This window comes from Pan paniscus, chromosome 16 (assembly GCF_029289425.2).
Source record: "Pan paniscus chromosome 16, NHGRI_mPanPan1-v2.0_pri, whole genome shotgun sequence".
NCBI classification, from domain to species: domain Eukaryota; kingdom Metazoa; phylum Chordata; class Mammalia; order Primates; family Hominidae; genus Pan; species Pan paniscus.
In genome coordinates, this window is record NC_073265.2 from 63,201,941 (window position 1) to 63,313,348 (window position 111,408).

The 111,408-nt window shown below is 48.9% G+C and overlaps 4 protein-coding genes across 36 annotated transcripts; 2 read left to right on the top strand and 2 right to left on the bottom strand.

The window, feature by feature from the left end:
• Positions 1–4,117: 4,117 nt before the first annotated feature.
• STOML1 (stomatin like 1) lies at positions 4,118–15,531 on the bottom strand. 11 transcript variants are annotated; one of them, XM_063596784.1, is made up of 7 exons: positions 15,466–15,531; positions 11,264–11,370; positions 10,023–10,172; positions 9,514–9,717; positions 6,227–6,422; positions 5,568–5,777; positions 4,118–5,039 (listed from the first exon to the last, which is right to left on the bottom strand). In XM_063596784.1, the coding sequence occupies exons 3-7, from the start codon at positions 10,149–10,151 to the stop codon at positions 4,846–4,848; spliced, it is 933 nt and encodes a 310-aa protein (XP_063452854.1). In that variant the 5' UTR covers positions 10,152–10,172; positions 11,264–11,370; positions 15,466–15,531; the 3' UTR covers positions 4,118–4,845. The 11 variants fall into 11 exon arrangements, with proteins under 11 accessions (XP_063452854.1, XP_008970154.1, XP_034795009.1 ...); XM_008971906.5 differs by having other exon boundaries at positions 5,568–5,780; positions 15,466–15,529; XM_034939118.3 differs by lacking the exon at positions 15,466–15,531 and adding an exon at positions 13,128–13,264 and having other exon boundaries at positions 5,568–5,780.
• Positions 15,532–15,563: 32 nt separating this feature from the next.
• PML (PML nuclear body scaffold) lies at positions 15,564–67,699 on the top strand. Of its 21 annotated transcripts, none has more exons than XM_008971853.4 (9): positions 15,612–15,856; positions 18,915–19,387; positions 43,738–44,324; positions 45,773–45,843; positions 53,496–53,639; positions 54,080–54,338; positions 55,403–55,455; positions 63,922–64,072; positions 65,157–67,699. In XM_008971853.4, exons 1-9 carry the CDS (start codon positions 15,728–15,730, stop codon positions 65,162–65,164), a joined length of 1,875 nt encoding a protein of 624 aa, XP_008970101.3. In that variant the 5' UTR covers positions 15,612–15,727; the 3' UTR covers positions 65,165–67,699.
• A 15,900-nt stretch (positions 67,700–83,599) lies between these two features.
• On the top strand, positions 83,600–84,644 carry LOC100970567 (putative GED domain-containing protein DNM1P34). The gene is made up of 2 exons (XM_008971907.1): positions 83,600–83,806; positions 84,543–84,644. Exons 1-2 carry the CDS (start codon positions 83,600–83,602, stop codon positions 84,642–84,644), a joined length of 309 nt encoding a protein of 102 aa, XP_008970155.1.
• Positions 84,645–86,849: 2,205 nt separating this feature from the next.
• LOC117976060 (golgin subfamily A member 6A-like) lies at positions 86,850–103,448 on the bottom strand. 3 transcript variants are annotated; one of them, XM_034939119.3, is made up of 18 exons: positions 103,330–103,448; positions 101,522–101,641; positions 99,523–99,603; positions 98,627–98,665; positions 98,315–98,365; positions 98,133–98,214; positions 97,930–98,036; positions 96,804–96,890; positions 96,588–96,695; positions 96,308–96,395; positions 95,360–95,889; positions 95,015–95,083; positions 93,618–93,687; positions 93,095–93,186; positions 92,428–92,530; positions 92,241–92,344; positions 91,998–92,151; positions 86,850–91,911 (listed from the first exon to the last, which is right to left on the bottom strand). In XM_034939119.3, the coding sequence occupies exons 1-18, from the start codon at positions 103,411–103,413 to the stop codon at positions 91,784–91,786; spliced, it is 2,097 nt and encodes a 698-aa protein (XP_034795010.2). In that variant the 5' UTR covers positions 103,414–103,448; the 3' UTR covers positions 86,850–91,783. The 3 variants fall into 3 exon arrangements, with proteins under 3 accessions (XP_034795010.2, XP_054954650.2, XP_054954652.2); XM_055098675.2 differs by lacking the exon at positions 101,522–101,641; XM_055098677.2 differs by lacking the exons at positions 86,850–91,911; positions 91,998–92,151; positions 92,241–92,344; positions 92,428–92,530 and adding an exon at positions 92,615–92,839.
• Between the last annotated feature and the right edge of the window lie 7,960 nt (positions 103,449–111,408).

The following is a 111,408-nucleotide window of genomic DNA, read 5'->3' on the forward strand; positions in this document are numbered from 1 at the left end:
AGAGTACTGTGCACTCATTTCATTCATATGAAATGCTAGAAAAGTGAAATGTGATCAGCGGTTATGGAAAGGTCAGTGGCTGCTCAAAGCTGGAGGTGGCAAGCACTGACGGGAAGTGACGTGGAGAACTTTGTGAGTGGATGGGAAGTGACGTGGAGAACTTTGTGAGTGGATGGGAATGTTTTGTATTTGATTGTAGGGGGTGGTGGTTACTCAGGTGTTCACATTTGTCAAAGCACCTCAGATGACACATTTTATTTTTATTTTATCTTTATTTATTTAATTTTGAGATGGAGTCTCACTCTGTTGCCCAGGCTAAAGTGCAGTGGCATGATCTCAACTCACTGCAACTTCCACCTCCTGGGTTCAAGCAATTCTCCTGTCTCAGCCTCCCGAGTAGCTGGGACTACAGCCGTGTACCACCATGCCTGGCTAAATTTTGTATTTTTAGTAGAGATGGGGTTTCACCATATCGGTCAGGCTGGTCTCAAACTCCTGACCTCAGGTGATCCACCTGCCTCGGCCTCCCAAAGTGCTGGGATTAGAGGTGCAAGCCAGCCAAATAATACATTTTAAAAGGGTGTTTGTTGTATGTAAATTACACCTTTAAAAAATATGTAAATGCTAGGGGAAGAGAAACCAAACCAAACCAAACCCTGTTCTTTGCTGGAGCTAGAAATCCAAGACTTACAAAGCAATAAACAATTGGACAATAAACAGGCTGGGCTAGATGGCTCATACCTGTAATCCTAGCAGTTAGCGGGCCGGGGCCAGGTGGGAGGATCACTTGAGGCCAGGAGTTAGAGACCAGCTTGAGAAGGCCCTGTCTCTACAAAAAAAAAAAAAAAAAAAAAAGCCAGGCATGGTGATCCTTTAAGCCTGGGAGGTTGAGGCTGCAGTGAGCCACAATCACTGCACTGCACTCCAGCCTGGGAGACAGAGTGAGACCCTGTCTCAAAACAAACAAACAAAAAACAAAAAAAAACTTGAACAATAAACAAAAAAATTACACTGAGATACAAATTTTCACTTTCCAGAATGTCAAAAGACCCAAAAGTTTAATAACACAGTGTATTGACATGACTATGAGAAAAAAACACCAGTGACAATGGGAGTGTAAATTGGTATAATCCCCAGAGAAGGTATTCTGGCAATATTTACTAAATTATAAATGCTTTGATTTAGCAATTCCACTTCTAGGATTTTATCTTATAGATAAACTCTACCACAAATAGCACATGTTAAAGGTTATTCATTGCAAAAGTATTTAAAATAGCAAAACACAAGAAATAATCAAAATGTCTATCGGTCCACAACAGGTTGAATAATTTATGATACATCCATACTGTGGAATCCTATGTAAGTACAAGAAAGCACAGGGAAAGGCTGTCTGTGGTAACATGGAAAGATCCTCAGTGGGTAATGTTAAGTGAAAAAGGCAACATTGTGTTTCTATGTTGCCATTTGTATAAAAACAGGAACAACAAAAACCCAGAAGATACATATTTGGATTTTCTTGCATATATTTTCTTTAAAAAAACAAAACCTTCAGGAAGAATTACCAAGAAACTAATCGCAGGGGATGGGGGAAGGCATGGGAAATATGTGTGGAGGGAGAATTTTCATAATATGCTTTCCTATGTTTTTAAATGTTTAGCCAACCAAAATTTAAATATTGGCTGGGTACAGTGGCTCACACCTGTAATCCCAGCACTTTGGGAGGCTGTGGTGGGAGGATCCTGCGAGCCCAGGAGTTCAAGACCAGCCTGAGCAACATGGGGAGACATCCTTATCTCTACAAAAGAGATTTTAAAAATTAGCCGGTTGTGGTGGCACAACCTGTGGTCCCAGCTACTCAGGAAGCTGAGGCAAGAGGATCGCTTGAGCCCCAGAGTTCAAGACTACAGTGAGCTATGATCATGCCACTGCACTCCAGCCTGGGTGATAGAGCAAGACGGTCTAAAAAAAAATTTTTTTTAATGCTTAAAAATAAGGCCAGGTGCGGTGGCTCACACCTATAATCCCAGCACTTTGGGAGGCCTAGGCAGGCAGATCACTTGAGGTCAGGAGTTCGAGACCAGCCTGGTCAACATGGTAAAATCCCATCTCTACTAAAAATACAAAAATTAACCAGGTGTGGTGGTATGCGCCTATAATCCTGGCTACTCAGGTGTCTGAGGCAGGAGAATCACTTGAATCCGGGAGGTAGAGGTTGCAGTGAGCTGAGATTGTACTGTACTCTAACATGGGCGACAGAGTAAGACTCTTGTTTCAAAAAAAAATAAAATACTTTTCAATAACATTATATATTAATATATTAACTAGGATACTTAAACTATTATCATTATTCACCAGGTTATCTTGAAAAATATAATAAGAAGTGTCTAGTCCGGTATAAGGACATATTTGGCACACAGTAATGGTTACTATTTCTATACCCTGCCCCTCAAATGCCTGCACGCAACCTGTCTGGTACTTCAGGTTCTAGTTCCCCGAAGCCCAGTTGCCTGACTGCCTCTTCCAGTTGTACCCTTGCAGGGACTTCTCCTCTGCTGAATGATTTTCCCCATCTCTTCTTATTGTCCACCTACTTGGTAGCTGGGATGTGGAGGACATCACCTCCTCAGGAAAGCCTTCTCTGATTGACACACACCCTCCTCCTCCCTCTTCACACCAACCCTTTAGGTGGCCCTTGTCCTTCCTCCCCTGTGGACTGCAGGGTCTGCTCAGTCCTCTGTAGTCCTGGAGTGCTGGCCGAGGATCGAGCTCCCCTCCACAGGGTGGGGATTCATGGCAGGGGCAGGCCTTACTCTCCACCCACACAGACATCCAGAAAAGTTTTGGTTTCCCCTAAACGTTATGTTGATCTTCCCATGCTCACAAAGAAGAGTTTGAGTTTCCCCTAAGTTGTGATCTCATTTTTCCTGTCTTCCCTACCCTCCAGCCCTACCCCAGCCAAGGGGCCGTGCCAGCTTTCATGGTGAAGATGCCTGGGGTTTCCTGGGCAGCCCTTCATATACTGTGTAATAGCAATGGAAGGAATCCACAGGTGAATGATGATGCGGGAAGCTCCCAGTCCAGCAGGGAGGGCAGCCATATATGCAAGGAGCAGAAACACACAATGTGGAATGGGTGCAGAGAGCCAGGCAAGGGCACAGAGGACAAGTCTCACTGGGCCTCAAAGGGTGGCCACAGTGTGGCTGCGGGGATTGGAGGGCAGGCTTTGGAACAGACAGCCTCAGCTAGAAAGCCCTGGGAGGGCCCATGAGAGGCCTCCAAGTAGGCAAAGGGGCAACAGCAGGTGCAGCAGCCTGGGACTCTAGGAAGGGGCCCTGGAAACCTGAACCTCAATGGCCATGGCAGTGACAGAGGGGTCTGTGCTGGGCTTTAGGGAGGTGCCTCAGGCAATGTGGAGGACCTCCAGGAGGCGGGACAAGGCAGTGTCTGGCAAAGGCAGGGACAGACAGCAAACAAGACAGAGCCAGGCACCCAGGAAGGGCAGAGACCCCTGGGGGGAGAGGGAAGTTGCGGTGCCACAGGACAGGCTGGGGGCTGTTCTTAAGGGGAGGCTTTGATTTTTGTGGTTTTGTTTTTCCCAGAAGTCTCTCCAAGGAGTAAGATTCCTTTCTTAGGACTCAAGAAGTCACAGGCCCCCTTCTCTGGGGCCCCTGGGGTTTGGGCGAGAGTACTGGAGCAGAAAGCAGGGCTGGGCTGGGCCTGGGGCCAGACCTCGATGACTGTTTCCTTCCCGTCAGCCAGCGGAGAAGCAGTGACAGAGTGTACCAGGAGGGGAAGCTGACGGTGGCCCCAACTCCTCTCTTGAATGGGATATGACCACCCCGCCTGCCCCTCAGTGTTTGCAGGACACTCTGGCACACTCATGCCTTCCTTTCCTGGTGAACCTGTATCCCACTACAAAGAGGAACAGAACTCCCCACCCAGCCCCACCCCTGCTTCCAGGGGCTTTGAGACACTCAGGAGAAGGAGCTTCAAATATTGTGAGGGTCTGTCTGTGTCAGCCACCAGGATGTCAATCCCTGCCTGGGCTGGCAGCAGGGACCTTGTGGACCCTCCTAGCCCACCCCATGCCCCCAGGAGCCCCGCTTGGCTTCTTCTCTTTTATACATTGTAAACACCACATTTATTTGTCTGAGGCTTGCAAACCTCTGGTAAGAAGCACAGAACGCAGGGCTCTCCTTCATGCTGCCCTGGGCCCCAGCTCGCCAGGCATGCAGGACGGAGCTGGCAGATGAGTCAGAAATCTTTGGGAGCAGCGCCAGGGAAGCAGCAGGCCCTGCTCCTTCCCATGCCCAATCCCGCCAGCACGGGCCTGGACTGCAGCCAGGAAGGTGGGCCAGCCAAGATCCCCAGGTAACTTCGTCACAGGGACCTCTTCTTGGAGCTGCCTTCCCTTCCCTCCCCATCCCTCTCCAATCCCCGCAGAGCTTAGAGCCTGGGCCACATGCTTGGTCCCTCACACAAGGACCAAACCAGCTGCTGTTAGGCTGTTTCTGTGGGTCCTGTCTCTCCAGTCAGGAAGCCAGCAGGGCAGGGCAGGGCAGGCCTGGCTCTCCTCCTGGAATCACACCGTGCACCCAGCTCAGCGCTGGGCACTCCGCTGGGGACCGGGATGGACAAAGCCTTGTCCAGAGAACCACTGTAGGGGAGATGTGCATGGCAGCCGGACTCAGCCTCCTGCAGCCTCCATTCATGGGCTCTTGGCTGGGCCTGAAATTTGTTAGGGCCTCAACTCTCTGTGGTGCAGATGAACACCTCCTCCTCCAAGAGGCCCCTCGGGCTTGGTGCCAGGCTTGGGACTGGGCTCTGGAAAGTCAGCCAAGGCTGCTACTTCAAGGCCCTGAGGACAGCCTCCAACTTCATGGCCACAGCCAGGTCGCCCTTCACCTTCAGCCGTCCGCTCATGTAGGCCCCCAGGGGCCGCAGCTCTCTGCATAGCAGGGCCCGCAGGTCTGCCTCGGCCATCTCCACCACCACATCAGGGATGCCATCAGGCACCCCGTGTCCCACTCTTCCTCGTCCTGTGGGGCAAAAGAAAACCGGGTGTCAGTAGGGGAATGGAGGAACGTGAAGGAGAGCTATGGGGGTGGGAGGGGCTGGCATTTCCCATTGGGAGGAGAGTACTGGTTAAGAGTTTGGGTTCTAATACCCTGGGTTTGAGTCTTATTGGCTGTGTGAACTCTTGGATCCTCAGTTTCCAAATCTGTGATGATAATTCCTTTAGAGATGACAATTCCTAAAGCATAGGCTCATGGTGAGAAGTGGGTGAGATAATGTACAAAAAGTACTTGGCACAGAGCCTGACAGGCAGCAGGCCTGTAACACGGGCAGGCCTCTTGGTATTGGAAGCCTGGCTGCATTGTCCTGCGGATGGCGGGGAGACCAGGGCATAGTTAATGCCTGGAAATGGTGTCTGAGCCCCTGCCTGCCATGGGTTCACCCCAAATTATTGGCAGAAGCAGGGGGCAGTCTACGAGAGCACCACTGGGGTAGGTAACAAGAAACCTAGCAAGCTGGATGGGAAGGAGAGGCAAGGAGGGCAGCGGCACCTGTAGTGAGGTCCAGGAAGTAGGCGCTTTGGGTGCCGCTGGGCAGGACCACATTGAACTGGTAGCAGGCCCCGACTTGGCTGACCAGGGCCTCAGACAGGAAGGGCTGTAGAGCAGTCAGTAGCCCCTCCGCCAGAGGCTGCTTCGGACTGGACCTGGCACCAACTTGAGGGGCAGGTGGCTCAACTTCACTCACCATCTCCACGGTGTCTGCTGGGGGTGGCCAACAGGGTTGGGGAAGGAGGCAGAGAGGAGGTCATCGTGTTGCCAAGGTCAGGACCACTCACTGTGGCCTCTGCACCTTTTGTGGCAGTTTCCTCTTAGATCCCCTTCAGGCCTCTGTTCAACTTCCTCCTCTACCAGAAAGGTGCCCCTGAGTTTTCAGCCTAAACCGCAAACTCAGTTTCTAAACTACTCCAGCCTCAGATATAAAATTCTTTCCAGCTGCCCTTCTGGTGATGTCGCCTCCTCCCATGGAGGCTGCCAATGGCCTCTACACACTCAGACACCTGGCCTCCTCTCACTGCCTTGGCTGTGGTCAGTGTGGGCTGAACATCTGTGCAGGGTGTGTACTGCACAGAGCTGCTGGGATAGTGAGCAAAGTCTGTGCTGGCACCAAGCTGGTAAACACCCCCGCTCTCCTCCCCAGGGCTCCTCACCTGGCCCCGGGGACGGGGCACCTCCTGCCATTGAGTTCATGCTTCCTCCCAGGAAGTGCAGGGCCAGCTGCTGGAGGGTGCTGTCCAGGTTGGGCCCAGCTGGGCTGTCCTGGGGCGGCTGGAGCACGGCCTCCACCGCCAGCTCCACGCGGTCTACCTCCAGCCCCCAGGCCCTGGTCACATCGTTAATCTCCAGCTGGAGGACAGTGTGGGGAGAAATGTAATTAAGTCAACAAACCTTTCCTGAGCACCTTCTTTGGGCAGACTGTGTGGCCGTGCATGGACATGGAGGCACCACACCGCCCTTGAGATGCTCCTAGCCTGGGAACACAGGCAGAGGGCAATGACCTTTCAGCTGTGGTAAGTGCCAAGACAGAAGCAAGGCCTGTGGTGAGCCCCCAGCAGAGGAGGGTGGTGCCAGCAGGAGGGAGTCCTCAGGTGGAGGAGGACCCTTCCAGGCAACAGGAACAGCATGTGCAAAACCCCAGACAAGAAAACCTGGCATGTTCGTGGAGCTGCAAGGAACCAGAGTTCCATTTAGCTGGACCCTCACATGTCGGCTGAGGACTGGAGACAGCTGAGGGGTCAGAGGTGGGGTGTTTCTGCTTACTTTGATTTATTCTGAGGCAACAAAGAGCCCCAGGGAGGAGTTTGAGCAGGGAGGTGACACAGCAGACTTGCTTTAAGGCAAGATCCTCCTGGCTGCTGTGGATGCTGGATTATAGGGGGCTGAGGGGAGGGATGGAGACCAAGGAAGACATTGTTTCAAAATACAGCCAAGGAATGATGCAGCTCTGGCGAGGGTGGAGGGGAGCTGTGAAGCCAAGATCCACTGAGGGAGGCATGCCTCTATCAACTGTACTGAGCCACAACAGGGCACTAGAGAAGTGCAAGCACCAGGCTCGGGGCTGCCTCGATGTGTGCAATGATATGAGAGGGGGCGGGAGTGGGGAGGAGTCAGGCTCCTGAATGGATGAGTGTGGCATTCACTAGAGAGGACACACGGGGGTGGGAAGGGAGGGATGGCAACTTTTTTTTTTTTTTTTTTTTTACTACTGTAAGCTTGAGGTGTCTGTGGGGCAGTCAACTGTCCAGTAGGCAGCTGGAGAAATGGCCCAGGGTACAGAAGCATCAGGGCTAGGGCAGGACATTGTGAATAATCAGCATCCACAGGCAGCAGACAGCCCAGATGGATGAGCTCTCCCAGGGAGGTCACAGATGAGAAGAGGCCAGTGATGAAACCCTGGAAACTCAAGGGCAGGAGAATAAGTGGCAGTAACCAGGGATGACAGGGAAGGAGGAAGTGCAGGGGGTTCTGGGGGCTGGGGGCTGGGTCGACCATGTCAAATGCTGCCACCAGGTGATATAAGGGAAGGGCTGAGAGGTGCCCACTGGGCTGGCATGTGGGAGGTCACTGTGATGTTGGCCAGCGCTGTCTTGGGAGCCCAAGGAGGCCAGGATGAAGGATGTAGGGGCAGGGGCTGGGAGCATGGATGAAAGTCTTGCAGAAGAAAAGGGGAGAAAGGGAGTGGGAGCTAGAGGGCACTGTGGCAAAGGGAGGGCACATTTCTACACAGAAAGGAGAGGTGACAGAGAGAGAGTGCATGGAGTGGAGGGAAGGCATCCTGGGATAGCAGGGGGCCCACAGCACTGCGCAGTACAGGGATGAGCCTCAGAGAGGGGAGGCAGAAAGGCAAGGAGGCAGGAAAGCAGCACAAAGGCAGGTGGGTTTGAAGGGGTGAAACTGGAGGAAGCAGAGTGCTCATCCTAGAGTTTTTCTCCTGAGTGTTAGGAGGCAAGGCCTGCTGCAGAGAGCAATGAGCAGTGGTGGGGCTGGAGGAGGGCAGTGAAGGGCTGAGGCAGCTGGCCTGGAGCACTGGCAGGTAAGGAGTGGTAACTGGCTAAGGAAGGTCCAGCAGGTGAGAGGTGGGGACTCTGATTTCTCTAGAAGAAAATCAGGCAAAAAGGGGCATGTGAATAAGTGTACGCCTGAACCAGGGCCTGAGGGCGGTGTGCTGGACCTCCTGAGGTTCTGTCTCAACCACAGGCACAGCTCTCACTCTACCAGGTGCTCACTCAGTCTGGGAAATGGGACTTAAAGGACTCTCACATCCTGGTGTGGGACTGACCTCCCCAAACTGCCTGTCTCACATCAAAACAATGTGCAACAAGACTGAGATCAGTTTTCTCTTCCTAAAGGTGAATTAACACGGGACATGGTTTTATGAATAAAAGTTGTTATCCACTTGCTATCTGAGTTGTGTTAGATCAAGCACTGGATTGAGGGGGGATGGTGGGATGGAGGCAGGTGGTCTAGCTATGGCTCAGCTCTGCCCTTGACCATAGCTCTCAGAGGCAAGTCAAATTATTTCTTAGCCTTGGCTTCCTCCCTCCAAAATAAAACAGTAGTACCGACTTGCAGCAAAAAATGTGAAGCTCAGAAATGCTGGGCCAGACAAAAGGACTTTGTAAACCATAAACTGCTAAGCACGTAAGAGCTACTGTTAGGATCTCAAATAGTATTTCCTCAGGAATTTCCCCTCGCTGCTTCCAGTGGGACCTCCAGGACTGGCATTTATCCCATTCCCCCGCCTGTCCTCTAACCTTGATTCCCCAGGGCAAAGCAGAGCCAAGAGGAATGGGGAGAAATGTCACCTACATTCCCCTGTCAGGACACAAGAGGAAGCACAAGTTGAGTGTGGCTGCAGGGGACACAACTCTGCATGTGTATTTATTTCTACCCCATCTTGTAGCAGAAGAGATTTAGGGCAAACTCCAATATACACATGGAGAAGAGGCAGGAAAAAGATCCAAATGTCCTCATGTGCCTTTGTTCTGTTCCAAACAAGGAAACAAAAATCACAAGCATGCACACGCTGCATGGTGAGCCTGGAATTCCCCAGCAGGTGACTGGGCTGGGAGGGTCCCTGCTCCGTCACCCACCTGCCTGCCCCATGAGTCAGGCCCGGAATGAGAGCTGTAGAAGCCAGTGTCATCACGGCAGAGCAGTGAGGGGTAAAAACTAAGGGGCAGACCCCAAGAATGTCTGCCGGGGCCACTTCCTCTTCTCAGGGACAAGTTTGCCCAAGATCATTATGGTCTACGCCCACCTGCCATTCCTCAACTCATGGCCCCACCCAGGTACTGGCTCTTCAAAGGTGGTTACACTATTGGGACATATGATAAACTGAGGCCCAGAGTGGTCTGACTCTTTGCTCAAAGTGACCTGGCAGGTGGAGCCAGGCCGGTGCCACCCCTCAAGCTCCGTCTTGTGAGGGGCTTCCTACCAGAAGCTGGTCGCTGATCTTGAGCTTCTCCATCTGGATCTCCCGCAGCGGCCTCTTGAGCAGGGCCTTGGTCATGGCGTTCTGGGCTGTCATGCGTGTGGCTGTGTTCAGGTCTTTCACAGTCATCACCGACAGCACCGGGTCCCAGATGCGAAACTGGACATCGGCTCCCACGGACAGCACAGCCCCGTCCTTAGAGGCCAGCTGTTGGGGGAGGCCATGAGAGAGAGACACTCAAGGGGCTGGGGGTGCAGGGAGGTCAGGCCCACTGGGGCCACACAGCTTGAACCACCTGCTTGGCAGCTAGCTCCTCAAGGGCAAATGGTGTCACCAAGTATGTAGGGTTAGGTGTATGAAGCAAGGATGTCCTCCTAGCTTCCATCAATTTTCTGGTCTCTTCTTCCCCCTTCCCCCCTCAGATGGTGACTCACAGGCTGAGGTCCTGGCACCACAGTACATTCTGGACAGGCCCCCAATTCCTCTGTCAAGGCAGCTGAGAAGCCCCTCACCTTGCAGGGAGGGACGTTGAAGGCTCGTGTCCTCAGATCCACCCTCTGAAAGGAGTCAATGAAGGGCAAGAGCAGAACCATGCCAGGTCCCTGGGGGGTGCGGATCCGGCCCAGGCGGAACACAATCATCCGCTCGTAGGTGGGCACAATCTGTCCACAATGGCAAGGGAAAGAGTTGAAAGTGGTCAGCCTAGGCTGGCCAATGCCGTCTGCCTAGGTCCCTTCCTCACTTCTCTCCTCCTCACCTGGGTCACAGTTAGGTATCCCTAGCACTGTTTCCAGATGAGAAAACCAAGGCTCAGGGAAGCTAAGTGACTTGCTCAAAAATTGCACAGCCCTAAGTGAAATAGTGAAGATTTGAATGCAGTTCTGAATAACTCCAAAGGCCATGTGTCTTAACCACTGCACTGTATTGACTTGATCCTTAGAGAAACTTTTCATCTCTGTGGTCTGAAGTTAGACATGACTCATACCAGGAAACTGTCTGTCCTTGGATTAGTTAGGAGAAAAGGCTGGGCTGCCCTAACAGCACCCCCGGGGAAAGGGCTTTGTCAACTTTAGGTCCCTGGACCTCCTAGAGAAGTAGTAATGTCCAAATTGAGAAATGAAGGCCCAGAGAGGCAAAGAAACCTGTTCAAGGTCACATGGCATTTGTTTCTGTGGCAGTTTTAGAACTAGGATATAAGGCCATTTAAGGACCCCCTTGCAGACCACACCAAACCCAGAGGTTTTCTAGAGAGGGACTGTTGCCTAGGGCTACACAAAGGGCAAGGCCTCCTTGGGCTTCCACCTTCCCCCAGCTTTCACATGCGATGCTGAACTATAGCTCCATGGTTCATCCTTTTCCCACTGTACCACCCCTTATGGAAAATGAGGCCTGAATTCCTATTATGCATTACCAGCTGGGCTAAGTTGGGTGTTTTCATTTCTAATTTATTCTAACCCAAAGAGAAGATAATTTGGCAAAGACATCTGCGTGCACCTTAAAGCCAGTGTCCAGATCCCAGGACTTAGGAGTTTGGGACTTGCTTCTACCCCCTACTGGCTCCCAGTATGACTTCAGACAAGCCCAAGCCTTAGTTTCCTCCCCTGACCAATGTGAATGAATGGTTCTTGCCTAGCCCATTACACAAAGGGGTAATATTTAGGGCAAGGGGACAGAGGATAGGCAAATTTATTCATCAATGCCAAAGCTCTCAGTGTGGCCCAACCACCCTGGGGGCTGACCCAGCCAGCCTTACCTTCAGGGCAAACCAGCCGGAAATGGGGAAGGTGACCAACAGCAGCAAGAACCCCAGGAAACTGATGAGGCCATGACAGAGGCAGGAGGGCCAGCTCTGGGGTGCATCTGCAGGTGAGAGCAGAGGTGGTCAACTGGACCTGCCATGACAGCTGCCAAGCGGAGTGAACTTGGGCAAGTGTACCTTACGCCCACCTTCCCCTCGAGAGGCTCCTTCCTTCTCAGGGCTCTCAATCTGGCTCCTTGCCTAATATTCCCGTATCTTTGGGCAGCTGCAAGTTAGGGTCTGTTCCCTCCTCCCATACATCAACACTCATTTGTCCCAAGTCCAACAACCCTCACAAGGCCTTATTCTCTGCTAGGCAACAGCCATTCAATCTCAGAATCCAGTCCGCGTGATGATGCTCTCCTCACTGGACTGAGTAGGGGTCAATCCTCTCGTTTAATTTACATTGCCTACCCATACCTGGCATGGAGCCAGGAGCACCTGGGCATCTGTAAACATGCACTGAATACTGCTGGCAAAACACATTCCTCCTATACTATCAGCCCCAGAAGTGTGCTTTCCAGGAGTCCTTATGAAGATGATGCCTTAGCCTACAGGGATAAAGCATAAATAGCTTATCAACGGGAGCCATAGATGAGGAATTAGATTATTATTTTCTATTCTGCACCCAACTTTAATGCCTTAATGACCATTAAAAAATGCCTATTTCACGAGATGGCGCCACTGCACTCCAGCCTGGGGGACAGAGCGAGACTCCATCTCAAAAAAACAACAAACAACAAAAAACAAAAACAAAAAAAAACCCTGCCTATTTCAATTCAAGAAAATTGTTAGGGGTCGGGGTCAGGGGCAGGGCTAGAAAGATGAGGCTTATCCAAGCCAAATGTCCTGGCCCCTGGAGAATCAGGAGCCCAAGTTGGGAGCAAAGCCGAGACAGCTCCAGAATCTGGGATGAGGTTATTTGCCGCTTTCCTCCCAACCCTGGACAGGAAGCAGTCGGGAGCCCTGCTCCATTCTTCCAGGAAGCCCTGCCCTCTGGGCTAAGCCCCAGAGCACTGAAGCTCCACTTTGTGCCTGGCTCTGATCCACCAGGCCTCTCAAGAGACTTCTGGAATAGGGAGAGCTTTCAGGACAGGAAGGCCAGGGAGGGATCAAATCCAAGGTTAGGCGGTTAGGCTGAACAGCGTGGGATCTGGCCTGTAGGCCAAAGGAGCCACAGAAGATTTTGAGGGCAAGACAGAAGCAGGGCAGATCCAACAGGCAGCTGAGGACCTGTCATTTTGGCCTGCACATCCAGGAGATGCCTAGTTCCCGGGCTTCTAGAGGTGCCCCCTAGGGCGAAAATTCTTCCATTTCCCTGCAGCAGGTGCCTTTAGGGTGCTGGTGGCCTCCTCTGCCTAGACCTCGGTTTCTTCTATGCGAAATAGAAACCTGAAACGTCTTCCCAGGCCTAAAGGGTGATAACAGCCGAGGACAAATGTGGTGAGGTGAGGTTTTGGAAGATAGGAGCAACGCTGGCTGGCTCTGGGGCCAAAGCCCCATGACCCTAGGGAGGGCGGATCGGCGCTAGCACCAGGCGCCGGGTCCAGCCCCCTCTCCACATCGTATCCCTTTCTCAGTCCCCCCCTCGTAGGGTGCGACGGCACCGGGCCGGCCGACTCCTCGGAGGCAGAGATTCGGGCCTGGGGGTTGCCGGCCGGTCCCCCCCGGGTCCGCCGTGCCAGGCGGCCACTCACCGGCCCCTGTCCCCACGCCGCCCCGCTCCGGGGACAAGCAGCCCTTCTGCGAGCCCAGAAAGCCGAAGCTCGACTGCTGGAAGCGGTCAAAATCCCCCAGGGGCAGCGCCCGGTACCCAGACCTGCCGAGCATGGCTTTTGACAGGAGACACGCCCCGCGCCTCCGCGCGGCGCCCTCCCTGGCCAGTGGGCCCTACGCGGCCCCGCCCTCCTGGCTGCTGCTTCCGGCTTCACCCGCGCGGCCACCCGCGGCGGCGCGGGCGCAGGAAGAGGAGGCCGGCCGGGGCCCGCTTCCGCCGTCGCATGGCTCCCCCTGCGCTGGGAGGACCGAACTGCAGCCGAGGGCTAGTGGGTGTGATCGGCGTTCCTGGGAGCCCGCTGGGGTCATCGCCTCCTCCCCTCTTCTCCTACTCAGCCCTAGAAAAGCTGGAGGGGAAGCTGGGCACGGTGGCTCACGCCTATAATCCATCAATTTGGGAGACTCAGGCAGGAGGATCGCTTGAGGCCAGGAATTCAGGACCAGCCTGAGCAACATAGTGAGAGCCCATCTCTACAAAACATTTTTAAAAATTAGCCTGGCGTGGGATGCCTGCCTGTGGTCCCAGCCACTTGGGAGGCTGAGGCGGGAGGATCTCTTGAGTCCAGGAGTTTGAGGCTGCAGTGAGCTATGATCGTGCCACTGCACTGCAGTCGGAGCGAGAGAGCAAGATCTCATCAGGGTTTACAGGAAGCGAATCTTCTCCAGGATCAAGGACATGCTATATCAGCCTTCTCAGCACTCCTTCTCTCACACTGGAGGCAGGACATGCCATATCTGGACTCTGGGTTTCTCTGGGACATAGTCTGCAAATTATTCCTCTTTGTGAACCCACAGCCCAGCAAGCAGGGACTGGCATAGGGCAGGTCTCAATACTTATTTGTTAAGTAATGGCCTAGCCAGGTCACCGTGATCAAGGTGGAGTAGGAAGGCCTGAACTTTGGCACAAAAAGAAAGAAGTTTCACATGCAGACTTCGGGGAGCATGGGAGTGTAAGGAAGAAGGGGATAGCACAGAGCTACATGAGGGCAGGGGCCCCAGAGCACCACAGAGGTGAGGCCCTCAGTCCTGCAGGTCCAGAAAGAGCATGCCCCTTGATCCAGGTACCTGGAATTAACTTGCCTCTCCAGGGCTTGAGAAAACCTGAATGCAACTCGTGAATTTCCTTTGAGAAGTGTTAACTTCCAACAGGACTTTGGGGTAGTCTGGGAGCAGGCTATCTTCCAAAGCAAGCAAAGAAATGAATAAAGCTTCCCCAGCTCTGCCTCATCAGCCAATCACCTCTGGCCTCCGAAGCCCCATCCTGCCATAGCCCACTTCCAGGTCCCTTGTGCAGATGGCTGCCCACCATATTTGGCTTTCATGGACTGATTCTCTAAAGGCCTGGGAGTACTGACCAGGCTGGAGGGAAGGGCAGGCTCCTGAGGCCTTACAGTCCCTAGGAAGTTGCGTATCTGCCCAACCCCTGCTCTCCACCCTGCAGACTGTAAGGTTTACAAGAGCCAGGCCCTATCATCATCCTTTCTAGTCTGTTTCTAAGTTGGAACCGAGTACGGAATGGGTACACAGGAGCCAGCACAGTGGTTGCGATGGTTTAAGTTTGAAGCCGGGGCGCTGACCCAGTGAGGTCACCTGGAGCTGTGCCCCTTTCCCCTTACCAGCTGGGAGTCTGACATGCTTTTCCATTGGCGAAGACCTAGCTGGCTCTCCCCTCACCCTCTTCATACCCGCTCTCCAGCTCTCCCCCTCCCTCCTGCCCCCACCACCTCAGATCCACCAGCCTTTCCAGCTGTCACTCAAGGCATCATCCTGCTCCCTCACCTCCAGTCACCGGCTTCCCAGGATCTCTGAATCAAGTCCCTCCTCTGCATCCCACAGCCACTGTCCTAGACCAGGGCACCTGCTCCTAGGTTGTCAGAGTGACTGTCCCATCATGCACAGCTGATCGTGTTGTTCCCTGGTTCCAAATCCTTCACCAACTTCCCATCACTCACAGAACTGGTTCAATCTCCTTAGCTAGGATCTTGTCCTAGCACACTCCTTGGGTATCATTTCTCATGAATTCCCTCTTAAATCTGAAAATGGCCAAAATTAGTTCCCAAACAGGCTTTTGCAAGAGCTATCTTTTCTGTTTCAAGTGTCCCCTGTACCCCACCACCTACAACCCTAAATCCCTGGTGAATTTCCACTGCTTTTTCAGGTCCCAGCTGTGGGCTCTCCTTTCCAGAATGTCTCCGTTTGCAGGCTTGCTCTTCCATTACATCTACGGCTCTTAGAAAGCAGGGGCTGCGTGTGGCTCATCTTTGTACGCCCAGCTCCCGGCAGGAGGTGGCACGAAGCAGTGCCAGTGTGAACGGATGAATGGATCAAAGCCGGGAGCAGGGCTGCCCCCCTGCAGCTCTGCCCTACCTCTCCCGCTTTACCGTAAGTCAGCGGTAGGTCTGCAGCTCCCCGCCTCTACCTCCTCCCCGCTCTGGGCGTGTCTTTAAAACCCACAGTCGGCCTCTCTGCCCCCTAGAACCGCCCCCAGCTTCTGTCTCACTTCCTCTCCAGAGGCGGGCCCTGAGCCGGCACCTCCCCTTTCGGACAGCTCAAGGGGCTCAGCCAACTGGCTCACGCCTCCCCTTCAGCTTCTCTTCACGCACTCCAAGATCTAAACCGAGAATCGAAACTAAGCTGGGGTCCATGGAGCCTGCACCCGCCCGATCTCCGAGGCCCCAGCAGGACCCCGCCCGGCCCCAGGAGCCCACCATGCCTCCCCCCGAGACCCCCTCTGAAGGCCGCCAGCCCAGCCCCAGCCCCAGCCCTACAGAGGTACTATTGGGTTAGGGGATGATGGGGTTAAGCCTTGTTGGTTTGCTGTGGTGGGGAGAGGGGGGAAGAGAGGGTCTAACGGAGGATTTGGTCAAGTACCCTAGAGAGTGACACAAAGCGGGAAGACCAGACACCAGGGTCCTGACCGTCTCGGCTGGGGCAGGGAAGGGAGGGTAGGATAGAGTAGAAAAGAGGACACGGAGGAGTTGGGGCGGCCTCGCTGGGCTGCGGTTTCTCCACTGAGCAGTTGGGCAAGGTGAGAAGGGTCAGTGGCCTCCGGGCCTGGGCCCTTCCGCCCCCCCTCGAGCCCTGCCTCAACTTTGCCTCAGATGCAGGACTTCAGATTAGGGAGGATGGAGGTAGTACCCCTGTTGCGCTGGCCTGGAGCCAGGGGCATGTCCCAGGCACGGCAAAACTAAAACCAACTTCCCAGATCCGAGGTGAGAAACTGGCTCAGACTGAAGAGGTATCTTTGCCAAGGCCTCCCAGCTCATGTGGTTTCTGCTTAAGGAAGCCTCCCCAACGAACCCTTCTCTTGCCACACCTTTCCTGCCCACCTCCCACCTCCCCCGACAAAGGAACTACTTGGGTTTCTTGCTCTGCTGCCTTTCAGGCCCTTTTACTCCCCTTCATGAAAGTACAGAGGACACCGTATTACAGTAACTTTTATAAACATTATTACAACTAAGAATAACATTACTTAACAATACTAGGTAACATTTATGAGCACTTCAAATGTGCCAGGTACTGTATTAAGCACTTTGTTTTTTTGTTGTTGTTGTTTGTTTGTTTTGCTTTGTTTTTTGTTTGTTTATCTGTTTGTTTTTGAGACGGAGTCTCACACTGTCGCCCAGGCTGGAGTGCAATGGTGCGATCTCGGCTCACTGCAACCTCCTCCTTCCGGGTTCACGCCATTCTCCTGCCTCAGCCTCCCGAGTAGCTGGGATTACAGGCCACGCCACCATACCTGGCTATTTTTTATATTTTTAGTAGAGATGGGGTTTCACTATGTTGGCCAGATTGGTCTCTAACTCCTGACCTCGTGATCCACCCACCTCGGCCTCCCAAAGTGCTGGGATTACAGGCATGAGCCACCATGCCCGGCCTGTTTTTGTATTTTACAAAATGTGGTAAAATATACCTAATGGATAAGTTCCTATGTTAACCATTTATAAGTGTACCATTCAGTGGCATTAAGTAGATTCACAATATTGTGTAACCATCACCACCATCTATTTCCAGAACTTTTTCATTACTCCAGAAACTCTGTACTCTTTAAACCATAGGGGAGGGAAAGATGGCTTCCCTCCACCCTTCTAGTTTCCTTGGCTGGGCTATGAATTAAATAGCCTATGAATTAAATAGTCATAAAATAGATTACCAGCGGAAAACCCATATTTAATTACATATGTATACTCAGGAGTCCCACAATATATGAGACTCAAAGAAAGGTCAGATGATTGAAGCCTGTATAACATCCTGAGCTACGGAAAAGAGCTTGGAGCTTCTGGGTGATGGTGATAACACAAGTTATGGGAGGGTGAGGAGAGGAGCTGTTTGGTGAATAGAGATTGTCTTGCTATGTAGATAAAAAGTTCTTAGATAATAAAAGTTGTCTGGAGCAGCCCTCTTTTAATATAGATCATTTTACTAATGTAGATTTTCTTTTAAGATATAAATGCCTTTCTTTTTTACAAAAGGAGAGCTTTTCAGAGCTATTCCTGTATCAGCAGTTTCTCAGAATAACCAGCTTAAAATATGCCAAAGAAGTATATTTCAAGAGCCTCCTGCAGTCATACTTTGAAGTGGTGTGTCCTGAGCCCCAGTAATGCAATAGCTCCTCATTTTCTCCTTCCCCTAGCCCTTGGTAACTTCTAATCTACCTTCTGTCCCTATGAACTTACTTATTCTAGATATTTCATGTAAGTGGAATTGTTACCAGTAGAGGATCTTGACTGCAAATTGTTCAGGTTCTTGGCATTTTGAACAAAGAATTGGACAAAATGTACAGCAAAGCAAGGAAAGAGTGAAGCAATGAAAGCAGAGATTTATTGAAAATGAAAGTACACCCCACAGGGTGGGAGCGGCTAGAGCAGGGCTCAATGACCCCAGTTACAGAATCTTCTGGGTTCCAAATACCCCCTAGAGGTTTCCCATTGGCCACTTGGTGTTCACCCCATTGGTTGCAGAAAGCAACCAACCAGACGTACTTTCAATTTTCCATCTGCCCTGCAGGAAATGGGGTGGTTTGCAAAGAGAGTAGCCTCTCTTCCTTTTGTTACTGAGGCATGGAGAGTTGCGGTTTTCCTTTCGATTTAGTTCTAGGAAGTCAGAGGGAATCGGCCTTAGGTTCCCTGCCTCCAGACCCTATTCTTCTGCCTCAGAATCATACAGTATTTGACCTTTTGTGACTGGCTTATTTCACTTAGCATAATGTCATTGAGGTCTATCTATGTTGTAGCATGTATCAGAATTTCATTGCTTTCTAACGCTGAGTAATATTCCATTATATGTGTAGACCACATTTTGTTTATCTATTCATCTGTTGATGGATACTTGGATTGTTTCTACATTTTGTCTATTGTGAATAGTGTTGCTGTGGACATTGTTGTACAAGTATCTGTTTGGGCCTTGTTTTTACATCTTTTGGTTATATATCTAAGAGTGGAATTGCTGGGTCATATTGTTGTTCCATGCTTACCTCTTTAATGAACCCCCAAACTGTGCATTAAGCACTTTATATGAGGTTGGTACTTAGTGTATCTACCTTCCAAACTGAGTTCCTTGAAGGCAGAATGTATCCTACACCTCTTATATCTCAGAGCCTATTACTGTGGGTGATGAGAAGTAGATGCTCAATAAATGGTGCAGTGAGAGCTGGAGGGCCTGAATAAATGGGAGTATTGGGGTGCTGATAAGCCAGGGTTTTGCATCATCCAATGACTGGCTGGAATGGAATATGAGGTCCTACTCCAGGGTCCAGCTGTAAGGGTGGTTGGCCGGTAGGTGGGGGCTTTTGGGACTTCTCCAGGCCTCACCTGCCTCTCTGGTCCCCCAGCGAGCCCCCGCTTCGGAGGAGGAGTTCCAGTTTCTGCGCTGCCAGCAATGCCAGGCGGAAGCCAAGTGCCCGAAGCTGCTGCCTTGTCTGCACACGCTGTGCTCAGGATGCCTGGAGGCGTCGGGCATGCAGTGCCCCATCTGCCAGGCGCCCTGGCCCCTAGGTGCAGACACACCCGCCCTGGATAACGTCTTTTTCGAGAGTCTGCAGCGGCGCCTGTCGGTGTACCGGCAGATTGTGGACGCGCAGGCTGTGTGCACCCGCTGCAAAGAGTCGGCCGACTTCTGGTGCTTTGAGTGCGAGCAGCTCCTCTGCGCCAAGTGCTTCGAGGCACACCAGTGGTTCCTCAAGCACGAGGCCCGGCCCCTAGCAGAGCTGCGCAACCAGTCGGTGCGTGAGTTCCTGGACGGCACCCGCAAGACCAACAACATCTTCTGCTCCAACCCCAACCACCGCACCCCTACGCTGACCAGGTGAGTAGGCCGGCACAGGGTGGGGTGGTGCATCCAAGTACCCGGTAGAGGGCGAGAGGAGCAAAGATCCAAAGAGTCACACAGCTGAGGACAAGGAGCTTCTGGGGCCTTGCAACTCTAAATGTGGTCTGCAGATATGCAGCGTCCGTGTTGATGACCACAATTTATGCTGCCAGTCCCCACGCAGGTGGATAGTAAGTTTCCAATTTCCCCCTGTAATAAATAATGCTGCAGAATCATCTTTGCATCTTTATCCAGTAACTTCTTTAGGATAAATTTTTAGAAGTGCCACTGCTGGGTGTAGGGGGACGGGAATTCTACATTTGATACATGTTACCAAACTGCCCTTTAGAATTTAGTGGAATTTTCCGAGAGCACTGACACGGAATCTCAGTAAGGCTGGATTCTAGGATCAGAGACAGGTAGTTAGTTTCTGTCTGAAAAGTTGAAACCATTAACACCAGGCAGCGCTATCTGAGAATGTCTGTATGGGGAAAAAAAATCACATCCAGTTGTAATTATTTTTATTAAACAGATTTTAACTCAGTTTTTTAATAGGTAATACATTCGTACAGTTCACGAACAAAATTTGTAAAGAGGAGAGAGAGAGTGCAATCTTCTGTCCATGCCCAACTGCCTAATTCCCACCACTTCTCCCTCTTCCCATCCACAGGTAGCCACTGTTACTAGTTTTGAATGTTTCTTCTGAGAGTTTCTTTATGAATATATATGCAGGTAGGAGCAGTCTTATCAGGTCCTATTTTCCCTCTTTTAGCCAAAAAGGTAGCATAACTATGTGAACTTTTCACCATTAGCAATAGATTGTTCATAGAAGGCGCTTCTTGGTTCTTAGAGATCCACTTGCAAAATGAAAGCATTTTTCGCTGGTTTTTGACAACTCAGAACTATATATGGCTAAACCACATATTTGCTAAACTACATATCTGCTAAACTGACTGTGATTTGTTTCCTGCTTTAGGATAAACTTCCCACACTATCAGAATAAGCTTTCCCCTCCGACTCCTCAACAGCTGGTATCACCACGTTTCTTAGCTTATTGTAAAGGTTGAGTGGCTTTCCACTTGTTTATTGGCCATTGTGTTTCTGCATTTGCGAATGGCCTGTTTAGGTCCTTTGCCTGTTGTTGTTTCCTTTGAGGAATTAAGGGACTAATTAAAGAATTCAGGAACAAATTCCTCGAAAGAAAAAAATTTATGCATTTCTTTTGCTCTTATAATTTATGCAGTTTTAAAACTTACATATTTATTGGATTTTGATTGAAATTGCAATAAATTAGGAGAAATTGGCTTTATCTCTGGTTATATCTTTCGGATTTAAAAAATTTTTTTTAATTTTTTTTTTTTTTTTTTTTTTTTTTGAGATGGAGTCTCGCTGTGTCACCCAGGCTGGAGTGCAGTGGCGCGATCTCGGCTCACTGCAACCTCCACCTCCCGGGTTCACGCCATTTTCCTGCCTCAGCCTCCCAAGTAGCTGCGATTACAGGTGCACATCATCATGCCTGGCTAATTTTTTGGCATTTTTAGTAGAGACAGGGTTTCACTATAATGGTCAGGCTGGTCTCCTGACCTCAGGTGATCCACCTGCCTCGGCCTCCCAACGTTCTGGGATTACAGGCATGAGCCACCATGCCCAGCCTTATACTAATTTCTTAATGAATTTGTAAGCTTTCATGTTTTGAACATGATAATGCAGCCATCCCACGGGATCCATGGGAGTCTGTTTCAAATTCATAGATGCTCAAGTCTCTGATATAAAATGGCATAGTATTTGTATATAACCTCTACACATCCTCCTGTATACTTTATTTTTTATTTTATTTTTATTTTTTGAGACGGGGTCTTGCTCTGTCACCCAGGCTGGAGTGCTGTGCTGCACTCGTGGCTCACTGCAGCCTCAATCTCTTGGGTTCAAACAATCCTCCCACCTCAGCCACCAGATTATACAGGACTGCAGGTGTGCACCACCACGCTCACCTAATTTTTAAATTTTTTGTAGAGACAGGGTTTCATGACATTGCCCAGACTGGTCTTGAGAACTCTTGGGCTCAGGCAGCAACCCTCCCTAGGCCTCTCAAAGTGCTGGGATTACAGGTGTGAGCCACTATACCCATCCCCTCCTGTATACTTTAAATCATCTCTAGATTACTTATAATGCCTAATACAATGTAAATGCTATGTAAAGAGTTGTTTTACTATATTTTTGAATTTGTATATTTTTTTATTGTATACTTTTTTAATTGATTTTTTTTCGCCTGAATATTTTTGATCCAAGATTTGTTGAATCCACGGGTGCGTAACCTGCAGATACTGAGGGCCAACTGTACATATAAATTGTTTAGCGTAGTGCCTGGCACATATTAAATACTCAGTGAATGTTAAAATTCTATTATAATTTCTCTGCTCTAGAACAGTTTGAAGAATATAAGAAATTTAGGCTTATAAAAGTTTTTTGAAAAACCATCTTGGAACTGGTGCCTTTTTTATAGTAGATTTTTGGGAACTTTTCCCATTTTTGCCATGGCATTAATCTGTTTTGGCTCTTGTGTCAGATTTTTGGAAGATTTTCCAGTTCATCCTGAGTTATCTTTCATTATTTAAAAATCTCCTATATGCCTGTAACTATACCCCCTTTTTTTATTTCTGATGTTGTATATTTGTGGTTTAGCAGTCTTTTCAAAGTACTGTACTTTTAGTCTTTCCTTAGATTGCTTACTGATTTTAATGTTTTCCTTCTTTCTGTTTGATCATTTTATTTTTGTCATTTTCTTCCTTCTAACTTTTGTCATTATTCATTTTCTAGCTTCTTGAGCTTATAATTCATTTATTTGCAATCTTTATTGTTTAATAATAATAACTTTTTTTTTTTTTGAGAATCTCCCTCTGTCACCCAGGCTGGAGTGCAGTGGTAGATCTTGGCTCACTGCAACCTGTGCCTCCTGGGTTCAAGTGATTCTCCTGCCTCAGCCTCCCCAGTAGCTGAGACTACAGGTGCCCACCACCACTCCTGGCTAATTTTTTTTATTTTTAGTAGAGACGGGGTTTCCCCATGTTGACTGTCTCGAACTCCTGGCCTCAAGTGATCCACCCGCCTCAGTCTCCCAAAGTTCTGGGATTACAGGCGTGAGCTACAATGCCCTGCCTAATAATAACTCTTTTAAGGCATAAGTTCTCTGTATATGGTTTTGGCTGTATGCCATAACTTTGATAACTTCATTAGTGTTCTCATAGTCAATCATTTCTCAAATTTCATTTCAGTCTTTTCTTAAAAAGGTTCTCTTGCTTAAGGTCAAGAGTTCGAGATCAGCCTGGGCAACATAGCAAGACCTCATCTTTACAAAAAATAAAAAAAATTAGCCAGGCATGGTCGGTGGTACATGCTTGTAGTCCCAGTTATTTGGGAGGTTGAGGCAGGAGGGTTGCTTGAACCTAAGAATTTGAGCCTGCAGTGAGCTGTGATGGTGCCACTTCACTCCAACCAGAGCATCAGAACCGGACCCTGACTCGAAAAAAAAAAAAAAAAATTTTTTTCTCTTGAAAAGTTTTAGAGAATAGTGTTTTCTAAAATTTTCAAGTGGTTTTGATGTTTGGTTTCTTGTTCTGTCACCCAGGCTGGAATGTGATGATGCGATTTCATACTTGTTAATTTCTGCACTATGGCCAGTTTATACAGTTTGTATGAGTTTTACATCTAAGACTATATTGAGATTTTCTTAGTGGCCTAGGATATTCCTTGGACTCACATATTCCTAGCAATAATCCTTAGAGTTAAAAAGTTGTATTTGTTGTACACACATATATATACATACACAAATATATGTATACAATATATATGTATATATAATGTATATATGCATATATCTATATGTATATATCCATATATATGTAAGTTCTAGTGCTTGTGTGTGTGTATCTCCACGATATTGAAACTTTCTACCTTTCTTTCTTTTCTTTTTTTTTTTTTTTGATGGAGTCTTGCTCTGTCATCCAGGTTGGAGTGCAGTGGCATGATCTCGGCTCACTGCAACCTCCTCCTCCCGGGTTCAAGTGATTCTCCTGCCTCAGCCTCCTGAGTAGCTGGGATTACAGGCGTGTGTCACCATGCCCGGCTAAGTTTTTTTTTTTTTTTTTTTTGTATTTTTAGTAGAGACGGGGTTTCATTATGTTGGCCAGGATGGTCTTGATCTCCTGACCTTGTGATCCACCTGCCTCAGCCTCCCAAAGTGCTGGGATTACAGGCGTGAGCCAACACGTCTGGCTGAAACTTTCTACCTTTCCTTCCATTCTGTTTCACCAGTTCTCTAAATGATAATTACAGAGTGGTAACTTCCCCATCAAAACATATATATAGGCCAGATGTGGTGGCTTCCACCTGTAATCCCAACACTTTGGGAGGCCAAGGCCGGTGGATCTTTTGAGCCCAGGAGTTTGAGGCCAGCCTGGGCAATATGGTGAAACCCCGTCTCTACAAAAAAATACAAAATTAGCTGGACATGGTGGCACATGCCTCTCGTCCCAGCTATTCGGGAGGTGGAGGTATTCCTCAGAGAGGATCACCTGAGCCTGGCAGTTCAAGGATGCAGTGAGCCATGATCACGCCACTGCACTCCAGCCTGGGTGACACAATGAGACTCTGTCTTAAAAAAAGAAAAAAAGTGGGCCAGGCGCAGTGGCTCACGCTTGTAATCCCAGCACTTTGGGAGGCTGAGGCGGGCGGATCATGAGGTCAGGAGTTCAATACCAGCCTCACCAACATGGTGAAACCTCGTCTCTATTAAAAATACAAAAATTAGCCGGGCGTGGTGGCGGGCGCCTGTAATCCCAGCTACTTGGGAGGCTGAGGTAGGAGAATTGCTTGAAACTGGAAGGCGGAGGTTGCAGTGAGCTGAGATTGTGCCACTGCACTCCAGCCTGGGCAACAAGAGTGAAACTCCATCTCAGAAAAAAAAGTGTATACACACACCAACACACACACACATGCACACTCTAGAACCTATCTCATCTATCACCACAAAGAGTAGGATATAACTATTCTTCCAGAGAAAATAAAACATTTAGCACACTTTTATAGTTTTTCTTCTTCCCTCTTCCTTCTCACTTTCAGATTTAGTTGAAATAATGTGAACTTTTAGTTCCAGATTACTACCAAATTGTTTATTTTTTTTTCTATTGTAAACATCCTTTCTGAACAGGTATTAAGCTTCATGGTCATATTACAACGCACTTGTTAGCCATACCTTATACTTTAATTGGTTTCATTGCTCATGATAATTTTTCCTATAGCTTTTCTTCTCCTTTCTTGAATTATTTAAGGTGATTAATTTTCCATTTGGCAGGAATACTGCATCAAGTAATTAAAAAAATTATTCCAGAGTTTACTTTCTGAGACCTTAAGTGTCTTTACTTGTATGTCCTTCTTTTGCTGTCACATGTGAGGGAAAGTTTAGCTAGGTGTAAAATTCTGAGGTCATAATCACAGTGCTTTCACCTCAGAATATATAAACCTTGCTTCATAAATTTCTAGTCTCTGGTGTTGTAGATGAGAAGTCCACTAATGGTCTATTTTTTCTCTGTGAGTAATCTGTTTTTGTTTGTTAAGGATCTTTATTTATTTTTATTTATTTTACTTTTTAGAGATGGGGTCTCACTCTGTCACCCAGGATGGAATGCAGTGGTGCAATCAGAGTTCACTGCAGCCTCAAACTCCTGGGCTCAAGCAATCCTCCCACCTTGACCTCCCAAGTAGCCAGGACTACAGGCACCTGCCACCGTGCCTGGCTAATAAATATAGTTGGATGGTTTTCATTTGTTTATTCGTTTGTTTAGAGATAAGGTCTTGCTCTGTTGCCCAGGCTGGTGTGCAGTGGTGTGATCATAGCTCACTGTAACCTCGAACTCCTAGACTCAAGAGGTCTGCTAGCCTTAGTCTCTGAGTAGCTAGGACTATAGGTGCCTGCCACCATGCCTGGCTAATTTTTAAAATTTTATGTAGAGATAGGGTCTCACTATATTGCCCAGGCTGGTCTAAACTCCTGGCTTCAAGTGATCCTCCTGCCTTAGCCGCCCAAAGCACTGGGATTACAGGCTTGAGCCCATGTCCAGCCTGCTAAAGATCTTTATATAATTTTTTCTTTTTTCAGTAATCTTCTGTCGCCATTGTTGATCTGAAAAACTCAAGTCTTTCTTCAGCTTTTCATCTCAGGGAAATTGTATTCTGCTTTTTAATTTTTTTTTTTTTTTGAGATAGAGTATTGCTCTTGGAATATAGTGGCATGATCTTGGCTCATTGCAACCTTTGCCTCCCAGGCTCAAGCAGTTCTCATGCCTCAGCCTCCCAAGTAGCTGGAACTACAGGAATGCGCCACTACACCTGGCTAATTTTTGCATTTTCTTTTTAGTAGACACAAGGTTTTGCCATATTGGCCAGGCTGGTCTTGAATTCCTGGCCTCAAGTGATCTGCCCGCCTTGGCCTCCCAAAGTGCTGGGATTATAGGCGTGAGCCACTGTGCCTGGCCATACTTTTTAATGTACTGATAGCCCTTCATTTGTTTATTTTATTTTATTTTATTTTTTTTTTTTGAGACAGGGTCTCACTCTCACCCAGGCTGGAGTGCAATGGCACGATCTCGGCTCACTGCAACCTCCACCTCCTGGGTTCAAGTGATTCTCCTGCCTCAGCCTCCCGAGTAGCTGGGACTACAGGTGCGCACCACCATGCCCAGCTAATTTTTGTATTATTAGTAGAGACGGCATTTCACCATATTGGCCAGGCTGGTCTCGAACTCCTGACCTCGTGATCCACCCACCTCAGCCTCCCAAAGTGCTGGGATTACAGGTGTGAGCCACTGCACCCGGCCCATTTGTTTATTTTTAAAATTTTTACTACTGTTGTTATATGGATATTGGAACTCCAAGAACATATTTTACATCTTTTAAATTTTTTCCCCATTAATTCTGTTGCTTTGCTTTTTTCCCCGAGATTCTCAGAGAGCTCCTCGAATTGTTTTTCTAACTCGCCAGCTCATCTTTTTGCCGCTGACTCCATTCTTCTATCTGCTACCCCTGTAGAGTTGTTGTGGGTTTTTTCCCCCCAGCAATCTTTTTTTTTTTAATTGCCAAAAGAGCTTAATGCTCTCAGGATGCTTTTTCTTGGCAGCCTGCTCTTGTTTTCTCATTGTAGTGTGTTCTTAAGTCTCCCTGAAAAACACAGTTGGCATTTACAGAGGTGTATGTTTCCTACATGATCCCCTTTTCAATGGGTACTTGCTCAGTTTGGCTGCTGATTCTCTTCATAGGTCCTGCGGTCTGTGCTATCTGCTCCCATGTAAAGGAGACATCTAGATTGTTCAGTGTTTGTAGCTAGCGTGGGCTGGCAGCAATTGTGTAAAGCACAATTTATACCCCACATTCAATCCCTGCAGTAGAACAGGGCCGCTCCCCACGAGCCCCAGATGGTGTCAGCTTGTAAGTAGTCCCACCTCTGCTGTGGGGGTCAGAGGTGGATTTCTCTCCATTAGGGATAGAAAAAAACCTTTTGTCTGTACCCATTTTAGATGTCCAGCTAGGTCCCTGTAAATTAGACTAACAAGATATAGATTAACACGAGAAAAGCAGGCTGGGTGCTGCGGCTCACACCTGTAGTCCCAGCGCTTTGGGAGGCTGAGGTGGGTGGATCACCTGAGGTCAGGAGTTCGAGACCAGCCTGGCCAACATGGTGAAACCCCATCTCTACCAAAAATATAAAAATCCGCCAGGCATGGTGTCACACACCTGTAATCCCAGCTACTCAGGAGGCTGAGGCAGGAGAATTGCATGAACCCTGGAGGTGGAGGCTGCAGTGAGCTGAGATCACACCACTGCACTCCAGCCTGGGTGAAAGAGCGAGACTCTGTCTCAAAAAAAAAAAAAAAAGAGAAAAACAGGAGCTTTTTAGCATGTGCATCTAGCATGGGTATCACATCTAGCATGGGAATTGTGCATATACCTGGGAGTATCCAGAGATGAGTAACTCAAAGCGTTGGTTAGAACTTCAGCTTACATAGCATCTTAATGAAAGAGAAAGAAATGTTTAGAGAAGTGGCAGGGTAAAAGAAAGGGGTTTTAGGCTTGCAAAGGTGGCAAACTGTTGGAAGTTGTGTTTCTGTTTTGCATTGCTAGAAGGAATACCTGAGGCTGGGTAATTTGTAAAGAAAAGAGGTTTATTTGGCTCATGTTCTGCATGCTGTACAATCATGGCACCAGAAACCTGCTTGGCCTCAGGTGAGGCTGCAGGTAGGTTTTACTCATGGCGGAAGGTGAAGGGGGAATAGGCGTGTCGCATGGCAAGAGAGGGAGCAAGAGAGAGAGAAGGAGGAAGCAAGAGAAGGAGATGCCAGGCGCCTTTAAATAACCAGCTCTCCCTTGAACTACCAAAGAGAGGATTTACTCTTTACCACGGGATGGCCCCAAGCCATTCATAAGGCATCCACCCTCATGACCCAAACACCTCCCACTAGACCCCACCTTCAACATTGGAGGTCACACTTCAACATGAGATTTGGTAAATATATGGGAACTCTAATGGAGTAAGGTTTGTTTGTGCGGGCCTACTTGGTGCCAGCTTTCCATCTTCGTGGCTGTAAAACTTCCCTGAGAGAGGAGATTTATGGTAGTTCTTGTTTCTCAGAAGTTTCTGTTTTTAGTCATAAGAGCAAAGAGCGTAAGAGTCAAAAGAGTTTCTGTTTTTAGTCATGAGAGAAGCTCTTAGAAGGTTCCTTTCTGCGTCTGTTGGTTTTCATTTGCCTGGAGCTCAAAACAATCATATGCCAAAGTGGCATATTTTGGAGTGGCACATTTTTATCCCTTATGTCAGGTACAATGGGCAGGGAAGGTTCAGCCAGCAAGAGGGCAGGATTCCTGTTCCTTGAGCACGGTGGATGGCCTTAACAAACCTGAAAAATCATGTGCTCCCACTCCCATTTCACATTGTTTCACAATTTACCAGTGGTTACTGAACAAACTCAACTTATTTTTTCTGCACAAAACTTCAATGCCATAAATAAGAGCTCACAACTTTCCTCTGGTCACAAGTCAGTTAGCAGCCACCTCGCTCTTTGACACTGGGCTGATTTAGAGCTCACACTGGGGAGCAGCCCCAGAGGTGGCTTTAAACCTGGGACTCGGGGTGTCTGCCCTGGGGTGGCTGCCCTGGGGCCATTGGTATTTGCTCCACATGCCTGTGGAGTCCATTTTTTCATGTTCATGTCACACCTACTGTGTTGCATGTTCTTTACTAGCGGGTGGGGTAGAAATATGAATGGACATAGCCCCTCCTTGAGATCACAGCCTGGTAAACAGATCAGCCATTAACAATTGAGGCGGCAGGGTTCCGTGCAGAAGGCTGCATGACTTTGCTGTCTATTGTGACTGCGTTTTGATAGTTACCTTTGTCACACTGTCTTCTGTATTATGTTTGCCCTCAGCAACATGTCGTATCTGGCACAGGGCTGACATCCTGTTTGTGCTCAGTCATTTGTGGAAGGAAGAAGTCAGGCAGGCACAAAGGTGGCTGAGCTCAGAAAAGGCCACTTACCCTGCTGGGATCAGCTGGGGAAGGTGGCTTCCAAGAGGCCATCACACTTAGTGTGATGTATAAGGAAACAGAAAGGCCACAGACAGGAGGGACTGCACGTGCAAGGAAGGGGCACTAGTGAGTTTGCAGCATCTCAGGAACTGCAATAGAAGGTTGATGTGAGGGCAGGCACTAGAAGGGTGAGTTGGGGTCAGATGTGGCAGGCTTGGAAGGAGTCAGGACTCTATGCTACAATTTCCAGAACACTCAGTGTTCTCAGCTTTCTCCTTTGTCATGCCTTCATACCACCTAATCTTCTCACCAGTGACTATCCTCTGGAAGACAATGGGAATGGGACCCTGTGGAGGGCTCTGTTGAAAACCCATTGATGGGGCCGGGCGTGGTGGCTCATGCCTGTAATCCCAGCACTTTGGGAGGCTGAGGTGGGCGGATCACGAGGTCAGGAGATCGAGACCATCCTGGCTAACATGGTGAAACCCCGTCTCTACTAAAAATACAAAAAAATTAGCCGGGCGTGGTGGTGGGTGCCTGTAGTCCCAGCTACTTAGGAGGCTGAGGCAGGAGAATGGCGTGAACCCAGGAGGCGGAGCTTGCAGTGAGCCAAGATTGCGCCGATGCACTCCAGCCTGGGTGACAGAGCGAGACTGTGTCTCAAAAAAAAAAAAAAAAAAAAAGGAAAACCCATTGATGGGCATTGAGGAGTGGTGGGATGATCAGAGCCTCTCTCTGCACTCTGGTACTTTGACAAGAGTGGGCAAGTTTGGGAACAGGGAGATCAGTATTTCTTTGGCTGCATACTTATTTATATTTCACCCCATTCCACGGAGAATTTGAGGGGATTTATCACCAGATGTGGGATACTTATCCAATAGAAACTGAAGCAAAGAATCTGGACAAGGGAAAGGGAGCCTCATGAGTACACTAGGTCTTAGGTCCAGGTGGGGGTGAGGCCTGCAAGAATGCAGAGATGGAGGGGTGTGGAGACGGCTGTGGTCCCACACTGCCAGCACTTGCCTGACCAGACATTCTCAGGAGTGCTTCCACCCAAGCATGGTGTGGGTCTAGGGCTGCAGGTGGAGCTAAGTCCTGTCTGCGTCTGGGTGTCAGATCCTAAAATTTGCTGGATGGAGTGGGGGAATTAATCCAGCTGAAAGAGCTTGAATTATCATTGAATGGAGGAAACAAAAGGCCTATTAATCAAGTTTAAGAGGTGTGATTGAAGGATTGGCACCTATCCCTGCTTGGTGCTTTCTTGGTGCCCTCTGTGAAGTTAGCGGTAAATTGCATTTTATTGGGGATTGATATTATTGGGATTGCTTCCTGGCCTGCAAGGAGCATTACATGGGCAGAAGAAAGGCTGCTGCCAGGGGTTGGGCAACATGATGAAAGATGTGGACAATAAATGACCCATTTCCTAGTTTTTCTATGAACTTATCTTGAAGGTAGATTTATAGAATAATATGTGGACAAAAGGGGTTTTCCTTCTGGTCTCCTTTGATGTTTTGGAGAAAGAAGCAAGGACTTTATTTATTTATTTGTTTATTTTTGAGACAGTGTCTTGATCTGACACCCAGGCTGGAGTGCAGTGGCACAGTCATGGCTTGCGGCAGCCTCAACCTCCCAGGTTCAAGTGATCCTCCTACCTTAGCCTTCCTAGTTTGTAGAGACGAGTTTTCACCATGTTGCCCAGGTTGGTCTCGAACTCCTGGGCTCCACCCACCTCGGCTTCTCAAAGTGCTGCGATTACAGGCTTGAGCCACCACGCCCAGCCAGAAGCAGGGAATTTAAAGCAGCGCAAGCCAAGATCAGGATTAGGGCTGGTGCTCCGGTCTCACTTCTCCTGAAGGCCAATCTCCTCTACTTTCTGCAGCTATGGGAGTGGGCTTTGCTATTCAGGGATGGAGGCCTGGGACATTTTAGAACAATTTGGGTTTTTTAGTTTTGTTTTTTTGAGACAGGGACTTGCTCTGTCACCCAGGCTGGAGTGCAGTGTGCGATTATAGCTTACTGAAGCCTTGACCTCCCAGGCCCAAGTTATCCTCCCACCTCAGACCCCCAAGTATAATAGCTGGGACTACAGACATGCACCACCATGCCCAGCTAATTTTTTTTTTTTTTTTTTTTTTTTTGTAGAGATGGGCTGTCATTATGTTCCCTAGGCTGGTCTCAAACTACTGAGCTCAGGCAATCCACCTGCCTGGGCCTCCCAAAGTGCTGGGATTACAGGCGTGAACCACTGTGCCCAGGCTTTAGAACAATTTTTAACAAGGCTTGAAATTAATAAGCTTTTGGCATAGTGGTGCACGCCTGTAGTCCCAGCTACTAGGGAGACTGAGGTGGGAGGATCACTTGAGCCTCAGAGGTTGAGGCTGCAGTAAGCCATAATCATGCCATTGCACTCCAGCCTGGGCAACAGAGCGAGGCCTTGTCTCTAAAAAAAAAAAAAAAAGAAATTAACAAGCTTTTCTCATTGATTGCTAACTGATAAAATTAAAAACTATTAATAGAACCACCGCCAGCCAGCCAGACAGCCATTGAGCAATCACTTATTGAGCATTTATTTCATGACTGGTGTTATGATAGCTATTGCCAGATGAAAAAGAATGCCTGCCTTCGAAGCTTGAATTTGTGGAGAGTTTCAGCCTATGGATAAGTTGCATGTGTGTGCAGACTTGTACTCTATGGCAAGAACCCAGAGGTCCCAGAAGACACGTTCAGATCAAGTGCTGTGGCAGTTTTAAGAAGGGAAAACTTGTATTTATGTGGGAGGGTCAGGGAAACCCTGATATTTTAGCATTTGGGCTACACCTTGAAGGGTTTATTTGTCTCTATAAGTTGCATCTAAAACAAACTGTATAAATTAGTGACTTTTTTTAGTTAGTAGCTTAAGCAAAAGCTGGATTGATGGCTGATGTAAGTGAATAGGGGTCAAGCTGGCCTCTGACCTGACCAATTAGATATTCAGATTGTGTCACCAGGAGGTACTTTCTCTGTATTTCTTGTGACCTGGCTTTCTTCCAAGACTGGTCCATTCATAGAAGGGTTTACTCCTCATGGGTGCCAGATGATTGCAACAGCTCCAGAGGTTACACCCTCAGCCCCAAATTCAAGGGGAAAAGAGTGTGAATCTCTCCCAGCATTCCAAGCTAAATCTCAGTGTGTCTTTGATTGGGTCAGGTTCCTCTCCCTGCAAGGGTGGCTCAGGCTAGGGGGGTTCTCAGATTAGCGTAAGCCTGAGTCATATGCTCCCCCAAAGCTCATGGACTGAGAACAGGAATGTGTGGCTACCTAAAGGCAAAGTCCAGTTTCATATTGGTACAAGAAGAAAGAAGAATGTGCCTTTAATACATCTTAGAAAAAATGTCCAATAGCCACCGTAAATGAAAGCAAAGAAGAAAAAAACACTCCAGGTATATGGAAGGCAGTGGAACAGAAACTGAAACGCAGGGGACAGGTTTGAAGCCAGCCTCAAGTGAAACACCCTGACCCCTTGGTGCCTGGGTAAACTCTTTTCAATAGAAAGCCATCCTTTTCCAACCAGGTTAGGGAATGGGCTGTTCAGGCTGCATGTAACCTTTCCTGTTGACGAAGTAGAGAACTATCCTGCCATTTGAGATGTTTTTCCTGTGCTATTCTCCTAATTCCCACACCCTCCTGTAAGATTATCAGGAAGAGAGAACTGTTCCCTTTGTACAAACAAGGCGAGAGGCCAGAGAGTTAACAGGAGCTTCCCAAAAGGGAGAGCTTGCCAGAGCCGGGGCCAGAACAGGATGCAGGGTTTCCTGATTGCAGAATGGGTGCCCCTTTCCTACTCCTGCTGGACTCTACATTCAGGCAGCCCACAGCTAATGACTGCACTGAGTTGCAAAAAGAATTCTAAAAGTTGTTTCTTAAGAATTTAGAGTGTATCTTAAGTAAGCATGCAATTTAAGCAATGTTGAACTTAATTTTCCCTTTTACAGAAGATAAAGAAACTAAAGTGAAATTAGACTTGCTGAACTTCAAAGAAATAATTCTTCATCTTAAAATATTTTCCTAAAAGGTCCCTCTAAGATTAAGAAAAAAAACCCCAAGACATTAAGAGGTTGGAGCCATTTTGTTTTTTGAAACAGAGTCTCGCTCTGTTGCCCAGGCTGGAGTGCAATGGCGCAATCTTGGCTCACTGCAACCTCCGCCTCCCGGGTTCAAGCAATTCTCCTGCCTCAGCATCCCGAGTAGCTGGGATTACAAGCACCTGCCACCACTCCTGGCTAATTTTTGTGTTTTTAGTAGAGACAGGGTTTCACCACCTTGGCCAGGCTGGTCTTGAACTCCTGACCTCATGATCCACCCACCTTGGCCTCCCAAAGTGCTGGGATTACAGGCGTGAGCCACCGTGCCTGGCCATTTTTTTGTATTTTTAGTAGAGATGGGGTTTCGCCATGTTGGCCAGGCTGGTCTCGAACTCCTGATTTCAGGTAATCCACCCACCTGGGCCTCCCAAAGTGCTTGGATTACAGGCAGAAGCCACCATGCCCAGCCTCATATCGTTTGTTTTTAATGAAATGCTTCTATTTTACATGGTAGTAACTGAGTCTCTGCAATGAAAGATCAAGATGGTTGGCTTCCATCCTTCTAGTTTTGGTTCCATGTCAATAGGACTGTAAGGTTCACCACTGGTCTTTTTACTTCAACATCACTTTTCCCAAGTTTTGTATTTTGATTGAGCTCTTAATTGGATAGATATTATCAATAAGCAATTTTTTTTTCCAAGAAGGACTTTTTTGTTCTGAATTCCTTGAGTCTCTTGGTGTTGAGAATGTCTTTGGGTTACTCTGATACTTGAATAATATCTCGGCTGGGTATAATATTCCTAGGTCACAATCACTTTCACAATTTTGTAGACACTGCTGCATTATCTTCCAGCATCAAATGTTCATTAGGACAGCTCTGGGGTCAAACTGACTTGCTTTTTCTGTCTTTATGCCTAAAGATATTTTTTATTCTTGAAATTTATTAATTTAACCAAGCTGTCTTGGTGTTTAACATTTTGTATCAAATTATTCTGGAACCTAGCATGCTCCTTCAATCTAAAAATTATCTTTATTTCAATTGCTTAAATTACTTCTCCTCCATCTTCCTTTTCTTCCTTCTCATTTTCTTCTTTTTCTTGCTCTTTTACCAATAGTATTGCAATTTGTAATTTATTAACTTTAGGTGTGTTCAGTTTAGTAATATAATAGTACTACTACCATTTAGGGTGGGGGAACTTATTTACTTAATGACTTAATGAATGAGTAACAAAGATTAGAACCACCATATACATTCACTTGATACATATTTTTATAAAAGTGCTTGAGAATATCAGAATTATTTATGTCACACAAGGAGTTACTGCCTGTTTTCTGTGTCACCAGATTCTATTAACATTTAATGATTACCTTTACTCTTTGAATTTTGAATTTTGTAACAAATTCCTGCTGTGGCTTATTTTGCAATTTGGTTATGTTCTGCCAAAGCTGTAACAGTAGGTGAGGTGTTTCAAATTTGGCATGACTGAATAGAAGAGCTGCCCGTTCTCACCATATGTTACTCAACTCATATATTGCTATGTTATTTTTACCTTACTCATCAAATTATCTTTTCTCTTATACATGGCTTTAATTAATTGATTATTTTAGGTATTTCCATCTCTGGACATTTCATGTACTGAAAATAGATCAGATTTAAATAAAATAGCTTTATAATCAGTATTTATGTGATAAACTCTGTCTTATTTCTTGCAACATTTACCGGCATGTAAATCCAAATTGAATATTGGTTAATGTTCAGCAATATTCAATACTATATAATTGTAGTGTATTGTTATGAAAGTCAATGAATTTCCCCCCATGATGTACTTTGTTCCAAAATTTGAATCTCCTTTAATAACATATAACACATAAGATGCTTAAAAAATTTATCACTGCTGACACTATTTGGCTTGTACTTATGACAGGCATACTGGCCATCACCTCAGCATATGAGGATAACCATATTTTAGAAATACCATGCTGGTGGCACTGGGGAGAGCTGATTGGAGCTGGAGAGACCAGAGGCAGGGAGGCCTCTTAGGACATCGTGCTCAAGGAGATAAGCAATAATTGAGGCAAGAACAGAGGCAGTAGCAATGGGAACTGCTGGGACAGGTTTAGGAGCCAGCATTCTGCCTTAATCATCTTTACACCCTTGCCGCATGCCTAGACCTAGTTGGTACTTAGTAATTTTGGGGGGGGTTTTTTGAGATAGAGTCTCGCTCTGCCTCCCAGGCGGGAGCGCAGTGGCGTGATCTCAGCTCACTGCAACCTCTGCCTCCTGGGTTCAAGTGATTCTCTTACCCTCAGCCTCCCGAGTAGCTGGGATTACAGGTGCCCGCCACCACACTCAGCTAATTTTTGTATTTTTATTAGAGATGGGAGGCCGAGGTGGGTGGATCACAAGGTCAGGAGTTCGAGACGAGCCTGACCAATATGGTGAAAACCCGTCTCTACTAAAAATACAAAAATTAGCTGGGCGTGGTGGTGGGTGCCTATAGTCCCAGCTACTCAGTAGGCTGAGGCAGGAGAATCGCTTGAACCTGGAAGGCAGAGGTTGCAGTGAGCCGAGATCATGCCACTGCACTCTAGCCTGGGTGGCAGAGCGAGACTCTTTCTCAAAAAAAAAAAAAAAAAAAAAAAGAAATCGTTGAAGCCATAGAGGACAGGGAGGCATCCAGGAGTGGCTATTGAATGGTGGTGCCATTCCCCACCATAAAGATGGCAGGAGAAACAGGGAACCCACGTGGCAGTGTACCCGCCGCCTGTTGAATGAGTGACATGATCCAGGGGAACACTGCCCACTATGGATACACCAGCCATATGCCTTGGGAGCAGGTACCTGTGTAGAAAAGAGTGGAGAAGAAAAAGCACAAACTTTCTCCTCCCCATTCCTGGGTGTGGCACCAGCATCAGACAGGAGTTCAAACAGTGCTTCCTTTCACCGCTTTCCTTGCTGCTTTTCTATTCTGGTATCTTCTTCTCCAAGACCTCAGGCTTTCCCCTCTCCAACACTACCTTCTCAGCCAATAAATCACTGGAGGGGAGGTCCATAGGAATAATGCATTCACTCTCTTCAAATATCCCAGGCTCTAGAATTACCCATCTCCTCTCCTGGTTTCAGAAATCTTGTTTTTTCAATGGTGAGATAGCAGGAAACTGATCTGGTAAAATGCATTCATACTACTGTATAAATGATTGATGGATCCTTTTAACTGTAGTTACTTGAATTTCCAAAAGAGCTCTCTTTTACCACTCTACCAAAGTGAAAGTGCCAAGTTGCTGCATGGAAATGGGACAGGTAGAGGAGAGTTTTTGGTCACCATTCAGGCAAGCCAGGTGGTACCAGCTCTCCTTCACTGGTCCTATTTCATAACATTTTTGCTTCTTGCATTTTAGAGCTACCAGTTTCCTAGAACAGCAGAAGTAGCATGCTCCCCTGGCCCAACCAACAGGTGCGGCTATAGTGGCCTATCTGTACTGGGAAGGGGACACCCCAAATCTGACATTGACAGGTTCACCCAACAGCAGGGATGTCCTGTGCCATGTGTAATACCCCCTCTTCTTTCATAGCTCCAGAATGTCCAATGACTACATAGCACTGTGCTGAGTCCTTCACATACAGCAGCCTGTCTTTGTGCTTGTAACAGCCTATAAGGGAAGCATTATTACTCCCATTCTACAGGTGGGGAAATTAAGACTCAGAGAGAAAAGGTAATTTGCTCAAGGCCTTGTAGCTAGAAATTTGGAAGAGCTAACACATACCACTCTTGGCATGGCAGTTTAGACATGGACAGCTTTAGGATGGGGAGACTGAGAACCCAGGAAACACGTTGAGGCTTCTATTAAAATACACTACTCGGCCAGGCGAGGTGGCTCACGCCTGTAATCCCAGCAATTTGGGAGGCCGAGGTGGGCAGATCATGAGGTCAAGAGATTGAGACCATCCTGGCCAACATGGTGAAACCCTGTCTCTACTAAAAATACAAAAATTAGCTGAGTGTGGTGGTGCATGCCTATAGTCCCAGCTACTCGGGAGGCTGAGGCAGGAGAATCGCTTGAACCCAGGAGGCAGAGGTTGCAATGAGCCGAGATTGCCCCACTTTACTCCAGCCTGGCAACAGAGCGAGACTCCATCTCAAAATAAATAAATAAATAATAAAAATAAATAAATAAAATAAAATACACTACTCAGGAGGCTGAGGTGAGAAGATCACATGAGCCCAGGAATTCAAGTCCAGCCTGGGCAACATAGCAAGACCCTGTCTCTGAAAAAAAAATTAACAGTGTGGCAATTTCACTGAAGAATCATAAAGGGATAAATGAAACAATACATCCCAGAGACGAGAAAGAGCTTTGTTGTAATACCTAGATGGGATGTTCTTTGAGTGTTCCCCATTGCTTCCTATTTAAAGTCCAAACTCCTTTACTTAGAATTGATTATAGAAAGTTTAGGAAAATCTAAATAGGTGAAAAGGAGGGACGAGAGAAAGAGGAAACTACTATCACTCTAGACCTTTTCCTTTCCTTTTTGCTATCTCTGTGATCATCTAAAACAAAATGCACAACATTTAGTGTTGTATAACTTGCTTTTCTTATAAATAGTCATGAAGATCTTTCAAAAAATATATAGTTTTGAATTTTTTAGGCAGTGGCATCTTTTTTTTTTTTTTTTTTTTTTGAGATGGAGTCTCGCTCTGTCGCCCAGGCTGGAGTGCAGTGGTGCGATCTTGGCTCACTGCAAGCTCCGCCTCCCGGGTTCATGCCATTCTCCTGCCTCAGCCTCCTGAGTGGCTGGGACTACAGGCACATGCCACCATGCCCGGCCAATTTTTTGTATTTTTTAGTAGAGATGGGGTTTCACCATGTTAGCCAGGATGGTCTCGATCTCCTGACCTCGTGATCCACCCGCCTCGGCCTCCCAAAGTGCTGGGATTACAGGCGTGAGCCGCCGCGCCCGGCCGGGCAGTGGCATCTATTGATTGTATGGTTTCTTTCATTTCTTCAGTAATTATAGTGTCTTTACTATGGTGAGAGTAAATAGTCCACTATGTTTTCTCCTTCGAGATGTAATTTTACACATTTAACTTTGTGATTCATTGGAAGCATATATGGGTATGAAACAAGAAGCAAGGCTCTAACTTCATTCCTGCCCCCTACCCTCCTCCCTAGCCAATTTCTCTGATTCCAATTGTTGAAAACCCCTTTAATGTCCATCAGTTTGGGATGCTGGCTGGGCGCAGTGGCTCACGCCTGTGATCCCAGCACTTTGGGAGGCAGGGGCTGGCGGATCACCTGAGGTCAGGAGATCGAGACCAGCCTGGCCGGCATGGTGAAACCCTGTCTCTACTGAAAATACAAAAGAATTAGCCAGGTGTGGTGGCGTACACCTGTAGTTCCGGCTGCTTGGGAGGCTGAGGCAGGAGAATCGCTTGAACCCAGGAGGTGGAAGTTGCAATGAGTTGAGATCACGCCACTGCACTCCAGCTTGGGTGACACAGTGAGACTCTCTCAAAAAGAAAAAAGAGAAAAAGATGGGTTGCTTTCTTTGTTATATAAAATATTACATTTCTATAGATGCCAGGGACTACATCAGGCCTATCTGGTCTGTTCTACTGATCCTTCTCTTGACTCTTGAACTAGTACCATATTCTCTTAATAATGGCATTTCTATAATGTGTTATCCCTTCCTTACACTGATTCCTCAAACATTTCTTAGCAGCTGGTCATAGTGGCTTAGGCCTGAAATCCCAGCACTTTTGGGGCCAAGGTGGAAGGATGACTTGAGCCCAGGAGTTTGAGACCAGCCTGGGCAAAATGTTGAGACTCTGTCTCTATAAAATTAAAAATTTTTTTCTTAGCTATTTTATCTGTTTGTTCCTTCATATGAAATTTAGAAACCTAGCCAGGCATGGTGGCTCACGCCTGTAATCCCAGCACTTCTGGGAGGCTGAGGCGGGTGGATCACCTGAGATCAGGAGTTCGAGACCAGCCTGGCCAACATGGTGAAACCCCAGCTCTACTAAAAATACAAAAAAAATTAGCCAGGCATGGTGGCTCACACCTGTAGTCCCAGCTACTTGGGAGGCTGAGGCACAAGAATCACTTGAACCAGGGAGGCAGAGATTGCAGTGAGCCAAGATTGTGCCACTGCACTCCAGCCTGGGCAACAGAGTGAGACTCAGTCTCAAAAAAAAAAAAAAAAAAGAAAAAGAAAGAAAAGAAATTTAGAATACTTTGGTTAAGTTTCAAAAATAATTTAAATTGCCTTAAACCTGTTTATTAACTCAAGGAGAATTAATAATCTTATAATATTTAGTCTTATCTCTTAGTAGGTTTTTGTCATTTTCTAGGTATTTTGTACCTTCTTTTTTTTAATTTAAAAAAAGTTTTTTAGAGATGGAGTTCTTGCTGAGTTGCCCAGGCTGGCCTGGAACTCCTGGGTGTAAGCAATCCTCTCACCACAGCCTCCCTAGTAGCTGGGACTATAGGCACACAATCATGGCTTTGTAGAATTTTTTAAATAGCTGCTGTGAATGGGAAGATGGATTTTTTCCCATATTTCTTCTCATTTGCTTTGCTAAGATAGAATTATGCTATTTTTCTTTCTTAATTATTATGTAATCTAGCCACTTTGGTGAGCAATTTCTTATTAAGTTAGTGGTGTTTTTGCTTATTGTTTTGAGTATTCCAGAAGCAAATAGATGTTATTTTGCCTTTCTGAAGATACAGTTAAGTCTGGGTTCTTGTCATGGAGCCCTTCTGGGCAGTTTCCCACTTCACCTCTGCCTCCTCCAAAGTGCCAAGCACGCAGCAGGTACTCAGTGAGTGTCCTCTGAATGAAGGTAAAGGAACCGCTTGGCTAAGAAGGTCATTCCTGGCCCTGGGTGGCAGCCCTTTGATTCAGGGTCTGCACCTCAGTCTTACCAGAGGGCTGGGGGCTTTTAGACCCAGGTGTCTGATTCAGGCTAGCCACCTCACAGACACTTGCCGCCCATTTCCATCTGGAGGGAAAGCAGGGGCCAGTCACCCTAGGGAGACCCCATTCAGGACAAAAGAAGCTTAGAAAAAGGACCCAGCGGAGGCTATGGCCATCCAGAACATCTTGCTCTCTATCCAGCCAGGCTGCCTGAGGCGTGCCCTTCCAGGCTTGGAACCCTGTCTCCAAGGAAGGGGATCCAACATCAGACACAGCCCCTCTCCCCAAGTGTCCAAGATCCAAAGGGGGAAAATAACAACTGTTTCTTATTCTCTTCCCTTTATTCCTATACCCTATAGAATTGCCCACATTTATTAGTATTCTGTTTTTTAATTTCAAAAAAAGGAATACATTCATACATTTACAAGGCTCAAACATAATCTAAAAAGGTATACAGTGAATGTCTTACTCTACCCTCATTCCACCCATCCCATAGCCACTTTTATTAATTTGCATGTCCTTTTAATATTTATTTATTCAAATACAATCAACTATGAAGATATTCTTATTTTTCCCCATTCTTACACAAAAGGTAGCATCTGATACACACATTTCTGCACCTTGATTTCTAACTTAAAATATATATCATAATAATACAAATAGTTAGCATTTATTGAACACTCATTGTATGCCAGTCATTTTTCAAACTTTTATCCATATATTAACTCATTTAATCCTTCCAGTACTCCTATTATTAACCTCATTTCTCCATGGAGAATTTTCCTTATCAGTATATAAAGAGCTTCCTCAATGGCTTACAGCTACATAGTATTCCGTTGTATGGGTGGATCATAATTTATGTAACTAATTGCCTTGTGAGGGACACGTGGGTGGCTTCTAATTCTTTGCTATTGTGGACTGTGCTGCAGTGAATATATTGTATGGATATCATCTTGTTATGTGTAGAGATAGAGCTGCAGAGCAGATCCAAAGAAAGAGGATTGCTGGGTTAAATGCATTTGTAATTCTGATGGGTATTGCCAAATTGCCTTCTGTAGAGTTATTAGTTCTTTTCATAATTGCTTAGTATTTCTAATTAAACATAGCATTGATGCGCACTATGTATCAGTCTGGCTGGCTAGTAGGCTCTCTGTTGGTGGCTCCAGAACAAGTTGATCTCAACATAGTCCCAGATGAGACCCTTTCTTCTGGCCTCAGGTGGGCTGACTTATTCCTTTTTTTTTTTTTTTTGAGATGGAGTCTTGCTCTGTTGGCCAGGCTGGAGTATAGTGGTGCAATTTTGGCTTACTGTAACCTCCACCTCCTGGGTTCAAGCAGTTCTCCCACCTCAGCCTCCCAAGTTGCTGGGATTACAGGTGCACACCACCAAGACTTATTCTTATCACTGCCGGTGAGAGTAAATTACAGCAATATTTCTGGGGAACTAACAGTATTTTCCCTGGTAATATTTGAAGAAGCAGCCTTGTAATGGTTAAGAACATGGACTCTAAGCTGGACTGCCTGGGTTTTTATATTTTCTTTTGCTGCTGTAACAAATTACCACAAATTTAGGGGCTTAAAACAATGTAAATGTATTCCCTTATGGTTCTGGAGGTAAGAAGTCTGAAACAGGTCTCACTGAGGTATATAAAGGTGTCAGCAGGCTTTGCTCCTTTGGGAGGCTCTCAGGGAGAATGTTTTCTTGCCTTTCCCAGCTTCTAGAGGCTGCCCACATTCCTTGGTGCATGGCCCCTTTCTGTCTTCAAAGCCGGCAACATCACGACATTCCCACCTCTGCATTCATCACATCTCCTCTCATTCTCCTGCCTCCCTGCCCTTTCCTTTGTAAGGATTCACGTGATTACGTTGAACCCACCCAGATAATCTAGAATAATCTCTTTATCTCAAGGTCCTTAATTGAATAACACCTGCAAAGACCCTTTTGCCATAGTAAGGTGACATATTCACAGGTCTCAGGAATTTGCACGTGGACATCTTTAGAGGCCACTATTCTGCTACTACAGTTTGCATCTAGACTCTACCACTTACTAATGGTGTGATCTTGAACAAATTATTTTGCCTCTTGCACCAGTTTTCTCATCCTTAAAATGGGGATAATAATGGTATCTATTCCACTGGATTGTCAGGAGGATTGAATGAGTAAATATTTGCCAATGCTTATAATAGTGTCTGAGACACAATAAATGCTATGGAAGTATCTGCTAGCTAAAATATATTAACCAGGCCAGGCACGGTGGCTCACACCTGTAATCCCAGCACTTTGGGAGGCCGAGGCGGGTGGATCAACTGAGGTCAGGAGTTCAAGACCAGCCTGACCAACATGGAGAAACCTCGTCTCTACTAAAAATACAAAATTAGACGGGGTGGTGGCGCATGCTTGTAATCCCAGCTACTCGGGAGGCTGAGGCAGGAGAATTGCTTGAACCCAGGAGGCAGAGGTTGCGGTGAGCTGAGATGGTGCCATTGCACTCCAGCCTGGACAACAAGAGCGAAACTCCGTCTCAAAAAAAAAAAAATAACCAAATAAAAATATTAAAATACAAACACTTTGATCTAGCAAGCCTATATTTATAATCTATTTCATAGGAACAAAAGCTTCCATGATTAGGCTATATAACTTGGATATTACTAAAGTGTTGTCCATATTGGCACCAAAAGAAAAAAAAAAAGGAAAGGAAAATGAAAGAAAGAAAATGCACAAACAGGAAATTACCTGAATGCCAGCAAAACGACAGTGACTGAATCAACTGTGGCCCATCTGGGATATACCAGAGCTATTAAAGAGAATACATCTGATCTGTGCCTATGCACCTAGAGGAATGCTCTGAGTGAAAGTTCGTTGAGAGGAGGAAGTTCAAAGTAATTATATGACTTGATTTCTTTCTTTCTTTTTTTTTGAGACGGAGTTTTGCTCTTGTTGCCCAGGCTGGAGTGCAATGGCACCATCTGGGCTCACCGCAACCTCCGCCTCCCGGGTTCAAGCAATTCTCCTGCCTCAGCCTCCTGAGTAGCTGGGATTACAGGCATGCGGCACCACACCCGGCTAATTTTGTATTTTTAGTAGAGACGGGGTTTCTCCATGTTGGTCAGGCAGGTCTTGAACTCCCGACCTCAGGTGATCCACCCGCCCCGGCCTCCCAAAGTGCTGGAATTACAGGCGTGAGCCACCGCGCCCGGCCGATTTCTTTCTTTCTTTCTTTTTTTTTTTTTTTTTTTTTTTTGAACAAACATCAGCCCCCAAAATTGTTGTAGATATCTAGGTCAATCATTTAACATGTTCTGTTTCTTCCTCTGGGAAATATGTATAACGATAATTCTCACTCAAGGGGCTCTTGCAAAGGTTAAGTGGCATGGCTGACATGTGTCAAGTCTGTACCATCCTGCAAGCAGCAGCCCAGTCTGGCATTTGTGTAAGGCGGTTTCAGTGGAGAGATGTGTGGGAGGGTGCACCCCACGATGCTCACCTGGTGCTTCCTCGGTGGGGAAGGGAAATTCAGAAGTGGTGGAAAGAGATGATTGTCGTTTCGTATATCTTTGTATTGTTTCCCGGATGTTGAAATTGTTACTGTAGTAACTTTTTATACTCATGTGTTATTGGTAGTTTGGATACTATCACCATAACCACAAACACTGAATTAGGAAAAGCAGAAACCTAGAAACATGCCATGATTCAAAGTCTGGTATTTTTGGAAGAGGAATTTAATAACGAACGTTTTAAGAGGAAAAAGTCAGGAGAGTCCTAACCCAGGCCAACCTTGTGTGTCCACAGCATCTACTGCCGAGGATGTTCCAAGCCGCTGTGCTGCTCGTGCGCGCTCCTTGACAGCAGCCACAGTGAGCTCAAGTGCGACATCAGCGCAGAGATCCAGCAGCGACAGGAGGAGCTGGACGCCATGACGCAGGCGCTGCAGGAGCAGGATAGTGCCTTTGGCGCGGTTCACGCGCAGATGCACGCGGCCGTCGGCCAGCTGGGCCGCGCGCGTGCCGAGACCGAGGAGCTGATCCGCGAGCGCGTGCGCCAGGTGGTAGCTCACGTGCGGGCTCAGGAGCGCGAGCTGCTGGAGGCGGTGGACGCGCGGTACCAACGCGACTACGAGGAGATGGCCAGTCGGCTGGGCCGCCTGGATGCTGTGCTGCAGCGCATCCGCACGGGCAGCGCGCTGGTGCAGAGGATGAAGTGCTACGCCTCGGACCAGGAGGTGCTGGACATGCACGGTTTCCTGCGCCAGGCGCTCTGCCGCCTGCGCCAGGAGGAGCCCCAGAGCCTGCAAGCTGCCGTGCGCACCGACGGCTTCGGCTTCGACGAGTTCAAGGTGCGCCTGCAGGACCTCAGCTCTTGCATCACCCAGGGGAAAGGTAAGCACGCACGCCACCTTCCTGGGCGGCCTGTGCCTCTGCTGCACCCTAGGGAAGGCGAGTCAGAAGAGATCATCTCCATTTGACAGAAAAGAAAACTGGGTGTTTATTCAGTCTTTGGGGGTTGGTAAGGTCTTAGGTTCCAGGGCACAGGATAAGGGGGAGATGAGGCCCTGACAAAGGGCTGCAGCCACCCAGAGGGGACACGTTTTACTAATTTACAAGACTCTGTGGATTGACCTAGCGATGACTCATGGGGAACACGTGAAAGTTGAAAAACTGCAAAGCTGAGAATCAGACCCAGTATCATTTTGGCGCCAGAGGGACCAACCACTTCAGGAGGTTCTCTTAAGCCACCAGTGTCTCGGAACAGAGAAGTCAATTGGGACCTGGGGTTACAGTAGAAGGGGGCTAAGAAAACCTCCTGGGGATAGTTGGATGCTTACCCAAAACCATACAGTGGCTCGGTGGAGGAGATCCCTTGTCTGCAGGATGACCTGCTGTCTGCCAACCTTTGCGCGCCCTGCCTAGTGTTGGACGCTTGAGAGGTAAGGAGACACAGACCAGTTTCTGATCTCAAGGAGCCAGAGCCACTTCACATAGCTGGAGAATGAGACAGTGCTCAGCTCTGCAATCCAAATCCGGGAGATGTAGCAGCTGTGTATTAGCTGGAACAGGGGGGCTTTCAAAATAAGGGGTAGGGGGAGTGTGCCAGAGAGTCTCCAGGACTCTTTGACTAAATCTCCAAGCTGGAATGTGAGCTCTGAGCAGCTAGTATAGGATGCCCTTACTGGGAAAGGGGAGGGAGGCTACGGAATCTGAAGGCACCTGGGTAGGGTGCCAGTGACAAAGAGCTTATTTACTTCTTCTGGAGCTGGACATGGGTCATGAAGGATAATCTTAGAGGGCCTGGACCTGTGCCTTCTCCACCTAGGTAGTGAATGTCACCCATATTAAGGAAATGACCCCACAGAGTTTACACAGCTTGCCTTGGGTGTTATAACTGGGCAATAGCAGAGAGAAGGGTTATTTTATTCTGAAGCATAAGAGATTTAGATTTAATAAAAACCAGGCTGCAGATAAGGAAGATCATGGAGCTCTCACTATATGTAGAGAGTCAGTGAGCCGGTAGTGATGGCTTTATGATTGTGCACACTTAGCCTTGCTGTTGGCTCAGAGATGGAGAGAGGTGCACTTGGGGTTTGGAGCCAAAAGCAAGCACTCTAATGCCACCTCTCTTTCCCTTCTGGCTGGGTTCCTGCCCACTGCATTCGAGAGAGCTCTCCTTCCAGCTGCCCCTCCAGGGAGTTGTCCAGTGCTGTGGGATGCCCTGGAAAATAGGTATCCTGGAAAAGCAACAGGGACCTCCTCTCTATCACTGTCCCAGGTCAGGATGTCCCTTACCAGCATGTCCTTGACCTGCCTGTGACCTTCTTTGTGTTCTACAGATGCAGCTGTATCCAAGAAAGCCAGCCCAGAGGCTGCCAGCACTCCCAGGGACCCTATTGACGTTGACCTGGTGAGATGGGTTTGAGGTCTGAAGGGGTGGTGGTGGGGCCCAGCAGGTCAGGCAGCTTGTGAGTCCTGCTGTCCCTGTGTGTGCAGGGAGAGTGTCTGAGTGAGGGACAGCAAGTGGCTGGACTGGAAATTTCAGTGAGAGGAAGTAAAGGAAGACATTAAAGAAGGGTTGGCTGGCTAGCTGGCTCTGACTCTAGGCTCCTAAATGCCAAAGTTGCTCTTGATGGGCCATGAGCCAGGTTCAGTGGGGGTTAGATGTGGGGTAGACAGTCGGCCACAGATCAGGGCTGCTGCAGAGGGAATTCCAGCATTAGATGGCATATTAGTGCCTTCCAGCCATGAGAAACTATGGTTGTCAGATGTATGGTTAGATATAGGGTCAGCAGTCCTGAGGGATGTGCAGATGTCCTCTCCCCTTCTACACCCTACCCCCAATGTGTGAGCCTTCTCTTGGAGTCAGCATAGGTGGGCCTTCCCCTGCTCTTTCCCCACAGATGGTTCTTGGAAAGGAATGGGGAATGGTGCCAGGAGTCAGATTTCGATCCCAGTTGCCCGGGTTCTGCTGGTGTGATTCCAGGGCCACCATACATGTAACAAAGCAGAGTGTCTCAGGGTTGGAAGGTATCCATGTCCCATCTAATGCTGGCATTCCTTCTGCAGCACCCCTGACCTGTGGCTGTCCAGCTTTCATGTACACATCTCCAGGGACAGGAAGCTTGCTCATTCTAGAGGCAGCTGCTCCCAACTCTGGACTGCTCTGACTTAGAAAGTGCTTTTCCAAGTGGAAATGCAGTGGTGTCCCTTTGACTTGCCCCCTTTGGTACTCACAAGTATGGCTCCTTTCCACCAGAATAAGCATCCTCGGTTTCTTCCTGGACTTGGCATCTGGTCTCTTCCCTAGCCTAGTCACTCAGGTTTGCATGCGCCTAGCCTATCAAGGATCTGGCCCAGGACTGGCCAGTCCTTCATGGACAGCAGGTCTTCTGGTGGTGGGTAGGGGCCTAGCTTTTGCCATGGCATGACCCATAGGAGAGAGAGAGTGCTGTAGGTTGAGGCAATCAGGAGAGGCTTCCTGGAAGAGACAGGACTTAAGAGTCTCAGAGTTTTAGAGCCAGGCAAGAGCATGGAGTCTAACCCCCTTTTTTTTACAGAGGACGAAGCTAAGACCCAGAAAGGATGTGACTTACCCAAGGCTACACACAGCAAATTAGGGGCAAGATTAAAAGCTGACTTGTTTTTTGTTTGTTTGTTTGTTTTTTAGACGAAGTCTCTCTCTGTTGTTCAGGCTGGAGTATAGTGGCATGATCTCGGCTCACTGCACCCTCTGCTTCCGGGGTTCAAGCCATTCTCCTGCCTCAGCCTCCCGAGTAGCTGGGACTACAGGCGCGCACCACTACGCCTGGCTAATTTTTGTATTTTTTAGTAGAGACGGGGTTTCATCATATTGGCCAGGCTGGTCTTGAACTCCTGACCTCATGATCTGCCCGCCTCGGCCTCCCAAAGTGCTGGGATTACAGGCGTGAGCCACTGTGCCCGGCCTAAAAACTGACTCTTAACTGCCTTGGGTACTGCATTCCTGTATACACAACCTCAAGTAAAAAGAGGAATTTTTTAATATATGTGTGCATAATACAATCACATAGTCAGAAATAAAAACATAGAAAGTGATCAATAGTGTCTTACTCCCACTTTAGCCCCCAGTTCTTATGCCCATATAACTATCTTTTAAAAATTTCTTTTGAGACAGTCTTGCTCTGTCACCCAGGCTGGAGTGCAGTGACACAATCTCGGCTCACTGCAACTTCTGCCTCCTGGGTTCAAGCGATTCTCATGCCTCAGCCTCCTGAGTAGCTGGGATTATAGGCACGCACTACCACACCCAGCTAATTTTTTGCATTTTTAGGAGAGATGGGGTTTTGCTATGTTAGCCAGGATACTCTCAAACTCCTGGCCTCAAGTGATCCACCCACCTCAGCCTCCCAAAAGTGCTGGGATTACAGGCATAAGCCACCGTGCCCCACCTCTTTTTTAAATTCTTATATATCCTTCCAGAATGTATGTAATTACAAGCAAATATTATTATAGATATTTGCCTTTTGCATTCTGTGTTTCACAAAGGTAGGATAATACCAGATACACATGGTATCATACCAGAATTCTTATCCTATCAATAGGTAGAGAGCTTCCCGATACCTTTTTGCAGCTGCATAATGGACCATTAAATGGATATGGCAGGCTTTGTTTAGCCAGTTCCTTGTTGCTGCATATTTAGGTTGTTTTGCTATTACAAACAATGCTACAATGGATGATGTTTGCAAATAAATAATATAAAATAATAAGGCCAGGTGTGGTGGCTCACACCTGTAAACCCAGGACCTTGGGACACTGACGCGGGCAGATTGCTTGAGCCCAGGAATTTGAGACCAGCCTCGGCAACATAGTGAGACCCTGTTTCTACAAAAAGTGTAAAAATCAGCCAGGTGTGGTGGCACGTGCCTATAATCCCAGGTACTCAGCAGGCTAAGGTGGGAGGATCACCTAAGCCCAGGGAGTTTGAGGTTGCAGTGAGCTGTGATCACACCACTGCATTGTAGCCTGAGTGACAGAGTGAGACCCTGTCTCAAAAAGCAAACAAACAAATAAAATCAAAATAATAATAGGGAAATGCCCTTGGTCCACAGACTCAGCTGTCTTCCAGGTGCTAGTCATTGGTGAATGAACAACAAGAGAGCCTGCACTGTCTTGTGTGAAGGTCTAGGTATTTTGGGTCTTTGTCTTGATAAAATCAGAATAGACGTGGCCTCTCACTATCAGCTAGGAAGCAGTTTGAACGTGGAGTATCAGAGGGTTGCTCTTTTTGCCAAGCCTCTGGCTTCAGTCCTTGCCTGGGGATGGCAGTGCTGCTGAGGGAAGGAAGTGGGGAACACTGTGAGTGCAAGGACAGGTGAGGCAGGCACAGACGGCTGTCCCAAGGGAAAGTGCTCCATCAGCTGTGCCAGGGGAGAAGCAGCTCTTAGGTCCGTGTTTCTGCCTTAGAAGGCAGGAGTTGGGCATCTAGCTCCAGCGCTCATCCCTCTTGAAACTGCTGGTTTGTTTACTTTCATTGCAACTATATGCCTGGAAGAGATGAAGAGAAAGCTCAACAGGCTTCACTAGGATTGTTTGGGTGGGGTGGCAGCAGCTCAGATATTTTCCCTCCTCTGTTTCTCATAGGCTTTTTGTAATCGTGTTATAATACTTTAATGGAAAAAATAAATTTATTATTTTAAAGCTATAAAAATTATAAATCAGTCATTATGATGTGTTTTTCTCTACTGAGCCCTCTGGTGTGTTCCCTGTTTTATTAACGTGGATGGAGGGTGTGTCAGGGAGGTTGGGACAGAGGCAGAGAAGAGGCCAGCCTGGCCTTCGGGGAGTTCGTGGCCTGTCTGGAAAGAGGGTCTTTTACATACCAGCAGTTTGCAGAGCCAGACACAGAACGATAGAGCAGGACCTTTTAAACTCCTTTTTCAAAAAAAAAAAAAAAAGTTTAATTTTGGTAAAATACACATAATATAAAATACATCATCTTAACCATTTCAAAATGTTCAGTTCAGTGTACACTAAGTGTACAGTTCTTTAGCATTGAGTACATTCACACTGCTGTGCAGCCATTACCACCACCCGTTTCAGAAGGATTTTCATCTTCCCAAGCTGGAACTCTGTCCCTGTAAAACAGTCACTCCCCATGCTGCCTCCCTCAGCCCTGGTGACCCTTGTCTACTTTCTGTCTCTATGATTTTCAATACTCTAGGTACCTCCTATAAGTGGAATCACACAGTATTTGTCCTTTTATGACTGGCCAATTTCACTTAGTGCAGTGTTCTCAGGGTTCATCCATGTAGCATGTGTCAGAATTTCCTTTCTTTTTAAAGCTGAATAATAATATCCCATTATGTGTATATGCCACATTTTGTTGATCCATTCGTCTGTTGGACACTTGGCTTGTTTCCATTTTTTGGCTATTGTGAATCTGCTACTATGAATACGGGTGTACAGATATCTCCTTGAGACCTTGCTTTCAATTATTTTGCATGTTTACTCAGAAGTGGGATCGCTGGATCATATGGTAATTCTATTTTTAATTTTTTTTTGAGGAATCACCATGCTGTTTTCCATTTTTTATTGCACCATTTGACATTTCCACCAGCACCGTGTAAAAGTTTCGACTTCTCTACAGCCTCACCAACATTTGTTATATTGTCTGTCTCTCTTTTTTTCTTAAATAATAGTCATTCTAATATGTGTGAGGTGGGTTAAACTCTTTTTTGACCACTATCCTCTATTGAAAAAATATATATATTATATCTTAACTTATAGTATATACATATGCACACACATACTGTAGCTAAAGGAGTTTTATAAAATAGGCTGGGTCCAGTGGCTCACGCCTGTAATCCTAGCACTTTGGGAGGTGGAGGCAAGTGGATCACCTGAGGTCAGGAGTTCAAGACCAGCCTGATCAACATGATGAAACCTCGTCTCTTCTAAAAATACAAACATTAGCCGGGCATGGTGGCAGGCACCTGTAATCCCAGCTACTCAGGAGGCTGAGGCAGGAGAATCACTTGAACCTGGGAGGCAGAGGTTGCAGTGAGCCAAGATTATGCCACTATACTCCAGCCGGAGCAACAAGAGCAAGACTCTGCCTCAAAAAAAAAAAAAAAGAAAGAAAGAAAGAAAGAAAAAAGTTTTACAGAATAAATTATGATTTTTACATGGGATGTACTCTGATAATTTCTATTCTATACTATTATTTTTGATATAAAAATGTTGGTCATGCCCCACTAAATTGCTTTCATGGTTGGATCCACTCATGGGTCACAAGCTGCAGTTTGAAAACCACTGGCCTTAAGAGTGACTAGACTTTCCTAGAGGCCTGGCAGAGACAGATCCTGGGAGATAATCTGTTCTCTCTCCTTCCCGAGACAGGCTCACACTCTCTAATCCAGAGAGGTCATCCTCCTTCTTTTTAAAGATTTGGAGAAAAAGAAAGGAAGGAAGGAAGGGAGGAGGGAAGGAGGTCAATCCATCATGGCCAATGGTGTGGAGCCCATGAGAACGACCCACCGCGGGGTTCTGGTACCTGGCACACCCAGGAGCCAGCACTGTGCTGGGGCCATCCCTGCCTTAACTCACATGCCCAGCAGCCTCTGTGGGGAGCCTCCTTGCCCAGCCCCAGCTTGCCTGGGTGGTTCTCAGAAGGCCCACACAGGAGGGACAGAGCTTGTCCCCGTGAGGAAGGTGTATCCCTGCCACTCACTCATTTTCAATAATCGGTCCAGTGGACGCTTAAAGTTCACAAAAGAGAGAAAGATGGTGGGGAGGGACATAAAAGACTCATCAAGTAAAGAAAATGAAGAGCACGCCGGGGCAGGAAGAGGCCTCCATTTCAAGACACTAGATTTGGCCAGGTGTGGTGGCTCATGCCTGTAATCCCAGCACTTTGGGAGGCCGAGGCGGGTGGATCACCTGAGGTCAGGAGTTTGAGACCAGCCTGGCCAACATGGTGAAACCCCATCTCTACTAAAAATACAAAAATTAGCTGGGCGTGGGGCTGTGTGCCTGTAATCCTAGCTACTTAGGAGGCTAAGGCAGGAGAATCGCTTGAACCCAGAAAGCCAAGGTTGCAGTGAGCCGAGATAGTGCCACTGCACTCCATCTCCTGGGCAACAGAGCAAGACTCTGTCTCAAAACAAACAAACAAACAAACGAACAAAAAACACTAGATTCAAGTCAGGCCAGGGGTCCCGAGGTATGTGACCTTGGGAAATCACTTCACCTCTCTCTGCCTCCGTTTCCTTCTCTGAAGATTGGCAATAATCATAGTACGGTACCTACTTTTTTTTTAACTATAATTTTTATGGCGATAAAATTCATATAAAATTCACCATTTTAACTCTTGAAGTGTGCAATTTAGTGGTATTTATTACATTCATAATATTTTTTAAATTTTTAAATTTTTTTTTCTTTGCAGCTCCAGCTCAAATGATTAAATTTTTTTCTTTTTAATTTTCAGAGATGAGGTCTCGCTATGTTGCCTAGGTGGGAGGCTCAGGCGATTCTCCCACCTCAGCCTCCTGTACTTTCATAATCTTGCACAGCCATTGCCACCTATCTAGCCCCAGAATATTTTTATGCCCCCAAAAGGAAACCCCTTACCCATGAAGCAGTCAGTCCCATTTCCCCCTCCCCCATCTCCTGGCAACCACCAATCTGCTTTCTGTGTCTATGGATTTATCCATTCTGGGCATTGCATGTAAACAGGATCATACAATGTGTATTTTGTGTCTGGTTTCTTTTTTTAAAAAAATTAATTATTATTATTAGTGTTTGAGACAGAGTCTCACTCTGTGCCCCAGGCTGGAGTGCAGTGACACAATCTCAGCTCACTGCAATGTCTGCCTCGGGGCTCAAGCGATTCTCGTGCCTCAGCCTCCCAAGTAGCTGGGACTACAGGTGTGCACCACCACGTCTGGCTGGTGTCTTTCATTTAATGTAATACATTCAAGGCTCATCCATGTTGTACATCTCAGTCCTCATTGCTTTTTATGGCTGAATAATATTCCATCACGTGGCTATACCACATTTTGTTTATTCAGTCATCAGTTGATGCACATTTAGTTTGTTTTACCTTTTGGCTATTGTGAGTAGTGCTGCTCTGAACATTCACGTGCAAGCTTTTGTTTAACCGTCTGTTTTCCCTTCTTTTGGGTGCACACCTGGGGTAGAATTGCTAGGTCATATGGTAATTCTACATTTAATTTTTTAAGAAACTGCCTCTATTTCATTTTGAGATAGGTACATGAAGCACTTAGCACTGTGCCTGGCACAGAGTAGTAATAAGAACAATATTTATCATCATCAATGACATTTTCTAAGTGCCAGGTATTTTATATTTTACTTGTATTAACACATTTCATCCACATTACCATATGAGGTAGATGTTATTATTCCCACTTTATAGAGGGGGACTGAGGCCTGAGGAGTTTTAAGCAATTCATCCAACTTGTGTAGTAGCTGACCCAGGTAGAGTTAAGGCTGAGAGGGCAGAGGCAAGGTCCCAGGGAGGCCAGTTTCAGCTCAATGGGAGGATTTTCTCACTGTTAAAGGAGCCGCTTTCGCCAGTAGTGAGCACTTTGTCCCTGGAGGTGTGTGTATAAGTAGGGCTAATTACTGAGCATGTCCTGAGTTGGGCAGTGTGATTCCTGGGGTATCTTCCAGCCCTGTTAGGACACACAACAACCAAAGTGGTCCCTGGGCTCCAGTAACTCAGAGTCAGAAGGAGGTGATGCCAGGCGCGGTGGCTCATGCCTGTAATCCCAGCACTCTGGGAGACTGAAACAGGAGAATTGCTCAAGCCCAGGAGTTCAAGACCAGCGTGGGCAACATAGTGAGACCCTGTCTCTACAAAAAAATTTTTTTAAAAAAAGGAGGTGATGTGATGGAGAGTTTGGAGGACTTCTTGTCCCCAGTGAGCTCGGAGCTTTGAGTCAGGGAGCCTGGACCTGTGACTTGGTGAGGCCCCAGGGATTAGGCCTACCACAGGTCTGGGGTACCTGGCCCTGGGGCTGCTGCCTAGTCATTTCTGACTCAATTTTCCCAACTTTGCAGCCCGAGGAGGCAGAGAGAGTGAAGGCCCAGGTTCAGGCCCTGGGGCTGGCTGAAGCCCAGCCTATGGCTGTGGTACAGTCAGTGCCCGGGGCACACCCCGTGCCAGTGTACGCCTTCTCCATCAAAGGCCCTTCCTATGGAGAGGTAAGGTTCTCCCCAGCCCCAGCCTTCCCTCCTGAAGGCCTGAGTTCCACCAGGAAAGTGAGCTGGCACTGGGGTGGGAATCCAGGCCTTCATCAGATCAGCTCTTTGTGGGAAAGTGTTTGCTCGACGCCTTCTCTGTGCTCTCCCCTGTTCTTGGCTGCATGGTCAGGGAGCTTCCCATAAGCATGGCCCACTCCCAGCCCAGCAGGGGTGCTGAGACACCCAGGTTTGTCAGAGGCCAGCAGAGACTGGTGGACAGCAGATAGTACCAGCTTGGGAAGGCTTCCTGTCTGAAGAGAGACGTAATCTGCGTGGTTGAGAGCAGAGGAGAGGGGACAGCAGGAGCAAAAGGGTGGCCACAAGTCCCTGGCAGTCAGGGCAGGCTCTGCCCACTCACCCCTGGAGGCACCTGACCTGGCTCTGTGACTCCCTCTGTGCAGGATGTCTCCAATACAACCACAGCCCAGAAGAGGAAGTGCAGCCAGACCCAGTGCCCCAGGAAGGTCATCAAGATGGAGTCTGAGGAGGGGAAGGAGGCAAGGTTGGCTCGGAGCTCCCCGGAGCAGCCCAGGCCCAGCACCTCCAAGGCAGTCTCACCACCCCACCTGGATGGACCGCCTAGCCCCAGGAGCCCCGTCATAGGAAGTGAGGTCTTCCTGCCCAACAGCAACCACGTGGCCAGTGGCACCGGGGAGGCAGGTAGGGAGGTGGGTAGGGCAGTGGCCTGGGTGCTGCCCTCCAGGGTCTGGGCGGTGCCCCTCTTCTGTATTTTGGCCCCATCCAGAAAGCCCAAAGCCAACAGGAGTCCCTTATTCCCACTGAATAAGATAGGGAAAGTTCACAGTGTGCGTGGGGGTGAGAGTGGACACAGTTTACCATGTGTTTTGCCATGATTGAGGTGTGGGGAGCCTGACAGGCTAAAATGCACAGTTCTATGAGTCCTTCCTCCCAAACACTACTGTGCCTTTGCACAGGGCAGGTCTTCACAAGAAGTTTGTTGGCTGATGCCTAGCATACTCCCAGAGAGGGCTTGGGCATACCATCACAGGAAACTGGACTCCCCATGACCTTAACTCTGCTCTCTCAGTCTACACCCATCATTTCCCCAAGTGTTTCTGCAAAGGCCACCTACCTAAGTATCTCATTTGTCAGAGTTATCTTCTATGAACACTGCCAGGCAGGTAGTCAGTTGGGCAGGAGTTGAGGTCAACCCAGAGGAATCTGGAACAAGAGAGTTCTAAGGATCTGCTTCACCCAGAGTACAGCTTTGTTCTTCATTCTGACTGAGCCCTAGCCTTGGTCACACACTGAGCACTGACTGATATTCCTTACCCACAAATGCTATTGGTAATCGATGGGTTTTGATTAACTAAATGAAGCATCTTTTAACTCTAGACATCCCAGCTCATGGAGCTGAGAATGGGGACAATGTGCTTCTTTAGGATTGCAGAAGGTTCCAGACCAGGTAGCGGTTGTCAGGCCTCCTGTACAAGGGGGCAAATTCTGAATTCTGGGCAGATAACTTAATTGAATATTCGTAGATAAGGCACAGCAAGAAATTATGGAAACCCATTTGTGAATTACTCAAATCCAAATGCAAAGCAGAGTCACATTGGCACACACAGTGGCTGTTCCTGTCCCCCTGCAGGGCATCCGTTGCCCCCAGCCGACTGGCCTGCAAGGATTCCCATAGGTGCACACCCACACCCCTCCCAGCATGCATCCTAGGCAGTTCATAATGCATCTCCCCTTCCCCGTTTCAGAGGAACGCGTTGTGGTGATCAGCAGCTCGGAAGACTCAGATGCCGAAAACTCGGTGAGTGGCCCAGAAGTTCAGCCCAGGACTCCTGCCTCCCCCCATTTCAGGTCCCAGGGGGCACAGCCACAGCAGGTGACTCTCAGACTTGCCTTGCGCCTGGGGAATTTTCCAGTGAGGCACTGAGTCCCAAGCTGTGCTGAGGACAGTCTCCAAATGCCAGCTGCATGCCTGGACCACCCCAGCCCTCCCACTACACCAGGGCCAGGAGCCTTCAGTAGCCATATGTACTCTTCTGAAATGCTGATAGCATGTGTCCAGAGCCCTGTCTCTTTTCTGGAATGTCCAAGGCCTTTGTCTGGAGCTTCCTTATGCATTTTCTGTCCTGTAAGTCCTCAGTGAGGAGGGCTGGACAAGAATCCATTCCTTGGTTTATTGCAGCCAGTGGGGGCCAGTGAAGGGGTGTCAGGCCACGGGGCAGCTATATAGGGGCCAAACAAGTGAGGTTTGATTCCATCCATGTAGAAAGATATATAAATCCATTCCACAGTGAAACAGGTGGCCTCGTGGGTAGTGACCCTTCTGTCCCTAGAGGTTTATTACTAGAGGCTGGACTATCACCTGTCCAGGGGAAAAGGGGATCTGAATAGAGTGAAAGGTTGGACTGGGTGGCCCCTGAGGTCTCTTCCAGCCCTCAGTCTGAGGTTCTGTATTGGAAAGTGCATGGAGCCCATGGAGACCGCCGAGCCACAGTCCTCGCCAGCCCACTCCTCGCCAGCCCACTCCTCGCCAGTCCAGTCTCTGCTGAGAGCACAAGGAGCCTCCAGCCTGCCCTGTGGCACATACCACCCCCCAGCTTGGCCTCCCCACCAGCCCGCTGAGCAGGCTGCCACCCCCGATGCTGAGCCTCACAGCCAGCCTCCTGATCACCAGGAGCGCCCTGCCGTCCACCGTGGGATCCGCTACCTGTTGTACAGAGCACAGAGAGCCATCCGCCTTCGCCATGCCCTCCGCTTGCACCCTCAATTGCATCGGGCCCCTATTCGGACTTGGTCTCCCCATGTGGTCCAAGCCAGCACTCCTGCCATCACAGGGCCCCTCAACCATCCTGCCAATGCCCAGGAACATCCTGCCCAGCTGCAAAGGGGCATCAGCCCACCCCACCGGATACGAGGGGCTGTGCGATCCCGCAGCCGCTCCCTCCGGGGCTCCTCCCATTTATCCCAGTGGCTCAACAACTTTTTTGCCCTCCCCTTCTCCTCCATGGCTTCCCAGCTTGACATGTCTTCCATGGTGGGGGCAGGGGAAGGCAGAGCCCAGACTCTTGGAGCAGGTGTTCCCCCTGGGGACTCTGTCAGAGGCTCCATGGAGGCCTCTCAAGTCCAAGTGCCTCTGGAAGCCTCTCCAATTACATTCCCACCACCCTGTGCCCCAGAAAGGCCCCCCATCAGCCCAGTCCCAGGCGCCCGTCAAGCAGGCCTCTGAGAGTGCTACCCTTCTCTTGTAACCTTGCAGCCAACACCCCTGCCCGGCCCCTGAGCTGCCTCCTCCAGCCCATGCTCTTACAGGCCCTGCACAGAGTAGCACTCATTAATTCTTGGTTAAGGAATGAATCAACGAATGAATGGCTATGCATGGACCTCTGGGCAGGGAGACCTGGGTCTTCTCTGGCTGAGAGGGGAAGGCTAAGGCATGGCTGAGATTCAAGCCACCATTCCAGGCCTTTTTGCCCAAGAAAGAAACTTCTGTCACCCTTGCACCCTCCTGTGTTCTGAGTCCCTGGCCAATAGCACAGCCTTCCATGCCCCGACCCCCACCCCAAGCCTCTCCACTAGGCCTCTGCCAGGATCTAAGCCCATGAGCACAGGGACTGGCTATCCCAAGACCTGGCAGATGTGGCTGCTCAATAAACACTTGTTGAACCATCACCCTTGCGAACCCTTATTCCATGACCATCGCGTTCTCCGATGGATCCAGCTCCTCCCTGCAGGCTGTTCTCTCTTCCCTATGCTGGAACTCAGTTCTCCTCTGGGGATACCATGTCCCCTCTTCCTCCCACACTCATGGGCATCAGAGGTGGGAGGTAGGGTCAAGGCCCCCTGCTTCCTGGACTGTTCCAGCCCCTTCCTGGCCGTCTGGTAAGATCCTCTGTCCCTCTCAGGGTGGGCCCCATGCTCCCCAGCTCATCTCAGACACCCACCTGCCCACCCTCACTGAGGGCAGACGTGAGCATTCACCTCCCAGATTTCTTCTCCCTGCTCAGGTCCTGCCTTCCTCCTGAGTGACTTCTACTTCCACCGACCTGCCCGCCACTCCTTAACCTCTCAGGGGTTGTCACCCCATTCCCCCAGACAGCTGCCTGCCCCGTGGCCGTGCCCTGCACCTCGCCATCACCGAGCACTGTCGGTCCCTCAGCCGGTCCTCTCAGACTCTGACCGCAGCCTCCTGTTCCTTGAGCTCTCAGTCCTACCTTCGCCTCCCTCCAGCCCCGCGCACTCCCCATTTCATCCCATCTTTCATCAGAATTGCAGCTCCCTGCCCAGCAGAAAATCCTGGAAGGACTCAGGAGCTTGTCGCCTCTGTGCTGCCACCTGGAGACTGAGATCTGCAGGAGAAAGGCCTGGGAAAACTATGAGTGGTTGCCTGTGACTGCTAAGGGCTCCTTGGTGCTCCGCCCAGCATGTCCTTTCGCTCTGCAGGGCAGCCCCCGCCTGCCTTTCTTCACTGGGCCCTTGTCCCAGCCTCACCCTCAGCTGATGGCGGCACCTTCTGCTCCAGGGAGAAGACAGGAGCTCTCCAATGGCATAGGGACAGTTGACATCTTGCTATTTACAGATCTCCATCGCACCCCTTCCCTGCCCTCGTTAGGGTGGAAGGGATGTCCACCTGCCTCCAGGACTCACCCTGTGTCCTGGCCCCAGCCCTTGACCCCCTGGGAGCCTCACTCCTCCTCCTCCTTATCTCTCTTGCATCTTCTAATGTATCCACTGCCTTCTGAACTAAACACCCTGAATGAGGTCTTTCTCATCTCAGAAAACTCCACCCACTTCTCTCTCCAGCTGTCGGCTCCCCTTCCTCTGCTCTCCTTGTTTACACTTCAGCCCCCTCCTTGCCCCTTCTTCACCCCACCTCCTGCGCTTCCCCGCCAGTACCAGGGTGGCCTCTCTGCCTCTAGGTGCAGTGTCGCGTTTAGTCGTTATTATTCTTGACCGGCGCCGGGCCCGGTCTTTCCTGGAAAGATCGCCTGCTCGGATGCAGCTCTGGGCACTCCTCCCTCTCCTCTGCAGGCTCTGTTTTTTCTTGGGTGTGGTGCTCCTGCAGGTTTGCTGCTGGGCCCTTTCCTCTTTTCAGTCTGTGTATTCTCCCAGGTGCTCTCAGCCACGCCCCTGACTTCAGTTACTGCCCAGGGGTAGCTGATACCCAACACTCGCACCTGCCTGCCAGACCAGCATGGCCAGTGACCTTCCAACAGCTCCGCATGGATGCCCATAGGTACCTCAAACTCAGCACCTTCTCCTCCCGTCTCACTGGCTCGCCCCACTCTCTGCCCGGTTGCACAAGCCAAGACCCCATAGCCACCCAGGGCACCCCCCTTTTGATTATTCCTCACATCCAACCAGTTATTGAGTCTTGTCTTTCTAGGGTGTAAATTCCTCTGAAATCTGGGCACTTCTTTCCATCCCATAATCTTGGTAAAATTAAAGCTACCACTGACCCTGGGTAGAGGCAGAAGCCTGGGAAGGAAAGGTGGAGAACAGGTTTGGAGTGCCAACAGTATCCCCAGATGTCATGGAGAATCAAGTAGAGGGACCCCAGCAATATTGGGGGTGGGGCGGGGAGTATGTAATGCTCAGCTATCAGCAAGGAGTCATTAGGGGCTATACAGTGAATTAAGGGAGGGGGTAAAAGCACATTTCAGGTGATGATGAATTAAATACCTAGGAGCTCACATTAGAGAGCAGGCCTAGAGACATGGGGAGAGAGCCAGAGGACCGCTGCTTTTGTGTATGTAGCTTTAAGACACAGGTTTTAAAAATTGTTATAGGAGTCCCAAACTTTAGAAAATATATATTTTAAAACCCCAACAAATTAGGTCCCCCCTATGCATTTCTCACCCAACTTCTGGGCCCTTTCCAGACCCCTGGTGCCCCCAGAGTACACCGAGCACCACCACTGCAAATTCCTACTCCCCAGCTTGGAGGGGGTGGGGTGATATTCCCAAGGTGATCCTGGCTCCCACCTAACCCATCCTCCCCAGCTCTGCAGCTTGTATCCAGCCTTGCAGTGAGGAAAGTTGCAGAATACTGGTCTGCTACATTACTACTTTCCAAGTGTATCAGGGCATTTAGGAACCCCTCCCTTGAGCTTCACCTGTGTCCTAGGGATTCAGTGAGAGACTGTTTGTGCAAGAAGGAGTGAGAGGCAGCAGGGCATAGTCATGGGGTGGAGCAGTGAGTCCCCCAGGCCTGGTTGTGGAGTACCTGGGGTGAGGACTTTGCTTAAAAACTGCCAGAGTGGGTCAGCAGTGCGCCTGCCCTGGGGCCCCTGCTTTAGGATCCAAAGTGGAAAAGATAGGTGTTCTCACCCACTCTTGTGACAGATTACTGGCTCCGGTGCCTTGGTGGCAGCAGCAACAGGAGGGGGCCAAGGCGAGGGGGCAGCCTGTGGCAGAAGTGGCAGTGGTGACGGCGGAGGAAGGGAGGCCTGTCGGGAATGGCTGATCCAGGGGAGGGGCCGTGGCACTGGTGAGTGTGCATCTGAGAAAATGAAACGGAGGGGCTGGCCAAGAGGCTGGAGCTAGGCAGAAGGGCAGCAGAGGCCACGGGCTGGCCGAGTTTATGGTCCAGTTCACTCATAACATGTGCAGTATTCCTGGGGTCTTTGAGGCTTTGCAAGAGCTGGGGTTTTGTGTCTGCAGAAAGATAGCAATGCATGTGTCTTGCCAAACTGATCCCAGCTGTAGCTGATGCTTAAGTGCTCAGAAAGTTCTTCAGGAGCTTGAGGGCTCCTGATAAGCATGAATGTCAGATGTTCTGTATCTTCCAGAGGCTGGATGCTGACTATCAGAGTTTGGCTTGTGTTTGGCTGATGAGCAAACCTGGAATGAATCAGTGATAAGGACAATTGTTCTCAAGCTGGCTGTACATTGGGGAGTTTTCCCAACTACAGATTCCTAGGTCCTACGCCCTGAGATTCTAATCGAATCAGTCTTGGGTGCAGCCTGGGCCTCAGTTTTTTCTTAAAGCTATGAATGCCTAACCAAAGTCAAGAACCACTGAATCGGGGGATTCATTGCATGTCTGTGGTAGAGGAATGCTGCTCATTTGTTTATAGATGTGGCAGTCTTGAATGCAGTTGACATTTTCATACCAGGGTGTAATACAGCAGAGGAGGGGAGAGGCTGGATCTTCCCTGATGTACCTCCTGGACTTTTGGAGTGTGATTACAATGCCAATCCAGCCACTTCCTCTGAGCATGCTTGGGACGACTGTTAGACCTGCTGTGTTGAGTTAGAATGCAGTTGACCTGCTCAGGCCGTGAGATCTATGAGGAAGGGGAGTGAGATGGATGTAGCTCATGAGCCAGATTGCAGGTGTATCCAAGTTGCATGTATATCCTGAAAAAATCCTGGCTCTCACGAGGCTCACCCTGAACACAGTTTTGCATTCAAAGAAACAATGTCCATTAACCAAGTATAATAAAGAAATAAATCCCAGTATTTACTTGCATCTTTTGAAAGAACATTAAAGGGAATCCAGCTCATAACCCCAGCAGCACTTCTTCAGTCCTTCTTCCCCTTTTCTTTGGCGCCTGGCATCTCTCACTGCATAGCAAAGCTTTCCCCCTTCATTCCCGGTCCTCACACGCAGGCTCAAGGCTCTGTTTCCCATCTTCTTTCTTCTGTCCCCCTTCCTTTTCTCTTCCAAGCAAATCTAAGTCTTTTCCAGTGACTGTCCCTCTCTGTGCTCCCCCGACACCCAGTTATCCTAATTTGCAGAATAAGGCCAAGGTGTGGGGCCTGGGGGCAGAATGGGAGAGTCTCCCCTAGTGAGCAGGGAGGGGAGTATGTTCTGCACCAGGCCACTATGTCTGATGGCCCTGCTGGCAAACCTGAGTCTTTCAGAAAGTCTTGTTTAAATGCGTCAGCACTCCCCAGCCGTGATGCTGGAGTTTAAGGCGGGGCAGGGGAGAATTCTGGGTTTACAGCTGGCTGGAGTTCCAGTGAGACCAGCTCCATGGGTGGCCATACTTTATGGAAGTCCCCACGGGCAAGAGGAATTTCGGAGGAAGTGAGTCAGGGCTGAAAGATCCAGCCTCTCCTCCATTAACAAGCTTGGTGGAAAGGGGGTGTCCTTTTATTAAAGGAGACAGTAGAGGTTTCTTAGAGAAGGCAGCTCGAGTAAGTTTAGGACAAAGGACAATTTCCCTGGCCCCGGGACAATGGAAGGCTCTAAAAACGAGGTTCTAGTGGCTGCCATAAATGACCCTGCTGTAACGATGGGAGGGGTGGCCTAAAGAGACAGCACTGTGGCTCTCCAGGGAGCTCTCCTCTTGGAAGAGCAGATCTGAAGGCGGGAAGACTGGTTCTAAGGCCGAGGACATTGCCCCGAGCTTTGTGGAGGCACTCAGGAACACAAAGGGGCATTTGCAGTTGGGTTTGGAGCAGGAAGAAGAACGAAAAAGAGAAAGTCCTGTGTGCCATGTCAGTGGGTGGCAGCATGGACTCAGCCTCAGCTATTGGCACCAAGGATCTGAACCAGGGAGGACCCAGAAGGGGAGCCCAGCCCCTCCGCCAGCTTGTGGGAGAGCGCTGCTGCCCGGTGAAGCCTGGAGAGAGGAAACAACTGGATTCTCCCAAAGCGGGAGAAGGTGGAGTCTCCAGCCACCCAGCTACAAGCTAGGAAGACGCCTTGTAGAAGGCTCCTTACAGGGAGGAAACCGAGTTGGAAAGGCGAGACAGCAGTGTGGGCTCACCCGGAGCAAGACGTGTGAAATCAGCTTTTGACAGCGTGGCTGAATGAGGATCTGGAGATGCGAGGCGCTGGGCAGACTCTCTGACTAGATCCCTGGATATGAAGAGGCAAAGCCAGCTCTAGATGGATTCATAGTGAGTGTCTGCTTCTGACAATAACTGGCAGAAAGCTGATGAGCCTGGAGCAGGTCTGTGAAATGCAAATCCAGTGAAATCCAGCCACTCCTACGAAAACCCACCACATCTTAGGTTACTTGTGGGCGGAAACGCTTTTTCTCTCAGTTGAAGCTTGGTTGGAAGCAGATGTTTCACTTGGGCATTGGAAGGGTCTGGGGAAATGTGCTGCCTCCTAGGCCAGGGACATTAGCCAGAGGCCAGAATTAACTGAGGCTTTAGCACCAGGTGACACCAACTTCATTGAGAAGCCAGCGGCAGTCCATAAAGAGGAAAAACCCAAGGCCTGCCCTGGACTCTGTCCCAGCCATGCTCCCAACTGGCCCTGTGATCCTGGCCTTGTCTCTTCCTTGCTGGTCTCTGGCTAACGTCCACAGGTGCCATTCATGGGAGGTTCCAAGTTGGTCATCAAAGACTAAACATCTGGGCTTGGCAGCTGAGCAGATGATAAGCAATTAACTCTGTATTACCATCAGAGGCTCCACCTCCCTCTGTAGTCCCAGTCCCTTGGGAAAATCTCAGAGCTGGAGCCCTTCCCTCATCCTCTGGCTCCCCATCCCATGGCTTCTCGAACAGTGTTCCCACCAGGACCTTGGGACAGGAGAGAACGCCTCACCTGAAGGACTCCCAAAACTCAGGTTTCTCTAAGCTGCTGGGGCAGATGCCAAGAGCCTCCACTGCTCTCTCACTGCCAAGGACCTGGGTGTCCACCTAGATGTGGCCTTCAGGAGGCCAAGCAGTCCTTCCCCTCGCCTTTGTGTAGGACACTGGCACCTCGGCTGACTTCGGGGACAAGAAAAGGCAGGCTCCCGACCCCTTCCAAAGAATCATCTGGGGTTCAAGATGAGGCTTCTTTCTCCCGTCCCAAGTTTTGGTGTTTCTTCTGAGTCTGCTCAGAAAGATGAAATTAGGAGCAGACATCTCAGGTCCTGCCTGCCATAGCAGATGGCTCCTTCCCTGAGCCTCCATAAGCAGCACAGCACACTCATGCACACACCCACTGGTATTTTCTCTCACACTTTCATACACTTGTGTCAACGCAGGTTCACAGCTCACACTTAACTGTGCATGCACACACAGATTTAGCACTTGGATTCATTCCCACACATGCACGTTCACAACCTGTGTGTGTCACCCTTCCTCCCCTACTCATGAGGGTGTATGCCCTGGTTCACACATGTAACCCTCACATGTGACACACCCAGTTCATACCCATTCATGCACACATACCTTCTCTTGTGCACACGTCCCCTTTCCCAGTGGTACACCCTCCTTCATGTGCACGCAGATGCCCCCAGCTATACCAGCTTGCTAGTGTTCTGCACAGGTGCTTGCCTTGGCCCTCTGAATACCTGACACTTGGTTTTTCTGTGTTGCAGTCCTCCCGAGAGCTGGATGACAGCAGCAGTGAGTCCAGTGACCTCCAGCTGGAAGGCCCCAGCACCCTCAGGGTCCTGGACGAGAACCTTGCTGACCCCCAAGCAGAAGACAGACCTCTGGTTTTCTTTGACCTCAAGATTGACAATGAAAGTGGGTTCTCCTGGGGCTACCCCCACCCCTTTCTAATTTAGTCTCTGAGTCCCAAAAAGAAGAGCAGGCAGAGCCATCTGCCAGGCCCAGGAGAGCTCTGAGCTCTGGCCAACAACTGCAGCCAGGCTGGGCAGAGCACTCCGGCTCACCTGGGCTCCTGGCGTGTCATTTGCTGGCTTGAATAAAGATGTCCGCCTTATCCAGTGCCTGAGTGTGCGAGAGAGGCAGATGCCTCCACAAGTGCACCTCTGACCAGTTCTTCTCTTAGACAGAGAGCCTGGGGAACACACTCCTAGACAGAAACACAATGCGTGAGCTCATTGCCGTGAGCCGTGTCATCCAAGTAAGGCCTCTGGCTGTGCTACACGTTTCTGAGTAGAGGGCCAATCCCACAGGTGGCTGCACAGGGCTGCCCACAGATCCAAGGTCACAGAGGGATCAGACCCCTTATCCTGGAAGCCCCTCTACTTCCTCCAGTGCTTGCCCTGGCTCTGCAAATGCCCCTCCTTGAGCCAGAGCCCCAGGCCCTCCCCTGTGGCATGGACTCAACATTGGGGCTAGCCCAGCCAGACAGAAACAGCAAGTGTTTTCATGGTACAGAAAAGTCATTTGCAGACCTCAGTGGGAGGCTCTTGGCCTTGCTCTGAGTGGAGTGCTGTCTATGTCCCAGGGCTCTGACTGGGCTGGGGTCCTTGAGGGGATTGGAGGAAGGAGCATGAGATGGAGAGCTAAGTTCAAGCAGCCTGGGATCTCTAGTATAGGTGGCTGAGGCTGATAGAAGACAGGAGGGACCCGTATCCATGGGGTTTGGCCAACTCTGGGGCCGGTAGTGGAGGAGGGGAGAGCTGGATCCCCAGCTGGTGAACAGTGTTTGGAGGGCAGCCGAGCCTCCCCTTCTGACTGCTATCCCATCACAACCAGGGTCAGAGCTGCATTTGGGGGCTGATGTGTGGCTACTGCCAGCAGACCCCAAGGTGAGGTCTCTAGATGGTGAGTCAGCAGCCCTAGAGGACCCCCTGCTCCCACCCCAGAGCTCTCTGTGACCCTGGGTCCTCACCCTACCCTTCTCTCCTGCCCAGCCCAGAAGATTAGCCAGCTGGCTGCGGTGAACCGGGAAAGCAAGTTCCGCGTGGTCATCCAGCCTGAAGCCTTCTTCAGCATCTACTCCAAGGCCGTGTCCCTGGAGGTGGGGCTGCAGCACTTCCTCAGCTTTCTGAGCTCCATGCGCCGCCCTATCTTGGCCTGCTACAAGCTGTGGGGGCCTGGCCTCCCAAACTTCTTCCGGGCCCTGGAGGACATTAACAGGCTGTGGGAATTCCAGGAGGCCATCTCGGGCTTCCTGGCTGCCCTGCCTCTCATCCGGGAGCGTGTGCCCGGGGCCAGCAGCTTCAAACTCAAGAACCTGGCCCAGACCTACCTGGCGAGAAACATGAGCGAGCGCAGCGCCATGGCTGCCGTGCTGGCCATGCGTGACCTGTGCCGCCTCCTCGAGGTCTCCCCGGGCCCCCAGCTGGCCCAGCATGTCTACCCCTTCAGTAGCCTGCAGTGCTTTGCCTCCCTGCAGCCCCTGGTGCAGGCGGCTGTGCTGCCCCGGGCTGAGGCCCGCCTCCTGGCCCTACACAACGTGAGCTTCATGGAGCTGCTGAGTGCACACCGCCGTGACCGGCAGGGGGGCCTGAAGAAGTACAGCCGCTATCTAAGCCTGCAGACCACCACGTTGCCCCCTGCCCAGCCTGCTTTCAACCTGCAGGCTCTGGGCACCTACTTTGAAGGCCTGTTGGAGGGTCCGGCGCTGGCACGGGCAGAAGGAGTCTCCACCCCTCTTGCTGGCCATGGCTTGGCAGAGAGGGCCTCCCAGCAGAGCTGAGAGGAGGGGGTGACCAGCTTGGAGTCTCTGGTGGGCAGAGAGGGATGGGGTCCCTGAGCCAGGCCCCACCCATCACAGCATTCCCAGGTCCTGGTACCCAGCCCTCAGTTGTCATTTGGTTCAGAATCAGTTCCCTTTCTCTGGGACCAAATTTCCCTTCTCTAAACATCCTACAGAGAAGGTTCCAAAGCTGAGCACCCACCACCCTAGGTGTGCACCAGACTCCTATTAGCCCCTCCTTCCAGGAGCTAGAACCAGGGAGGTCCTGAGTGAGGAAGGCATGACCTCTGGGCTCTCTAGGTGGCCCTGGTCTTGCCCCATCCATCCCACCTGCCACTACCTTGGGTGTCCTTACAGCTCTGCCCTGACCCCAGCCCCTGCCCCTGGACACCTGCTGACAGCTCCCACACAGAACAGTCTGAGGTGATGCTGGCTACAGCCCTGGCAGCCCATGGCAACTCAAAGTGCCTTCCAAACCAAACTGCCCCTCATGAGGTTAGGGTCCCCCACCCTCCACCTGCCCAGAGGCCAACTCTGTTCCCTTCTCCTTTCATCCCAGAGGGGCCTCATCAGCAAAGACAGAAACTGATGTTCCATGCATGTCCCTGCTTCCAAAGCCTGACCTTCCAAAGCTTGCTTCCTTCCTCCTGGCTGCACAGACACCTCTGCTTGGCCACAGCTTTGCTCTTTGGTCCTCAGGCCACCAGACCCCTCACAGCATGGCCCTTGGCTCTTCCTGCACTGCCCTCACCCTCAGCCGTCCCAAGGAATGCCCAGCGCTACTCAGCATGTATTCCAGGACCTGCGGCATCAGCATCCCCTGGGAGCTTCTTAGAAATGCAGACCTGTGGGCTCTACCACAGGCCTCTGGAATCAGAATCTTCAGGGTGGGGCCCAGTCTGTGTTTTAACAGGTTCTCCCGGTGATGCTGGTGCATGCTCAAGTTTGAGAACCGCTGCTCTCATAGACTGCTCCTCCAAGGGGAAGCAGTGTGGAACAGCAGAGAAAGTCCCGTCCCTATCTCTGACTGTGCAGTGAGTGTGGCCTAGGAACAGGTCCCTTCCTAAGCTCTAGTGTCCCCATCTGTAAAATCGGCTGATTGGCCTCCACGGTCAGAGCGGCCATCTGGCTGTGCCATCCTGCATTTTTAGGAATGGAAAGCAGGCCTCTGAGGCAGTGGACAGGAAGACTTCTCATCCTTGAATTCTAGCTCCCATTCCAAACTGTTAGTCCCCAGCCTTGTGGTCACATCAGAGGTCAACAGCAGAACAGAGGCAGGTCAGGGTTGTCCGCTCTGATTAGCAGAACGACGGCCCCTTCCTCCTCCTCCCTCCTTCCCATCCCTTCTCATTAGCTCCCTGCTCCTGGGATGCTTCCCAAGCAGCCCAGGCCTCTAGCCTCCATGGCTGATGACCTCAGCTTTCACACTGGTGAAATCTGTGTACCCATACTGCAGCCCCATCCCATGGGGCCCCTGAAGACCCACTGAGGAATTCCATAGGGTCTTGTTCCTACGACCGGAGTGCTGGCTCTCACAGTGAATTTTGATGCATTTAAAATAAGATTCTGATGCCAGACTGTTAAAACAGGCGCTGGTTCTGAAGCACCGATGGAAACAGATTGATGCAGATGGAAGGAGGAAGGGAGACTGGGCCCACTGATTTCCAGCCCCACCATGTGTGCTGTTTTCAGATGTGATTGAGGGGTGTTCTGCCCTGCCTCCACTGTCACAGCCTTTAATAAAGATGTGAATCTTGAAAGCCTGATGCTCCAATCACAGACTCTGCTCAGCACCCCCAGAGGAACCACTGAGAAGCCTTTTGCCTGGATAGGAGGGGGCTCTCCCAGGCATAGGCTTGTGGCCACTTGCCCAGCACAACTGTGTTTTGTGGGGCGTCTTTTAGGACTTAGCAGAGCTGAGAGCCCTTTGTTGCTCAATGCTGTGAGCCTTAAGCATGTGAATCCCCCCACATGACAAGTGGGGAGACCCAGGGTAGGCTTTCCTTTGGATCATCTCCAAATGGGAGTGCCACGTGGCAGGAAAGAAGCACCGATTTCAAGAATTACTTCCTAGAGAAAGTCAGGAACTAGAGACCAGAGTCTGCAGGAACTTTGCCACTGCCCTTCACTGGCTAATCCTGTACTTCTCTCTGTGTTCCTTGAGTGACAGGTGGTAAAACCCTTAAAAAGGGAGGTGTGGGAGGCCCAGGACTTTGGTAACAGGTGATGAATGTGTTGTCTTGGCCATCACAGGTGGAGCTTCAGTTAGTACCCGAGGGATTCCCCTGGCACAAGCATTATAGGAATTAGTCCACCACTGGCGTGGGTGAGCAGCCAGGTAATGGGAATTGATCAGTGCCACCACCCTTGACCCCAACTACCATCCCAGATGCCCAGATTCCAGTCCTGGAGTTTTATTCTCTCAGCTTGATCCTTTGACCAAGAAGATCCAGTTCCAATATGTCACCTGTGCTTCATCTTTGGACTATATCTCAGGTGTTTACGTGTCAACTAATGGGAGCTTACTGGGTTAGAAGTCAGGACACTGAGTTTCAATCCTCACTTAGTAGTCTGTGGCCCTCTTTGGCACATTAACCTCCCTCCTTGATCCTCAGGCTGCGCCTCTGTCAAACGGGAGAATGCGGCTCCTTTTGACTTCAAGGGATCTTTGTGGGAACCAATGAGAAAATGTGTGTGAAGATAGCCTTTTGGTATATTTTAAAAGTGCACAAATTTAAGATCTTACTGCTTTATAAAGTGCTTTATGAATTATAGGAAAATAAACACATTTTAGATCTTAGAAAAAAACAAAAAACATGGGCTTGTCTTCAGGGTAGTAAAGAACAAGATCTGGGATGAACAAACAATTGTGGGGGTCCTGGGGTCTGAAGGAGCCAAGATCAAGGGGTCAACTATGGAGGGGCTGGGCAGGAGGTGGCACTGTGCTCCCAGCACACCCAGATGGGACATTTCACTCACTGGGGCCCGGAGTAGAGAACAAACTTTCTGTGTGGCAGCTCAGCGAAGCCCTGCTCCAGGGTCTCCTTCTGAGGCCTGAAGTCATTTAAAAATCTGCTTTGCCCCCAACCCCAACCTGGCTCTTAGCTCCAGCAGCTGTCACAGAGCCTGGTCAGGCTGTTTTCCCACCCTCTACTTCACCTTGTCCTGGCCCATGTCCACCCTTCTCCCTGCCCATGTCCACCGTTCTCCCTATCCCAGCCTCACTCTGACTCCTGGCCCCAACCCTGACCACTCTCCATGCCTGAGTCTCACCCTCAGCCTAGCCCTGCCAGCAGGCCCCATCTCCTCCTCTGACCTCAGCCTTGTCTCCGCCTCACACCCCAGGTGCCTCCAGCACCTAAGCCTAGAGTAAGGGGCTCTCTTCTCATCTTTCCTCACTCCTCACAATTAAGGAAACTCCATGGCTAGTGTGCATACCACCCGGGCTGGAATGCATCAAATGTCAAGTCAAAGGGGGTAGGACACTGGGGACCCTGCCTGGCGAGAAGGGGAGCTGAGCTAGGGCTGCTCCCGGACTCTGCCAGCAGAGGGCGCTGCTGGAGTGCAGTGGCCTCCCCCTCCTGCAGGTGCCTGACAACGGGCGTGGGCCACGGTAGTGCTGGTGGTTTAAGCTCAGGCAGCTCAGTCCTTTCTAAAGTGCTGTGCGTGCTTCCTGTGGTATGGGAGATAACTGTAGATACGAGGCACGTGGAGAAACATTTTTTAAAAAATGTTAAACCTTTTATATTTAGTTTAACATCTGTTAGAAACAATACAACCAGGCCATGCGCGGTGGCTCACACCTGTAATCCCAGCACTCACTTTGGGAGGCCGAGGCGGGTGGTTCACTTGAGGTCAGGAGTTCGAGACCAGCCTGGCCAACATGGTGAAACCTGTCTCTACTAAAAATACAAAAATTTGCTGGGTGTGGTGGCCCGTGCCTGCAATTCCAGCTATTCGGGAAGCTCTGAAGCAGGAGAATTGCTTGAACCTGGGAAGAGGAGGTTGCAGTGAGCCGCGATTGTGCCACTGCACTCCAGCCTAGATGACAAGCGTGAAATTCCGTCTCAAAAAAAAAAAAAAAAGGAAAAAGAAAAAAAGAAACAATACAACCAGCTCATCGAAAGTCTGATTTCTGGCTGGGTGTGATGGCTCATGCCTGTAATCCCAGCACTTTGGGAGGCCGAGGCAGGTGGATCATGAGGTCGGGAGATCAAGATCATCCTGGCTAACACAGTGAAACCCTCTCTCTACTAAAAATACAAAAAATTAGCCGGGTGTGGTGGTGTGCACCTGTAGGCCCAGCTACTCGGGAGGCTGAGGCAGGAGAACTGTTTGAACCTGGGAGGCAGAGGCTGCAGTGAGCTGAGATTGTGCCACTGCACTCCAGCCTGGGCAACAGAGTGAGATGCCATCTCAAAAAAAAAAAAAATTGTGATTTCTGGGATCTAGTTGCTCAGAATGACGCTGAAGTGGAATTCTTTAAAGATCCACTTAGGACAAATAGTAAGTAACTCCACACTCGGAAGGGACACAGGTAGAGGAAAACTTATGATTGTGGAAGTGAATGGCCTGTTAATTTGGGGAAATACTGGGTTACCAGTGGACTTAGGGTGAGCTCTACAGCTAAGGATAGGGCCCAAGTTAGAACTGGGGCAAGGATGGGGTGGGCTTAGAATCGGGGTGAGGGTTAGAGCTAAAGTTCAGGGGAGGCCCCAGGTTAGGATTTGGGATTAGATCAGATGGAGGGGCACATTTGGTGCTTAAGGTTGAGAATAAACCTTAGGAATTAGGAATTGAGTTAGAATTGGGGTGAGTTAGGAATTTAGTTAGAAATGGAGTTAAAGTCACTCTTCAGGCCACAAGTCTTTGTGACTATAGTAACTGAAAAGTCCATGGAACTGTGAACAGATGGGCAGGAGCTTCTCGACCCCCTAATAGGCACCCCAAGTTCAATCTGCATTTTCCCCCAAATCCTCTTCTAGAAGCACCTGGCAGGGGCTCTGCCTGAGCTCACAACTCCAACAAGGTCAATGTACACCAATCGGATTGGAGGGACTGAGGAGTGGGCAATCCTGCCCAGGAGGGAGAGCATGGGACAACCAGGTAAGACAACTGGGTACCAGACACGATTTCACCATTTAGCACAAGTAACCTTTAATCTTCCCAACTGTCCCATGTGGTTACAGCCCATCTTCCTCCTACAGAGGAGCACAGCAGGGCAGCAAGGCTGAGTACCTCGTCAGGGTCATTAAACTTTTATGTGGCAGAGCTGGGATTTGCCTGTGGGGAGCCTGTGTCTAGACTGGCACCATCTGTGGCCCACATCATGGAGCGCATGGCCACGTGTTGGGGGACAGGCTGCCTGGTCTCTCCTTCTCTCCTTTCCATGCTCTCCTGAGTTGTCAGTCTCAGGTGATGCAGAAGGCAGGTCTCTGGAAGCTACCCCCACCTTCTCATCCCTGTGCTTGAACTTTCATTTTAATTTTTTCGTTTAGGGCAGTGTTTCTGGACCTTTTTATAATTATTATTATTGTCCTCTTAAGGAGCATTTTTAGCATCTTTTCCCAATTGTGCCTCCCTGTATGAAATTTTAATACCATAGATACACTGTACATTCCATAGGATTTTCTAGATACAAGATCGCATCATCTGCGAATAGAGATGGTTTTACTTCTTCCTTACATGGACATATGTATGGACTGTGAGCCTTTGGAGGGTCAGAAACCATGGTAATAGCCAAGATGGTCAACTGCCCTTCCTCCCCTGCCTTTTCATCCTCTGTGGGGTGATAATGCCTCTGTTGAGAATGCATGATTTAGGGTAAGGCCCCACCCCGTTACAATGTAGGTAAGAAGTGGTCACGGGAAGGAGTGGGTGGGATGCGGGCTGCACCTCTATGTGGGTGGAGACTAGGTGGGCCAGGTGGAGGGAGATGGAAGGGAATGGAGATCCAAGTTTCTGAGAACACACTCGCCTGTAGTGGCCTTGGTCCTGGTCCCAGGCACAGGCACAGGCTGAGCCTGGGGCTAGGGGAGGAATGGGGCCAGTACCATCACTTATTTTTGTCTCTGAATCCAGATGTCAGCTCCAGACCCGCTGGACCTGAATAAAGCAAATACCTGTGGAGACTCTGTTGAGAGAAGAGTCTAGAATTTCAACAGATTCTCCCCATACTAAAAGCAAACAAACAAAAACAAAATGAAACAACCAAACAAACAAAAACAAAAAACAGGAAGTTTGGACGTCTCTGTTCACCCTTACAAAATGCATTTGCTGTCAAGTGAGGGGAAAATTCCTTCATTCTTGGCTCAAGGAACTTCCTTAAACTAAGACCAGCTGCCTGGACTGTGCTAAATTCAGTTTATAAATATTATAAATATCCCAAACTTGATAGCCAAGCAGATTACAAAAGCTAGCTAGCTAACCGCAGAAATTTTCCAAAACGCTAGCCAGTCAGACAAGTATGAGATATTGTGAAATCCTGTGTTGCTTGTCTGATTTCCTGAAATCATTCATCTCAGACTGAGTGCAGAAGGCCTGGGGGTGGAATTCAGGAGCACTGACTATCTCCTACAGTTCTAGAGCCTTAAAGCCCTGGCCGACCCCAGGATGGATTGATTGCACAGTAAGTCAGACCAACCAGCTGGGCGCAGTGGCTCATGCCTGTAATCCCAGCACTTTGGGAGGCCGAGGCAAGTGGACCTAGGGTCATGAAGAAGGTGGAGGCCCTGAGGCCCTGAGTGATTTTATAAAGAACACCTTAGCAAATATCCAGCACTATGGGTTCTTACCTTCACTCAGGACCCACAAAGCCCCACGTTCTGACAGATTTTGTTTATCAGACAAATTGCACTTAGTCATGCTTCATTCATTTTTCTCGGAGACTTCCCAGGTTACATAGACCTGAGATAATCTCCCCATCTCGCCGTCACCCCCCACGAAGACACTCCATGTTTCTGTTTGCAATACAGTCTTACATGGATCAATATTAGATTTTCATGGTGCTCTTTGCATTTTGCAACTATTGCTTAAGCTGGAGACCCAAAACGAGCACTAGCTTTTGAGTCAAAGACCCCTGGATTCCAGTTTCAGCTGAGAGACTGTGAGCACATCGCCAGCCCACTCTGATCCTGTATCCTAGTTGTACAATCACCTATTTCCCATCAATTGCAAGGCTGGAAAGAAAAGTGCCCACTCTGGCCAGTACACGGTAGGAGCTTAGTAAGCTTAAGCTCTCTTGCTTCCCCACTACACTAAAGTGTTAGGGGAAAGACAGATGTGGGGAATGTCACCTGGGAGGCTCCAGCTGTATGCTTCACAATCCTACTGAGAGGTGACAGCCTGCTGGCAGCCCTGGCTTGCTCTCGGGCCTCCCCTGCCTTGGCTCCCACTTTGGCGGCACTTGAGGAGCCCTTCAGCCCGCCGCTGCATGGTGGGAGCCCCTTCCTGGGCTGGCCGAGGCCAGAGCCGGCTCCCTCAGCTTGCGGGGAGGTGTGGAGGGAGAGGCGCAGGCAGGAACCGGGGCTGCGCACGGCGCTTGCGGGCCAGCGCGAGTTCCGGGTGGGCGTGGTCCGCAGGCCCAGCACTGGGAGCGGCCAGCGGGCCCCGCCAGCCCCCCGCAGTGAGGGGCTTAGCACCCGGGCCAGCGGCTGCTGTGCTCGACTTCTCGCCAGGCCTTAGCTGCCTCCCCGCGGGGCAGGGATCTGGACCTGCAGCCCTCCATGCCTGAGCCTCCCCACACCGCCCTGCTATGGGCTCCTGGGCGGCCGGAGCCTCCAGGACGAGCGCCACCCCCTGCTCCATGGCACCCAGTCCCATCGACCACCCAAGGGCTGAGGAGTGCCTGCGCACGGCCCAGGACTGGCAGGCAGCTCCACTTGCGGCCCCCGTGCGGGATCCACTGGGTGAAGCCAGCTGGGCTCCTAAGTCTGGTGGGGACTTGGAGAATCTTTACGTCTAGCTAAGGGATTGTAAATACACCAATCAGCACCCTGTCTGTAGCTCAAGGTTTGTAAACACACCAATCAGCACGCTGTGTCTAGCTCAGGGTTTGTGAATGCACCAATGGGCACTCTGTATTTAGTTACTCTGGTGGGGGCTTGGAGAACCTTTATGTCTAGCTAAGGGATTGTGAATGCACCAATCGGCACTCTGTATCTAGCTCAAGGTTTGTAAATGCACCAATCAGCACTCTGTGTCTAGCTCAGGGTTTGTAAATACACCAATCCACACTCTGTATCTAGCTAATCTAGTGGGGACATGGAAAACTTTTGTGTCTAGCTCAGGGATTGTAAACGCACCAATCAGCACCCTGTCAAAACGGACCAATCAGCTCTCTGTAAAACAGACCAATCGGCTCTCTGTAAAATGGACCAATCAGCAGGATGTGGGTAGGGCCAGGTAAGAGAATAAAAGCAGGCTGCCCCAGCAGCAGTGGTAATGGTTTGTAGATCCCCTTTGATGTTGTGGGGGTTTGTTTTTTTTGCTCTTTGAAATAAATCCTGTTACCGCTTGCTTTTTCGGTTCACGGTGACTTTATGAGCTGTAACGCTCACGGCGAAGGTCTGCAGCTTCGCTTCTGAAGCCAGCGAGACCACGAACCCACCTGGAGAAAGGAACAACTCCAGAAGCACCACCTTAAGAGCTGTAGCACTCACAGCAAATGTCTGCAGCTTCATTCTTGAGCCAGCAAGACCACGAACCCCGCAGAAAGAACAAACGCCCACCACCAGAAGGAACAAACTCTGGACACGCCGCGAGGCGTGTAACTGTAATACGCACCGCGAGGGTCTGTGGCTTTATTCTTTAAGTCAGTAAGACCAAGAACCCACCAATTCTGGACACAATGCCAATGAAAATTATAATTAGGCTTCAGTTTACCGTCTACAAAATGAGACAGGACCTCAGGAGTGGATAGGAAGAGGAGCTTGGCTTTGTTAGTTTAAAGTGGGCTGGTCTGATTGTGTAACGCGGGCTTTTATTGTTGGCTCCAGCCAACTCCCCAGGCAGGGCTTCACTTGCTCTGAATGTCTTTTGGCCAGTCCATGGCTGTCCAGGGTTGGGGTGGGGAGGCGGGGTGGAGGATAGTGGGGTGGGGTGGGGGTGGAGGATAGTGGGGTTGAGGGGGGTGGGGGTGGAGAAGCAGTTCCCCCATGTAGCCTGCAGGTGGCACCAGGGCAGCGCGGGAGCCGAGGGTTCCGCTCCAGCCTTCCAGGAGACCCAGGCAGGGTGTGGTAGGGCGAGGCAGAGGTGGTGCAGAGCGCTCAGCTGGGCAGCAGCACGAGCGTGACTGCAGATCAGGCCGCACCGTTTAAAATGGACACATGGGTCTTCTGCCTAACTTCCTGTCTTTGGTAGGGTGTTCATATGCTTTATCATCCAAATCCAGACACTTAAAGAGAGTGAAAGGGGCACTATAATAATTGCACCAGGACAGCAGACATAATTTTAGCTGTACCTTGCAAACCAGAACGTATGGTCACCCTACCCTCCGGTCACTTTTTCTTCCTTGTTTCCATTCTTTTAATTTTTTTTACCTTTTAAACACACAGCATTATCTTCCCCTGAGCACCATTGTCTTTGCAAATGCTCTTGCAATCGGGATATTTTTGACCTGGCAACATGCATATTCAGTCTGAACAGTCTCTCTGAACCTACCCCAAAACCTGGTTTTAGCTTCCAGGCAGAAGACTCTGTTCCCTGGCTTGCAACCCCCATGACTCAAGAATGGAAGATGTCACAGGTGGGACAGTGGCCCTTATCTCAATTTTGGTGCCTCTTTGCTAAATGTATTCCTGTAATTTTTTTTTTTTTTTTTTTGAGACGGAGTCTCGCTGTGTTGTGTAGGCTGGAGTGCAATGGTGCAATCTCGGCTCACTGCAAGCTCTGCCTCCCGGTTTTATGCCATTCTCCTGCCTCAGCCTCCCAAGTATCTGGTACTATAGGCACGCGCCACCATGCCTGGTTAATTTTTGTATTTTTAGTAGAGACGGGGCTTCACCACGTTGGCCAGGCTGGTCAGAAACTCCTGACATCAGGTGATTTGCCCGCCTCAGCTTACTAAAGTGCTGGGATTACAGGCATGAGCCACTGTGCCCGGCCCTATTCCTGTAATTTTGTTCTGAGTGCTCATTTCCTTTGTCTCTTTTAATTTACGTATATTGGTTTATTGAATGGCAAGTAGACAAGTCCCATTAAGCAGGATTCTTGTATTTCCAAGATCATCTCATTACTCCATTCAACCCCAAATTAGCATGCCATTTATCCCCTTGTTTCTGAACCCTCTTCACTTAATAGTCTTGAAAACATCCATCCATTGCAAAAAGGACTCGAACTGTTCTCACTTCCACTTTTACTTGATTCATTGATACCCAAGTAATGATTTGTCTAGGGGAGTCATTAGTAGAGAACTGTGCCCTTAAATTTAGTTTTATAGTTGGATTCTGCTAGTTAATATCTCTGTCTTGTCATTCTTACATTGCAACAAATGACTATGGTTCCTGTCTTAACCTAAAATCCAGGTTAGAAATTTGGTTTTATCTGAATAAGATATTAATAGATAATGTGAGAAAAATAATTTACTGAAACTTTTCTCAGCTAAGAATGACACTCATCGTCATTAAGCAAGTGGAAAATTGGGCTGTAAATATATAAACTCTTAAAATATGTTTAGAGACAAGATTTTCCTTTTTTTTTTTTTTTTTTAGTAAAGCATATTTGCTATGGTTGGAATGATTGTGTCTCCTTTAAAATTCATACTGGAACTTAAACCCCAATGTGATAGAATTAAGAGGTGGAGTCTAGGAGATGACTAAGCTGTAAGGGAGGAGCCCCCTCATGAATGGGGTTAGTGACCTTATGAAAGGGCTTGAGGGAACTACCTAGCTCGGTTTTCTTCTTTTGTTTTTCTGTCCTTTCCACCATGTTAGGACACAGTGTTCAAGGTGCCATCTTGGAAGCAGGAGCAGCCCTTGCGAGACTACAAACCTGCTGGCCCCTTGATCTTGGACTTCCCAGACACCAAAACTGTGAGAAACGCATTTTTATTCTTTACCCGTTACCCAGTCTCAGATATTTTGTTATAACACCACAAATGGACTAAGACAGTATCTTACATACAGTGAGGTGCATATACCTTAAGTTACAATTTTGTACTATCGTTTTTTGGTTTGTTTTTTGTTTTTGAGATGGAGTCTTGCTCTGTTGCCCAGACTGGAGTGCAGTGGCAAGATCTTGGCTCACTGCAACCTCTGCCTCCCGGGTTCAAGCGATTCTCCAGCCTCAGCCTCCTGAGTAGCTGGGATTATAGGCGCCTGCCACCACGCCTGGCTAATTTTTGTATGGTAGTAGAGATGGGGTTTCACCATGTTGACCAGGCTGGTCTTGAACTCCTGACCTCAAGTGATCCACCTGCCTAGGCCTCCCAAAATGCTGGGATTACAGGTGTGAGTCACCACGCCCGGCCAACTCAATAGTATTTACATATGTGCACACTCATGTAACCACCACTCAGCTCAAGATACAGGATGTTCCCATCAGCACAGAGGGCTCCCTCTTGCCTCTTCTCAGTTGCTGTCCCCTCAAAGTTAACCAGGATCCTGACCTCTGTCACCATGGATTAGTTTTGCCTGTTCTTGAACTTCATATAAATGGGATCATTCAGTATGTGCGCGTTTGTGGCTGGCTTTTTTCATTCAACAGAATCCTGTGAGATTTAGCCACGTTTTGGGTACTGGTAGCTGTTTATTTTTCTGGTTGTGTAGTTTTCCATATTTCATTTATTACCCTTCTATTTTTGTCTCTAACTCAGTGTCTTTTGGGGCCTATTGGTCCTTTTTAGCTAGATTGATAACTAAGCATCTTCTTATCAATGGAGCTTAGGACATTTTTAGAAGACGAAAGCCTAATAACCCCAAGCCCCCCAATCTTAAGCCAAGTTTCCTTCTCACGCCTGCTTCAGTTGCTCTTCTTCATGTGGTATTTTTTCCCTCACAAAACTGATGGAAATTAAGAAACCCGAAAGCTCTTCATCATGTTATCAGCTTAGGGACGCTTGTCTTCTGAATAACAGGGTAGATATTTATAATCTGAAATGTTAGAATAACTATAGCAAACACTTACATAGCACTGACTGCTGTTCACAGTGCTTTACATATATTATTTTCCTCAAAACAACTCTGTGAAATAGACACTATTTTGTCATCCTCATATTTTAGACGGGGAAATGGAGGCACAGAGAGATCACATAACTTTCCCAAGGTGGTAGAGCCAGGACTTGAACCTGTGTTTTCTGGTTTTAGAGCCTGCACCCTTCACCACCACACCATATTGTGTAGCATGATACTTCTTGTGGTTAAAGTGTTTTCTTCTATTTACCTGGGAGCATTTTCTGAATAATTTGAATCTTATAAATTTGCTTCAAAGAATACAAGTAAATCAAAATGGAAGATCTGATATAGAATGTGTAGCATTCATGAATAAATTATAGGACTCTCTGGTTTTAAATAACAATCATTTGCTTCCCTTGTGACTTTTGTCAGGCAGGGCTGTAATGCGCTCACCTCATTTTCCTTCTCTTCAATGGGAGGAGATGGGCTCAGAGACAGGCACAATTTATCGTAAAATCTGATCACACTTTCCCTCACCATCTGGAAGCTGGAGGTAGGTTTGTGAAATCTTAATTGAGAAAGAGTTGAATGCTGCTTGTAGCATAGCGAGTTTAAAAAAGATGGTTTTTCTCCCCAATTATGTTGCACAGGGCCCTGTGAGTTTTGGCAATTAACATATGTGGCCAACAGTTTTCTCACAAAGATTATCAGGGTTCTAGAGGAAATTATCTTCCAGTTTTAATCTGCTGCTTAAGTGCTATATTTCTTTATAGATGAACTAATTAATTCTTGGTCACTTGTTTTTATTAGACATTTCTCTGCCTCTGTACGCTGTGCTTTGTCTCTTTATGCCCAGCCCCGGGTTTTATCTTCTAACTGCAAGAAAAAGGTCATTGAAATTTTCTCTCTCTCTCAAACTCCTGGGTTCAAGTGATCTTCCCCTGTCTGCCTCCTGAGTAGCTGGCATTACAGGTGTACACCACTGTACACAGACACACACACACACAAACATGCATATACACACACAGACATCCAAATGTATACACACAGAGACATACACATATCCACACATACTCATTAGATATACATTTACACAAACACACACGTGCACACACACATATACACACCTTGTTTCCATCATCTTCTCAGGACTCGGGGCTCTCAGAGAGTGGAAAGAGTCTCGTACCATGAGTCCAGGATCGACTGTGCAACCTTGCTCAAGCATCTTCCCTCTTGAGATCTTGTTTATAATAATAAACATCCTTACCCACCAATTAGGGTTATTTTGAAGATAGAAAGGATAACAGGGTGATGGCATGTTGTATAGTTTCAAATAAAAGTTAACATTGACCAAAAAAGAGGTCTGGCCTTTGTCCTAGACTCCTGGGACGTAACCGTCAACATGTAATACCTGATAGGAATATGTTTGCGTGGGGATCTTAACTCATGATGGCTGGTCTAATAATAATATTTAGGGTGGGGACTAGCCAGGCCAGGAAAAGCAACTAAGTGATTTAGAGTCTGGGCTTTAGGTCATCCCTGGAAGGACAGGAGACTGGAAACTGAGAGCAGCCACATGGACAATCAAGCATGCCTCTGTGATGAAGTTCCAGTAAAAACCCTGAACACTGAGGCTTGAGGGAGCCTCACTGGCTGGGAATACTCCATGTGTATTGGCACATAGCAAAGCTGGGAAGGCAATGCACTCTGACTGCATGGGGAAGGGATAATGGACACTCCATGCATGGTACCCTCCTGGACTCAGCCCTATGCCTTTCTTCCCCTGGCTGATTTTAATCTGTATCCTTTCCATGTAATCAAACCACAGCTATAAGTATAATAGATCTCTGTGAATTGTAGCCAGTTCTTAGAGGTAACCAAGCAGAGTTGATCTACTGCCTGCTTGAAAAAGCTATTTAAAAATCCCTAAACCAAAGAAGACCAGATCCCTCATGAATCTGACCCAGCAGGTTTTGAAGCCAAAGCTGAGGGCATTTGAAGCCAAAGCCTGGCTAGACAGAGATAAGGCTCCTGGGGGGGAACAGGTGCAGTCCTGCTCAGGCTGCAGTGTCCCCGGGCTACAGCTGGACAAGGGCTCCCTCTGGGTCACAGCCTCTAGGGACAGAGTTTGGGGCAGGTCGACTGATGTGTAGGACTCTGGTGATGAACTCAACTGGGAAACTCTGTGGTAATGGGAAGAGAATGGTTTTGCTTTTCCAAATCATCTACCCGCTGCATGCTTGGATCCACATGGGAACTCAGTGTGGAAACTACATTTGAACAGCCTAAGCCTGAACTCTGGGCCATGTGTCCAGTTTCCTGGCCTCCAGCTTTGTTCACCCCTTATCCCCACCCATCACTGATGCCAGATCCATCCTCCCAAATGTCCTTTCATCATGTTACCCTCCTCACCACCTCATGGCATCTTCTACACAACAGGAAATGCCTCCCACGTCAGCCTGGCGTTCAAGGTTCTTTTGATGTGGCCGCCTCTCACCACCGCACCGTATCTCCCTGTGGGCCCTGCCAATTTGGATCAATTTTTCCTATCCATGAGCTGAACTTTTCCACCTCCATACTGTTGCTTACACTGTGACCTTCCTGTGCATGTTCTTTTCCTCCCTCTTCCCAAGTCCAAATGCTATAGAATGAATTGTGTCTCCCGAAAGTTCATACTTGGAGCCCTAACCCACTATATGATTGTATTTGGAAACAGGGCTCTTAGGAGGTAAAGTTAAGTGAGGGAGGAGGGGCAGAGCAAGATGGCTGAACAGTAGCCTCTACCAATCATTCCCCCTGTGAGGTGGCTGGCTTCAGGTGAGACCCAGCACATTCCCAGCTATGGTGGCTGTAGTGAGAGATTTCTTCTGCTTGAGAAAAGCAGAGGGAAAGGTAAAAGGGACTTTGTTTTGCAGCTTAGGTACCTGTCTGGCCACAGTGGGGTAGAAAGCACCAAATGGGCTCTTGTGGTCACTGATTCTAGGCCTTGGCTCTTAGACGGCATTTCTGGACCTGCCCTGAGACAGGGGAGCCCACTGCCCTGAAGGGTGAGCCCCAGGCCTGGAAGCATTCACCACAAGTGACTTAAGAGCCCATGGGCCCTAAGAGAACATCGACAGTAGCCTGGCAGCACTCCCTGTGCGCCTGTGGTGGTGGCCACAGGGTGAGGCTCCTCTGCCTGTGGAAAGGGAAAGGCAGAGTGGGAAGGACTTTGTCTCATGGTTTCAGTGTCAGCTCAGCCGCCTTAGAATAAAGCACCAGGTAAATTTCTAAGGCTTTTGACCCCAGACAGCATCTCTGGACCCGCCAGGGCCTGAGGAAACTCGTTGCCCTGAAGGGAAAGACAAGCCTGGCTGGCTTTGCCACATGCTGACGGTAGAGCCCCAGGGCCTTGAGTGAACATAGACGATAGCCAGGTAGTGTTGACAGTGGGCCCTGAGTGAGACCCAGTGCTTTGCTGGCTTTAGGTCTGACCCAGTGCAGTCCCAGTGGTGGTGGCCATAGGGATGTTGTGTCAGCTCACCCCCAGCTCCAAGTGGCTCAGCAGAGAGAGAGGGAGTGAGGAAGACAGAGAGAGAGACAGAGACTGTTTTTGGAGAGAAACTACAGGTAGAGAATAAGAGTCTCTACTGCCTGGTAGCCCAGAGAATTCTTCCAGATCTTATCCGAGACTACCAAGGCAGTTCCTCTATGAGTCTGCAAGAACCATAGCATAACTGGGCTTGGAGTGTCCCCTAATAAAGATACAGTTGAGATCACAACACCCACATCCTTTCAAATACCTGGAAAGCCTTCCCAAGGGTGGGACAAACAAGCCCAGGCTGAGAAGATGGTGGCAGCTTGAAATCAGCCATGGAAGATTTGCACCATGGAAATGGCAAACACTACAGAAGAGACTTCTGTTCCCTCCCCGACAGAGAGCCCCTTGTGTAACAACAGCTCACCACTGTACCATCCCTGAGCAGAGCGCTGTGTGTTGCAGCAGAGTGGGGGCAGGTGTCTTCTCCCTTGGGCTACAGAATACACATTTTTTTTTCCTCAGCACATGGATCATTCTCAAGGATAGACCATATCTTAGGTCACACAACATGTCTTAAAACATTAGAAAAAAATGAAATAATATCAAATATCTTCTCTGATCACAATGGAATAAAACTAGAAGTAACAAGAGAAATGTTGGAAACTATACAAACACATGGAGATGAAATAATATGCTCTGGAATGACCAGTGGGTCAATGAAGAAATTAAGAAGGAAATTGAAACATTTCTTAAATGATAATGGAAACACAACATGCCAGAACCTATGGGATACGACAAAAGCAGTACTAACAGGGAACTTTATGGCTATAAACACCTACTTTTAAAAAGTTGAAAAGCATCAAATAAACAACTTAACAATGCACCTTAAAGAAATAGAAAAGCAAGAGCAAAGCAAACGCAAAATTACTAGAAGAAAAGAAATAATAAAGATCAGAGCAGAAATAAATGAAATTAAAATGAAGAAAAAGCATCAATGAAAAGAATAGTTGGGTTTTGGAAGAGATAAATAATGTTGACAAACTTTTAGCCTAAGTAAGACTAAGACAAAAAGAAGACACAAGTGAATAAAATCTAAGATGAAAAAGGAAAATTACAACTGATACCGCAAAAATTCACAGGCTCACTAGTGGCTGTTATAAGCAATGTATGCAAAGAAATAGGAAAACCTACTAAAAATGGACACATTTCTAGACACATCCAGCCTGCCAAGATTGAACCGTGATGAAATCCAAAACCTGAACAGACCAATAAGAAGTAATGAGATCAAAGCAGTAATAAAAAGTCTCCCAGCAAAGAAAAGCCTGGGACCTGGTGCTTCACTGCTGAATTCTACCAAACATTTAAAGAAGAACTAATACTAACCTTACCCAAACTATTCCAAAACTAGAGACCTTACCCAACTATTCCAAACTCATTCTACAAGGCTAGTATTACCCTGATACCAAAACCAAAGATACATCCAAAACAGAGAACCACAGGCCAATATCACTGATGAATATTGATGCAAAAATCCTCCACAAAATATTAGCAGATTGAATTCATCAACACATTAAAGTTGGGGTGCAGTGTCCCAGGTTCACTCAACCCTTCCCCTTTTCCTGTGTGTGTCTACTTTGGCTGTGCTCCCAGGTGGCAGTGGTGGTGGCAATGTTGGTGTGTGGGCCTCCCAGGACAAGGGGAATGTGAGTGTGCCCTTCTCTTGCCTCCTGCCAGGCGTCTGTAACCTGGCACCAGCTCTGGCCAGGTCTTCAAGTAAGGGACCTGGAGATGTTCTTTTCCAATTTCTGGATTGGGAAATGGAGACAAATTCTGGGTACTAGAGTCAGAACTAAGATGAGACTGAATCGGGAGAGTCTGGGGTCCTGAGAGGCCGAGACCTGTAACCCTCTAGAGCATGTGGGGAGCTGGGTGTGTGATCTGGCCAGTTGCTTCTCCCTGTGCCTCAATGTTCCAGGTACCCTTGGAGGGGCTGAGATCCTGGAGCCTGGCTGCATGGCCTGGCCGCCCTGATGCCTTTGTGTTCTCCATGGCAGGCCAGCAAGGCCGAGGAGAGTGGCTCCGACAGCTTCATGCACTCCATGGACCCACAGCTGGAGCAGCAAATGGAGACCACTCAGAGCCTGGTGGACTCCTATGTGACCATTGTCAACAAGACCGTGTGGGACCTCATGGTTGGTCTCATGCCCAAGACCATCATGCACCTCATGATCAACAACGTGCATGCACCGCCTCATGGGGGCAGGGGCTCCTGTAGCACTGGGGACACAGGTGGCCGTGTTGGCCTGGCAGAGATGACAACCAGCCCTATGGGACCAGGTCCAGGGAGAGGGGCACGGTCCAGACCAGAGCTGTCCCATAGAACTATAACGTGGGACTGGGCACAGTAGCCCATGCCTATAATCCCAGCACTTTGGGAGGCCAAGGCGGAAGGATCGCTTGAGCCCAGGAGTTTGAGACCAGCCTGGGCAACATAGTGAGACCTGGTCTCTACAAAAAAATTTTAAAAATAGCTGGGCCTGGTGGTGGCACGTGCCTGTAGTCCTAGCTACTCAACAGGCTAGCCTTGGAGGATCACTTTGAGCCAAGGAGGTTGAGGCTGCAGTGAGCAGTGATCTCACCCACTGTACTCCAGCCTGGCAACAGAGCGAGATCCTATCTCCAAAAATTAAAAACTGAGTAGACAGGTGTCCTGGTGGCATGATAGGTCCTGGGTCCCCTCCCAGATCTGTGACCTTGGGCAGGTGGCTTTTCCTCTGGACCTCAGTGTCCCCATCTGAGTGAGAAAAAGCGGTGGGGAGGTGGGTCTTCGAGTCTAAGCGGTGTAGAAGCCGCATCTGAAAAGCCATACCCGGGGCTCCAAGTCCAGCGTACAGCCCCAGCAGGGCCTGGCGGCATGGCCAGGGTGGCACAGGCATCAGGTCCCAACCTCCTTCCCTCTTTGCCCACTCTCAGACCAAGGAGTTTATCTTCTTGGAGCTGCTGGCCAACCTGTACTTGCATGGGGACAAGAACATGCTGATGGAGGAGTCGGCAGAGCAGGCACAGCGGTCATGAACACAATCAGCACGCCCACGGGGGCCCATGGACGACAACTGACTGCAGGTGCAGAGCATCCTAGCTGGATGCAGGTGCCAGGGCTGGCCCCCACGGTCCCAAAGCCCCCCCCCAGCCTCCATGGCTAAGACTGTGGGCTCTTGGAACAGGCTCCATGCCCAAGTTGGCAGATGTGGGTGCTCTCTAGAGTCCTCGGAGAGGGCAGAGAACTCATGGTTTATGGTGTAGGGGCCGGGAATGTGGAGGGCGTTGTGTGTGGGGCTGGACTCTGAGGCGGTCAGAGGCCTAGGAATGTCACCTGGGCACAACATAACTGTCGTGCAGTCTGAGTCATGCTGCCAGGGCAGGGTATCCAGTTCCCAGTCTGGGAGTGCCGAGAGCCAAATCCACTGCAGAGCAGGGGTGATAGTCAGGGTCCCACCTCCTCTATCTGTTGGCAATCCAGTGGTGATCCTGGATAAAATCTTGAGAGTCCCATACACATGGTCATCCCACAACACACCTCACAGGCCGGGCAGGAACACACAGCCCCCTTCCCTCCCTCCCAGGTACCACCATAGCTGCTAGCGTGTGACCGAAGGCAGGGTCCCTGGCCCCTGCTGAAACACTACCGCCAGCCAGCGGGCTCATGCACCTTGGCCTGTTGCTCTTAGGGGTCACCTGTGGTATTCAGCCAAGGGGACCACAGTCCCTGCTGGCCCAGCTGAGCTCCACCTAGCAAGCCCACCCACCTCCCCTGCCACAGACTCTCCCTCTTCTGCTCTTCCCAGCAGGAGGGGCCCAGGCTCACCTATGCCACCTGCAGCCCCCCACAACCAGCTGAGGCTCCCCTCTTAGACTTATAAGTCTATGGCCAGTGGCATATGCCCTTCCTGCCTCCCCCAGGGTCCTTTCAGAGGGTCCTGGGCTTTCTGACCACCCAGAGGGGCCCCTGGCACTCACTCCAGTCCAGCCATCCCTTTTAGCTTCACCATCCTGGGTCAAGCAGTGTTCCTTTTCTATCAGACCTGGTGGCTGTTGGGTGGGGCTCCCCAAGGTGAGAGGTGGCCTTGGGCCAGTGGGTTGGAAGGGAGGGTGACCAGAGAAGAGGGAAGCCCGAGGGGGCTGAGCATTGGTCTGAACTGTGGGTGCACTGCCTGGGTGCCGTGGGAGAGGCCAGTGTGTGTGGGCTGGGGAGGGCCGCCGCAGCCCCCAGGCACTACCTGTGAAGCTCCGGCTCCTCCCTCCATCTTCCTCCCCTTTTCCTTCCAGCCTCTCTTTTCCAGGAACCTTGCCACACCTGCACCTGCGTCCTCCCCTCCCCGGCCCTCCCACAGCTGCTGCAGCACGCCTGTGCTCTGTGCTTGCCTCACCAGCTCTCTGCTCACTTTTCTCTCTCCCGTTTTCTCTCTGCTTTCTCTCCAACTGCCAGGTGATCGGGTCAGGCAAGTCCATCCTGTCCTGAGAGCCCCAGGTTCCACTTTGACCTCTAAACAGATCCTCCTCTTCTCGGAGGCCTACCTTTCCAAGCCTGCCTGGGTGGGTGTCCTGTGACTTGACAGTGGCTCCCCAGCCCAAAGTCAGCCCCCTTCATCTGTGACTTAGTCTGTCGTAGTGGTGAGCTGACACATCCAGGTGTGACCCTTGCTGAAAACTTGTGCCCCCTCTGTGGTATGCCCCTGCCCTGTTCTATAAATATCTATAAATACTCATATATATATATACATACACATGGCTGACCGCCTCGCCTCTAGCACTGGGAATCTGTCACCGTGCTGTCCTTGTGGAGTTTTGTGGCCCAACAAGAGGAAGGTCTCCCCTGACACTGCCCCTCCAGAGTGTGCCACCTCCAGTGAGGCTCCCTGTCATGCCCAGCCTGTGGACAGCCAGCCCCCGCCATCCCTCCCACACCCCACCAAGCATGGGGGTGCTGTGCAGGCAGCTGTGTGGCCTGACAGTCTCTACCAGTCCTGCTGTCCCTCGGCTGAGAATCAAACCCATTTTTGGATGATGGGGAATGTGTCCTCTGCTGGCTGTGTTCTCTGTGGAGCGCAGGGGAGGGAAAAGGCCAAGCCATTTCTAGGGTGCTGTTGGGAGGAGTGAAAAGGCCACACACCCTTTCCAAGGGACACTTTTCCTGGAAAGCCCCTGGAGCTTAGCTGGCTTTTATCCTGCGAAGCCGGCTCTGGCCACTAGGGGGCAGGGCCATGAACTCAGCCTGGAGGAGCCTGCGGGGCAGCCAGCACTAACAGGCCACCAGGTACACTGGAGGGACAGACAGAACAGGCCACCGGGTGCAGACAGGCGAGGGAGGCAGGGGGATGGAACAGAAGATGCCTGGGGTGGAAGTCAGCGCCCTTGGGTGCTGGTATCTGTCTTCCCGGCCACTGCTACATCAGGCTTCTGAGCCTGTTGGCTGGCAGGGCCGGACTGTGCCCTATAGGCGCCATGGCAGTCCCCGTGAAATCCACCAGGTGGCACCAGGCAGCATACAAGTAACAGGCCTGGAAGGTCCCCAAGAGCCCAGCTGGACATGCTCAGACACTCTAGGGCTCCTCGTTCAGTGGCACAAACTCCAGGACCCAGTGAGGGACACGGGAATCCACCAGGCTGAGCAGTATGGCTAAATCCATTTACTCCAAAATGAAAAGCAAAATAAACGGGAGTCACATCACCAGGGAGCCACAACCCCATCCTCGCCTCCTTCCTCTGTCCTATGCTATCAATAAATAAGTTTCCCAGCCACAAATAATGATTAGAACCTCCTCCTCATATGCCAGCTCCAACCTCCGCTAGGTACAATACAGAGGGTGGCCCTACCCCCTGGAATATACAAAATGTCACACAGATACTATATGTACACTGCGGAAGGGGGTCCACCCCAGCAGCCTGTGCCCTCGCCTGCTCTACAGTTAGCCCCACTGTCCCGCCTCAGCTGCCTCTCTGAATAAGAAGATGGGAGCCCCCTGAGGGAAAAGTTGCTTCGGTGAGAGTAGGGAGGCCATAAGGCCTCCTCCAAACAAACCAGCTCTACCAGCCTCTGGCTCTTAAATAATAATCATCATCATCCAGAAATTTAAGGACTCAGCCCTGGTCAAGGTGGCAAAGGGTCTGTTTTTCTCCCCCCATTAGACAGGGGTCTTGTCTTGCTACCCTAATGGTAAAGGGGTGACTGGGAGGGGGTGGTAGGAGCATGGTAGGGACAGAGACTCCAGCCCCACTTCTCCAGGCTTATGCTGACAGGGGCCTGCTTTTATTTATTTTTATCCCATGACTTATTTTTTAATCCCATAATTTATTTTTCATAATACTTTAAGCTTTTTTTTTTTTTTTTTGAGATGGAGTCTTGCTCAGTCGCCCTGGCTGGAGTGCAGTGGCGCGATCTTGGCTCACTGCAAGCTCTGCCTCCCAGGTTCACGCCATTCTCTTGCCTCAGCCTCCCGAGTAGCTGGGACTACAGGCGCCCGCTACCACGCCCAGCTAATTTTTTTTTTTTTGTATTTTTAGTAGAGATGGGGTTTCACCATGTTAGCCAGGATGGTCTCGATCTCCTGACCTCGTGATCCACCCGCCTCGGCCTCCCAAAGTGCTGGGATTACAGGCGTGAGCCAGCGAGCCCGGCCCTTTTTTTAAGCTTTTCATAAAACTTTTACGTTTTTTCCACAACTTTTTTTGCCACAACTTTTCCACAACATTTTTTATCCTGTAACTTTTTCATCCCACAACCTTTTTTATCCCATAACTTTGGTTTGTGTTCTTCAAATAAACACACTTCATGGTTACATTACAATTTTATAAAAATAAAAACCGATTATCTCATGCCAAGCGTGCCCAGCATTTGCACAGTCTCAATACCTTTAACACCACAGTTTTCAAGACACACAAAATTTTAAGGCAAAAACAGCACTTTGCAACAATTTAATAATTTATTACATTACAGTAGCATCACAGTAGCAGTGAATAATGCCACTTTAGGCAACAGTGTTTCAGTATTTCCATTATACATTCTGTTTACAAGAATTCATAAATTGGTAAAAGTCATTCTAAGAAAACTTGGCAAATAAAGCTTTGCATTGGAATTGGCATTTCTTTCTCTACTTTTCCTTCCCCCAGTTTCTTTCTTTTAAACTACAGTATTCATATTTCAAAATGTCTTAACTTATTTTAAAACTTAAGATAGCAGTTACATTTTTGAATAGTTATATTCTTTTAAAATGACTCTTTAAGATAAAGTTTTAGAGAAACTATTATGGATAGGGCTGATTTACATTTTCACATTTTCTAAATATCAGCTTTGGTTTTAGAACTGACTTTTTTTCATTTCTGGAAAACCTATCAGATTTAATCAAATACTTTAAAAATGATTATATATTGCAATCTTTAAATCGGTTTTTAATTCTTTACTTCCTACAGAAATTCAAATTTATTCAGTTGAACCCACACTTTAAAATTCTATGTTTCTGATTAAACTCTACCCTTCTAATGTTGCCTTCTAAGCAAATTGAAAGCTGCCTTATACTGAATGAGGAAGAGAACAAATACTTGGCTGAATGAGGTATTGCAAAGGACCGCATGCACTTTGAAGAAAGACTTAAGTTATTGTCATACGATTTATATGGTATTTAATTTTTCTTAAATATATGACAAAATACCTACACAAAGAGTGGTATTTCAGTTAATATAGTACATTTATTTTCCAAACTGACATTCAGCTTAAATATGCCAGTATGTGATTTAATCCATAGGTACCTGATGAACACATTCTTGTCAGATTGGTTACAGGTGCTAAAGGCTATCTGAAGGTCATTCCTAGTCATTTGTATTTATCAGGGTAAAAGTGAAGTGATTTGAACTATAAAAATACCTTTGAAATAATTTATCAATGTTTTAGGTAAACCCAGTTTCAGAATTATAAAGAAAAACTGTTAGACCAAATAAGGTGGCTAATTAACAGTGGTATGATTTCTAGCCCAAGGGTTTAATTGGACTTAAACTGTCTTTAAACTGAACTCAAAGAATGCAAAAGTGGCAAGTTCAGAAAATAAAAGGCAAGAACAGGTCTTTAAGTCCATTTTAAACCCTTGGGCTAGAAATCGTCCTACTGTTAATTAGCCACATTCATTGGTCTAACAGTTTTTCTTTATAATTCTGAAACTGGGTTTATCTAATACATGGATAAATTCATACAATTTGGAAGAGTCAGTCGAAGTCACAAGGACTTAATATTTGCACTCTTTCAGTGAATGCAGGCACATCTGTTATTCCATCTGTAAAATCGTATTATTGCTCTCCTATTAATGTCATATGTATAAAAGTATCATGAAGATGCCAAATGCTAAAAATGGAGATGGTATAGTCACTAGAAATGCCCACCCCAGGGAGCGCACACACATCTCTCCCTGCATCCTAATAATGTGACGTATTTTGGAACACAGACATTAGAACTTCATGAACTTTTAGCTGTTGATTCTTTCCCAAGCATCTTCAAGTTATGATTTAGGCAATGTATGACTGAAATAATTCATTCATCACGTATAGGCACATTAACATAAATATGGCACAAAATATGCCTCTAACTGAAACCGAGAGGTATAAAAACATCTTTCACTCTTTGTGAAGAACTTTGTGAGGAAACATAACTCTGTGATTGTATACACACTTTTCCTCATAATACTTGGACATTCACAAACATTAGATTGCACGGCAGCTTGTAAACATTTTAAGTTGCATAAACTTCACCTTGATTTTCATGTGTAGTATAATACTGTGTACTAAAACTCCTTTTTGTTTCAACTAAGTACTCTCACATATATTGGTTTATAATAATGGTTGTTATTATTTTTAAAGTGTTTTCCATTCAAAGAAAAGAAGTAAATTCCTATGTCAGAGTAACTAATGTGGTTGAAGAATAGGTATTAGCCAGAGAGGTCTAGATGATAAAATCAATCTTCTAGCCTCAAAGAAGCTCCATGAACATAGAGGAAGGCCAGGTGTCACACAGCTTTCCTTCACTCGAATTCATTCTTGACTAGTGCCCGTATGCCTCTTCCAGGGACATTTAAACTCTTAAAGGATTTCTTATGATCTTCACTAAATACCTTAAGAAGAATGCCAACCAGTGCCCTTTTGTGTACTGGGACATATACTCATGTGATTAAAACAGGTAACATGAACTCTGACTTTAAAATGTATTGTAGATATAAATGCTCCAAGCTAGAAAAGGTTTTCCACATCCACAGTCAATGATGGGAGCCTTTCATTCCTCAGAAATAATCCCTTTTTAGGTCATTGAGAAAGGGTACAACTGCTGCAGCTCATGATGCAATATCTTCATGAGCCCAGAGCACACACAAATCCTAAGGGAACTACCATAGTACAGCGCTCATTCTTGGCACCAGAACAAATGAAACACACTCTATCCTGCACACACCTGCCAGAGCAGGCCACTTTCCTCTTCTGTGAGATTTAAAAAGCTCCCCAAAATGTTATGACTCCCATCCCCAATACACAGAAAATAGGGGAAAGGCTGTTTCCAGTTCTCGGCCTTTAAACAACTCTAAATGTCAGTACTCACAGTGACATATTACAAAGTAATAAACGGTGCGCACTTGAGGGCAAACCACATATTGAGCTAATGAAGAGCTCACTGTGGTTAGGATTCGATCAAACATAATAGCAGAACATAAGCACATTTTATCTGAATTCTGTAATGAATATACGTGCTGCAATAACATTAAAAAAGCATGGCAGCCTGTTCCAAACCAGCCAGAATAGTTTTGTGCAAATAGTGGGTCTTTGTGTGTTTGAATTCCCACCACCTAAGGGCAAACTCGATATGCGTGCTAATGACCTACAATTATCAAGTAAAAAATAAAAATGCTAAAGGATGCCAGAAAGAACATCAGGGAAAGACCAACTCTCCCTTAACTTTTTACAAATAAATTTAAACGGTAAATTAGAAACACAAATAAATGTGAGTGGCTCTAGCATTCAAATGGAGTAAATGAATTGTGTAGGAGATGAACCCCGTAACTTTTTGTTGTTGTTGTTGTTTTAAATTTCTTGACCAGCGCTTAGAAGATGATGATGTTTATCTCCCTGTTCTCAGCTGCCTGGTAAAAGAATGGCACGCAGGGTTTGCTGGGCAAGCCTGGGTGCTCCTAGGTGTCCTGCATTACAGGAGACAGCTGCACGATCTGCTGTGCAGTGGGGTTGTCATGGGGAGAGCCCTCCCTGGCCGCTCCTGGTGCAGGCTCCACGTTGTTGTCCAGGCTCACTTCATAAAAATCTTTGGAGAGAGGGAGGCGGGGGTCTGAGCACAGTGCGAGCCTCCCCTGCTCCTGCCTGCCCACCCCGCCTGAGAGCTCTACTCACCATCCTGCTCACCGGCAGCCCCAAGTTCCTGGGGGGCTGGGGCCCCTGGAGTGGGCTCATCAGCAGGGTTCTGGGCAGCGGTGAGGAATTTGCCATGCCCCTCATGGTTGCCCACAAGGGGCAACACCAGCTCTTGCAGCTCCAGCAGATTCACCTGAAGGGAGGGGTGCTCAGCTCCCACCCTGGAGCCTGCACCAGCGCCCATGCCCACCCCCACCCCCACAGAGATGTTGCACGCCCTACCTTCATCTCCTCCTCCTTCTGGGCCAGCCTGATGACATCCTCCATCTCCTGGTGCCACGTGTTTGGCACTGCCCCCTGGCTTTCATATACGGTGAAGGACTCTCCTACAAGAGGACACGGCTCAGACACTAGGGTCCCTCTGATGGCCCTGCAGCTCCCTGTGCCCATGCCCTGGCCTCCTGCTCACTCATGCCATCTGTCACTCCAGAAGGCTGGACGAATCCAAGCTCTCGTCTCTCCACCTGCTCCATCCCGTCCGCCTTCTCCTTTGGGAGGTCCATAAAGCTGCTCTGGAGCCAAAATAATGGGGTCACATCTCGGGAGTGACCTGTTCTGCCCCGCCCCCACTTTTCTTGGCCCATGCCAGGACTCACTCACTTTCAGCTTCACCATGGCCTCCTTCAGGGCCCGGTAGCTCTCCCCACACACAAACTCATCTCCAGTCCTCCCTGGGGCTGGGGCCTCTGCCTCTGGCTCCTTCCAGGCCAAGACCACCAGATGAGCCAGGTGCAGGCAGCACAGCCTTCGCACCTTCCGCTGCCCACATAGCCGTGCCTGCTCCTCCTGGGAACTGGTTCCAGCGGAGTTGAAAAATGCCACTTGAAGGCAAGAGGTGAGTATTCTTGTAGGGGCATAGACAGAGCAAATGAGGCAGGAAGTTGGAGCACAGTCCCTTCCCTTGGGGCCTCAGAGAGTGCACCTGTTGGTCACAGGTGACAAGGTGTCTGACCACTGCCTCCCGGAAGAGGTGAGGGGCCACAGAAATCAGAAGGCGGGAAAACCAAGAGCATAAGGGGCTCTGGGAGGGACCACAGAGGAAGGTGGCAAAGCGGGGCAGGGAAAGTCAGGCTCACCGTGGCCTCCCGGCTCTCCAGGTCCTCTGGGATGTTTGGTGTGGACCGAGGCGCCTCCTCCTCCTCACTGTCCAGATGTTCTCCTCCATCTCCTGTGGGGAGGTGGCCAGAGGGGTCCTCAGACAACCCAACAAGGAAGGTACTGTGGGCCCACCTCTGTCCTCACCCTCAATGTGTAACCCTGAGCCGGCCTCTCCCCAGAGGGGAATGAGCTGCTGTTCTTTATTTTTCCTTTTAAGAACAAGATCTTGCTACATTGCCCAGGCACAGTCCCACTACCAGTCGGTGTGGGAGTCCTGACCTGCTCCCTTTCTGATCTGGTCCAGTTCATTCATCCTTAGGCAACCTGGTGGCCCCCTGCTCCCAGGAGGTCACCATATTGATGCTGAACTTAGTGCGGACACCCGCTTGGCATAACGACCAGCTGTTCTAAAGGTCTCTTCCAACCCCTCAATCCTATGCTGCTAACAGTCCCCCCTTCCTCCTGGGGCTCTCTCCTCTTCCTCTGAGTGGTCTCCTGTACCTTCTCCAGGGAGAGCCACGAGGCTTAGCTGGGTCTCTAGCTGTTGGTTCTGGTGGCTGGCAGCTGGTTCCTAAGGGGACGGGAAACAGAGTGAGAAGGCACGGAGGTTGCCAGGTCATCCCCCTCGGGGCCCCATCCTCAGCAACTCCCTCCCCTGGGTCTCCTGCAACTTTTGGTGGGCCATCTCAGCCACCGCTTTGCCCCAAGCTTCCTGCTGCTGCAGCTGGTCCATGAGCTGGGTCTGCAGCAGTAACTGCCTGTGCAGCGCCTCCTTCTCAGAGGTCAGCTGCTGATAGGTGGCCATGTACTGCTGCAGGTGACCAAGGTACTAGTCTCACTGCTGCTGCAGACTCTGAGACTCTTGGCTCTTCATCTCCACCTGCAGGAAGACCCTGGGCATGAGGGCACATGGTGGCTGGCTTCCAGGTTCTGGGCCCATTAATAGGGTAGCTAGGGCACGGTGGGGCTCTGTCACCTGCCCAGGACCCTGGTCCCTTGCTCCAGGCCTAAGAGGCTTCCTCCCTTGCCTAGAACCCCATACCTCCTTCCCCAGCCTCAAATCTCATGTCCTTCTTCCCACCATTTAAACTGTAGGCCACAGACTGGTGGAAAAGCAGAGGAAGCCAACCACCATCTGCTAAGTGTGCTACATGCCTAATGCTTTCCAGGTATTCTCTCATTCAATCCTCAGCACCTCTGCAAGGAAAATGCTAACTTCCTTTTGAAGTCACAGAAACAGAGACTTAGAGATGAACAGTAGTTGAACGGTGACCAGTGGAACCCAGGCCAGAATCCAGTTTGAATCTAAGGAGGCTTTTTTGTTTTGTTTTGAGACAGTGTTACTCTGTGGCCCAGGCTGGAGTGCAGTGGTGCAATCTCAGCTCACTGCAACCTCCACCACGTGGGCTCAAGCGATTCTCGTGCCTCAGCCTCCTGAGTAGCTGGGATTACAGGCATGCGCCACCATGCCTGGCTAATTTTTTGTTGTTGTTGTAATTTTAGTAGAGGTGAGGTTTCGCCACGTTGGCCAGGCTGGTCTCAAACTCCTGACATCAAATGATTCTCCTGCCTCAGCCTCCCAAAGTGCTGGGATTACAGGTGCGAGCCACCGTGCCCGGATAAGGAGCCTCTTGTACCACTGTCTCTTCCCCTGTGACTGGGGGCTCCATGCCTCTAGCTGGGATGATGATGTCCCGATCTGGGAGGAGCCCAGGGCTACCCACCTCTAAAAGTCAGAGGGCAGGAAGCAAGAAACAGTCTTAGGGCTGCCCTGGAGGGTGCTGGGGTCACCTGCCTCCCAGCTGGAGCTGCCTTTGGCCTGGCATCTCCCCTCCCCAGATGCTGGTGCCCGCCTCCCAGCCCTTCTTGGATGGGGTGGAGGTTACCATCTCCTTCACCTCGTCTAGCTTCTCCTGCAGCTCCTTTACTTGCTGCTCCAACTGCAGTGTGCTCTTTTTCTCGTTGTTCTGGACAGAGAGAAGCAATCAGTGGCCATCCACTGCAGCTGGAGACACCAGACCTTGGTGTCTGCCTCCCATATCACCAGGAAGGGTGGAGGCAGGTTAGAAAAATCATCCCTTCTCCCCCACAGCCATCAGAGCAGAGCCCGATGAGCTGTAGCTCACAGGTGCCTTTAGAAGTACAATTTCATGTGAGGGCTACACTGGCCCATTTTACAGGTGGGGAAACAAAGGCCTGGAGGGATAGGGATGAGGGCAGGCTCCCCAGGTGGGGCAACCCACCAGATCCTCGAAGCTGCACTGTGGCTCGGCCAGCTGCTTGTCGAGCTTGTGGTTCTGGAAGGGCACGAGCCTCTCCTCCTGCTTTTGTAGCCTCTCCTCCTTCTTCCACAGCCTCTCCTCCTGGTCCCACAGCCTCTTTTCCTGCTTTTGCAGCCTCTCCTCCTGCGTGTGTAGCCTCTGCTCCTGCTTTCGCAGCCTCTCACCCTGCTCCTGTAGCGTCTTCTGCTGCTCCCGAAGCCTCTCGTTTTGTTCACACAGTCTCTCCAGCTCCCGCACCCTCTGCGCCTCCTGCTCTCGGAGCATCTCCTCCTGCTCTCGGATCATCTCCTCCTGCTCCTGGAGTTTCTCCTCCTGCTCCTGGAGTCTCTGCTTTTGTTCCTTGCTCAGGACACTCAAGGCCTGATTGTTTTCCACCTGGGATTGGAGCTTTTCCTCCAGACCTTCCACCTCCTGCCTCAGGTGTTTGGCCTCATCTTGTAGCTGTTCCACCACAGAGGTCACTGCTGGGGGCGCCAGGGATAGGGGCTCAGCTGAGAAACAAAGCAGACAATAAGGGCCTCTGGATTCCCCAACCCCTCTACCCACCCCCACCTCAAAAAAAAAAAAAAAAAAACTCCTCTTGAGGTTTGAGGAGCTCTTGGGAAGCTCCTCTCAGGCTTCCCAAACTTGGCCTCACTGCTAATGATTCCTCACACCCGATGGTAGCCAGTTTCCAAGCCACCTTCACATAGAGAGCACTGTGGGTGGCTGACAATGGGCACTCCTCCCTCTTTGCTGATGGGGACCCTGAGGCTCATGGAGATGACAAAACTTGCCGTCTCCTGGCACAGACCTCTTTCCCTCTGCCTCAAAGCCCTTCCATCCACCCACCTGCCTGGGGCATTCTAAGCCACCCCCACAGACCTCTGATGCCAGTCCTGCTCCCAGGTCACACCAGCCCCATCTTACCCATCTGGTTTTTGAGTTCGGAGAAGCTCCTCTTCAGCTCCTGTATCCGATGTATGTCACGCTTCTTCTCTTCCTTCAATGTTCGAGCCTGCCCAAAGCACAGGGGAAAGGGCCCTGGAGAGAGGGGCTGGTGGCTGGACAGGCTACCATCTCACTCTCTGCCCCCATCTCCACAAAGCCCAGACCCATGACCACCTCTGGCTGTACTATTCCCATTTTACAGATGCCCAGAAAAATCCAGTGACCTATCTAAAGTGGGGGCTGAAGGGTCAGACCTCACCTCCACCGACATTTTCCAAATCCTCTCCTGCCACCGGGCCCTCTCTCCTTTTATGTGTTTAGTATATTCGTCCTGCTCCAGCTGGACTTGTTTTAGTGACTCTGTCACCTGCAAGAAATGGGCAGAGAAGTTAGGAAGGGCTGTCACTGGTCCTCACCTGCTCCTGGCCACCTGGGGTCATCTTCCTTCCACATCCCTCCCTCTGCAAAGCCTCACCTGTGTCACGTGTGCGTTCAGCAGTGCCTGCTCCTTTATGGTCTGCTGTAACCGCCACTGGAGGACCGCTTCTCTGCAGCTCAAGGACTGGATGGTGAAGAGTGAGAAGTTTTGATCTGGGGAGCTCAGGCAGTGCCCCTTAAAAGGGCTAGGGCTAGGCTCAATATACATCTCGGTTAGTAAAGGTCAAGGCATTTCCAAGCCCGTGGCCTGGTTATTAAAAGAACTCAGTAAAGTTGGAAGGGAGAGGGAAAGAGATGGAATTTACAGCTGGCTAACAGAGGCCCAGAGAGATCAGATAATATTGCTATTGTTATTACTGTTATTACTACCACTGTTTGAACCATTATGGAGTGCTTCACCAGGTTCCATGCTAGCAATCCCATTTAATCCTCACAACCACCATATGAGACAGTTACTAGGATTACCTCTATTGTGTAGATGAAAAACATCGAGTGTTCGAGGTTAAGTGCTTGCCTAAGATCACTTAGACAGAGCTGGGATTTGAACACCCAGGTCTATCCTATTCTCTAAGCCCATTTTTCTTGCTGGGGGTGGGGACACAGATAGGAAGGGGGAAATTAATCTTTTGTTCACTTTTTGAAAGGATGATACATTCATATAGTCCAAAACTCAGAAGGTACAGAAGGGAGGTGTCTCCCAGGCACCCTGTTACTCTCTCCTGAGTTTTTTATGAATGCTTGCAGACATGTTTTTGTATATTATCATAGTACACACACACACACACACACACACACACACACACACACCCCTTTCCTCTCTCTACAGAAATGGTAACATACTAAAGGTGCTCTTCTGTACCTTCACAGAACAACTATCCAATACCCCACCTAGGACTTGCCCAAGGCCACAGCCAGGAAAGGGCAGGGCAGGCACTTGGCCTCTGAGCTCTGCATCCAGTGCTCACTCCCCATAGTGCCCCCCAACTCACCCACAGCAGCTGACTCAGCCCCAGGCTGCCTCTAACAACCATACACAAAAGTAGTGAGAAATGACCATGCTGCCTTCTGGGCAGGACACTCCATCCTGCAGAAGGGACCTTTAGGCTCACTCCTCTATCTGGGAAGCCAGGTTTCCAGGGGATGGGGCAGCTGGTTGGACTCACCCTGTCCTCTTCCTGCTGCTGTGTAGACACAGCACAGAGAGCCCGCTCCAATTCTTGAATACGCTGTAAGGCATATTGCAGGCGGCCAGCCAGATCCTTGGACTCTTCTGTAATGAGAGAGGTTGAGATGGGGCCCAAAAGACTCCCCCTAAAGACTTGTCAAAGTGCCAGGTTGAAGGATGATGGGGTGCCCAGATTCCCACCTTCGAAGTGTCTGGCAGCACGTTTAGTATGGTAAAGGGTGGTCTTCAAGTCTGCCTTTTCCAATGTGAGGATGTTGATTGTCTGGAATTGAATGTTTGGGAGAAAAGGCAAGCAAGTGCTGAAAGGGAAGGAAAGAAACATTCTCCAGAGGACAGGAGAAAGCTCCCCATCCCCCACTCACCTCTAACTGCTCCGTTTGTGCTTTGTGTATTTCACTGTTTGCTTTCTTTGCCTATAGGAAGAGGAAGACAGAGCTCTTACCACAGGGAGGCCGAGATGGCACAGCAAGAGGCATGCCCCCAGAATGCCACCAATGTCCCAGGACAGGCCCACCCATGGGACCAGGTTATCAGGGACCCTATGGGGATGGGGTGGAATCTGAGGGGTGAGCCTTCTTCCCCAGGCTGGGAGTGGGCAAGATGAGACTGGCGCCTCTGCATCTGAGTGCCCCCCAAACCCAGCAGTCATGTTGTAAGCAAAGAAATCACGTTACTTCTTCCAGCTGATGTTCCACTTGTTTCTTCTGCTGTTTCTGTGGGGAGAGTCAAATTCAGGTGACTGAGAGTGGCCCCCTCAACTCTATTCCCCAGACCTGGAAGCGGTAGGCAGGGACCAGGAATGGATTTTAAAGGCAACATTCTCAGACCCAATGGCGACACGAACTGGTCAACCCTCTTCAAGCTCCCAAGGACAGAGGATTTGGGTCTTTGTTGGTTTTTGCCCAGAGCCACAGAACTCAAAGTCTGAATCTGGATTCTCTCAAAAGGACAGTAACATAAACCTCTAGAGAGGGAGTCTCAGGAAGGCCCACCCTTCTGCCAGCTTGTGATTTAGAAAGGTGCCTTCATTCAACAAACAGTTACTGAGCACATACGGGCCAGCTACGGTTCTTCACAGCAGATATAGGATGGAAAAGGACAGACAGGAGCCCTTGGCCCTCAGGTTTCCATTCTAGGGGCCTTTAAATCTCAGACTCTCAGAGCTAACAGAGAACTTTGATGCTCTACCTCCTCCAGAAACACGAGCCCAAGGAGGACAGGTGGCTTGTCCATACTCAAAGCAAATTAGGGACTGAGTCAGGGCAGAAATACAGGGCCCCTGACAACCAGTCAGGCTAGCGCTTCCCTGAGAGGTGACAACCCCAGGGCGTGTGTGGCAAGGACTGGAGCAGGGGTGTCTGGAGAAGAGAGAGTCGGCAAAGAGGGCAGTGACAGAAGAGCCGTGCTGCATGCTCCTTGCTCTGGGGTCCCTCCAGGTGAGGCCTGGGTGCTCCAGCTCCCCATTTGCCCTTGGCACCAGGGGCCCCCAGCCCCTTTCTTCAGGGCCCCAAGGGAAAACTAAAGCCCAGGATTGGCAGCATGGAATCAGGGGACCCCACTGGACTCTTACCAATGATTCTATGTTTTCATTGAGTTGATTGATTGTCACAGAGCTTGACTCCAGGGCTACTGCTAGTTCTTGGTACTGGCTCTGAGGCACATGCAGAGAGGAGGAGTTGGAAGAGGATTGTGGGGAGAGGTAGAGAGAACAATCATTAGGGCTGGGGTGTGTGTGGGCTGTCTCAGCTGGCAGAGGGTCACCCAGCCCCCACTGTGAGAGGAGGTTGGAGGGCTGGCCTGCAGAGTCACTGCACCTCGGCCCAGGGCCTCTTACTTCCAGATCCTTCAGGGTAACAGATGATGCAGGAGTAATAAAAATGAGAAATTTAAAAAAAAAACTTACATGGGAAATAGTTATGTATATAGAGAAAGTATAAAAACAGCAAGGAGCCGGGCACAGTGGCTGACACAGGTAATCCCAACAGTTTGGGAGGCTGAGGGGAGTGAATCACTTGAGGTCAGGAGTTCAAGACCAGCCTGGCCCACATGGTGAAACTGCATCTCTACTAAAAATACAAAGATTAGCCAGGCGTGGTAGCAGGTGCCTGTAATCCCAGCTACTCAGGAGGCTAAGCCAAGAGAATCGCTTGAACCCAGGAGGCAGAGGTTGTAGCGAGCCGAGATCACACCACTCCACTCCAGTCTGGGTGACAGAGTGAGACTCTGTCTCAAAAAAAAAAAAAAAAAAAAAAAGCCCAAATCCCATATGCCTGCTCTGTACGTTATTCCCAAATTACTTTTAAACTTTTAGGTCTCACCATTTCCAAGATGATAAAAGATGCGGGGAAGGAAAAAACCCAATCAATCAAGCAGGTGAAGAAGCAGACAGAAACAGGCTGAAGGTTAATGGCAGCAACATAAAACAAGGCAGAGGCCAAGTATTCCCCAAACCAGAGAAGCCTCAGGGCCATGCGTAGCTGGAGACAGCAAGCCAGAGAAGGGTCTTGGCACTGCCTCACCTTCCACTTGTCCAATGGGGGAGTGCTACCCCATTGGAGTAGTTAAGGTTGGACACCAGCACCTGTAGAATGTCCTGAATCTACAGGAGGTGACAAGGGAAAAACAAGGGCAGGAGGTGAAAGACAGAAGTGGCTTAGAGAGAAGCAAGAAAGTCAGGGTAGGAGGAAGATGTGGGTTCAGGAAAAGGAAATGCTGAAGAAAAGCAGAGGAGATTAAAACCATGGCCTGTGCCATTCTTCCAAATGGCCACCTGCTGCCTTGCCAGGGGCAGGAACAAATAGATGGAAAAGTCCCCTGAGTGACGCAGTCACAGAGTGGAGTCAGCTGACCAATGCAGCTCTTCATATGCTCACTGGACCCCTCTCCTCAGGCCCAGGACATGGGCGATGAATCTGGTAGAGCTCCAGACCTCCACCTCCATTAAAAAAAACAGACTCCTGAGTAAGAGCTCACTTGAACTAAGGGGGCTCCAGCTAAAAAACAAGTTTGAAAGACACTGATCTTATCCAGTATCATCTTACAGAGGAGGAAACTGAGGCCCAGCGGAAGAAGTGATTTTTCTGTGGTCACCCAACAAGCTGGTGGCAAGTTAGATCTTCTCTTGCTCCTAGTGCCTGGGGCTCTCCTCACCACACCCTGGGCCCCCTTCAGTGACTCCTAAAGGGACAGCCTGATGGCAAGTGGCTGTACTCATTAGCCCAACTTCCCCTTGAGAGTGGGGATCAGGAAAATCAAACAACAATGATCATTTCCTGGGTATCCTGGGTGTTTACAGCAGGCCACATACTAGGGGTTAACATGAAAACAACAACAATAAGGAATCTCATTTAAACTTCACAAATGGAAGTCAAACAATACTACCCCTATTTCACAGGTGGGAAAAGAGAGGCTCAAAGAGCTCAAGCAACTTGCCATAAATCAGATCGCTAGCAGATGAAGAAGCAGGATTCAAACCCAGAATTCTTAACCAGTACCCAGCAATCTCAACAATTACCCTCTACTGCCCCTTGGGCCCCCTGTCCCCAGGAGCCTGGCCAGCCAAGACTCACATCCCCAGGTGAGTGGCAACCACCAGAAGTGGTTGCCTCAGGGCTACTGCCAGTTTTTTTCTTTTTTGTCTTTGCTCCTGCTGGGACACCAGGGCTCTTCCTTTGCTGATATTCTTTTAGCTGTGGGAAAGAAGAGCAGTAATACTCATGAGAACTACCAGCCCCTACAGCCACACCCTCCTTACAGTTTTTGCAAAATACTCTTATACACCATCTGATTTAATGCCACCAACAACTGTACAAGGTGTTGTCACAATCACTTAGTGATTGAGAGGGATGGATATTATGGCTAAAAAAAAAAGTTGGGGGGGTAATAATGGAACTTAAACTTGGTCTTCTGACTCCAAGCTCTGGGGTTTTGCCATGATCAGCAGCTGCTGGGGACCAAAACCAGACGCAGAGGAAGAAAAGTAAACATTACATAGGCAGGAACTACACGCTGTGTGGTTTAGAGTCACACATCCTCAAATGTCTGTTAGTGTGAAGAAGTGCACCAGTACCTCTCAAACTTTTATATCAATGTGTCCTCATGGCAGAAGGCAGCTTTTTTGTTAAATCTGGGAATTTATCAGAAAGAGGACAACCCAAGTCTCATTTCAGAGAGAAGTCTGGTATACTCTTAGAAACCTATGTGAGGGTCACCCCTAAGTACATTAATGTTTTTTCTCTCTCAAGAGAATCAAGGGAAACTGATGCTTCAGAAAGATCTCCCACATTTATCCTGTGGCACTCAATGTACCCCAAGTTGAGATGATATGAGGAAGATTCAAGCTGTCAAGTTCAGTTTCCCAAGATCTATTCCACAGAAGATGAGCAAATCTCACTTCAGAGACCACTGACTGAAGGGCAGTCTGGTCCCAGAACCGTGGAGAATTAGAATATGAGGTGGAGAACTCAGAAAAAAATGTTAAAGTCTCTCTGGAGAGTAGAAGCCTGGGAGAAAACCAAACCAAACCCATTCTCCCATTACCACCCAGAGATACTGTCAACATTTTGAGCTCACAGGGGAAGTGTAGGCTTTTCACACTGTCGATGTCTATGTGAAGGGAGTAAGGCAGCCTGAAACCTCTTGCTCCTAGGTCCCATAGTCCCCATTTCCCTTCTAGCTGGAAATTTGTGCTGTGACCAGAGGAACCAGAAATGGGGTGAGAATGCTTAGGGGACTGGGTTGTAAGATCAAAGGCCAGTCTTGCAGCAGTAATGACAGTTCCTAGGGGGACTGTGACATCACTACATTCCACTCCTCCTGGGGGTGGGGGGAACCTCATCAGTGCAATGGCTGAGTTGCCGATCCACGATGGGGGAGGGGGGATGTGGGGCTGGGACCCAGGTCCTTGGAGATGCCAGTCCAGAGAGCCCAGGGAGGTCGGGCTTGGGTCAGCAGGAGGGGAGAGCAGAGTCTGCTCAGGGAACCCCAGGCGTCACCAGCCCAAAGTCACCCCGGGATGACTGGCGATGCTGGGGGGTTGGGGCTGGGGGACCCAGGTCCTTGGAGAGGTGAGCCCAAAGAACCCAGGGAGGTTGGGCTTGGGGCAGCAGGACCTGAGGGCTGAATATGGAGCAGGGAGCCCCAGCAGTCATCCGCCCAAAGTCACCGCAGGGCGATTGGCGAGGGCAGAGGCCGGGCTGCTTGCTGAAGGGGCGGGGCTGACTGACAAGACTTTGGTGGGGGGAGCCCAGAGGCGCCGGGGTAGGGGGGCCCCAGCCCGGTGTGCCTCAAGAGTGGTATGGACTCTGAGAGTGGTCTTGTCATCAGGGGGGATCTCTGGCTAGGTTGGGGGGCCATGACCTTTTTCTTGGCTTTTTACCTTTTTCTTGACTGCTGCCAATTTGTTCCATCGAGTTTCTTCTGGCATCATGGGGTCGGGAGGGAGGTAGGGTTGGGGCCACATCAGCGAACACCTCCAGTCACCTACAAGGCTGCTGTGTGACTGAGCCAGAGGAGGCGTAACCAGGGCCACACTAGAATGCAGAATAGGGGTGTGGCCTTAATGCTCCGATCCCATTGGTCAATGAGAAAGATGAAAAGGAAGGGAGGCGTGGCCAGGCAGCAGTGTGTCCAGAGGAACCTGTGACATCACAAGGAAAGCTGCCCATGTGACTGCTGTCCCCGCCCACTCGGGGAGAGGGGCGGGGCCTGCCTACTCCGGGAGAGGGGAGGACCGGCTTTTGCTTTAAAATGTTAAAAATAAACTTTAAAAAATATATGTGTTTATACTTTATATATATGTGTGTCAGTGTGTGTGTGTCTACATGTTCCTCCAGAGCTGTCTTCATTATCCAGCTTCTATGCATGGTCTATGATTTTGGCCTACATTTTTCATCTTCAGATGGAGTATAAGAATTACCAGTATTACCCCAGTGAAGACACAAATCCTATAAAAATGGAAAATCCATAGCATGTTTGATGATTAATGAATGAAGTGGACTACATTATCCAACATTCCAATAAGGTAAAATAATCACAATGATTTCTCGGTTTTGGAAAAAACATTTCTCTTATTCTCCTACATTATTAAGATTTTTTAAAAAACAAGAAACATGTCTAATATCTTTAAAAACACAAAGCTTTTGGGCCGGGTGTGGTGGCTCACACCTGTAATCCCAGCACTTTGGGAGGCCTAGGTGGGTGGATCACCTTAGGTCAGGAGTTCAAGACCAGCCTGGCCAACATGGTGAAACCCCGTCTCTACTCGAAATACAAAAACTAGCCAGGTGTGGTGGTGGGTACCTGTAATCCCAGCTACTCGGGAGGCTGAGGCAGGAGAATCACTTGAACCCGGGAGGCGGAAGTTGCAGTGAGCCAAAGTCACCCCACTGCACTCCAGCCTGGGTGACAGACTGAGACTCCATCTCAAAACATAAAATAAAATAGTCAAAAATAAATAAAAACACAAAGCTTTCCATTTAATAAGCACTCAAAGCTCTTTACTGGTTTAAAGCAAATACAAGGCCTATTTTTCTAGAATCACCTGGCCTCTCTAAGCCTTGCAAATGAAACTGAATTTCTCACTTGATACTTGGCTATGACTTGCAATCATGATAACCAAGAATTGTGTTATGTCACTGTGTATTGATTGTTACCTGAATTCCACACGAGGCTGGGATCAAGGGTTGAATCTTTCATGATTTGCTCCATAACCTGTGAGCTTCTTTTCCTACACCAAACTAAGCTTTGTTCTAGAGTTCTACAATTTACAGTTAGTAGACAAGAGTGGTTCTCAAAAATGTAGCCTCTGGACTAGCAGCACCAGCAGAACCTGAGAACTTTTTATAAGTGCAAATTCTCAGGCCCCACCCTGGACATGGTGATCAGAAACTCTGGAGTAGGGCTCAGCAATCTGTGCTGCAGTCATCCCTCCAGGTGTTCAAGAACCTCTGGCATACAGCAGGTAGAAAAATATGTTTCCTCTGTAGGTCCAAAGCCAGGGATACCATATGTTCTGTCTTGATATGAAACAATGACATGCAATTAAAAGACATAAATCTCCTTCCTATTCCCACCCTCCATCCAATGTGTTTTGTTTTTATGAGTTAAATAAGAAAACAAATGGCAATCAGAGATTCAGCCAAAAAAGTATGTTTACAAGTGTCAGTTCTCATCCAGCCTGATCTCACACAATACCATTTACACCCTCTTACCTCTCAAGTTTTTTAAAAAGTGTCTTCACAATGTAAGTCTCAGGCACACTAGCAGTTCTATAATAAAACACCAAGTAGATCAGAATGTCCAAACTTACTAGAGAAGAAAAGTGGAATCACTGGCTGTATTTTCAAATTGCCTTCAACAGGAAATGTAAGTTTTGAATTCTTTTCACCTTCACACTTCCAAGTTAATAGCATTAAATCAGAATACTCCATTCTTCCAAAGCCTCTAGCCAGGCAAAGTTTTACTGTATTACTTCTTGCTTTCGATAGATATAAAGCAGAGTCCTGGTAGGCACATTTTGTATGCCTGCAAAGATGCAGAAGTAAACAGTTCCATCTATTCAATATTAAAACAAAAGTCCTGCAAACCTCGGATGGTGAGTGTAATACTTCAGCACTAGCACCAAAGCCTCAAATATAAAAAGATACCAATATCACCACTAGCAAACAAAATGAGCTCTCGGCCGGGAGCAGTAGTTCACGCCTGTAATCCCAACACTTTGGCAAGCCAAGGTGGGAGGATCACTTTAAGTCAGGAGTTCAAGACCAGCCTGGGCAGCATAGTGAATTCGCATCTCTACAAAAAATTTCAAAAATTAGCTGGGCGTGGTGGCACACACCTGTAGTCCTAGCTACTTGGGAGGCTGAGGTATGAAAATTGCTTCAGCTCAGGAGTACGAGGCTGTGGTAGCTATGATCATGCCACTGCACTCCAGCCTGGGTGACAGGGCAAGATCTAGATAATTACAGTCTGTCCTGCTCCTGTTTATGTTAAAATGTTTTCAATCAGCAGGATAAAAATTAAGTGAAATGTGACTTGGGAGCTTGGCCAGAAAATAGGCAATGGAGAAACAGGCACTTCCCACAAGAATAAAAATGGCCAATAAGCACATAAAAAAGATTCAAGGCCAGGGCCGTGGCTCACGCCTGTAATCCCAACACTTTAGGAGGCCGAGGTGGGTGGATCACCTGAGGTCAGGAGTTTGAGACGGGCCTGACCAACATGGTGAAATCCCATCTCTACTAAAAAATACAAAAATTAGCCAGGCATGCTGGTGGGCACCTGTAATCCCAGCTACTCGGGAAGCTGAGGCAGAAGAATCACTTGAACCCAGGAGGCAGAGGTTGCAGTTATCCGAGATTGCACTGTTGCACACCAGCCTGGGCCATAGAGCAAGACTCCATCTCAAAAAAAAAAAAAAAAAAAAAAAAGTTTCAAAAGCACTAGAAACCAAAGAAATACAATGAAAACAATGAGATTTTCTCCTTAAATATCAGCAAAGAGGACAAATGGAAGGGGGACACTGGAACTCTGCCCCTGTTGGGAGTATAAACTGAACCAATTTTTCTGCAGGATAATTTGAAAATTTCTATTAAAAATCTTAAAACTATTTTATGTTATTTTCCTCCAGAAATTCTACTTCTATGACTTCAGCCCCAAAATGCTTGCTTGCGTCCATTAAAATATATATATAAGAAAATTTACTTCTGGGGTGGCAATGATTAACTTAATATACATCGAGCTTTTAAAAAGATGATGCCAAGGATATATTTACTGCCATAGAAATATGCCCAAAACATAGTGACAAAAGACTATATATTACGATTCTACTTTTTAAAATGTTCATATGCATAAAAAAATATAAAAAGCAACAAACCAGAATGCTTTCAGTGGCAAAATTAAAGACTTTTCTTCATATTTTGTCTTCCAAATTATTACAAAAAGAAAGCAATTTTCTTTATAATCAGGGAGAAGTAGTATTTTCATTTATTTACATATAAATTTCTTTTCTTTTCCTTATTTTTTCTCATGTATGTATCACATGTACCCTAGAGAACTTGAATCCCTACCTCTTGAGGTAAATCAGACCATTTCCGTCTCTATCAACTTGCCTTTTTTGGACATTTCAAATCAATGGAATTATACAATATGTGGTCTCATGTCTGGCTTTTTTACTTAGCGAATGTTTTTGAGGTTGGTCCATGACATATAACAGGTTTTGGTAGTTTGTTCCTTTCATTACTGAGTAGAAGTCCATTGATGGATATATACCACATTTTGTCAGCAGAGAACATTTAAACTTTGCTTTTAACTTCCCGTGGTCTAAATGAAACCCTTGGAACACAGGACTTACAGCGAAAGCTGCTGTGCATGTCAAAAGAACTACTTATCAGAACCAGCTTTGTCATCAGGAGCCTGAACTGCTGCAGAAATTTTTATCATTTTGCAACTTCCTTTTTACAAGCAGCTTTTGTGCTACTACACATCAGGACTTTTGAAGCATCTGATACATCCATCTAATAAGTATGAGCATGTGTCTGAGTGGACAAGTAAAACCATCTATGCTACACTGCATATTTTTTCCTCCCCCAGACCGGACCAGGGAATCTCTCAACTTTCTAGAGTATCCTGTCTCCATTGACAAAGCTGAACAGTATTAAAGATCCTGCTGCCTTTGTTAGGCAGATTTGGAAGGGAGGCCCGACAGCAAGGGTGGAGAGGAAAAAGAGAGGGGAGCTTGTGGAACAGGAAGCCCCCTGGGGTCCGCGCATGGCTCCCAGCTGTTGAGGATGTTGTGGATGGGGAAGTGCTGATGGTGTCCCGAGGCAAGCCTAGCACCTGCACTGGGCCCAGAAGGTCTTGACTTTGGCCCCTTACCCATGTTCCAGAAGTGTTTACAAGCTGGTTTTGCTTTTCTTCTTTTCCTAAATAATCATTACTTGGTAGTTAGTTATTAACCTTTCTTTGGGAGAGGGATGGGGCTTTAAAACTGAAGAACATAATTTTCATTAAAATTTCAAAAATGGAAAAAAGTTACTTTGTAAACAATTTTCTACACAAACCAAATGGCAGCTGTTGAGAATCTCAATAAAGTGTTAAATGCATTTGCTGCTGTTAGAAGAAATACAGTAAAAATATTTAAAATAAAGAAAAAAATTTGCTGGCAGTGGTACCATTTGCCCGAGGTTGGGTCGCTGTGTCATCATACTGTGGTGGGGGGTATATGTGGTGTATATGTGTGAAACTTTTCATCTCAGGATGGATCATAATGTGAGCTGCAGTTTTCCTTCCAAATAGGGTTACAAAGTAGTAAAACATGGGCTTGGAAGTGACAGACCTGAGAATCAGCCAAGCTTAAAGAAAAACCCAATAAAATTAACTTTTAATAATCCTGAGGTTGGTTTTTGAAACAATAGATACAATGATTTACTCTAAGCATCTGGTTATGATTTTGAATCAGTAATACATACTGTCTCGACCCTTTTCTTTTTTTATGGAAACAGAGGTTTCACCCAGAAAACCCCAAATCAGTGACTTTTTTTTTTTTTTAAGACAGGGTGTCACTCTGTCGCCCAGGCTGCAGTGGAGTGGTGGATCTGAGCTCACTGCAGCCTTGACCTTCCACCTCAGCCTCCCGAGTAGCTGGGACCACAGGCACCACCGTGCCTGGCTAATTATTGTATTTTGTGTACAGACGGGGTTTTGCCATGTTGCCCAGGGTGGTCTCAGACTTCTAGGCTCCAGCCGTTCACCCACTTCAGCCTCCCAAGGTGCTGTGTGTACAGGTGCGAGCCACTGTGCCCAACCTGCATTGACTTTTTAAAACATAAGTTCAAGCATCTCTTCCTAACTCCTTTAATTGGAGGTATCTCTTCTCTCATTCTCCTCATCTTTGGTGTTCCCCCAGAGTTCACTGCTGTCTGGATGTACAACATATATTTCAAAGTCAAGGCTGGGCTGGGTGCAGTGGCTCACGCCTATAATCGCAGCACTTTGGGAGTCCAAGGCAGGCAGATCGCTTGAGTTCAGGCAAGGTAAGGCAGGCTCCCAAGGCAGAGACTGAGGCTGACCCCTGCAGCCCCCTACTGCAGGGGGGAACACCGGGATAGGCAAGGGTCTTAACCTAGAAAGCCCCAGCAGTTCCTGTGACCATCGAGACACCATTGAGGCTTGGCGGTGGTGGAACCCAGGAATGGTCTTTGAACCCACCACCTGGAAGGGGAGCCAAGGATAGTCCTGGCCCAAAGGCTCCCCTACCTGCAGGCAGTGTGGAGGCCCAGTGAGTGGACCCCAGGAGCCCAGACCATGAGCTTACCTGGCCAAAGACAGCAGCCAGCACCAAGACACAAAAGAGGGCGGGTAGAAAGATCATCACATAGGGGTTGACTGTGGCCGGCACCAGGTTCCTCTGTACTTCTGGAACACACAGGCCCCTCCTTCCTATCCCTGAAGTGCCCCTGCCCCTACCCCAGCACCCTGAAGACCAGCCCAATATATGCATTTGTCCTGGGTCAGCCCCACTGTCCAAGCAACTGCAATTTCTCACTAGAGAGCCAGGGCAGGGCAGGGTATAGGAGGGGTCCCTGGAAGATGCCCCCCAGAATGCCCTGATGCCTAAAACGTTCCCCATTGGGCCTTCTCAGGGAGGGAGGGTTAAGACAGCCTTGTTCTCTCCAGCTACCTCCATCACCACTGGAGCCCTTACAGGCGTCAGGGGAGAGAATTGGCTCACTGGAGCCAGGAACAGCATGGACACAGCCCTGGGGCTGAGGCTCTGGGAGACCATCACTCTCTCTTCAAGCTTTGGTCTCCTGGCCCTCTACAAGCCAGGCTGTTTCAGGCTTTGCGTTAGGCCTTGCTCAGAGACAGAGTTGAAACACAGCTGGTGGACACAGTGGGCTTTAGGGAGGTGGCACATACCTGGGGGTGGGGGCTAGGTAACAGGGAACGGAGGCCCTGGGGCTAGCATGGCCTGTCTGGAGGTGGCACAATGGGACCTGCACCACATGAAGACAGAGGGTCCACCTGGAAGAGTGGACCAGCCAGATGGCCACCAAGCTGGATGGCCACCGCCAGAGCCTGCAGGACAGCAGAGGGGGCTAGGAAGGGACAGAGGACAGCTGAGGGGCAGGGAATGTGGGTTCCTCCATACAGACACGAGTCTTCCCTAAGTGAGTCTTCCCCATGGGGGTGAGGGGGCATTCAAGACACACCTCAAGCCCACCTCAAACCATCTCAGGAGGCCACCACCAACTCACACAGGCCAGTTGCATTCTCACAGTGACCCCAGAATAGCACAGCCCTGTCCTTCAGATAAATAAATGGAGAGAGTGATGCATATCACAGCCAGGAGCTGGGACTCAGACCCAGGTCCAGCTGCAGTGCTGCCTCAATGGCTCCACCTGCACCTCCTCCGGGACTCAGTTCCTGCTAACAAGTGAACACTTGAGTATGGGTGAAATAGGTGCTATTATCCCTTCTGGCTGCTGGGGAAAGGGAAGCAAGGCACAGATGACTTGCCCAAGGCCAACATATCATGACTGGTTCAACCCCATCTGTCTCAGCCAGCACATCCCCATGGCAGAGGCTTTACTGTGATCCAAACCTGGAAGGTGGCACTCCTTCCAATGTCTCACCCAGGGCACAGAGCATGCAGCCCCATGTTTGGGGAGGTGACAGGGTGGGGAGGTGACAGTGTGGGAAACAATCTGGCTAGGCCAAGGCCTCATGGAGCCCAGGGTTCCCTAGGGCCAGGAGAGCTCTGGAGCCCACCCCAACACCCATTGGAAACCTGGAATCCACACCTGCAGGAGATCAGGAGAGGGGTTCGGCCTCTGATGCACCTGCAGCAAGGTGAGACAGGCACAGGTGGGCGCCCTGCTTCCAACCAGTGTCAGGTGGGCAGGAAGCAGATCTCCTGCCTGACCTTCCTCTCCTGCCTCCCCCAAGCAGAGGAGAAGGGGCAGCCGCCCATCAGGCCATTGCCCAGATTGAAGCCGCTGAAGCTAGGTCCCAACAGGTGAGTGTGACCCCTGACTATCCCAGGCCCAGCCCAAGGCAGTCATGTCTCTGGTGAGGACCTGGTAGACAGATGTGATGTCCCCAAGTGGCTCTATAAACCTTTTGAGGATAATCAAGGAAATGGGCAAGAACATCATGCTCAGCCAAGAACCTGACAGGCACGAGGGTGACCAGGGCAGGTAAAAGTCAGTTTGGGTTCAGGCCTGGCCCCTGGAAGGATGGTGGATGAAGAGCCAGCCACGGTGAAAGGGAATGGATGGCCACGGGCTGGGTGGTCAGGACTGTCAGCTCCTGCAGCCCCTGCAGAACATCTGCCCAGGCCTGGCTCTGCGCTCAGCCTTCTGCCTGGAGCCACAGGTGCCTGGACACTGGCCTCAAGTAGGGATGGTGGTAAGAAAGGTACTTGTGGCCACAGGTGGGCACCTAAGCATGGGAC

Excerpts from the sequence above, each read along its gene's own strand:
- LOC100970567 (XM_008971907.1), top strand. The coding sequence starts at position 83,600 with ATGCCTTTGTGTTCTCCATGGCAGGCCAGCAAGGCCGAGGAGAGTGGC. Across the intron at positions 83,807-84,542 it reads TGCACCTCATGATCAACAAC|ACCAAGGAGTTTATCTTCTT; the intron begins GTGCATGCACCG and ends GCCCACTCTCAG.
- STOML1 (XM_014341538.4), bottom strand. The coding sequence starts at position 13,138 with ATGCTCGGCAGGTCTGGGTACCGGGCGCTGCCCCTGGGGGATTTTGAC. Across the intron at positions 11,371-13,005 it reads CGGCGTGGGGACAGGGGCCG|ATGCACCCCAGAGCTGGCCC; the intron begins GTGAGTGGCCGC and ends TCTCACCTGCAG. Across the intron at positions 10,173-11,263 it reads CCGGCTGGTTTGCCCTGAAG|ATTGTGCCCACCTACGAGCG; the intron begins GTAAGGCTGGCT and ends CATTGTGGACAG.
- PML (XM_008971849.4), top strand. The coding sequence starts at position 15,728 with ATGGAGCCTGCACCCGCCCGATCTCCGAGGCCCCAGCAGGACCCCGCC. Across the intron at positions 19,388-43,737 it reads CGCACCCCTACGCTGACCAG|CATCTACTGCCGAGGATGTT; the intron begins GTGAGTAGGCCG and ends GTGTGTCCACAG. Across the intron at positions 64,073-65,151 it reads CCTCAAGATTGACAATGAAA|CCCAGAAGATTAGCCAGCTG; the intron begins GTGGGTTCTCCT and ends TCTCCTGCCCAG.
- LOC117976060 (XM_034939119.3), bottom strand. The coding sequence starts at position 103,413 with ATGTGGCCCCAACCCTACCTCCCTCCCGACCCCATGATGCCAGAAGAA. Across the intron at positions 96,696-96,803 it reads TGAACGCACACGTGACACAG|GTGACAGAGTCACTAAAACA; the intron begins GTGAGGCTTTGC and ends CATTTCTTGCAG. Across the intron at positions 96,396-96,587 it reads TTTGGAAAATGTCGGTGGAG|GCTCGAACATTGAAGGAAGA; the intron begins GTGAGGTCTGAC and ends TGCTTTGGGCAG.